This window comes from Pelodiscus sinensis, unplaced genomic scaffold (genome assembly GCF_049634645.1).
Source record: "Pelodiscus sinensis isolate JC-2024 unplaced genomic scaffold, ASM4963464v1 ctg69, whole genome shotgun sequence".
Taxonomy (NCBI): domain Eukaryota; kingdom Metazoa; phylum Chordata; order Testudines; family Trionychidae; genus Pelodiscus; species Pelodiscus sinensis.
Window position 1 is genome coordinate 582882 of NW_027465915.1, and position 113634 is coordinate 696515.

The 113634-nt window shown below is 53.3% G+C and overlaps 1 protein-coding gene across 4 annotated transcripts; it reads left to right on the forward strand.

The window, feature by feature from the left end:
* The first annotated feature begins 235 nt into the window (after nucleotides 1-235).
* Nucleotides 236-98418, forward strand: LOC102455368 (histone-lysine N-methyltransferase SETD5-like). 4 transcript variants are annotated; one of them, XM_075916663.1, is made up of 10 exons: nucleotides 236-1106; nucleotides 40175-40550; nucleotides 49802-49976; nucleotides 67449-67554; nucleotides 74639-74850; nucleotides 75075-75133; nucleotides 76055-76242; nucleotides 76743-76781; nucleotides 89679-89921; nucleotides 94776-97737. In XM_075916663.1, the coding sequence occupies exons 3-10, from the start codon at nucleotides 49906-49908 to the stop codon at nucleotides 95043-95045; spliced, it is 1188 nt and encodes a 395-aa protein (XP_075772778.1). In that variant the 5' UTR covers nucleotides 236-1106; nucleotides 40175-40550; nucleotides 49802-49905; the 3' UTR covers nucleotides 95046-97737. The 4 variants fall into 4 exon arrangements, with proteins under 4 accessions (XP_075772778.1, XP_075772777.1, XP_075772780.1 ...); XM_075916662.1 differs by lacking the exon at nucleotides 40175-40550 and having other exon boundaries at nucleotides 237-1106; nucleotides 94776-97736; XM_075916665.1 differs by lacking the exons at nucleotides 40175-40550; nucleotides 94776-97737 and adding an exon at nucleotides 93582-94760 and having other exon boundaries at nucleotides 245-1106.
* Nucleotides 98419-113634: the final 15216 nt, after the last annotated feature.

The following is a 113634-nucleotide window of genomic DNA, read 5'->3' on the forward strand; positions in this document are numbered from 1 at the left end:
GGCGGGCGCTCCCAGGGACGTTAAGAAGCGAGGGGGGAGGGGCGGGCGCTCCCAGGGACGTTAAGAAGCGAGGGGGGAGGGGCGGGCGCTCCCACGGGCGTTTAGAAGCGAGGGGGGAGGGGCGGGCGCTCCCACGGGCGTTAAGAAGCGAGGGGGGAGGGGCGGGCGCTCCCAGGGACGTGAAGAAGGGAGGGGGGAGGGGCGGGCGCTCCCAGGGCCGTTAAGTAGCGAGGGGGGAGGGGCGGGCGCTCCCAGGGCCGTTGGGGGAGGGGCGGGCGCTCCCCGGGACGTTAAGAAGCGCGGGGCGGAGGGTTACGCGTGTCCTGTGGTGCCCCCCCCCTTGCTGCGGCCTGCAGCTGGGCGCTGCGTGCGCATGCACACGTCTCGCTGCTCCGGCGCGCATGCCCCCTGAGTGCTGGGAGCCCAGTCTCACGCGGCCCCGCCCCTTCTGTCTGCCACGTGTCCCGAGGCAGGAGTCCCACCCCGGCTGCGGGAGGCCACGTGGTGCAAGCGGCGCCAAGCCAATCACACGTCAGCTCCACCCCTCTCTTCTCTCGTCTAAGTCCGTGCCTTACGCAGGAAGTGGTTCCTAACTGACGGGAGTCGCGGCCAACCAGAGTGCAGATTTCCCAGACGTCCTGATACTCTCCTCAGCAGCCGCGGGGCTTCTGTCCTAGGCCCTTCACAGGACAGCTGGGGGCGCCAATGGGAAGTCGCCTCTGTGGCCCGAGTACCGAGGCTGGCCAATGGGAAGTGGGCTGGGGCGTGGCCTGCGGAGCCCTAGCCCAATCGCACGGGGGTGCAGGAGGCGCGAAGGAGGGGCGCTGCCGGCGCTCGGGTGGCATGGGCGGAGCTAGGCGCTGCCGTCGCCAATCGCCAGCGGCAGTGGGTGTGGACGGGCGGCCCCTGGCGCCAGCGCTGGGCAGCCCCGTGCGCTCAGTGCCGTTTCCGCCCGGCCCGTAGAAGCGCCGCAGCTAGTGGTGCGGAGGGGGAGGGGCCGAGGCTGCCGCCGTCGCCGCAGAGGGTCTCGGTCCCGCCTGCTGCCCAGGAAACGCCGCGGCGCGAGTCGGGCCTAGTGCGCGCGCGGCCCGCAGCGGGCCGGACAGGTAGGGGCGGGGCCGGGGGGGCCTGGCCGAGCCTTGCGGGGGGGGAAGGGCTGAGTGGGGGGGGCTGGCCGAGCCCTGCGGGGGGGAAGGCTCAGTGCGGGGGGGCTGGCCGAGCCCTGCGGGGGGGAAGGCTCAGTGCGGGGGGGCTGGCCGAGCCCTGCGGGGGGGAAGGCTCAGTGCGGGGGGGGCCTGGCCGAGCCCTGCGGGGGGGAAGGGCTGAGTGGGGGGGGGGCCTGGCCGAGCCCTGCGGGGGGGAAGGGCCGAGTGGGGGGGGGGGGGGGCCTGGCCGAGCCCTGCGGGGGGGAAGGGCCGGGGGGGGGGGGCCTGGCCGAGCCCTGCGGGGGGGAAGGGCCGGGGGGGGGGGCCTGGCCGAGCCCTGCGGGGGGGAAGGCTCAGTGCGGGGGGGGCCTGGCCGAGCCCTGCGGGGGGGAAGGGCTGAGTGGGGGGGGCCTGGCCGAGCCCTGCGGGGGGAAGGGCTGAGTGTGGGGGGGCCTGGCCGAGCCCTGCTGGGGGGAAGGGCTGAGTGTGGGGGGGCCTGGCCGAGCCCTGCGGGGGGGAAGGCTCAGTGTGGGGGGGGCCTGGCCGAGCCCTGGGGGGGGGGAAGGGCTCATTCGGGAGGGGGAGGGCAGGGCTGAGTGTGGGGGGGCCTGGCCGAGCCCTGCGGGGGGGAAGGGCTCATTCGGGGGGGGAGGGCAGGGCTGAGTGTGGGGGGGTTGGCCGAGCCCTGGGGGGGGGAAGGGCTCATTCGGGGGGGGAGGGCTGAGTGGGGGCGGCTAGCCGAGCCCTGCGGGGGGAAGGGCTCATTCGGGGGGGGGGGAGGGCTGAGTGTGGGGCGGCTGGCCGAGCCCTGCGGGGGGGAAGGGCTCATTCGGGGGGGAGGACTGAGTGGGGGCGGCTGGCCGAGCCCTGCGGGGGGGAGGGCTCATTCCGGGGGGGAAGGCTGAGTGCGGGGGGGGCGCAGACTGGCCAAGCCCTGTGGGAGGGTGTGAGTGCGATGGGGGGACGGCATGAGTGTCCGTGGCCAGGCCCCGTCCTTGGGGGGGTGAAGGTTGATGGGGGGCGGCCTGGCCGAGCTCTGGGTGAGGGGGGTCTGAGGGGGGGAGTAGTGCGGGGGCGGGGTTCTGCACAAGCCCGGAGGAGGTGGGGAACAAGTGGGAGGGGTGTCTCGTGTGTGGGGGGGAAGCAAGGGCGTACGGGTGGGAGCCCCAGCCAGGGTGAGAGAGGCTCTACCCACGCTGGGGTTGGTGAGGATGGGGACCCTAGCTAACTGCCAGAGGGAATCATGGCGTTTCTCCTCAGTCTGTCTACTGTCTTGGGAGGGCAGAGTTGTTGCTTTCGTGGTAAAAGGTGATTTAAATTCAGATTAATTCAGTTTGTTTTAGCTCCTAGGCAGATCTGCGTGTGGGTGGTGGTCCATACAGTGGAAGGTTTTGTCTGTTGCTTTTGAGCTGCTAAAAGAGATAAGGAGAGAGGAAAGCCATTATTGTGGGAAAGCCCCTTTCTGTGCTAAGAGCTTCCCCTCCAAGATTATCCCTTCCCAGGAAAGAGAGGCTCACCCTCTGTCTAGAAACAGCCTGCTCTGGTCTGCTGTTCCTTTCCTGTCCCTGCTGTCCGTTCTGAGCTACCAATTCCTCCAGGGTATGGGGGAGGAGGTGTTTGACCTGCATTTTCTGCTTTCTCATGGTGCCTGTATAGTCTGTTCACTAATAAACCTCTCCTTTTCTTGCCTTGTGCTGGAGGCTGCAGCAGGGATTTTCCTGCATTTGGTTGTATGTCCTGTGTTTCCTGCTGTGTGGATTCCGAGCCTCCCAACCTGGCTGTTTAGGCTCAGGACCGAACTAAAACACAGTTCCTGTTTTTAATACCATACAGCTGTGACAAGGTCACCTGTGTCTCCAGCAGCATCGTCCTTGGATGCCAATGGCCTACTGTTCAAACAGAGGTCCTTTGTTGTATGTCATATGTCTTGTAAAATGTTGGGCTAAGCTGGAAAGTGACTGGGAAAAACTTCACATTCCTTATTCCTGATCCTGACAGAAGGAAGGAACTTAGATGTGGTTTGATTCTCTACTAAAATGGGATTTTCAACAGGCAGCAGATGGTCTGTTTTGCAAAGAGGAACTGGGATTTTATTGTATAGTGATTAAAATATGCCATTGGGATTCTTCCAGCTTTCGGCGGAGGCTAGTTCTGCTTTAAGGAAGTAATAGCTCTTTGCAGGCCTTTCAGTGGCCTCCTGCAATCTCTCTGGCCCATTATGTAATTGGACTGTTTAAGGTTCACTCAGGCAGAGGTTATGGGCAAGGGAGAGGGAATTAATATCTGTGGGGGAGGGGATTATGGCTGCAAGTCATTATTTTGGTAACATTTTTTAAAAAAAAATCCAAATGGACACACTGCAGGTGCTTCTGTTAAAAAGCAAAATATAAGGTTAGATAAAGAGTTCAGTATTTCCTTAAGAGGGAGTAGGAGTTTCCCTTTTTCACCTATGAAGGAGGCACTAGGAATTTTTCTGTAACTGGCCCAGGAAGTCATTTTGTTCCCAGCCTTCTGGTTTGAAGCACAGAGGTGAAGGAAGGCAGGAGGGTGTTGCTTTGGATCCTGTGGGTAAGTGTTCAAGGCAGTGACAGCAGCTGCATTTGGCTCCAGAGCTCTGGTTGCTACGTGAGAAGCTTTAGTAGTGTTGGCTGCTGTCTCCAGGGAAGGACAGTAGAGCAGCCTCCATTAGTGCTGTGTTTAGGAGATGGCTGGTTCCTGCTCAGAGAAAGGTTTTCACTTTTATATTTCCACAGCTTTGAGGCAGACGTGTGTAAATCTTACTCCAGTTCGATAAACCTGTATGCTGTATTTAATTGCACTAGGATGTGGCTGGAAACCCCGAGCTGGCCTTTTGTTTTCATTCTGCCCAAAACTAGTTTACACTGTTGCTGAAGCTGTACTGGTCTTAGGATATGAGAGACACTAGGTGTATGAAGCAATATCTTTTATTTCACCATTAGAAGTTGGTTTGATAAGAGCCAAGCTTTTGTGCTCCACAGAATTGAAAAGTTCTGTGAAGCTTGCAACTTGTCTAGTAAAAGGCATTACCTCACCCCTCTTGTCTTTTTGTGCAGAATTAGGACAGTAAGACTTGTTATGATTTTCCTAGAGCAAGAGAGGCAGTTGCAATCTCAGACCTGGGACTGCAGTCTACCTCTGAATGGAGTCTCCTTTCCAGTTAGTCATACAGCCAGATGCTTTCCTTATTGTTCCTATGTCTCCTTCCTTCCCTTCCATCGGCTGGGCCCCATTTGCCTTACTGACTGGAATTTCTGCTGTGTGCAGTGAGCTGCCTACACCAGCCTGCTAGTGCTAAGAGGGAATTTTTCATTCACAGAGCATAGAACAGTCAAAATAGTGGCCCAGCTCAACTTGCAACTTGCAACAAAACAGAGGCTAAAGAAGTTTCCCTGTTTTGCTGCACCTGCAGAGCAAAATGTACGGCATATAGCCTCTTCTGCAGTTGGATGCCTACCAAAGGATGTAGGAAATACCTTCTTTCTGTTGGTGAGCCATTTAGCCTGTTGTATGTGTACTGAAATGTATGGCAAATACTATCTCTGCAGACAGGTCCCTCTGCTTCCAACATTTAGTGTAGCAACTGTTTGCAAGATCTATGGTGAAAGGCCATTTTTGCCATGACTGTATTGTATGAAGAGCAGCTGGCAGGCATCACACTGCAGTGGACTTTAAATGGCTTTAATAGAGATTTCCTTTTTAGGAGAAATAATTGACTTTTTAAGAACTATCTAAATCTAACTTAAAAACCAATGAATGGTCTGGTAGCACTTTATAGACTAACAAAACATGTAGATGGGATCATGAGCTATCGCGGGCACAGCCCACTTCTTCAGAAACAGTGGGCTGTGCCCGCAATAGCTCATGATACCGTCTCCATGTTTCGTTAGTCTTTAAAGTGCTACCGGACCATTCGTTGTTTAAGTTTATCCTGTACAGCAGGGGTTTCCAACCTTTTTACACCCAAGATCACTTTTTAAATGACAGAACAACCCAAGATCTACTGCATTGCCCCTTCCTTGAAGCCCCGCCCTCTCTATTCTCCTCCTCTCCATCACTTGCTATCCCCAACTCTTATACCGCTGCTTTTTTTATCCAATTCTTCTGTAGAATGAGGTTTTCCCAACATCTGGCCTGCCTAGACTGGACCAAATGACAGGAAAAACCCCTTCTTTCAGAAGCCCCCTTATTCCTCGTGGAAATAGGAATATAGGGTGACTGAAAGAGCATGTTTGCTCTTCCACTTAAAAAAACGGAAGAACAAACGCATCCCTGGGTGCAGAAGAGTTTTTCTGGGATATCTCTGGAATCCTGAAAAACTCCTGCAGTCTAGCCGGACCCTTGCTGGGTTGAGACAGGATGTGTAGGCTCCGGGGTGGGAATGAGGGATTTGGCGGTGGGAAGGGGTGAGAGTTGCAAGCTCTGGGAGGCAGTCTGGATGCAGGAAGAGGTGGAGAAGGGGAGGGGGCTCCAGGCCGGGCAGTGTCGGGGTCAGATGGAGGGTTGGGGTAGTAAGCAATCCACAGGCTTGTGGATGTGAGGGTTCAGGAATTTGGGTTGGGGTATGTGAAGGGCTCAGGGCAGGGGGTTCCAGTGTATGATAGGCTCAGATCTAGGGTCTGGGGGAAGGGAGGGAGTGCAAGAGTGTTCTGATGTTGTCGCCAGATGGGGGCTTGGCCCCAATTGGGGGTTTGTTGGCCAGACTTCATTTTTAAATAAAATACTGTGTCAAACACACAAAGTTTCTGCATTGTCTTTATTTCTGAGAAGGGCAGGGGACCTGTTTGGAGTCAGGGGTCACTGACTCACTGGAAAGTCAGTTGGGGTCGCACAAGAGTTGCAAAAAAACCAAAACTCTTTCAACCCCCCCTCCCCCGCAAGCCTCTCTAATGTGGCCCCAACTGTGCTGGTGGGAGCAGGGGACATGATACTGGGGAAGAGTGCTAGTGGGTGCTGGGGCAGGGGACAGGGTGCGAGTGGGGGCAGGGTTCTGTGGCTGGGGAGATGGAACAGGGTGCTGGGAGGGCAGGGGACAAGTTTCTACAGCAGGGGGCCAGGGGGGCATAGAGTTCCCTGCACCAGTCTCCTTCCAGGATTCCACCCCCCCTCCCAAAGAGGAGGGAAGCCCTGTTGCATGCCTCCTCCAGGCCCGACTCCTCCCTCCCGCAGAGCAGGGAAGCCCGCGCACGTGCCCCCTTGGAGCCGACCTACCCCCCGTTCCTGCGGAGAAAGGAAGCCCTGTTGCACGCCTCCCCCTGGGGACTCCTTCCCCATTCCCCGAAGAGGAGAGAAGCTCCGGCATGTGCCTCCTCTGGGGACTCCTAACTTCCCCCCTGCCCCCTGAGGTGGGAAGTCCCAGCACGTGACTTCCCCCGGGACTCCTACCTCCTCCCCCTGCGCAGCAACTCCCCGGCATGCCACAGACCTGGAGGAGGGGAGCAGGCAGCGCACTTCCGGAAACCCTGGAAGTGGCATGCAGCTGCCTGACTTCTGTCCACCCTGAGGGAAGCCGGCACTACCTCCATTTGTCACTGGAGGTAGGTAGTGGGGCTGCTGGGGGGGGAGGGGGAGGCACAGAATGATTTGTGATCGACTGGTCGATCCCTCCCAATTGACCAGTCGATCGCGATTGATGGGTTGGTGACCATGGCTGTACAGACTAACTCGGCTATCCCTCTGAAGCTATCTAAATCTGCATTTTTGAGATGCGTCTTATGTTGGACATTGGCCGTACCATGTTGACTTGAGATAAAAACATACCTCCAATTAAAAATCTATTTCAAAAAGTAGTATATATGTAAACTTGAAATTTGTATAATTTATGGTTTAAAAAAAAAGATAAAGCAATAATGTAAAGCTTGAGTACCCCAGTGTTTGAAAACTGTCATGGTCTTTGCAAACACCTGTCTGGTTTGTGCTAGGAAAATCTAACTACCAGGCTTTTTTCCTAAAATATCAAAGTGTGTAGTTTTCTGATTAACTATACACTTCATCTGAAATGTTCGTTATAAATTTGCTTGACTATCAAAGACCATTTCTTGTTCTAAAACATTTAATTGCTTAACATTTTATATTTGAGATGTAGCTTCTGCAGTATTTTAGAAAGTAATGTAAGAGTAATCTGTGCACACACATTGAAATGCAGCCACCTTGGGGGTGGAACATGGCCGTTATTCAATAGTACACTGTAACTGGGCAGCAATAATTGCCCAATTGAGAATTTGGCCAAGGTACCAGGGCATTCTCATTTGTATAACAAATATGACAGAATTTTCAGTAGTTGCAAGTCAGTCTTTATTTTGCAGTGCCCCCTCTCCTCCCCCCCCCACCACAGCCCCCCCCCCCCCGTAAGTGGGGCATTAATTCATTGATGACTTGGTGGAACTGGCAACACTTTCTATAGGACCTTGGGATTTGGTTGGAGTTATTCTGTCCAAGTTGTAACCAGAATTAGTTAATATCTGAAATTACAGTCCAGGATGGCATGACCACATTTTATATAAACTTGAATTCCCTTTTCCAGATAGCTCTCAGTTGCAGCTAACTCTCATTTTGAGGCACTGTTTACTTTTCAGCTAAGTTAGAAAAATAGCTCCTTAATGCCATATTAAAGATACTGTAGTATCATGCTTCATCCCAGGCTTATGTTCCTTAAAAATAAGCCTTCAGAAAACTTAAGTTCCAAGTTCAGTAGAAATGTTCCATGAAATATACAAGCATTTCGGAAACCGGCTTTTTAAAATACAGGTTACTGAAATACTGGGTTTTTTTAGCTCATCATAATTTTTGACAGATTGACTTACCTGTCTTTATTGTCCCAGCTGAGGGAGATACAAGTGAGCTTTTAAAAAATATTTTCAGCATGATGAGACATATGGATTTTAAATATCTCTAACAGTGTTCCTTTAAGGCAAGGTTGTAATACAAACATAGCAAATGCTCGAAGTTCAGGAAATTCAAAAATTGAGCATCACATAATTAATCTGCTGCTGGGCATGCATATTGGACTCATTCTTTGAGTTCTTAAATGCATAACAATATATGTACAATATACTAATGAAATACTAAGGTTATAAGTTTTTAGTACACAAATCAAGATATCAGTATGTGAAGTTTTTTATTGTAACATTAACATCGCTGATATTGTGAGTAAATATTGAATGTGAATGTGTATTTAAATGTGATATGGACAAATGATTCATACGAGAAGCTGAACAGTTCTGGTTCTTTACTTCCTTAACCTTAAATAGACACATTACATTAACAACTTTTGTATTTAATTTTTTTGTCTTTTACATATGGCTTTTGACTTAAAGGTTTATACTTAATTTAAATGAATAGGACAGGGGTGTCCAAACTTTTTTCAAAGAGGGCCAGATTTGATGAAGTGAACATGCGTGAGGGCTGACCATTTTGCCTGACATTCTTTGAACCATTAAAATTAAATGCAAATTAACTATTTTATGCAAAGTTTATTGCAAACGGCATACTTTTCATTTCTTCACATGTATGACAAATCTAAACAGGTGTTAAATCACTCTGCCTTTCATATCTGAAGGCCAGATGAAAGAAAAATCCAGGAAGCTGAAATATGTCAGGAACATTGTAAAGTACATTACATATTATTGGTAATAAAGGTTGTCTGTCAACTTTTAAGTTAAAAAAAATATGAACAGGAACATAACACCAAGTATACATGTTGTGTCCAAATATATTTAACTGATTTAGACCAACTGACATTAACTGAGATTTTACAATGTATTCATCTCAATACATATGGATTCGTTGGGGGCCATAAAAGATAGATATTGCCAAATTACCTGTGGGGCCGTATTAAACCGGAACACGGGCCGCAATTGGCCCACAGGCCGGACTTTGGACATGCCTGGACTAGGATGTAGCAGCAGTTATTTTGTAGCACTTTTGCAGACCTTTTTGTGGGTAATATGACAGACACTGATGTTTACATCAGTCTGTCTAGCTAATAGGACAAGAAGACTTTTGAAAATGAAATCTCGCATGTAACTGTAATGCAGCAAAAATGAGATGCCTAGAAATTGTGGAATCTTATCATTTTCATGTCTCAGTTCTTTTTCCTTTCCTTACTGAAAATGCTGGTTTGCAGGAATTTACTCTGTGGCGCTTTTCCAGCGTTCCTGCAGCAAATCACCCTAGCAGCAATTCCTGTTCCTACTGAGTAGGGAGAATGTGATTTGCCTGGCATCCTTACTGAGCTAATAAAGGGTGGGGCTTATTAAGCTGCTGAAGTCTTTGCTAATGCCAGCAGAGCATACCGAAGAAATAATTTTTCAATTACTTCTAATTTTTAATTTTTTCTGTGAATTTCTTGGAGAATGAGTTGTGACAAGTCTAGAGGGTGGATTTTCTTTGCTTTTTGTTTAGCCAATTTTCAGATACTGGTATAGGCAGGGCTCAACAATTAGTGTAATCTACTCACCCATGGCGAGTAGATTATGAGCCAGCACAGCCACGAAGCATGCCGAACTGCCCAGCTGGCAAGCCCTGGGTATAGGTATAATTTTCCTTTGTCCACTTTTTAAAGTAAAGGGACTTTTTTAAACTTCAACTAAGAGCTGAGACCCAGCAAGACTGAAAAGGAGAAATTTGCAGCAAGTGCAAAGTTACATTGGAAGTCCATAGATAACTTTACTGCAAACATTTGCAACTGTGCACCTTATAGGAGAGTATTCAGGGGAGCTCTCGTCCTGTTGGGAGAGAGGGGAAGATAAGCACAGGGCCCATCTTCTTCCCCCCCCCCCAAAAAAAAGGGGGAGAAAAATTAGTTCCCCAGATTCTCCAGACTGATCATCCCCATCTGTGTCCCTAAAAAAATCATGGAGCAGGTCCTCAAGGAATCCATTTTGAAACACTTAGAAAGAAAGGTGATCAGGAACAGTCAACATGGGTTCGCTAAGGGCGAGTAATGTCTGATCAACCTTCTATGTATGATGAGATAACTGGCTCAATGAATATGGGGAAAGTGGTATAGCTTGATTTCAGCAAAGCTTTTGATACTGTCTCCCACAGTATTCTTGCCAGCATGGGTTGTATGAATGGTCTCTAAAGTGGAGAGAAAGCTGGTTAGAACATCAGGCCCAGTGGGTAGTGCTTGATGTATAGCTGGCAGCCAGTATCAAGAAGAATGCCCCAGGGTTTGGTCCTGCCACTGGTTTTCTTCAACATCTTCATTAATTATAAGGATGGATTGCACACTCAGCAAGTTCGCAGATGACACTACACTGGGGGAGAGGTAGATACACTAATGGTAGGAATAGGATCTGCAGTGACCAGACAAATAGGAGAATTGGGCCAAAGGAAATCTTATGAGGCTCAACAAGAATTGTAGAGTCCTGCACTTGAGATGGAAGAATCCGTAGTACTACTACAGGCTGGGGATTAACCTGTGAAGTGTCACTTCTGCAGAAAAGTACCTGGGGGTTACAGTGGATAAGAAGCTGGAGCTGAGTTTACAGTGTGCCCTTGTTTCCAAGAAGGCTAACAGTATATTTGGGTTGCTTTAGTAGGAGCATTGCCAGTAGATTGAGGGAAATGATTGTTTCCTTCAATTCAACATCTGGAGTATCGCATCCAGTTTTGGGCGCCTCACTACAGAGAGGACGTGGAAAAATTGGGGAGAGTCCAACGAAGGGCAATGAAAATGATTAGGGGGGCAGAGCGTATGATTTATGAGGAAAGGCTGAGGAAACGGGTTATTTAGTCTGCAGAAGAGAAGAATAGGGGAGGATTTGATAGTAGCCTTCAATTACCTGAAGGGAGGATTCCAAAGATGAGCCAGGCTATTTTCAGTGATGGCAGACGACAGAACAAGGAGCAATTGTTTCAAGTTACAGTGGGGGAGGTCTAGATTGGATATTAAAAAGCTATTTCCCTTGGCGGGTGTTGAAGCACTGGAATGGGTTCCCTAGGGAGATTGGTGGAATCTCCATCCCTAGAGACTTTTAAGACCAGGCTTGACAAAGCCCTGGCTGGGATGGTTTAGTTGGGGTAGATCCTGCCTTGGGCAGGGGGTTGGACTAGATGGCTTCTTCAAACCCTGTTCTTCTTTGATTCTATATGTAGTGTTTTAGTTAATGTTCTGGAAATAATAAAGGTACAAATGGCCACAGTGATCCATGCTCTTGTTACATCCAGACTGGATTGCTGTAATGCGCTTTATGTGGGGTTGACTTTAAAGAGCCTTCAGAAATGTCAGCTGTTCCAGAATGTGGCTTCTCGAGTTTTAACTAATACTCGTTATACGGAGCACATTATCCCAGTGCTCCAGCAGCTGCACTGGCTTCCGGTGTGTTCCTGGGCACAATTTAAAGTTTTTGTTATGAGCCTTAAACGTGTTGGGTCTGGGGTATGTGAAGGACTGTCTTCTCCCATATGAACCTGCCTGGGGGTTGAGGTCAGCTGGGGAGGCTCTGCTCAGTGTTCCCCCACTTAGAGATAAGATTAACATCTACGTGGGGCAGGGCCTTCTCACCATTTTTACTCCTGCTTTTATCGCTGTTTGAGTGCATGCATGTGCGTGTGCCTCCTCTCAAGATGTTTTAGCAGGTTTTATGTCCCTCTGGGGTCTCGTATTTTTTTAAAGTTTATATATTTGTATTGTGTTAAAAAAAAAATTAAGCCACCTCGCATATTTTAAATAGGTGGAATAAAATATTTTTAATAATAATCATGAAATTGTAAGATTAACTACTTAGATTTATTGGTTCGTGACATGGAGCAGTAAGGTTGGTCCAGTGGTTAGGGTGACTTGGAGGCTTTCCATGCTTTGTGATGTTCCTTTGTGGCCTTAGACAAGTCACTACTACATAGAGAGGCTAAGTTGGCCGTCTGTAAAATGATGCTTCCCTACCTCATGGTGTTGTGAGAATAAGTATCTTAAGAACTGTGAAGTGCTTTTAGATCTATGGATGAAAACCATAGGCATTATCATTATTACTTGGAAGGGCTATGTTTGAATAAAGCTGGTATTCCGATCTCTTGCTTTCACACACCAGCCCTTTAAAAAGGAACCCATCTAACTCCAAAGTAGCTGAATTGATTTTTTTTTTCTCACTTAAAAGCAAAATCTTTTGGCTTGAGATAATGTGTGAGAAACATCACCCTTAAGGCATGTCTTCAGTATGGGCCTGATTCACCAAGTAGTGATTGATCTAGCCGATGTTGATTTATCACGTCTAGTATAGATGTGATAAATTAATGGCTGATCACTCCCATTGACTCTGCTATTCCATCAGAACAAGAAGAGGAAGAGCAGTCAATGTGAGTTTTTGTTATCAACCCAGCGTGGTGTGGACCCCACAGTAAGTAGATCTAACTTAACACAGATTTTGTAGCTTAGATTGACCTGTTCCCTAATGTAGACCTGCCCTGGGTGTGTTTATAGTCCGAGTGACTGGAAATGCACCACCTTGCCTGTTGGGAGCTGATGCACTTGTCATGGCTGCTAATTTACTGATTCAAACAAGCTTATTCCCATTGGCCCTGTAGAAATCATACAACTCAGAGTGGACTGTGTTCTTTTCTGTCTTGGAATCCTGGTGCTAAGAAAATCTTGTCTTTTAAAATGCAGCAATATGGTATGCAAGTCACTGATAAAAAACAAATATGAAGTCACATATATAAATAAAGCATATCTATTAATATATTAATAGGACAAGATCACATTTAGGGAGGAACTTGGAATTTTTTTCTTGATAATACCAAACAGTGTAGTGTCTCTTTTACCACAGACCTGCTCTATTGCAAAAATAATTAAATAATTTGTCATTTAAATTCCCTATTTATGGAGAACTTAGGGTTCTACTTAATTCTGACCCTGGCAGGTGACTGGCTGTCTGAAGCCATGGAGAAAGAGCGTTCCGAACATAAACCATAAATCATGAGGGACCGTCAGGGTTACTGAGCCCTCCCGACTGTTACAAATTTACTTTTTTTGTTGAATGAGCAAATAATTAGATTAACTTTTGAATACTTCTGGATATAAACATGGCATTGATATATTAAACAATAATCTGGTGCTACCTCCCCATTGTAGTGTTGTTTAAAATACTTTGGAGCGGGGTGGGCAGAATCAGGTCTATGGACTGGCTTGGACTCACCCAGCATTTCTCTGCAGCCCGTCCATGTGGTTCGCAGTGTGTGCTGTCCTGCAGCTGAACTGCTCCTGTTTCTCATGTGAGCTATGCAGAGAGGGGTGGAGTGGAGGGAAGTGCTGGAGTCACGGTAGCTCCTGCCCCGTACCCCATCTCTGCAGAGTTGGGGAAAGGGAGACATAGTGGAGCTGCTCGCATCTGAAGCATGGATGATGCGTGACTCAGAAGAGTTCCTGTCTTAGGAAGCAGTGTACTATTCCTAAGATTTCAGTGTTCGTCCCCCCTCCTCCTCACTCCCTCTCCCTCTTCCCATCGCTGTAGAGGTGGGAGGGGAGTGGTGATAAGGCAGGACAGCTTTCCCTGTCTTAGAGACAGAGCGTGGCTTCTCTCAAACTTACCCAGCAGCAGCCAACGCGTACACTGTCATTGTCACACGTAGACATAGTGTGTCACACACTGCCCCACACACTTTTTCTCTCTTTAGCCCCCACCCCTTCCACCTGAGGCCTAGGCCCTACCCCCTCTGGAGGGCCTGGAGCTGACCTTGACCACATACCAAAATTCATGAAGTGGTCCCCCCTGCAAAAATTATCGTCCACCCGGGTTTGAGTCGTCTAAAATAATGTAAGTGTGTGGCAGTTGAATGGTCAAAGTGTATGCCTTTATACCACCATGGCTTTTGACCAAAGACATTACTTATATGTTTCTACTTTGTTTTCAAGATTTTGAATTAAGGGTGATAAATTGTGGCTAATGAGCTAATTGAGTAGTCAATGGAATTTCCATTGACTACTCGATTAGTCAACAAGGATGAAACTGCAGAGCCACCACAGGGTTAGCTCCCAGAGCCATAGGGGGGTGCAATAGGGGAGGGAAAGTGTGGGAGCCTCGGGGGCTCAGGTGGGGGGAGGTGAGGCTTGTGGGGGTGGGGGGTACACAGAACGTGCGTCATTTCTGGGGAGAAGGGCATATGGGAATTGCTTGGTCTCCCCTGTGCAGCCAGAGAGAGGGCCGGGCCCCATGCCCCCCTTCCTTTGCCCCCCTCCCAGACAGAGGGAGAGAGCTGGGCCAGCCGTGGCCTTGATCTGGACCACCCTCCTCTCCCCCCACCTCACCAGGAGAGCCAGGGCAGGCCAGGTTGCTTGCCTGGACCTGGCCCTCCCCAGTGGCTGGAGAAGAGCCAGGGCTACTTACCCCAGGGAGGGAGGTTGGTGAGCATAGCAAGCAGGGGCACCACCCCCTAGTTAAAATAAAAGAAAAGGTTTGCTGTGGCCATGTCTTTAGGAAAGGGTTACATGATTCAATGAGCAAGTTAAGTGGGATGCAATTGTGATTCACTTGGCTTCCCATGTGCAATTAAAAAGATCTTCATAGCTTTGTGAGGTTAGGGTGCTTCAGTGGGAAGCCAGTGGTGCGGGTACTTGGGTATCCACGCTGGATCTCCCTTGGAACTTGGGGCTGCCATTTTGGGTAAGTTGTGTTGACAGAAATGATGTTGACACCCAGAAGTCAACAAAACAGACATTGCCAGAGGGTGTTCACACGTGATCTCTGCCCACAGATCATGTCCTCATGGAGGGCACCGTCAACAGTGTGAGCAGGGCACTGTGGGTATGTATCCCACAGGGCAGCATTGTGGGAAGGCAGAGCCAATCCCTGCACTTCTTGGCATTCTCCCACAGTTTCCTGAGCTGCTAGGAGCAGCATCTTGAGTAGATAGCTTTGAGCTCCCCATGCTGAGGAATGTCAACCAGCACAGCGGCCTGTCCCTCTGCCCCTGCAGCAGCGGCCTGCGTGCCGCTGTGTTCCTATGGCAGGGCAACACAGCAGCTCATGCTGCTTTCAGACACTTCCAGGAGCTCTGAAAGGGAGGAGCACACTGAGCAGAGCCATGAGGGCAGGTGCTGTGCGATACCGGCAGAAGCCAGTTCTGTCGACGCAACAAACATCAGAGTCTACACTGGCTCTTCGCCTGCAGTACAGGGAGGTGAAGAAAGCCTCTTGTGGGGTGGATGTTGTTTTCGCCAAAAGTAGGAATTTTCATGACAAGTGTGAATGCTTTCCCTTGGGAGCGTAGACAAGGCCTTAAGTCTCCATTTGGGTTCCTCGTGAAAGCTAGAAGTCATGGTTCCTTTCCTCTGCCTCCTCGTCCTATGTTTAGCTTTAAACTCTTCAGGGCAGGAACCTTTACTGTGTGTATTTTCAGTGTCTTGCACCATGGAGGCTCAGGCTCAGTTGGGGCCTCAAGGTGGGATTGTAATAAGTTTTGTTTAACTTATTTTTTAAAATGGAAAAGCCTTTATTTCTTGTAAATAGTTTTAGAAAATGTGATTGATCTGCAGACCCCATAATTTCACACTTAAGGCAGTCTCCCTGTTTCTCTCAAGTTTTAATAGCAGGGAACTGCAATCATGTCTCATTTCTCAGAGTTCATTACACAATAGTCTTTACACTATATTGTTAATAAAACAATCTGTCACCTTAATAAAGTAGAGTTAGTGATGGATGTGCTTTCTTACTCCGATTAGCTAATGCCTTATTTCACAGTGACTTTTGCGAGTCATAATCTCTATTTTGCTTGTGAAATACCAATACACTATAGAAAATAGTGAATTATTGAGGCTCTACTCTTGTATAGTAACATTTACATGAATTAGTAAGTCATGGTTATTAGGAATGTAAGATTTTGTTTAAAAAGGTAAATGTAACTGCAGAAAATCCAAACAGTTACTTGGTTATACACTGCGGGCTCTGGAATATGAAGCTTAAATAGGCTTTATACTAGGGATGTTAAATATCGGTTAATTGAATAGTAGATTAATCTCCTGCATTCTTATTGGTTAGTCGACTATTCTGTAGTCCCCCCCCCCCCCCCCCCAGGAGGGAGGCAGGAGAGGGTCTGAGCTCCCGGACCCAGCACCAGCCAGAACTGAGCTGGGCTGCCTGGCTTCTAATACACTTTAAATGCAGAGCCACAGGGAGGGCAGGTCCAGGACCCAGTGCAAGCCAGGACTGAGCCGGGCTGCTGGACAGCCTGCTAAAAGATTTCCTGGCATGAGGTGGGGTGGGGGAATGCATGTCGTCTACAGCATTATTAACCTATGAGCTCTCGCTTGTCGGTTAATCGACTCCACTATTACATCCCTATTTTATACTGCAGAGCCCACAGCAAAGCCTCCTCCCAGGAAGCAGAGCCGGCGAGGACTGCCAGCCCTACTCCAGGGGAGGCTTCGCTGCGGGCTCTGCAGCCTGCTCCCCGGTAGCCAGGAGGGAGCAGGGAGGGAGCAGCCTGTCAGAGACAGGGACTGCTCCAGCCCCTGTGGTGCATCCTGTGGAGCTGGAACAGCTGCTCCAGCTCCTACCAGTTAACCAGACTCATTAAACCTTATCCATTCAGGGTGATGCTAACTGGTTAACCATTCATATGCCTAATGATTATAACATCTAGATAGCTATGTGGAAAGGACTTTTTTCATGGTGAAATAAGATTATGGCTGAACTCAAGGGTAATGCATTGGAAATTTAGTGGCCTTTTGCATACATTAGAATATTGAAGTGACTCGTGTTTAGTGTGGAGAGAGGGCGTATCCAGACTACAGGTCCTGGCATGCAGTGCTGCACTTGGGCATCTTGTTCTTATTGCATGCTGGGACACGTAGGCTCTCTAGAGCAGTGGTTCTCAATTTTATTTGGCCGTGGAACCCTTTTCAGCTTTTCAGAATTTCAAGGAACCCCTAGGTTTGTCAAGCCAAAAAAAAAGGGGGGGGGGGAGAGGAGAACCCACCAGTGAATGAAAATCACAATCACATTCCTTCCCCAAGACCCCTCCCCTTTGAGGCCCCATACTCTCTGTTCCCCTCCTCTCCATCACTTGCTATCCTCAAAAAGTTTTAGCATTGTCTTTCTTTGAGAGGGGCGGGGAACCTGTTTTGAGCCAAGGGTCACTGACCCACAGAAAAGTCAGTTGGGGCCATACAAGTGAGATGCAAAAAAACCATCCAAAATCCCAAGCCTCACTAATGTGGTACCAACTGTGCTGGTGGGGGCAGGGGACAGGGTGCTAGTGGGTGCTGGGGCCGGGGGAGAGGGTGCTGCTGGGTGGCAGGGTGCTGGCACAGGTGGCAGGGTGCTAGGGCAGGATGCTGGGTAAGGGACATGGTCCTGCTGGGCACTAGGGTGGGTGGCAGGGTGCTGGGACCAGGGACTGGGTGCTGCTGGGTGCTAGGGTGGATGGCAGGGTGCTGGGGCCAGGGCCAGGGTGGTGCTGGGTGCTAGGGTGGATGGCTGGGGCCAGGGCCAGGGTGGTGCTGGGGACAGTGCTGGTAGGGGCAGGAGTCAGGGTACTCGTGGGGGGTCTGGAGAGGGGCAGCTGGGACCGGTACCTGGTAATCCTGCAGCACCTCTGGGTTCCAGGAAGTGTGCGACTGCACTTCTCCTCCACAAACAGCTGCCGTGTGCGCTGCCTGAACAGCAGGGGCTGTTGCACGTCAGCAGCTTACTTCCATGATGCCGTCCTGCGGGGGTGGAGAAAGGAGGGTGCGGTGAGTCCCAGGGTAGAGAGCGCTGCCTGCACAGTCGGAGCTGCACAGACCCGGGTCTCCTGATCGACCACCCCCCCATGGCGCAGAAAGGCAGCGGGACTAAGTTAGTGGGTGCCACATCTCCAGCTGTTCAGGCAGTGCATGCTGGCTCCTTTGGGGAGAGGAAGGGTTTCCCTCCCTGCTGTGGGTCACGTGGGGTCATCCCTGTCTGGCACCCCCCTAGTATGCCGGCTGGGAGCAACTGTTCCCCTCGCTACGCCTCTGCATTGCCAGGGAGGAAGGGGAAACAAGCATGCTGCTTCTTTAAGAAACTGGCTAGCCGGCGCTCTCTCTTTCAGAGGAGGTGGGGGGTGCCCACTCCTCGTGGAACCCCTACTTTCGCTTTGCGGAACCCCAGGGTTCCGCAGAGCACCAATTGGGAAACACTGCTCTAGAGGAATACTGCCCTTTGGGCGTGTGGTGGTACTCAGACATTACTGGAATTAGATTATTTACAGCTTTAATCATGGCTTTCAGGATCGATAAGTGCACTTGCTTTATGACCGTAGTGTGGAGCATAGGTATTGCTTATAATCACAGCCAACAGTCCTAATTCATTTTGGTACCAAATAAATCAAGTTACACTAACCTATCCAGGTCATCATAAAAATTTGTATTGCAATTTTGCTATCTGCTCATAAAAGCTGCAGGTTCCCAGTATGGTGCTGAGCCTGCTATGTGTGTATGTGTCGCGTCTAGTTTGTTAGATGACCTCTGGAGCTGTTGTCTCTGTTTACACCAGGGAGAAAAGAGAGAAAATGTTGCTCACATATTAAAAATGTATATATTTGGTCTGAGCTTCAGCTGGACACAGGAGACAAACTTGTTGAAAATCTTTAGGTGAAGTTAAAAGGGATAAAAAATAAGGTAGATGTCATAGTAGGGATATACTATAGAACACCCAACCAGGAAGAAGAGATGGATGGGGCTTTCTTTAGATGATTTTGTTAACTCTTTAAAGCGCAGAATTTTGTAGTTATGGGGGACTTCAACAATCCAGACACATATTGGAAAAATTACACAGCAGGGCACAGATTATCCCACAAGTTCTTGGAATGTAATGGAGACTATTTGTTTTTATTCTGGAAGGTGGATAATGCCATAAAGGGGAGCGTCTCTTCCAGATTTGACAAATAGGGAGGAGTTTGTTGAGCATCTGAAAGTGGAATATAGCATAGGTGAAAATCATGAGATGACCATGCTCGTGTTTCTAAGGAATGGTAGATGGGAAAACAGCAAAATAAAGATGGTGAATTTCAAGCATGCAGACTTCCTCAAACTGAGGGCGTTGGTAGGTAAGATCTCATGGGGAAGTAAGTCTCAGAGGAAGAGCAACTGAAGACATTTGGAAGTTTTTGGAAGACATTAAGGACACAAGCAATCTATTCCACTGCATAGGAAAGAAAGATGAGAAGCATGGCAAGAGAGCACTTTGGTTTAATGAGGAGATCTGGAATTAGTCCTATACAAAGTGCAAACTAGGTCAAATTATGAAGGATGAATACAAACAAATACCACAAGCAGTAGGAGCAAACTGAGAGGTACACAACAAGCTCAAACTTGCTAGATACACAAAGGGTAATAAGAAAATATTCTATATACTAGCCAACAGCCCATCATAAGACAGGATTTCTGGGTCTCTACTCCACATCCTATTCCCTTTCTGTCTCGCTCTTCTCTCCTGAGCCTCCGGTCTCTCTGTGTCTTTCTCTCTCTCCTGCTACCTCCCCCCTTCTCTCTCTCAGCTCTCCTGCTACCTCCCCCCTTCTCTCTCTGTCTTTTCTCCCTCTCCTGCCTCTCTCTCTCTCTCTCTCCACTCTCCTCTGCCTCCTCTCGGTCTCCTCTCCTCTGTCTCTGGGGGGGGGATGCGCGCTCGTCCAGGCACCACCCCCTGGCCGTGTACGTCACCGCCTCCCCGTCCAGGCGTGGTGCTCAGCTGACTTCTGCACCGCTCAGCCAGGCCACCGTGGGGAGCAAGCGGCGTGCGTGGCCGTTTGGGCCCCATGCAGCATGGGCTTCCCAGAGGGAACAGCCAGCATTTCTGGCAACAGCGGGCCCCCCCCTCCCCCAGAGGGAACAGCCAGCATTTCTGGCAACAGCGGCCCTTCCCCCCCCCCCCCCCCCCAGAGGGAACAGCCAGCATTTCTGGCAACAGCGCCCCCCCCCCCCCCCCAGAGGGAACAGCCAGCATTTCTGGCAACGGCGGCTCCCCCCCCCCCCCCCCGAGGGAACAGCCAGCATTTCTGGCAACAGCGCCCCCCCCCCCCCCCCCAGAGGGAACAGCCAGCATTTCTGGCAACAGCGCCCCCCCCCAGAGGGAACAGCCAGCATTTCTGGCAACAGCGCCCCCCCCTCCCCCCAGAGGGAACAGCCAGCATTTCTGGCAACAGCGCCCCCCCCCCCCCCCAGAGGGAACAGCCAGCATTTCTGGCAACAGGGCCCCCCCCCCCCCCCCCCGAGGGAACAGCCAGCATTTCTGGCAACAGCGCCCCCCCAGAGGGAACAGCCAGCATTTCTGGCAACAGCGCCCCCCCCCCCGAGGGAACAGCCAGCATTTCTGGCAACAGGGCCCCCCCCCCCCCCGAGGGAACAGCCAGCATTTCTGGCAACAGCGCCCCCCCAGAGGGAACAGCCAGCATTTCGGCGTTACAGACTGAGACACTGGGCTACTAAAATATATATATATATGACTAGACAATTAGCCCGTCATAAAACGGGATTTTCAGGTCTCTCCTCCACGTCAGTCTTCTCTCCTGAGCCTTTTGTCTCTCTCTGTCTCTCCTTCTCCTATTGCCTCCCCCTCTCTCTCTCAGCTCTCCTCCACCTCCTGCCTCTCTCTCTGTCTCTCTTTCTCTTCTCCTCCCCCTCCTGCCTCACTGGGGGGAGAGCAGAGCCCAAACGGTCACTTGTACCACTTGGTCCCACGCAGCAGCCTGGCTGAACGGCACAGAAGTCAGCCGAGTGCCATGGCGGGAGGCGAAGGGGGGCAGGGCAGTGACATTCACAGCGAGGGGGCGGGGCCTGGAGCCGCTGTCACGCCGCACGTCATTGCCCCCCCCCCCCCCCCCCCCCTTCGCCTCCTGCTGTGGTGCTTAGCTGACTTCTGCACTGCTCAGCCGGGCCGCCGCAGGGAAGCAAGCGGCCGTTTGGGCTCCCCCATGGTGACCCGGCTGAGCGGCGCAGAAGTCAGCCAAGCGCCATGGCGGGAGGCGAAGGGGGTGGGGTGGTGACATACACGGCCAGGCCCCGCCCCCGGCCATGTATGTCACCGCCCAACATCCCTTTCCCCCCACCATGGCGCTTGGTTGACTTCTGCAGCGCTCAGTCGGGCCGCTGCGGAGGAGCAAGCGGCAGAAGCAGCCAGCACTCCCCATGCAGCACGGGCTGCCCAGAGGGAACAGCCAGCATTTTGGCGTTACAGACTCAGTCACTGGTCTACTATATATATGATTAGAAGCAAGAGGAAGACCAAGGTCAGGGTAATCCTATTACTCAATGAAGAGGGAAAAAGAGAACGTGTAGAAATGGCAGAGGTGCTTAATGACTTTTGTTTCAGTTTTCAGCAAAAAGGGTGGTAGTAGGATTGGACATGTAACTTAGTGAATGACAGTGAAATTGGGGTAGGTTCTGAAGCTCAAATATGGAAAGAACAAGTTGAAAATTACAAGGCAGGTGTGTCAAGTCACCAGAGAACGATGAAATGCATCTTAGAATACTCAGTGAGCTGAGAGAAGATATTTGACCTATAATCTGTCATCTTTGAAAAGTCATAGGCAGGAGAAATTCCAGAAGACTGGACAAGAACCCATCTACAAAAAGGGGAATAAGTGCAACCCAGGGAATTAGATCAGTCATCTTAACTCATCTGTACCAGGAAAGATGATGGCACACATAATTAAGGAACTAATTTGCAAACATCTGGAAGATAATAGGGTAGCAAGTAACAGCAACAACCAACCTGATAGCTGTTTTTGACAGGATAGCAGGCGAAGCAATAGATATGGCATAGCTAGACTTGAGTAAAGCCTCACATGATCTTCTCATTACCAAACTAGGGAAATACGGTCTAGATGGCGTTACTATTGGGTACATTAGTGGTTGGTTAGCCATTCCTAGAGAGTAGTTACCAATGGTTCACAGGCATGCTGGAAGGTTCTGCAGGGATCAGTTCTGGGACTGGTTCAGTTCAGTATCTCCATCAGTGGTTTAGATTTTAAGTGTACTCGCTATGCCTTTAAGTTTGCAGATGATATCAAGCTGGGAGGGGATTGCAAGTACTTTGGCATATAGGCTGAAAATTTAAAATGATCTGGACAAACTGGAGAAACTGTCTGAGGTAAATAGGCTGAAATTCAATAAGGACAAGGGCAAAGTGCTGCACTTGGGAAGAAACTGTTGAATTCACACACGCAGAACAGGAAGGAGGGAGTACTGCAGAAAGGGATCTAGGGGTGATAGTGGACTGCAAGCTAAATATGAGTCAACAGTGTGACACTTGCAAACAAAAGCAAACATCATGTTGGGATGTATGTATTGGAGTGTTGTGAGCAAGACACGAGAATCAATTTCCCCCCTGTACTCCACACTGATTAGGCCTTAGCTGGAGTATGGTGTTCAGTTCTGAGCGCCACATTTCAGGAAAGATGTGGAGAAATTGGGAAAGGTCTGGAAAAGAGCAATAAAAATGATCCAAGGTCTAGAAACCTGACCTATAAGGGAAGATTGAAAGAATTGGGTTTGTTTAATTTAGAAAAGAGAAGACTGAGAGGGGGCATCATAACAACTTTTAAGTACCTAAAAGGTTGTTAGGAGGAGGAGGAGGGTGAAAAATTATTCTCCTTAACCTCTGATAGGATAAGAAGCAATGGGCTTAAATTGCAGCAGGGGAGGTTTAGAATGAACTTTAGGAAAAATTTCTTATCTGTCCAGGTGGTTAAGCACTGGAATAAATTGCCTAGGGAGGTTGTGGAATCTTCATCATTGGAGATATTTAAGAGCAAATTTGACAGACACCTGTCAGGGATGATCTAGATTGGGGGTTGGCAACCTTTTCAAGCTAAAGAGGCAACCTACATCAAAAGTCTGAATAAGTGATCAACAAACAGCCATATAAGAATGCCCATTTGCATGACTGAAAATGTGCAATGTAATATTGATAATTGACATGACATGCTAAACAACCAGTGGGACCCTTGGACCATCAAACTGCTAAAGGAGCACTCGAAGAAAGTCATTGTGGAGAAACTAAACGAATTCTTTGCTTCAGCATTCACGGCTGAGGATGTGGGGGAGATTCCCAAACCTGAGCCATTCTTTTTAGGTGACAGATCTGAGGAATTGTCCCAGACTGAGGTGTCATTAGAGGTTTTGGAACCAACTAAAACACTGAACAGTAACCGGGACCAGATGGCATTCACCCAAGAGTTCTGAAAGAACTCAAATGGGAAATTGCAGAACTATTAACTGTGGTTTGTAACCTATCCTTTAAATCAGCTTCCGTACCTAATGACTGGAAGATAGCTAGTGTGACACCAATATTTAAAAAAGTATCTAGAGGTGATCCTGGCAAATACAGACCGGACAGTGTAACAACAGTACCAGGCAAATTAGTTGAAACTACAGTAAAGAATAAAATTCAGACACATGGATGAACATAACTTGTTGGGGGCAAATCAACATGGTTTCTGTGAAGAGAAATCATGCTTTGCTAATTTTGTAGAGTTCTTTGAGGGGGGTCAGCAAACATGTGGACAAGGGGGATCCAGTGCATAACATGTACTTAGATTTCCAGAAAGCCTTTGACAAGGTCCCTCACCAAAGGCTCTTAAGTTGTCATGGGATAATAGGGAAGGTCCTTTCATGGACTGATAACTGATTAAAAGACAAGAAATAAAGGGTAGGAATAAATGGTCAGTTTTCAGAGTGGAGAGAGGTAACTAGTGGGGTTCCCCATGGGTTGTCCTGGGACCCATCCTATTCAACCTATTAATAAATGATCTGGAGAAAGGGGTAAACAGTGAGGTAGCAACATTTGCAGTTGATACTAAGCGGCTCAAGATAGTTAAGATCAAAGCAGACTGGGAAGGGTTTAAAATGATCTCACCAAACCGAGTGATTGGGTGACAAAATGGCAAATTTCATGTTGATAAATGTCAAGTAATGCATATAGGAAAAAATAATCTTAACTATACATACAATATGATGGGGGCTAACTTAGCTACAAACTACAGTAGACTTCCGATAAAGCCTATGGGACTTAGGTGGTGCCAGATTATCAGATATGACGGACTATCAGGAGGTACTATAAGCAGGTTATATATATACTGTACACATTATATACTGTATATAAAGTGTTCTTAACCCTTTTTATTGTACATACTATATACAGTATACTGTAATGTTTTAGTTTTTTAAGCCTTTTTTACCCTTTTTCCTCAGTTCAGCTGCTGCCGCTGTTACCTTGTGACTCATTTTTTGCTGAAGCTTACTTACTAGGCTCTTGCCATTTTGATGCTGGATTATCAGGAGTGCCGGTCTATTGGATGCCGGACTATTGGAGTTTTACTGTACTAAAGAGAGAGATCTTGGAGTCATTGTGGATAATACTCTGAAAACATCCACTCAGTTTCCAGCGGCAGTCAAAAAAGCAAACAATGTTAGGAATCATTAAAAAAGGGATAGAGAAGAAGACAGAATATCTTTTTACCTTAATATATAAAACATGGTATACTCACATCTTCAATACTATGTACAGATGTGGCCTCTTTTCAAAAAAGATATACGTAGAAAAGAGCAACAGAAATTATTAGGGATTTGGAACGGGTCCCATTTGAAGAGAGATTAAAAAGACCGGGACTTTTCATCTTAGAAAAGAGGAGACTAAAGGGGGATATGATAGAGGTCTATAAAATTGTGACTGGTGTGAAGAAAGTGAATAAGGAAAGGTTATTTACTTGTTTCCATAATATAAGAACTAGGGATCACCAAATGAAATAAGTAGATTGGTTTAGAACAAACAAAAGGAAGTTTTTCTTCACTCAGAGCACAATCGACCTGTGGAACTCCTTGCCAGAGGATGTGGTGAAGACTAGAACTTTAACTGGGTTCAAAAAAGAGCTAGATAAGTTCATGGAGGTTAGGTCCACCAATGGCTATTAGCCAGAATGAGTAGGAATGGTGTCCTTAGCTCTGTTTGTCTGGAAATGGATGACAGGAGAGGGATCACATGAGGATTACCTGTTGTGTTCACTACCTGTGAGGCATCTGGTATTGGCCACTGTTGACTGACAGGATATTGGGCTAGATTGACCTTTGGTCTGACCCAGTATGACTGTTCTTGTGCTCTTATTTTCTTATGAGGTCAAAGTAGATGATCATAGTGGTCCTTTCTGGCCTGAGGATTATGTCCTAATTAGGAATTGCTAGAGGTAGTGTGCATCTGCTTACTCATGCATTAACAAAAATGGCAAATTTAGCATGATGGGAAAATGTTGCATCACATACGTTTTATAGTTGATTTCACATGTATGATCTTTGGTCCATATTTTAAAACTCCAGCAAAAGCTTGTGGCAGTATGGTATCTTCAGCCACACTTCAAATGTGAAGAGGACTTCTGAAAGACCATAGGAGGTGAAGGATGCTGCTGTGACTATTGAAACAAAATTCTGAATTTTCCAAATTCTGAATACCCACAGCAGAGGTTAGCAGACTTCTCAGACCTCAGAAGGAGACATATATTAAAAAATAACATCTCATAAAATTAGTATTACCAGTGGTGCCTGAGGGTTGGAAGTTGGCTATTTGACCATCAGAAGTTTGAATTTCTTTCAGTTTTCCAGTGCTTAACTGCAATAAATACAATTCTCATAGTATCATAGAACACTAGAACTGGAAGGGACCTTGAGAGGTCATTGAGTCCAGTCCCCTGCCCTCATAGCAGGACCAAGCACTGTCTAGACCATCCCTGAGAGACGTCTGTCTAACCTGCTCTTAAATATCTCCAGAGATGGAGATTCCACAACCTCCCTGGGCAACTTTTCCAGTATTTAACCACCCTGACAGTTAGGAAGTTTTTCCTAATGTCCAACCGAAACCTCCCTTGCTGCTTGTGTAAGAGCAGTTATCCTTAAGTTTCTGTAATTCTTATTCTCAAACTATAGTTTAATGTTTTTTCTTGTCTGGGAACTTTTTTACATTTGAAAAAATGTTTCAGAATTTTCCAGAAACAGAATTTCTGATAGTCTGAGGCCTTGCTTTCACATGTCTTCCTTTTCAAATGGCAGCTCCCTTTAGAGCTTTGCAAGTGTATTCTCGTCCCCTTACCTTATTTCCCTCTGTAACATAGTGGCATCATGGCAATTTCTCCAGGCCATGTCTGTTCCTTCCATGCTTACTCACCCATGCAGTGGTGTTTAGATCAGAGCCTGGCAGTTTCTGTGCTCCACAGGCTTCCTTGGCTTAAAATGCTGCTGCAGATTTGTGGAGTACTTATGTTCCCTCCACAAGCTCTTATGAGCAGTTTCTTGCATCCAGCCTTCCTCTCCACACCTGCTTTGTTTTTGGTGCATTGGTCATTTGTAGCTCTACTTTCCTATGTTTCAGAAGTAGCTGTGTTAGTCTGTTCAGCAAAAACAAGGAGTCTTGTGGCATCTTGAAGACTAACAATTGTATTATAGTGTAAGCTTTTGTGAGCTGCAACTCCCTTCATCAGATGTATAAGAATGGGTCTGAATAGGGATTGGTATTGGATCACTCATTACCATAAACTTTAGGTATTCTCACCTTTGTATCCATAAATGCCATAATTCCCTGTGATGTAACGCTCCCATCTCTGTATCCCTACTGTCTGTTTCCTTTCTTTCACTTCTTACGCTTGATGGCTGTAGACTCCTCAACAAGGAAGAAGCAGTTGATTGGTGGACCTGAAAAGTTCATCAAACTGGGAGATGTGCTACAGCTTCAGCCTTCTTTGAAATATTGTTCTTACCAAGGAGCAGCAAGCACTGAAGGATTTGGATATTAGTGCTCTCTTATTAAATCTTTGCCAGCTCATCAGCTATGAAGCAAAGAGGAAGCACTTTAGTAATTGTCCTCTGGCAAGGATAGGATGCATCAAAAGTCATCTGCAATTTGCACCCAGAATCTGCTGATATGTCATGGAAACTCTGAGCTCCTCTGCAGGAAATCTATTGTTTAGCAATTGTGAATTTCCTTTCTTAATGCCAAAAGGATTGCTGAAGGGAAGCACTGTGCTTTTATGGCAGAGGCTTTCAGCTTCAAGGTCTAATGTAGTCTCCATTGCTTAAAAACTCTAAATCAGCTTTGTTCCAATCTGTAGGAACTACTAATAGGAAGTGGAACCCAAAAGGCAGACAGGGCTTGTTTTAGAAAAGAAACCTCCTCCCTTGCAGCAGGCTGGGGCAGAATAGTGGAAAGAAAACCCCACCTCTAAGAGGGTTAGCCAGGAGACACTCAAGAAGACAAAACTTTGCCAGTCCATCAACTATCAAAAAAGGCAAGGGAGAGTAAAATTTGACTCCAGTAGGCCTGGAGTAGTGTTCTGGGTCACCTTCAGAATCTTAGCAGTTGGGGTGACAGGATCTGCGTTTCTCACAGTGACATTGTCCCTGGATCTTGCTAGTGTGTAGATACACTGCATCTTGTGTTATGTTTGGCAGATGCATTTAGCCTTATAGCAAGTATGTGATGAGTGTTTAAATTAACCAGAAGCACTTTGGTGTATCTGTTAGCTGGGACAGTACAGCTGTCAGTGGAGTTCTGTAGCAGGCTAAGTAGCCTGGTCTGCACCTAAGATTTAAGCCATCTGAACTACATCGCTCCGGTTATGAGAAATTTGCACCTGTAAGAAGTCATCACCACTGCTCCAGAATAGACACTGCTAGGTTGATCAAAAAGTTTCTCCTTTGACTTATCTACCACTTCGGTAGGGAGTGGATTTATTATGGCAACATACAAATCCCTTCTATTGTTTTGTAGCTGAACTGTGGTGCTATAGGACTTGTGTAGACATTGAATGTGGTGATTTTAGGCCACTGTAGCAGTCTGCATTCAAGATTGTATGAGCCCATTATTACTTGTGGATTTTGATATCTTTGACATTGCATAACTTTTGAAGATGCTTTTGAATGCCTGTAGTCTTACTGTGCATTTTTTAATATAAAGATCTTTCAGCTCAGCCTCATTTGCAGTATCTGTTCTTAGTGTTAGAGTAACTCAAAGTAAGATTAAGATCTGTTTTCCTTTTTGCCATATCTTTTAAACAGTTTGTTTGAATAACTTCAATTCTGGTTGAAAACATTTTAAAAATGTCTACTGTCCAGAGACCATGCATGCTTGAGTTGAAGCTTGAAATGACATTTAGGAAATAGTGCTTGGGTATTCCGAAATAGAGCTTCCACACTGATAGGACGCTGAATCGCATAGAAGGCCACCTGAACCACTTCAGGTAGGGCATCAGGTCAGCAGTGACTTCCTGGAGCTGCTGCCTGAGGCTCCTGCTTAAAGACACATCCCCACTGCAGCCATGTCTCAGGTTCTTCACCTTTGCCTACCTCTCTGAGGGACAGCAAAGCATATTCCCTGTGAGTTTGGTTGCCCTGTTGGACACCATAGAACTCTCAGCTATGGAGCCATAGCTGCTTCTGGGCACGCAACAGCCCCTGACTGTCTTGCAGCAGTTTGTGCAGGCTGCCCTCCTAGCCCTGCAGGAATGCAACCCCAGCTCATTGAGGAGACCTCACCATCTGTTTGGGAGCACAGCTCTTCCAGCTGCACCCCATTGTGCTCTGCCACTTCCGGCGGCTGGACACCGGTTCCAGGTGGTGGGACCGGCTCATCATGGAACAGCGGGACAACCAGCAGGGGCTCCAGAATTTTCAAATGAGGAAGGAGACCTTTCTGGAGCTCTGTGCCTGGCTTGCCCCCCCTCCCTTACGAAACAGGACACCCACATGCGGACCCGCCAGCCCCCTGGAGAAGCAGGTCACCATTGCTGTGTGGAAGCTTGCCACACTGGTCAGCTACCAATCAGTCGGGAACCAGTTTGGCATGGGGAAGTCTGTTGGGGCCCTCATCATACAGGTATGGTGCTCTCATGCTTAAGTCCTAGGTGTGTGTGAAGTGCTGGAATGGGGAACCCTTGGAAAAGGGGGGGAGAGTTTAGAGTGGGGGAAGACCCCTTCCCCGGGCGGTTCTCCCATCACGCGCGCCCTCACACAGCCCTGTGGGGGGGGCTACATAGAGGGTGGCTCCTGGTGTGGGGGAAGGGGAGGCTCGGTAACCTCCCAAGGGGTGTGGCACCCCTGTGATTCTGTTTGTCTCCTGCAGGTTGGCGAGGGCCAACACACTCCTGCTGCGAAGGGTCATCCACCTCGGCGACGTGGACCCCATCGTCGCTGGCTTGGCTGCCATGGGCTTCCCCAGCCGGACGGGGTTATTGACAGCACCCACATCCTCATCTGGGCCCCCAACCACTGGGCATCTCTCTGCATAAATGAGCAAGATCTACTTCTCCATGTCCTGCAAGCCCTGATCAACCACCATGGGCAGCTCACCCACGATTTGTTGGGTGGTCAAGGAAGGCGCACGATGCCCACGTGTTCCGCAATTGCAGCCCATTTCACAAGATGGGGGTTGGGACTTTCTTCCCTGAGTGTGCCCTCAGGGTCGGGGACGTGGACATGCCACTGTGCGTTGTGGGGTGACGTGGCCTGCGCCGGACGCCTTGACCCCAGCAAGGAACGCTGTAATGCCAGACTCAGCAGGGCCTGCGTGCAAGTGGAGGGGGCCTTCAGGTGTCTCAAGGCCCATTTCTGATGCTTCCTCACCTGGCTGGATGTAGGGGAGCAGAACACCCCCCAAGCGGTGGCTGCGTGTTACGTGCTCCACAGCCTGTGAGCAGAAGGGTGGGGAGCAGAGGCTGGCCGGGAGGGCAGGGCCTCTGAACAGCTGTGCATGGCTGCTGTCTGGCAGGCCCATCAGGGGCCGTGCGTATCTGGGAGGCCCTGAGGGAGAGTTTCTCACAAGGCCCCAGTAACACTCTTTCCATGGCCTCCCCACTAGGGGCCTGTGCCTTGCCCCTCTCTGCCTTTCCTCCCTTCCCTCCTCTACCCTCTCTCCAGCAGAGACAATAAAATAATTTTTTTCAGAAACAAAAAGAAGTTGTTGGTCGCTTATTTGGGGTAGAAGTAACTGGGGAGGGACCGGGGAAAGAACCTGCAAGAGGGGAGGGGGAGGAGGGAACTGGAAGAGGCCCGGGGCTGGGAGTGGCGCCTGGCTTGGATGGTTCTTCTACCTTATGTGTGGGGACCTCAGCAACCACGGGAGGAGAACAGGGGGGCTAGGGGCCGAAGCCGGAGCAGGGGCTGGCACGGGAGATGGGACTGGGGCAGGAGTGGGAGCTGGTTCCATGCCAGCAAGGAGAGACTAGACGGCTGTGCACGTGATGTGTCCCTGCTGCAGCAGCTGCCTCCAGGTCTCTCTCCGCAACTGCATGTCTTCCTGGAGCCTCTGGTCCAGCGCCTCATGCAGGGCCTGGAGCTCAGAGACGTGTTCCCGTGTCCATTCTTCCCGCGTTCTCCAGCACCTGCGGGTTCCTCCATGTCGGGCAGCTGTGCTGGACCGTGTTGCCCGCCCGCCCCCCCCCCCCCGTCTGCAGCTAGTCTTAGCTGGGGAGGATAAAGAGAAATGGGCAGCCCTTGAAGCCTTGCCCTCATCTGAGACACAAGACCGACAGGTCTCGGCTCAAATTAAGGTGAGCAAGGCCATGCGTGTCCTAGGCAGCAGGCCCTTTCTTAGAGGCCCAGATATCCCCAGAGGACCAGGCTTCCCCCACATGCACACATCCTAGGGACAAGCAGGCATGGGAAGTTGCTGCCCTCACTGAGAGAGCGTGGCTGGGAGGGGGGGGGGGCCCAGTGCCCCACACGTGCCGGGTCAGGCAGTGGTGACATCCCAAGGGGAGAGGACTTGTATCCTTGGCTGCTTGGAGAGAGTGGGTGTGAGCAGCAGATGCACCCGCAGGTGGCAGCACTGTCCCTGGCAGTGGGTGCTGCCTCCAGTATGCAGGCATGCCCGTGTGCTGTGTGGCACTCCTGTGTGTGCCGGGGTGGGAAAGGCATGTCCCCAGCCTCTGTCCAGTGGTGGGAGGGTGTCTGAAGTGTGGCCAGATCCCCAGACCCTGTGAGCAGGAGCCCAGGGGTGCTCTGGGGTAGCCTCTTGGGGGTGTGTGGCCCACGCTGGTGCTGCATGTGCATGGACTGCAGCGCGATCCCCAGGCTGAGAAAGCCGAGTGAGGAGTGGGTCCCAGCCCCGCGCCGCTTGTCATAGTGTGGGTAGTATTACATCTACTCTCTGCTGTGTTGTGCGCTGTGTGTGTGCGTGCGTGTACCTGTCTTCCCTGGCCACTGCAGCGCTCTCTGCATGAGAGCACGACTCACTCCAGATGTGTATTGGGCCCAGACACAGGAAATCCCAACTCCTGCCCAAGAGGGGAGACAAAGGATAGGCAGGGCTGACTCCAGGCTGGGGGGTAGGGCCTGTGGGAAGAGCCAGTCTCATCTGGGTTAGGATGAGGGAAGGATCTGGGAGCAGGAGAAGGGCCCAGGTCCCTGGGAGGAACAAGGCTGTCTGCTCTTGGGACCTTTGTTAACATCCGTCCTATGCTACGCTGTGTCCCTGTGAACCAATACACCTTCTGCTCTACCTGCTGGCCTAGCGTCACATCTGACTGAATGGGGGTGCAGGGTCGGAGATGCCCAACACTCCATGACGCCACCCGCTACCTCGTCAGTGTAAGGTAACTCCGATCACTCACTGATGTTCCCTCCCCGGCCTCAAAGGATGACTGGGACACGTCCAGGCTATGGGGTACCGGCTCCAACATCACCAAGGTGACAGTGCTGGCTGCATCAGGGTCGTCGTCCTCCTCTGCATCACTGTGTCTGCCCCATGGGTGGGCAACAACAGGTGTCGCCAGCTCCAAGTCAACCGCCATAGGTGGGAAAGGGGCTGCTGCCCCTCAGGATGCGGAGCAGGTCTTGGTAATAGGGGCAGGAGTGCGGTTCTGCCCCGGAGCGGAAGCTGCACTCCCTCACCCTGGAGTAGGCCTGGCGGAGCTCCTTCACTTTGATCTGGACCTGCTCCTGGTTCTGGATGTGGCCAGACTGTTGGCCATGCAGCTGTGGATATCAGCCTTGCACCGTCTGGAGCGGAGATCCTGGAGATTTTCGTCCTTGCTCAGTGAGGGCCGGGATCTTTGCCCTAGACCAGGACGGCACATGCCTCTTTTGCCACCTGGCAGGTACCTGGGAGCCATGAGACTGCTCCCTGGCAGCAGGGGGGAGCTCTTGGGGGGCTCAATGATGTTCTGTGGCAGCAGCAGAGTGGCTGGAGGCTGAGAGGGCCAGCATCCTGCTACAAGCTCTTTCCCCTGTGGCTGCAGCTTTAAGGGCTGCAGGGGAAGAGGAATTATGGGGTCCTGAGGGGTGTGGTTGGGTTGGCCAGCAGAGCAACTGTGGGATTTCCTGGGGGCCCCTTATTTCGAAATAACTCTCTGCGATTTCCAAATAGGGGTGTTTCCTCATGGAATGAAGTTTATGGATTTCGGATTAAGCTGTCCGTTATTTAAAAATAACGCAATTGCTGTGTAGACACTCGCTTTGTTGTTTCGAAATAACGGTGCGGTGCAGTGCAGACGCACCCCATGTGGCGGTTTTAGTCGTGGAGGTTCACAATGAAACCTTCAGTAGAAAGTGAGATGGAATCTTAACTTTAGAGTGGCTACCACTGCTCCATAATGATCACAGTGTTGTGTTGCTGTGGTTCCTGTGCTGTGCCTGTGTATGGTTTCCTGATTTCTAGAGTGGGGCTGAAGCTACCAGTCGGGGTGGAGCTCCTGTACAAGTGCAAGAAAATAGATTACAGAGAGATCAAGAGTTTGGATTTTTGAGACTTTGAACACAGCTCAGTTTCTTGCACTTTCAAGTGAATTGCAAAGTGAACTCCAGTATTACAGAAGGAATTAATTTTTAATTGGTCTTTTGTCATCCTCTCCCTTCCTGCCACGGGATCCCTTTCTCTTTCTCTGAAATGGATTCTTGCTGCATTGCATCCAGTGGGGAAGGGGTTGGGAGGGGGGAAGCCAGGCTGCGGGTTGCCATGTTTGGATTGGCTCAGGAGTGGTCTGATCAGAGATCCTTGGCTGTCTTGCCATCTGCACGGGCTGTGAATACTTTTTGCTGGCGTAGACCTTGTTCCTCAGGATTACGTCATCTCTGGGAAAATGGCCAGGTCCGGAGCCCTAGTACAGATTTTCTGAAACATATGAGGTTTGTTCTGTCTCTGAAGTATCTGTTCTTCCTGTCTCTCCTTTCCATGGGATTCCTGAAACAAACTGGTTCTGAGAGCCTCTCAGTAAATCAGTTTCCCTTTCTCAGCTGCTTCCTGTATACCTGGCTGATGCAATGTCTGCTCTGAAATCCCTGTTGGACCCATGCTAGAGCTGTTGTGTTAGCCCTTCCTGGGAGTGGCCAGGCAGCCAGCGGATTGTCACACAGCTGTGTAAAGGACATGGAGCCAGACTTTACATGGGGAGTTCTCCCCACAATCAATGGGAGGACTGGTGATTATAGGCCTTTCCTGGCAAGTTATGCTCATGGGGGGCCTTCCCCCGTCACAGCTTGGGGAGAGTGCTGTGTGGCAGTGAATTCTGGGGATTCTAGTTCTGTGTTCAGTGATTCCCCATGACTTCCTGTCAGGGTGGATTCGATTCAAATCAGATGGATAGAAATCCCTAGGCAGGAGCATTTTTTCACAACTCAGAGACCAGAGGGAGGTTTTGTGGTTAGAAGGTACACGGTACAGTGGTTTACTTTTCAGATAAGTTTTGCAGCTAGATCAGAGGATGAATGCTTGCTTGGTATTTCATTTACCAAAGGTAATTAGAGCAGATATTTATGAAATCACTGGGAGGTGAGCTATCTCCAGTTCATCAGGTTAATTAATCCGTAGGGAGGATTTTCTTTCCATGCTGTGTTAGGAGAACATCGCCAGACAGATATTTTAACTAAAACAGCAAAGTTCTGTAGTCTGAATTTTATCTTCAACCGCAAACATATTTTAACAAAATAAGTATATGAATTTTTGAATGTAGTTAAACATCCAAGTTTTTAAACATCAGGTTTGTTTTTATTAAAATTGTTTAACTAAAATAGTTAAATGAAATTTAAAACAAATTAAAATGTCATCTAGGTCAACATTATAAACTTACAGTATTGGCTTCTGCAGCCAACTCTCTCCTCACCTTCATTTTCCTGTTTGGTCATAATTTGGAAAAGAAAAGCAAGTTTTACTGCTTCCTTGGGCCCAGACAGTTTATCAATTTGAAATTAATTCGTTCACAGGAAGAAAATATTATTTCGATACTGACAGAAGAAGCTACTGCTGTTAGGTGAGATTATCACTTCAACAATCTCTGAATCCAAGTGCTTAAGTGGCTTCCACCAGTTCCTTCTGTGACTTTCTTTAAAACATCATCAGCAAAGATATTTTGAGAATGGTTCACCCTTCGCTCTGACGTTTATTTTAGTTGGCATTAGGGAGGGATGATTGCTGGATGCCTGTGTTGTAGCCAACTCCTCTTCTTCAGCAGTTAAGGTTTGACCCTGGCACTGAATATTGAGACTATTTGCAGGAAAATAAGCTAAAGATAGCACTTGTCTCATTCGGTTTTTAGCGTTTGTAATTTAACTCCGTCGTTGCGTATTTCTCTCTCAAGATCTCACTTAGTTCCTTCCAAATTTCAACAGCACCACCAGTAAAACAGTGATTTTCCTGCATTTTGTTCAAGGCTACAGAAATAGGGGGTCAGGACAGTCAGCTTCTCTGGCATTCATTGATTCATGCCCGAATTTTCTAAGATCAGATTGAATCCCAGCCTGGCCACTGCCCTTTTATTGCACCATTTTGCTTCCATCTCGCAGGCTTCACAGGATTTTCATTGAAAGCCCTTCACTTTGGTGGCCCCACAACACTGTCATTTTCAAGAGGCCCTAATTCTTTTGTCTGGATGCTGCTTTCATTTTGGGTTTGTCAGAGCCACAAATCTTCGCCAACCGTGCCAGTGTAAACCTCTGGCGTTGTCTGCACTTCGGCAGTTCAAGTGCCAGTGCGACCACGACAAGAGTGCTGGGAGAGACTCCCTGCACCGGGAGTAACCCACCTCCCCATGGGGCAGCGCTGACAGTACTGGCCGCTTTGGGGCTCTAGAGAGCTGTAACTTGCTGCAGTCAGAGTGCCAGGCAGGGTGTTTTTTCACAGCCCGAGCCAGAAAGTTACAGCACCGTGAAGTGCCAGTGTGGACTTAGCCTCTATGTGAACATTCTTATTTGAGTGCAAGAGGGGCAGTTACAGATATTTGTGTCGCTTAAATCCCTCCCCGCATGTCAAAGCTAACCTGAAACAGGCACTCTCTTCTATGGGAATAAGTGTGTCATGTCTTCACTTTATGCCTATAACTTTCCTGTGGAGACAAACCTCTTCAGATTTAACCTTTAATTTAGTCTGAGTCTTACTAACATCTGATGGGGGGGGGGGGGGGGGGCTGTGCTTAGGGGACATCCACATCAAGAAGGAGGATTCCCTTTGCAAATCATTCACAAAATGGACTCCGGTGGTGAAGGCTCTTGATCTAAAGCAGCACTGCTCAAAAAGGCCATGCAGCCTGCCTGGCCACTGAGCCCATATTGGATCAGGGAGCACCCTCCAGTTCTGAGAGAGCTGCCAGTTCATGTTCTGAAGCTTGGGCTGCTGCAAAGAGGTGGAGACATCGGTCCCTGTCAGGTGTGCCAAGGAAGAGGTCATAAGACTGATCAAGGTCGCTCCGTCTTGTGCGGGGACTCGTCTGCTTCCTCCAGGAGGTGTGCAGGCTGGCACAGTGTGAATGCCTGTGTGCAGGATGGAGCAGTGGTGGTGCATAAGGAAGTTAGAGACCCTATTCCACCGACTCTGGGTTCTGGTCCCAGCGCATTTGTTGAGTCCCGTGCCAGGGAGGGTGGTGATTGAGCTAGTGGTATATAAGGCGACATTGGACCTCCTCTGCCTTTCTGTTCTGCCCTCTCCCTTGGTTCAGGACTTCGCAAAGGCCGTGTTGGTGGGGCAGGCTGCTGAATCTGGTCTGTCGGCTCTGATCCCTGGTATTTCTATTTGCAGACTGTGAAAGTGAGTACAATGCTGAGGTTGGCACAACTCCTCTGGCACCCGTGCTGTTGGCATTGCCGGTGTTCCGGTGGCAGCACTCTTCTCTGCTGTCAGTCACCCTGCCACCATTCCAGCTCTCCTCGTCAGACTGGTGCAGTCTGTGCTGCACATCATGGATGCTTTGGCCAGACCATGGCGGTGACCATGAGAGGGGTGTCCAGACTGCAGAATTTGGAAAGTCTGAGAGAGTAAATAAGGAAGTGTGTGTTATCCCTTTGCATACTAGAAATGAGAGAGACAGGCGGCAGGTGTAAAATAAACAAAGGAAGGACTTCACACTAGGCACCGTCATCAGTCTATGAAACGTGCTGCTAGGGGATACTTTGAAGGCCAAAAGTATAACAGGGTTTGGAAAAGGACAAGATAAGTTCATGGAGGGTAGGTCCAGCAGTGGCTATTAGTTGGGTGGGCGGGGATGCAACTGCATGCTCTGCATGTTGCTAGACTCTGTATGCCAGAAGCTGCAAGTAGATGATGGGATGATCACATGATTAACCACCACACTGGGTCAGACCAGTGTCCTGTCTGCTGACAGTGGCCAATGCCAGGTGCCCAGAGTGAATGAACAGAAAAGAGAATCAAGTGATCCCTCTCCTGTTGCCCAATCCCATCCTAGTCATTGGTAGACTTGTCCTCCATGAATTAATCTAGCTCTTTTGTGAACCCTGTTATAATCTTGGCCTTCACAACGCGCTCTGGCAAGGAGTTCCACAGCTTGAATGTGTGCTGAGTGAAGAAAAATTTCCTTTTTGTTTTAAACCTGTTAGCTACTAATTTTATTTGGTAACATCTACTTCTTATGTTTTGGAAACAAGTAAATAACTTTTCCTTACTCACTTTCTCCACACCAGTCGTGTTTATATAGACCTCTATCACATCCCCCTTAGTGTCTCCTCTTTTTATTAATATTTTTTCGTATGGCAGCCTTTCCAGACCTTAATAATTTTTGTTGCCCCTTTCTGAACTTTTTCCAATGCGAAGACATAGTTTTTGAGAAGAGGCGACCACATGTATACGCAGTATTGCAGATGTGGGTGTACCATGGTTTTATACAAAGGCAGCAAGGTGTTCTCTTTCTTATTCTCTTTCCCATTTTTAATGATTCGTAACATTCTTTTTGCTATTTTGACTGTAGCTACACACTGAGTGGATGTTTTCAGAGAACTATCTCCAGAGACTCCCAAGATCTCTCTCTTGAGTGGCAATAGCAAATTTAAACCCCATTTTGTATGTCTAATAGGGATATTAAGAGGCGGGTAATTCACTAATCATGTAGTCTGTATGCTCCTTGAGTCAGGGAGGTCCTCTTTTTGTTGTGCAAAGTACCTAATACAGTGAGACCCTGGGGTCTTACATTCCCTGTTAGCCATGTGGCCATGCAGCAACCTATTTAGTGCCATTCAGGTGCTTAGGGAATCAGCAGCTGGCGGGTGGGTTGCCTCTCCACCAGCCCCAGCACAACCCTGGTGCGGACCTGCCATGGTCTGGGGCGGAGTGGTTATCCCAGCTCTGCAGCTGTTGCAGCAGAGAGAGGCACCTCTCTCTGCCATAGCCCTGGGGCAGTCTGTGCCCCAGAATCCCTCATCCCCAGCCCCACCATAGAGACCGAACCCCTGGCTAAAGTCCCCACAACTCCAACCCTCTACTGCAGTCCTGAGCCTCTCATCCCCAGCCTCACCCAGAGCTCGAACCCCTCATCCACCCCAACCCCGAGCTCCCTCCTGCATTCCAAACCCTCAGTCCTGCCCTGCCACAAGAATTTTGTTGGGTGCACCAATATGGAGGTGACGTGTCACCTACCTCCTCCATATTGATGCCCATAACGAAATTCATTCTAGATGTGTGTGGGGAAAAATTAGCGGGAACACTGATTGGCGTCCCCAATTACCACAATACAAATACAGGAAGTAAAAGCACAGTGGTAAAACGTTGCCTTGTCGGATTTAGGGCTTCCAGTGGTGGATCTATAGGGTTGGGAAACTGAGGTACAGGGGGAGCCAATGTAGGATGAGCCTAGTAGACAGGTTACTTGTGACTCTCTAAGCAAGCTGTCACGTACCGACATGTCTAGTCACCCGCAAGGGCTCCCCCCAGTGGGGGTCGCCTTCTCCTTCCTGTCGCAATAGCTGAACTGGCCCTTATTGGCGCCGTCTGGGACGGAGGGGGACTTGGGCCCTCCCTCTCTCCAGGTCCCAACCCAGGACCCTAAGGGTAGGCGTTGTGGATGCGCTGACCGACCGGGGGGGCTACGGCCGCAAATCACCGGTCCCCGGGGTCTCCCTGGCCCCGTCCTGGGCTGTTTCCTCCGTCTCGGTTGTCACTGTCTATACTCCATCGTCCGGCGGGGGTGCTCAACTCCTCCTGCCATATCGGTCCTGTGTCGCCGCCTCCAGTGCCCCGTCGGGTCTAGCCCGGTCCCGGCGGACCTCCGCTGGCTCGCCCCGGCTCTCCTGCGTTGTCCTCCTCCCCCTCGCTCCCGGTCGGGAGCCATCTTTTCAAGCCGGCGCCCCTTGACAGGGACACTGGTGCCTGCGCGTTGGGCCGTCAGTCCCTCCCCTGGGCGGCCCGCCGGGCAAACGACAGTGCCTGCGCCGGCGGCCGCTGCCGAACAGGCTCGGCAGAGCCACTGGAGCTAGCTTCCGCGGTCCCTGCCGCCCCGTCACACAAGAAGTGTTCTAAGCCTTGCCTTGACTTGAATTTAAATTGTTAGTGCTACGTAACACATCCTGTGCTTCAACTAGCTGAGCGCATTTTAAAGTCTAAAGTTATAGATGTTAGAAATCCTTATGGCCTCTGTTTGAAGCAGAGCTTTCTCTTAACTTGTGGTTTGTGTGCTCAGTGAAGAGCATTGCAAAGCTACTTGTGAGAGGAGTGAATCTTAAAAAGGACAGTTGTCGGTGTGGGTCTTCACTGAGCAAGGCTTGTCTGGTGGTGGGAAGCTGGGGTCTTCATATCAGTATGGCTGGTTAAAGAGACTAGTCAGTGGGCTCCAACCTTTTTACACCAAAGATCACTTTTTAAATGTCAGGGCAAGCCAAGATCTACCCCACCCCTTCCTTGAGGCCCTGCCTTCTCCATTTCCCTTTTCTCCATCACTGGCTGTCCCCAGCCCTTACTCACTCTCACTGGGTTGAGACAGGAGGTGCAGACTCTGGGGGAGGGGAATGAGGGATTTGGGTGTGGAAAAGGGAGAGAGGCGCAGGAGGGAGGAGGTGGAGAAGGGGATGCTGGCTCGGGACACTATCTTCGTGGACACTTTGAAGCAAACAAGTAACCATATCAGAGAATAAGTGTTCATTTTTGAGTGCTTGTTAACATTGATTCCAATTCAGGTGTACATGCACTGCGTGCACGAATGTTGGAAACTTTTCTGTAGCAGCTCCCATGTAGAGTGGCGCCGCTATATCATCGCATATCTACCATTGCCAACCCTACCCTCCCTCAGTTCCTTCTTACCAGCTGTGGCAATGTTAGCTTAGCTGTAGCTAGCTCTTGCTTATCGAGTGCCTAGTCCTTAGTAAAACCTTAAGACCTTAAAGACTAACAAAACATGTAGATAGTATCATGGACTTTCTGGGCACAATCCACTTCTTCAGATGACTAGAGCATTAAAAGTCCAGATCCAACAATAAATAAGGGAAGGGAAGGGGGACAGAGTTAGGGGTGGGGGGGGGGGATAGTGAATTACATTGTTCACATGAAAATAACCATTTGCACCTCTAAGTACCCATTGTTTGGTTGGTTAAGTCATTAGGATGTGGAAGGTCGTGTGCCAGCCAGCTAATGTCTTTATTCATTCCTCTCTGATAGGAATCAACCTTGTAAATGAAGTTGCATTCCAATCCTTCCCTAATAGTAGCTCTCGTTTTCCTAATCTTCAACTTTGTTACTCATACTCATAGACTTTAAGGTCAGAAGGGACCATTATGATCATCTAGTCTGACCCCCTGCACAGTGCAGGCCACAGAATCTCACCCAGAATCTCTTTTTCTTTTTCTGTTTCTCGTGATAATGATCTTCAAGCAAATAAAAGAACAGCAGGCGACCTCCCAAATGTTTAGCCCACACCAGGGGCGCCGGGCATGCCTTACAACCCAAGCTTTAAAGGGTGTGCAGCTTGCAAACACCGGATGCCCAACAGCCCTACACAACGTGTGCCTTTGCTGTTAGGGTGAAGAACATCATACTGAGAAGTTTCAAGCCCTGCACCAGAAAGGACAGGGAGCATAGGCTCCAACAGCTCCCGATGGAGGTGGGGTTAAAACTCACTCAGACCGAAAAATTGGTCCGCGGAGCCAGCTCGGTGCACAGTGTCCCAGCCTCTGAGAGAGACACGGCACAGAAGCGGCATGTGGCTAAAGACTTGCAGCACTGGGGATCCCCGGCAGTGAAAATGACGGTACTGAGGCATAAATCTACCTTGCCTGCACTGTGGGCTAGGAGAGAGGACAGAGGCTAGTTCCCCCCCCCAGGCCCTGATCCTTCCTTGTCACAGGTGTTACCTCAGGTTTACAGTAGCGGGAGAGCACTACCCGTTTGCTGTTCTGCCGCTTGGCATTTCCTCAGCCCTGCAGGTGTTTACCAAATATATAGCCATGGTAGCAGCCTTCCTTTTAAAGAGGGGAGTACAGGTGGGCTGATAAAGGCCCGCTCCAGGCCTCAACTCAGAGACCCCGCCCTAGAGGTCTTCGAAGCACTGGGTATCCTCCTCAACAGGGAAGAGTTGGTGTTGACCCCAGAGGATAGAGTTTATGGGGCAACCTTGGACTCAATGCAAGGGAAAGCTCTGCTACCAGAATCCAGCGCCTAGAGCATTTTTGTTGTGCCGGTACTGCCCGGTACGCAGTACCGGCACCTCCAGGCGCAGTACCGGCACCTCCAGGCGCAGTACCGGCACCTCCAGGCGCAGTACCGGCACCTCCAGGCGCAGTACCGGCAGTCTGGAACCTCAAGTCAGAGCTTTCCTGGAAAGAACGGAGTGAACCTGAACCTCTGTACACAAATGTCCGACAGTTGGCTGGGTCGTGTGTCTTAAAGGGGCCGTGTCTCTTAAAAGGGCAATGCTGGCCCCACACCTTTTTTTTCCCCTCAACTTTACTGACATCTTTTTTCTTTTTCTTTTTCTTTTTTTTAAACAAAAAAAGCACTAGTTGTATCCATTCCCCAGAAGGTGTTGGAGTCCCTCAGGTGGTGGCTAAATCCACAACCTGACAGAGGGCGTTAACTCAAATTTAAATTTAAGTGTAAGAAAAATTGAGATGCATAGGCCATTCAAAACTCTAAAGTAACATACTTTGGAAGAATAAAATGACAGAGAATGTATGTGCATTTCAGGAAGTGTCAAGTAGTAACAGTATTATCAGTATGTGCTGGGAGGTGAGTGTGAATGGGTCAGATAGTGTCTGAGTTTGTGTGTGTGCTGGCTGCTGCTGGATAAGTTTGAGATTCACCATGCGCTGTTTCTTTAAGACACTCACCGAACGCTCGCCTGCTCTGTTGTCTGCCCTCCCCCTGCTTTGTGGAGGGGGAGCATGTGTCAGGAAAGAGGGAGATTGTGAACTGGCTGCTGGGAAAATCCCAAACAATGCACTGCCTTTTTAAGAGAGGTTCTCGGTCAATTGCCATTCATAGCTCCGATAGACCTACCTCAGACTGCGGCAGCTGTCTGCTCTGTGGAGGAGGGTATTCTTGCCAGTACTGCTTGGATAAATGGACTGTAAGGTGGATAGAAAGCAGGCTCAACAGCTTCTCATGAGCAACTCCTTACACAGAAATGTGCTCACTCCTATTGCTGGGGGCAGCAGAAGAGGTTCCTCAGGAACAAAAGGGCTGAAGTTCTGCATGGTTGCTTTGGCCTCCATTGACCCCTCCTGGGATCTGGGGGCCTGGCATGCTGCCCTTGACTTGAAGGACACGTACTTTCACATAGCGATAACTCCATCCCACAGAAAATACCTCAGGTTTGTGGTGAACAGCGCTCATTGCTAGTTCAGTCCTCCTGTTTGGCACTTGGAGTGTTCACAAAGTGCATGTCAGTCATGGCTGCGTTCCTGCACAGGCAGCAGGTACCGGGGTTCCCATAACGCGACAACTGGCCAATCAAGGGCCAATCCAGGACTCAAGTGAAAATGCAAATCACTTTCATGAAAGTGTCTTTCAATTAACTGAACCTTTTGCAGAAATGAGAAGAAATCAACACTGTCCCTAGTTCAGAGGCTAGAGATTGTAGGTTCAATGCTGGACTTGACACAGGCCAGGGCATTTCTCCCAGAAGTGAGATTTCAAGCCTTGGGAGACCTCATTCAGGGACTTAGGTAGTTCCCCACCACCACAGCAAGGAACTGCTAGGACACATGGCTGCTTGTACCTACATAGTTCAGCCATAGTTCAGACAGACTTCAGCCTATTGGCCAGTGTCCGCCGGTACTCCATTCCCTCCAATGGCAGTTTGACCGACAGGTAGTGTGTGGCAGGGTTCCCTTCACCAGCCCTCAGCCATCTCTCTTGCTAGTGTTGGGTGCTTGAGCCTCGAGCTGGGGGCCACCTGTGGGTGATCTTGGACCATAAGGTCTCTTTGCCACACAATAGGAATTGCTCCTTCCTGAATCTCAGCCTGGGCTCCATAGTGGACTTGTTCCTCCTCCCATGGGGAGGCTATCTCCTGTGTGTATTTCCATCCTTCCTGCTTGTTCACAGGATGCTTCTCAAGATATGGAAGGAAGGAGCTTCAGAGATCTGGCTCCTCCGGCCCTGAAACTCATCACTGTGGGAAATATCTGTGGAAGCTCCAGTCACTCTGTCACTGTTCCCGGCCTTAATGACACAGGATCTTGGCTGTCTCCAGTGCCTGAACCTCTAGTTGCTGCACTTCGCAGTGTGGAAGCTCCATGGCTGAACTAGGGATGTAAGCGACAAGTCCATCTTCCTGATAAGTGTAGGGTTATTGGGTAGTCGAGTCACTGCTTGACGAGTTGCTTCCTCCCTCCCCTCCCACTGCCTCTGGCAGGAGCACGTGCTGGGGGAGCCAGCTTAAAAGCCAGTTCCCCCACAGCACCATCTCAGGGGGTTAGGGGAGGTGGAGTACAGCCGGTGGAAATGGTGCGAGCAGGGACTGAAGCAGTCCCTGCTTATACCAGGTCCCGTCTGCTGAGCCCCTCTGCCTTTAGGTTGAGCAGTTGCGACCTGGCGTGAACAGCAACTGTTTGAGTTCCTGGCCAGCTCTTACTACATTTACTACAGCGATGAATTCCTCAGACTCAGTGAGTGCCTGCAGTTCTGCTCCTTCCTGAATCAAAGCTGGGCTGGATTGCAGACATGTTCCTTTCTCTCTGGCAGGACGACACCTTTCTCTGTTTCCACCACTTATCCACAAAATGCTACTTAAAGTTCAGAGGGATGACTTCTTGGTGGTATTGATAGCTCCAGCCTGGCGCTGTCAGCCCTGGAACATGTCTCTCCAGGAGATGTCAGTGGAATTGCTTTGCCTCACGGCTTGGAAGCTCAACAATACCTCTTGGATTGCACTGTCTGCTGCACCTAAAACAGCAAGGGCTTTCTGTGTCAAAAGTCCACTTGGCTGCCATTTCCTCTTTTCACCCAGATGTGGGAGGCGTAACCCAATCGTTAGATGCTTTCTTACGGGACTTGACAGGTTATTCTCTCAGGTAAGACAGCTGATTTCCCTCCTCCCTCCCCCCCTCCCCCCAACGTTAACCTGGTACTTTCCAAACTATTGGGACCACCATTTGAACAACTTGCAACATGCTGTCTGCTCTACCCAGTGCTTTTTTGTGATGGTGCTGCCCGGTACTCAGTACCAGCACCTCCAGACGCAGTACCGGCACCTCCTGTCGGAGCTCAACAACTTTTCCTCTGGAGTACCAGCACCCCCCCCTTTTTTTTTTTTTAATAAACAAACAAACACAAGCACTGGCTCTACCTATCTTGGAAAGTGGCATTCCTGGTAGCAGCAACCTCAGGTAGGAGGGGATCTCAACTGAGGGCCCGCCCTAAAGTCAACGCCTCCTTACGTATTGCTCTATAAGGATCGGGTTCAGCCACATCCAGCTTTTCTCTCGAAAGATATATCCCACTTTCATGTTGATTTGGATATTTTTCTCACAGTTTTCTACTCCAAGCCATGCACACATAGCCAGTAACAAAAATATCATTCTTTGAATGTTGGCCGGGTGTTAGTTTTCTATGTCGAACAGATGAAGCTGTTTCAAAAGTCTACTCAGCTGTTCATCTCAGTAGCAGACAGGCTGAAGGCGTTCCTAGTCTTGCCTCAAAGAATCCCATTGTGGATTATATGATGTATTCAGGCATGCTGCTATTTGGAGAGAGTACCTGCCCCAGTGCGCACACTCCACAAGGGTGCAGGCATCTTCAGCGGCATTCCTGGCCCAGGAAATTTGCAGGTCTGCAACATGGGTCTCAATCCACGTTACTCAGCAGGCAAGGAATGATGCAGCTTTTGACGAGGGGCACCCCAGTCATCAAACCATTGAGTTCCAGTCCTACCTCCAAGTTCTGTCTTGGGAGTCACCTAATTGGAATCAACAGGAACAAGCACTCAAAGAAAAAAATGGTTACCTAACTTTTGTAACTATTCTTTGTGTCACTCATGTTCCTGCCAAGACCTATCCCTTTTTTGGTGCAAAGCCAACAAGAAGGAATTGACGGGGCAACAGGACTTTGTATATGGTGCCGTGAAGGCGCAACTCCTGGGGGCACATGAGCCGACCTGAGAGGTACTGCAAGTGGAAAACCTTCTGGGTACAGCGCGTGTGGTGCAGGCGCACCTGTTGGAATGGACATGAGCAACACATTTTGAATAACCAAAACCAAAGGCATGCAACCATTTTTTTTTTCAGATAATTGAATGTTTGGCGCTAGTGACCAAAAAGAAAAGGGAAAGTGTCTTCACACATCAACTAAAGTATGCTGAACGCTGCTGGGCACATATCCACTGACCTGACCTCTGCCACTGAGAAGGCACATTGCTTGTATCAGGCCCCACAGCAGGGATTTGCATATTTCTAGCTCTGGTTTTCTGGCTGTCTCTACAGCCTAGGTCTTGAGGGTTAATTGCTAAGGAAAGAAAAGCAACACACTTTCTCCCATCGGGCAGCTGACCCACCAGCAAACGTCTGTGGCTACTGTGGGCACATGTATGGTTCCAGAATTGGTCTTCTCAGGCCCATTGGTAAATCTGTGGCAGAGAACAACCTCAGTTCAAGGGGTCTCCAATGACGACGATGATCACTCTATACAACAGAAACCAAAAAGCTCAACACAGTGAGCAGAAAGAGGCACTCAGGTACACTAGGAATCATGGTGCCAGTGCTCAGATCTTCCTGGCTGATAGGATCAGCTCATCTTTTGGGAGCGCATGCTTCTCTTGCTCGATTCCTTCCTGGAGGCTCAAAGAAAAGTAGCAAGAGCCACCATCCTCAGGGTCACAGTCTGTAGGTACGCACTGTTGCAGGGTACTGCGTGCCCCTCCCTCCTTCCCTCCTCTAAAGCTGCCAGTGGTGCATCAGGTGGAACAGCAAGAACTCTGATGGCCAGTAATAGCCATTGAAGTTGATCAGCCTACTTGTCTCAGACCTGGATGGAAGATCTCCCCTTGGAGAAATGACTTTGCTTATGAGCAAAACTGATGAGAATTTGAAGAGAGACGGTCTTCAGTCATTGGGGTTGAACCCTCCTAGCCAGAGGAGGAGACACCCAGTTTTATTGTCTTTTCAGTTTCACATGTGTTATCCTTCATTTGGTCAACCAAATGATGTCAGCCTGTGGAACTTCTTGCCACAGGATGTTGTGAAGACCAGGACTTCAATAGGGTTCAAAAAAGAACTAGATTCATTCATGGAGGTTAGATCCATCAATGGCTATTAGCCAGGATAGGCAGGAATGGAGTCCCTAGACTCTGTTTGTTAGAGGCTGGGAATGGATGACAGGAAAGGGATCACTTGATGATTCCCTGTTCTGTTCACTCCTTCTGGGGCATCTGGTATTGGCCACTGTCAGAAGACAAGATACTGGGCTAGATGGACCTTTGGTCTGACCCAGCCTGGCCATTCCAGTGGTTCCCTTTTCTCCAGAAGTTTCAACCATGTAAGTAGCAGAAGAGGCTGTGTAAAAGTCAATTTGATGTGTTCGCTTTTTTTGATTGTCTCCCTTTGGTATATATGATCATACCAATTTTCTTCCACCATTTGATCTGAGGAAGTGGGTCTGGCCCACGAAAGCTCATCACATAATAACCATCTTGTTAGTCTTTAAAGTGCTGCATAGTCCTGTCTTTTGTTTCAGCAAGACCAGACTAACATGGCTACATCTCTATTACTGTGTAAAAGGAGACGCTGTAAATAAAGATCCTGGTCTTCTGTTACCTGTTCTTCCTGAACAACCAGCTAGATTTGCATTTGATGGGTTGCCTTTGTGTGCTTGGTTTTTTCCTCCGTTTCCCTTCCATTTGGGTAGTTCTTTGAAGCATGGTAAGAAATGGGGGAGGGAGAGCTCAGTGGTTTGAGCATTGGTCTGCTAAACCACGGTTGTGAGTTCAATCCTTGAGGGGCCATTTAGGGATCTGGGGCAAATCTGTCAGGGATGGTACTTGGTCCTGCTGTGAGGGCAGGGGACTGGACTCCATGACCTCTGAAGGTCCCTTCTAGTTCTATGAGATGGTATAGCTCCATATATTACTATTATTAAATAACCAGAGCTGGCTGTGTGGTGGCAGTAAGTCTGTTCTCTTCCATGTGGTGCTCTTACCTCTAGCACATTTGCAGGCACACCTCTCACAAGATACTGGTCAGGGCAAAGATGGGTTCTTTATGAAGGGTGAGAGCAATAGGAGGACTAGTGCAGAGCAGAGTGTACTGCAAAGCCTGCTTTCGTATCAGACCAGCTCATGGAAAGTACACGGGACAATCACTACTGATGTAGAGCTTGGTGGGTAGCCTAAGAGCCTTCACTGAGCACATACCTGAAACAACTCAGGAGTCAGTGTGCCTCTAAGACAATGTCAGTTTTGAGCTGATATTTGCCAAGCCATAAGGCAGGGGTTCCCAAACTTTTTGACACTGGGACTAGTAACTCCATTCACGAGCTTTTGGAGGACTGGTAGCATTCATTTACATATGTGCATATTCATTAAGCAAATGTTGAATATGCAAATAAGTTGTTTCTGGTCCCTCCCAAAGCCCCCAGTGTCAGCTTTAGCAAGGCTTTTGATACGGTCACCCACAATATTCTTGCCAGCAAGTTAAGGGAATGTGGATTGGATAAATGGACCCAAGACCAGGGTTTCCCAAACTTGTTACTTTAGCTGGATCCCGGTTTTTTTCAGTACTGTCTTTTGCAGCCCCAAAATATAAACGCATAGAAAAAAAATGAAAAATGAATAAATTTTCACTGTTTTATCCGGCTGCATCCTCTGCCCAGCCTGGGCCAGGGCTTGGGGGACTTGGTGCCGCATGGACACTCTGGGAGGCGGGAGCAGGAGCAGATTGGGGGTAGGGTGTCTGGCTAGGAGGGAGGGTGCAAGGAGGGGACTTGGGTAGGAGTTGGACCTTCCTGGTCTGGCACCCTCTGGACCTGACTGGTCCCAGAAGAGGGATTTCTTTGGACCAGGGGAGGTCATTTCAGGGCTCCTGGTTCCCCTCTTCCCACTAGACTTCTTTGCACCTCCCTCCCCTGCAGCCCAACTGAGCTGCCCACCGCCGCTGGTTCCCTGCACCTCCCTCAGAATCATCCCCCGCAATCCAAGGGAGTGCCGCACCAGTTCCCTGCAGCCCCTCCCAGCCCAGCTGAGCTGCCTGTCTGTTCCGTATGCCCTCCCCCATCCACCTCAGCCCAGCTGAGCCCCACACTGGTTCCCTGCATGCCTCCCCCACAGCTCTGCTGAGCCCCGTTTCCCTGCACTTCCCCCAAGTCCCACAGAACTGCTGAGCGCAGCTCTGATTTCCTGCCTCTCCCTTGAGTCTAGCCCTGCGTTCCCAGCACCTCCCTCCTTCTGTAGCTCTGAGCCCCGCGTCTCCTCCTCCTCCTCCCCCCGCAGCCCAGCCCAGTCCCCTGCACCTCTTCACTCTCGCAGCCCAGCTGAGCTCCGTTTCCCTGCACCTTCCCCCAAACCGTGCAGATGTGCTGAGCCAGTGCTGATTCCCTGCCCCTCCCTCCCCTTGAGTCCAGCACTGGGTTCCCAGCACCTTCCTCCTCCTTCAGCCCAGATGAGCCCAGCGCCCCGCATTACCCCCCCCCCCAGCCTAGCATGGTGCCTGGGGGCAACTCCTGCTCCCCCCTCGCTACGCCTCTCCTGCGAGCCCGGAACATCTGGCTGCATCCTCTGCCCAGCCCGGCCCAGGGCTTGGTGGACCTGGCGCTGCACCGGCACTCCGGGAGCCTGCAACGCCCTGGCAGCCATGCGGAGGCCCAGTATTTTTTCCCTGCAGCGGCCCACACTTTGGGAAACGCTGCCATAAGGGAGTCCCTTGGATTCCAGACCCAAGATATTTGGCTAAACTGTGAAAAATGTCTTCAGAGGGCCTGAGTTATTGAACAAGTCAAGGCTTTCCTGCCCTGTCAACGGCGTGTGTTCTCCCATTGGGCGCCTGTTCTGTCTGTGTGCATCTGTGACATGCAGCAGTGGGGCACCAAACTTCCTAGGATTTGCATAAAATAAAAGTTAAATAAGAGGGTTCTTTGTGATACTTTAGAGTTATTTCCTTTAGAGCCTTCTGCCAGCTTCATGGATGGTTATATTCTCTCCTAAGATACCACCAATACCTTTCTCCTGCACTAACTTTTATATTCCCAAGTTGGTTTAAGCAGGGATTTACCGGGGTCTCTACCTAGTTCAGTATTCTCCCCTCAGCAGTCTGTAGCATTTCCATCAATTCCATGTGCTGGCTTTGCAGAGTTTTTGAGCAGCAGTGAATGTAGCGCTTAAGTGTGACTTTGAGTTCTCTTCACTCGCACTGCAGAGTGGTGAGCCACAATTGCTGTCCATTTGAAGTGATCCTGATTCCACCCTCTTGGTCTGAAATGAGCTAGTGAGGCTATAGTGTTCCTCCGTGGATTGACACGTTAGGAAGGAATGTAACCTCTGACCTGGCTTGGCTGTTAGAAGGTGCGGGATGAGATCCGGGAAGCTTAGGGCCTTCTGTGTCAATGAGCTCAACTCTAAGTAATCATTACAAATCAGGGGGTGGTGTCTCGTGAAGAGCAGCCTTGATTGTGGTCTAGAAATCATCTGCCCACATGCTGGACACAAGCAGTGTATGTGATTGGAGTATGAATGCTTATCCAGTTGCCGTGCAGAATGGGCTTTTGGCGTTTTGGGAGAGCATGGGGTCAGGTTCATGAAAGGCAGTGGCACTAGGTAGCCGCTGTTAGTAATCAGATGCAAAGGAATGACATGCTTGTCTGGTAACCTGCACTGAATGTCCTTTGGCTCCTTGCAGGTGGAGACAAGATTGTAAAGCTGGGCTTTGGGGCTCTGGGTGGTGGTTGAGCAACAAGCACAGGTGGCTGGAAGGCTGCTTACTCTCGCCTGCTGCTGAAATCCCTAAGGAAGGAGTAGCTGTGAGGAACCTCTGTGCATGTAACAGAAGTTAACAGCATCTTGTTTTGTTCTGCTAGGTTTCCCCATGTCCGTGACGTGTTGGTCGAGGTTCTGCGGCTCCTCCCCGCCCTTGGAGCAACCAGTCGCTACCTTTTGGACTCCGTGATCCCTGCCGGACGTCATGAGCATTGCAATCCCTCTGGGAGTCACCACACCAGATACATCCTACTCAGATATGGCTGCAGGATCTGAGTAAGTCGTGTTTCCTCTGAACGCATGTGAGCAAGTGCAGGGGTGAGCTCCTTTTCAGACTCCGCATGTTTGGCAAACGCAGACTGGAGGGAACAGATGAACTTGAGACAGCAGTTTAGAGGAAGGGGGCGCTCCAAAGGTACTAGATAGCTCTGTCCTGCGGCGAGTACAGAAGATACGTACTCCCAAAGGGAAAATATCTCTTTGGAAAATCCTCAAGTGCCTTTTCATGGTCCGTGGTTGTGGGTGTTGAAGTTCTCCCCATACTTCTGCTTTGGGGCCCTGTGGCAGAACTGTTTTCAGACCCTGGCAAGCAGCTCTGCAGTGTTTTTCTGCTTCTCTTAAAATCTTTCCTGTATGGATGTGCTAGTGCTGATGGCTGTAATGTTCTACCCCACAAGCCTCCTCATTTAGGGAGGTTAAGCATCTGGTTGTGTCATGACCCAGAGTATCAGCTGAACGGCTAAATATCTGTCCCCTTAATTCTCCAGTCTAGGGTTCCTTTTACACTGCCATGCCATCAGAGTATCCACCTCTGGCCTGCGTACACAACTTTCAGCATGCCAATTCACTCTCTGCAAATACGTGAGCACTTTGACCGGTCACTCACAAATTCCACACAGGGTGACACCTACAACTTCTTAGTCCTAGCCTTGTTCCTCCAGAAATGTCTAGTATGCTACTGACCAAGGCAAGCCCATAGAAAGTATATGCCAGCCTGACTTACCTCATATGGCACCACACACTTGAATCTAAACATGCTAGTCAGGATAAAATACAGGCTGTCCCTGACCTGCGACGCGATTGGTTCCAGGGATAGCGTTGCAAGTCAGGGGCGTCATAACTCGAGTCCGCATTTACGACAGGTGTTGTATGCCAAAATATAGAGTAAAATGCAAACTAATACTAACTGGAACACACTACCTCTAAATAGAACCTTGGACCTCCATATTCACCAATGTTTCTTGTTAAGGTATCATTTCAGAAATCTTGATTTGTTGAACATTACGGTCCTGTTGAACCGTGCGTGTTACCGTTGTACTGATTGAAGTATTATGTATGTTACTGAAATGCGTTGTAAGTTTGGGAGGTGCCCACAGCCTGCCTTTCATTGGCAATCAAGACCTAATGAGATGTTTGTCAGGACTAGCCAGATACATATTGATATCTAGGAAGGTGAATCCATAAGAACGGCCATACTGGGTCAGACCAAAGGTCCATCTAGCCCAGTATCCTGTCTGCCGACAGTGGCCAATACCAGATGCCCCAGAGGGAGGAAACACAACAGGTAATCCTCATGTGATCCCTCTCCTGTCACCCACCTCCAGAGAAACAGAGGCTAGGGACACTATTCCTACCCATCCTGGCTAATAGCCATTGATGGACCTAACCTTCGTGAATCTATCTAGCTCTTTTTTGAACCCTATTAAAGTTCTAGCATTCACCACCTCCTCTGGCAAGGAGTTCCACCCGTTGACTGTGCACTGAGTGAAGTAAAACTTCCTTTTGTTTGTTTTAAATCGTGCTGCCTGTTAATTTCATTTGGTGACCCCTAGTTCTTTTATTGTGGGAACAAGTAAATAACTTTTCCTTATTCACTTTCTCCACACCACTCATGATTTTATAGACCTCTATCATATCCCCCCTTAGTCTCCTCTTTTCTAAGCTGAGAAGTCCCAGTCTTTTTAATCTCTCTTCAGATGGGACCCATTCCAAACCCCCCATCATTTTTATTGCCCGCTCAAAGGCCAGCCCAGAGACTCCTTAGACAGCAGGTACACTATAGAGGCAGCCTGACGCATGTGACACAGCAAGGATCTTTTTAGCATCTGGAGGAAAGTATAAAAGAGGGGCAGTAACATCACCACTCCACCTCTTCTCTTCCCCCATCTCAACACCTGGAAAATAAAAACTAGTCGATTTCTCTCTTCTGTAGTCTTTGCGAAAAAGTGCCTCGTTGTCCCCCCCCCAAAAAAGTGTCTAAATGGCGGTTTCAGTTTCAAAATGGCACTTGTTCGAAACAGTGCCATGACACGATTATGCAAATGAAGCGTGGGATATTTAATTCCCTGCTTCATTTGCACTTTCAAAGTGCTTCATTTACATCCCTCTGCCAACAGAGGGGTGTAGTTTAGCCTCAGATAGAGACAGCAAAGGGGGAATGATGGAGTATTTCAAAGCAGCACCGCACAGCTGACCTCGGGGCTCCATCCAGAGCTGCCCCTTTGCATGGAGTGTGGCGTCAGCTGGGGAGTTCCCAGCTGATCCCGGGTTCTGGGGAAATGCCATGAGGAGCATGGGCTCTGAGTGGCATTTCAAAGCAGCAGCACAGCATGAAGCCTGGGGTCAGTGGAGACTCTGTCCCCCACTGACCCCAGGCTCTATGAGAGCGCTTCCACTTTGAAATGCACAAGAGCCTCCACTGGGGACTCTTGTACATTTCAAAGCTGGCATCCATCCGCGTGCAGCCCAGAGTCAGGGGGACCTCCTGCTGGCCCCCAGCTGCATGTGGAGTTCTGCATTCCCCAGGGGGGGCTCTTGTGTATTTCAAAGGAGGAATGCGGAAGTGCCTTAGTCGATATTTAACGTCCTTACTGTAAACATCCAGAAGACAAAACCTTTGAACTGGGGTGCTCGGTCCTGGGCTCAGAGGGAGTACAGCCTGTGTATTAAGGGCAGTGAGCTGCCTGTAGCATCTGTTACAGAGAAAAGCTGTTAGATTCAAATTTTGCTTAGTCTGTTGAAGTTAGAGTTTAGACTGTTTCTATTTTTATTTATATAACCAACTTTGATCACCATGCCTCCTACTTACAATCACTTCAAATCTGTTCCTGAAGACAGTTTTGGTTTTGGTCGAAGTGCTCAGGTTAAGGACTGTTCTCTGTCCATTGCTGATGAATGAGTCATCTCAGTGCCTGTGGGGGTGGGTTTGTCACTGGCATAGCATTATGAGAGACAGTCCTGGCTGAGGAATTATGGTGGCATAGCTGTCCCACAATTCCAGGTTGTACCCAGAGGATCCTGTCACATCTGAACAATCTCAGGCCGGTCCACACTGAGAGTTTGTTGGACTTGGTTGCATTAGGTTGATTTTTTTCTAACCAATGAGTCCACACCACCAAGCCCGTTCCGCCGACTTGAAGGGCCATGGAAGTCTATTTTGGCATGCCTGCTTTTCACGAGGAGTAATGCTAAATTCAGTTTTGCATGGCCGCCTTTAAGGTAGTGCAGATGCATTGCTGTGAAAGTCAACGTTCTTGGCATCTGGGAGGTGTCCTGCTGTGACTGCTCCTGCCAGGACTTTCGACTCTTCTGCTCTCCAGGTGCACTGGGAAAGCCCCACAAAAATTTGAATTTAATTTCTTGTATGGCCAGTGTGGTGGGCAGACCTCAGAACAGCAGCACAGCTGACCATGAATTCCCAGGGTTGCAAACAAGCACCAGCATGGTCCTCCATGGGTCCTCATTGCTGGGTAGGGAGAGGCATCAATTCAGGCAGAACTGTGCAGCAAGGGCTTGTAAACATGTCTGGAGATGGAGTGGGAACTCCTCCTCGCTCATCTCCATAAAGCTCTCCTAAAGGAACTCTTCTCATAAGGTCTCTGGGTAGCCTGCCTAAATCGTCCTCCACAGCAGGACACCGTTCCACTCCAAAGCAGCAGTGAGTGCTCTGGCATCATGGCGCACAAAGCACTGCAGCGTGGGGTCCCGGCTCAGTCAGCATCCGCGCTCTCTCGCTCTGCGTGAGTTGGAGAAGGGTGGTATGGCGCAGGGAAAGCTATTCTCATAGACTCATAGACTTTAAGGTCAGAAGGGACCATTCTGATCATCTAGTCTGACCCCCTGCACAGTGCAGGCCACAGAATCTCACCCACCCCTCCTAGAATAATCCTCTCACCTACATCTCAGATATTGAAGCCTTCAAATAGTTTGAAGACCCCAGGATGCAGAGAATCCTCCAGCTGTGATCTGTGCCCCATGCTACAGAGGAAGGCGAAAAACCTCCAGGGCCTCTGCCAATCTACCCTGGAGGAAAATTCCTTCCCGATCCCAAATATGGCGATCAGCTAAACCCTGAGCATGTGGGCAAGACTCATCAGCCAGACACCCAGAAAGTTCTCTATAGTAACTCCTATCATCCCTCCATTGACCTATTCCCACTGTTAATGAATGGTCAATTCATTATCACTGAGGTCTGGGAAGTAAACCTCTTTGTTCATCCTCAGTGAAGTATGGCTTGAGCCCCTGCCTTGCCACTATGCTCAGACCTCCATGTTCCCCACCCGCATACTCCTGTGGGAAGGGAACGTTGCCTTCTCCCAGCAAACAGGGGCTGCTGAACACACGGCCACCACATAAGCCCCTGCCCTGCTGCTATACCCAGACCCTCTCCTGCCCCCCCGCAGACTCGAGCCCTGCCCTGTCCCTTACCATGCCTACCACCAAACTGAGTCCAGCTGCTCCCCTGAGATCTCTGTGGTGTACTTGCTGCATAGTGGAGGCTTAAATGCATAACCGTAGCCTAGTATATAACACATCCCTGCTGTCTTTAGACAGACCTTCCTTTTATGCCATCAGATGGGACTTTATGCTCAACAGTGTATCTCCAGTAAAGTCTGCCCTTCACTTTTCATTACAGCAGGTGTAGCAACAAGCATGCTGCATGTTCCTCTGGCTCCACCAGCTGTCTGCACAAATCCAAAGGCAAAAACTTGCTAGGGATAACCTGTTGAAGGAGCAAATGCAGTCCGCCCGCTTGAGCAGGGCGTGACTGAGTGGAAGAATACACTGCTGCAGAAGATGCTGGCGGAGCATGTGGACAGGAGAGTGTGCAGGAACTAGGATAGAGTATTGGTGGGTGTGATGAGCTGTACCTGTGCTGGAAGGCCACCATACATGCATAGGCATCCCTTGCAGACCAAGCGTGCCCCCTTCCATAGCCTCCTCTCCCAGGGGCCTAGAGTGTGAGGGATGGGGGGCAGAAGGTCAAGGGCAGTCACACGCTCAGTCCCCAGGGATGCACCCCAGAGCACAAGGCTGTCCTCACACCCATGATTCCCTTCCACCCCAAACTCCTTTTCTGTCCCTGCTGTGTTCCCTAAATAAAAGTGCATGATTTCTGAACATCAGTCTCTTGATTACTTGTGTTGAAGGGCGGGGGCAGGAGGGAGGTTTCCAGGCAGACACACTTAATGCAGGGGCACTTCATTAAGAGCAACATCCATGACGCTCATATCGCTGTCTGGCCATCTTTTTTCAAAGCCTCTCCGATCTACAGTGCCCCTCGCTGTGCTCCCCTTACTGCCCTGATATCTGGCTGCTCATAATTCCAAGCTAGGTCCAGCACCTGGAGCCCTCCCCACCATGTTCCCTGCAAGCTGGGCACACGTGCGGCCACCTTGGATTGATTTCAATGTCACCAGCTGATGAGCAGAGCGCCTACAGCTAGCTCAGTGTTTCTCTGGGTAGTACACATTCGCTCATGCCTTGGTGCACATAAATATATTTATTCTGCATGTGGATGGAAAAGATCAGGGGACTGTTGTCCCTCACCTGTCATAAAACTTCCCCCTCACTCTCTCAGATATTATGGAGCATGCAGCAGGCTGACACCACAATGGGAATGTTGCTTTCCCTGAGTCAGTTGAGTGTGAAACCTTCCCTTGAAATGTCCAGAAGCACATTCTATCCCCATCTGCACTTGCTCAGCCTGTAGTTGCACTGCTCTTGACTGTGGTCCAGGCTGCCTGTGTATGGCTTCATGAGCTGCAGGAGTAAGGGGTAGGCTGGGTCTCCAAGGATCACTGTTGGCATTTCAACACCTCCAATGGTAATTTTCCAATATGGAAATAAAGTTCCAGGTTGCAGCTTTCTGAAGGGACAGGAGTTCCCATAGACGCACACACCATGAACCTTTCCTGACCATCCCACATTGATGTTGGTGAAACAGCCCTTGTGGTCCAACACGGCCTGAAGCGCCATCAAGAAGTGCCCCTTGTGGTCGATGTATTCTTTGGCAAGGTGATCAGGTGCCACAATAGAGATATCTGTTCCCTCTTTTGCCCCACCACAGATAGGGAACCCTATTGCGGCAAAGTCCTCCGCTATGTCCCATACGTTTCCCAGAAAACCAACGAATAGTCCTGCCGCACTTTATCGACTAACAAACCGTAGCTGGTGGTATGAGCTTTTTCAGGTGACTGGAGTATTCAAAGTCCAGGTCCAAAAATAAATACCGGGGTGGGGGGGGGAGGAGAGGGTAAGGAAGAGAAAAAACTAGCGAATTCGATTGTTAAAGAACAGTTTGCACTTCTGTAAGCACCCATGTCCTTCCCAGCACACAGGTATTGCTTGCCTTAGTTGGGTCACAGCAGCCCCCACTCCAAATTGATTCCCAGCTGACCAGTAGCTGTCTGGCACTGCGAGCTTCCACAGGGCTAGTGCTACTCGCATCTCCACTGTCAGAGCGCGTCTCTTTCTGGGATTGCTGCACTCCAGGACGGGGGAAAACAACTCACCAAGTTCCATGGATGCAAGAGTTCTGCAGCTACTGTGGATCGGCCCATAGCTGCATCACTAACTACGTGGTCCCACCAGTCTGTGCTCTCTCATGGCACCAGAACTGGCATTCCACTGTGCCAGGAAGAGCGAATGCTGGTGGCATTTGCCAATTGCTCAGCCCAAGTGCTTGGTAGAAGAATATCTCCCTCATTCCAGCGGCCCCTGGATGTACTCCAACATAAGGTGCCCCATGGTTAATATGACTGCCATGATACTTTGCTGCTGAGCTCGTTCCATGCTTACCCAGCTGTGGCATCTGCAGGGATAACCAGGGAAGGAAGGGCGTGTGAAAAGACTGTTTGCCTATGCTTTCAAGCTGAGGGAGAGGGAGACAACTGCATTATGGGACGCTGACAGCATGTACCCAGAACCACCCACTGCACAGTTTTGGTCTCAGCATGCACTGGAAGCATAATCCAGAAGGCAAAGGGGTGGCAGGAACTATGGGATCCATCTCAAAGCCAATGGGAGCCACCCTATTGGGGACGCACTGCTTCAAACGACATTGAATTCTTGTTCATGATGGGGACATTCACCTTTGATTTTTCAATATCCGATCTAAAAATCGACCTTATCTTAGAGTGTAGACAGGGCCTAAGTGTCCATAAAAGCCAGTGTTTTGTCTCCTCATATGCTGATTTAAGTTTCCCATTTCCCTTAGTTGTTGATCTCACGAGCAAAGAGATGGGAGGAGAGGTGAACTGGAAGCCATGGCGTCTGTCTCTCTCTCTCATACCACTTGCTCCTAACTGTGGTGCAGACAGTAAGTAGGTGATTGTGGACGTGAGGGTTGAGGCATCTCTGTGATGACATGCACGTTCCTTGATTACACCTTCCAGTAGCTGAAGAATGGCTGTTTAAGCTGGTGACTTGCTCTTTAACATATTTTTGGGTGTATGACGTGTTTGTCTCTGGACCTGCCCTTCTAACTCTGGAACACGTGGCAACAATGTTACACAGTAGAAACCTATAGTACCATGTTGATTCACCTATTTTACTAGGACAATAATATTCAACAGGTTGAGTTTTCAAATGATACCTTGCAAGGCATACGTTGTGCAAATGTTATCAGTCCTGTAAAAGTGGTGACTGTGATAGGTTGACTTCCAGATTCTGTTTGTCTGCATCTCTGTGAAGTCCTCTGTGCATCTTCTCTCTGAGGTGGACCCCTTGTTTTGTGGGGTTTTTTGCATTTGGTATTTTCTCAGGGTATTGTCAGCATTCAGATTTCATACCTGGGTTTTGTGCGTCCCACTTTCCAAAAGAGTGAGCACCCCAAGCTCTGTTCATCCTGACCCAGGAGAATGTTGGCCTGGGGTGCTCACTGTCCTCTTCCTTGCCTGGACAACCAAAAAGCTCCTGCGCGCTCAGGCCTGGTCTGCACTGTGAAGTTAGGGCCAAGTGAGTTCCCTTGTGTGGGCCTGTTTGTGCATCTCTGCCCAAGCTGGTCTCTGAACAGCTTAAGTGTCCCAACGGCGACATTGTAAAGTCACTTCCTTGAGCAGCATAAAACAATGGTCAACCTCATTTTGTCAGTGCAGCAAGAATGTGGGTACCGCATGATCCATGTCAGCACTAACAGTCCTCCATCCCATGTTCCACAGTGCCCCAGACCACTCTACTCAGTCTTAAACTCCATTACCTGGGGGTGAGAAACTGGAAGCACCCCCCATTAGATACTTGGGTGTCAGAAATGCCCATCTTGGCAAGTACACTTAGCAGCTCTTCTTTTGTCGTGTCCACTACACAGCGAGGTACTAGACCCACACCTGCCTGGAACAGCAAGAAGTGTGGGCCTGTGGAGAGAGGAGGTGCTGCAAGCGGAGAGTGGTGTGTCCCCTGCGTATTACACCATTGCTTTGTGGTGGGGGCAGCGGGGTGTCTTTTGCCAAGACCCTTGGAAGGGCACGTGAGGCTGCATGTAGACAGTGGTCAAACCCCTCGTAACCTGAGGGCCAGATCTCCGATCTTTCTCCAGGTCCCCAATAAAGGCTGAGGGGAACAGGCAGCTGGAAGGGGTTCAGACTCGGGGTGGGGAAGACAATCTCTTGCTGTGTAGTGTCGGCGGAGTCGCAGCTGACTGTAAGGTTGGGGGGCAGGGCCCGTTGGGTGGGAGGCTTCCCCGGGTGTTTCTCCTGGGTGGACTTGCTACATAGAAGGCATGTGAGCAGGGCTGCTGAACAACCGCTTTGGGGTTGGCCCCAGGACGGGGCCTGGGTAGCACGCTTGTGGGAGTCACGCTGAGTGAGACAGACTCTGGCATACTCACTCTGGACCCTCGAGTAGGGATGGGGCCCGTGGGGAGAGACTGGAGTGTGGGGGGCTTAGAGAGGTGCAGTACCAGGAGGCTTAACTCCCAAGAGAGCATGGACCCCCGAGGAGCTATGTCATGCTGAAGGGGTTCCTCCCAGAGACGGCGAGACTTAGCCAAAGAGTGTGGGGCCTGTGCGGCCGTGACCACAGAAATGGTGGTTTGCACTGGGCTGTCACGTCAGCAGTGCCCTATGAAAGCCAAGGAGGTTTGCCAGGGATATCACAACACAGAGGAGGGCAACTCCTGCTACAGGGCTCCTTCTCTTTGTGGTCTTCCCTTCCCAGGCCAGTGTTTCTCAGTGTGCTTCTTGCATTAACAACCCCATAGATGAGTGAACAGTGCCACGCTGTTGCAACAAATGATTTTGGATTGTATTAGGAGGAGTATTGTAAGCAAGACACACACAATAATTCTTCCACCTTGGAGTATTGTCTAGTTCTGAGCATCATGTTTCAGGATGTATGTGGAGAAATTGGAGAAAGTCCAGAGGAGAGCAGCAAAACTGATTCAAGTTTAGAAGACATGATTTATATCAGATTGAGAGAAGACTGAGAAGTTGGATTGGTTTAGTCTGAAGAAGAGGAACAGGGAAATCTTGAAGTATTGTTCTTAACCACTGGGGACAGGACAAGAAATAATAGGCTCAAAGTGCAGCAAGGGGGTTTAGGTCGGACATTAGAAAAATGTCCCATCAGGGTGATTTAGAACTGGAGCGAGTTCCCGAGGGAAGCTGTGGAGTCTCCATCACTGGAGATTTTTAACAGGCTAGACAAACATCAGCCAAGGGTCTCAAGCTGGGTGGGTGTGGAATGCATGCTTGAGGGGTGAGAAGGGCACAGCTACTGGCTGAATTGCTAGCTCTGAAAGCAGAACTGCTCCCGCCAGCAGTGCAGAAGGAAGGTGGTGGTGTGTGGCGTTGCCACCCTTCTATATGCGCCCCTCTGCCAGTGGCGATGCCTTCAGACATGAGTGGCGGAAGAGCGATATGCTTCAATGCCTTATTACAGGGGTAAGGGCCCTAAGGCCCGGGGGCTGGACGCAGCCCCCACCTTGCCTGGACCTGACCACAAGGCTTGGGGTTCCCACCAGCATTGGGGTGCCTGTGCTGGTGCTCCAGCCCTTCCATTGTCTCCCCATGGGTCTAGCACAGTCTACTAGGCTGGGCCCACTGGGCTCTGGTGTGCGAGGGGAATGTGGGGAGTGTTCTCCTTCTCAGGGGCCACGGCAGTGAGGGTTGGTTTGTGTGCGGCCTCCGACTGATTGACGGGCTCTGTTCACATCTTGAAATGCGCCTGTTGTGTCCAAATAGATTTTGAAATAACGGGCACGCTGTTGTGCCATCCCTGTAACCCTCACTCCACAAGGCTGGAGGGCTTGTTGGAATAGCGCTTCTGTTCCAAATTAGATTGAAATAAGAGATGCAATTTGCATAGCTCAGATTGCACCTATGGGTGCAGTGTAGCTGCGCCCTCTGAGGGGCAGGCGCCCCGTCCCAGAAAAGGTTCCCTACCCGCCTTGTTGCTGTTAGTGTTTAGTAAGAGCTGCGTATTGGTTTATCAGCATAGTGACCATTGATCACCAGAAGCCGCGGAAGTTCTTTGGGGCTGAGTCCAGGACTGCTCCCTTGTTTCTAGCTTTTCAGTCACCAGCACCTCTTGCCTCCATGGCTACCTTCACTTGGAAGTCTTGTCCCTCAGCAGCTTTAAACTGCAGCCGGGGAATATTGGTACCAGGCTGCACGGCTCCCAGCCTGGAGGGAGGCCATGCTGCCTCACTGCCCTGTAAGTAGATCGCTTGATTGTCCTGCCCAGCCCTGCTTCAGGGCAGGCCTGCAGCAAGTCGGACGTTTGTCCTCTACTCGGGCCGCATAGCAGGCCATCTGCCCTGGCCCTGGCCCTGGCCCTGGCGTGGGGGAGCAGCACCCAGGCCCTTGCCCGTACTCAGTTCAAGGCGCGCGGCCTGGCCTCAGGCTGAGCAGGGGTCAGGTCTCCTTGCTCTGGCAGGAAGGGGTTTTGCCCAAAACTAGGGGAACGTGCCACCCGAGGTGTGCAGCTGGGGGGGCTCAGGCCCAGCTCCACTGTGTCAGAGCCCAGGGCCCTAACAGCAGCGGTGCTGGCTGCCACTTGCTCAGTGAGGATCCTGACCAGGTTCACTTCCCCATCCAGCTACCCTACGCTGCTTCCCAGTCTCCCTGTGGGCCTGCCTGGCTTGGGCCCCGCTCCTCCAGGTCTGCCGAGGGCGTTTCCATTGGCTCGGGGTCTGGGTTGCTCAGCCAGTCTTCCTCCTCGGGGGCGTGTCCGAGCGTGCCCCCTTGGGAGCTTGGGCAAGGTACCTGGCTTCCTCTGCTGGCGGAGCCCCTGCCGACTGGCTTCCCCCACGGAGTCAGATGGACGCAAGGCAGATTGATCTGTGTGTGCAGTCAGGGAGGCACTGTCTGTCCCTACGGCGCCGCAGAGACCAGACTCCCCAAGGGTCCGAAATGTCCCTGCTTCAGGCGTGGAAGTGCCTGCGACTCCAGCTGCACTAGAAATGTACTCAGTGTAGTGACTGGCTTTCAGAAGCCGTCCCACAATGCACCACACTCACACACCATGGATACAAGCGATTGAGTTAGCTGACATAACTTCGGTGGTCCTGAGTTTATGGTGTAGACGTGCTCCCGACATTGGTTGCTCTGCCAGATTCACAATGGCAACACGTGAGCCTGGAGTGATAGTTGTGCTTTCCTTCTGCTTTGCGCCTTCTCCCATGCTATTATCTCTGAAGGATACCAGGGCCGAGTACCACGGCTGCGTGACTGTTCAGGAGCGAGAAAAAGCCACACCCCTGAATAATGCAGTCTCTCTCGCGCACTCACACACCCACCTCCTCCTGGGGAGATGGAGTACTATGGGAGAAGGCTGCTTGTTGCCATAGCACCATACCTGCACCGTGTGGCTGTTCCGCTGCAAAGTCTTCAGTGTAGGCCTGCCCTGGCACTACAGGTGTGATTGCTATTTCCTGTCATGCCAGTGTTGTCCATGATTGGACTTGTGCAGTGCAATGACCTCCTCCACCGCCTGTCATCTGTGGAGAAGCTGTTTCCTCTCTGCGGCTCTGCCCCTTCTCTTGTGCTGAACTGCAGCTGGCTTAAATATCATAGCAGTCCTTTGCTGCTGCCTGCCCCCAGGTGACTTTCACCCTGACTGCAGTCATGATATCAACAAACTATCGTATAGTAGAACCTCAGAGCGCCACATCTGGGAAATGCAGGTTGTGCGTAACGGAAACGTTTGTAACTGTGAACAAAATCTTATGGCGGGTCCTTCCAGCGTTTACACCCGAACACTGACTTCATACAGCTTTGAAACTGTACTCCCCAGCAGAAAACCTTCATTTTAAATGAAACAAGCTCAGAAGCCGTTTCCTTACCGTGACAAATCTTTTATTTTGTAATGTATTTTGTTCCCTTTATTTTGAATACTTTGTTTAACACAGCACTCGACTGAATTGGCTTTTTGCAAGGGATGGGTCCCCGCTGCCGCTTGCTTGCATGCTTCTGCTTGCACACGAGGGGTGAGGTTGACTGGTCCGTTCGTAACCCTAGTGTTCATAACTCCGCAGCTCTGCTGTCTGAGGAATTAAGCTAATGGGACAGCGATGTAGCAGGCAGGTGTGTGTGCCCTGCAGCCCTGTTTTGGCCTGTTATTTTTCGCCATCATGTGGCAGAAATGTGCATTGTCACTTCAAGTTAGCCACAGATTCCTATTCGGCACCTCAGCATGGAGGAAGCACAAAGCCAGCCTGCTTAGCCTTTCTGCTCAAGCCATGGGTCTTATTGACCCTTCTTGGCTGCATGGACGTATCAGGCCAGATGTTTGCAGCACAACTGTACCTTTCATACAAGCTGTACCCAAACCACTGTGAGGGGAAGTGACCCTAAGGCCTAGTCTACAGCTCCATGAACACTGAGAGCACTCGGTGCTCAGCTTATTGCGTCTATACAAGAGGCGCTAAATCACCCCCGCTGGATTGATCGCTGCCGGTCTCCAGTGGATAGTGAAGACCTGCCCTAAGGCTTTGTCTGGGCTAGCACCTTTGTCAGTTGTAGTGTGGAAAAGCCCACACCCCAGCTGACATAAGTGTCTCTGACAAAAGTGCTGGTGTGGACAGTACTGTATCGGTAGGTGACATAGCTGCTACTGCTTGGGGGGGTTAATTCTGCCAGTGGGGAGGGCTCCAGCACAGCTGCCCAGGAGACCTTAGAGCAGTACAGCTGCAGGGGTGCACTGTGCCGCTTTGAGCTGTGTAGTGTAGACACAGCCGTGGGAGCGGAGGAGCAGAGCAAGGCAGGGGAGCTGTGCTCAGTTGCAGTTGGAAGGGATGTGCTTGCGATGTGGCAGGAAGAGAAGGTGGTGGTGTGAGTGCGGCGAGAGTGTGACTATCTCGTCACTGGCCCAGCTGAGGACGTGGAGGGAGGGGACAAGAAAGGTGTGGTGGAAGGATCATAGGTCCAGACAGAGCAGGTCACTAGAGGGTTTTAAAATTAAGACAGGAAATATTGACCTGTGCCCAGAAATGAGGGGGAGGCTAGTGGGGTGATCTGTGTGTGCATACAGTGGGGCTGGCTGTGCCAGCATGCGCTTTGCTCCTCTCCTGTTGAAGCACAAGGAGATGAGTGTTACTTCTTGTCCAGCATGACCCTGCCTAGAGGCCAGTTCTTCCCGTCATTCCCACCAGGGGTGTTAGCACCCACCCCAACCGGTAAACCGAGATGCTGATGCTGCTACACTCAGCTGGCTCCCAGGCAGGCGGCTTTGCTGCAGCAGGGCAATGAAGCAACGACCCTGGGAGCTGGGTCTGCAAGAGCTGGCGGCCCTGCTCCAGGAGAGGCTTTGGGCTCTGCAGTATTAAGCTAAGCTTTGTACTTCAGGGCTCGGACTTCCAGTGCTGACGCTGCTGCCTCGCACACCGGTTTCAGCGCTCCTGTGCCGTGTACTGCAGGGCCCGCAGTGCAGGGAGCTGTACCGGCGGGGACTTGCAGCGCTGCCTCGCACACCGGTTTCAGCGCTCCTGTGCCGTGTACTGCAGGGCCCGCAGTGCAGGGAGCTGTACCGGCGGGGACTTGCAGCGCTGCCTCGCACACCGGTTTCAGCGCTCCTGTGCCGTGTACTGCAGGGTCCGCAGCGCAGGGAGCTGTACCGCCTGGGACTTGCAGCGCTGCCTCGCACACCGGTTTCAGCGCTCCTGTGTCGCGTACTGCAGGGCCCGCAGCGCAGGGAGCTGTACCGCCTGGGACTTGCAGCGCTGCCTCGCACACCGGTTTCAGCGCTCCTGTCGTGTACTGCAGGGCCCGCAGCGCAGGGAGCTGTACCGCCTGGGACTTGCAGCGCTGCCTCGCACACCGGTTTCAGCGCTCCTGTGCCGTGTACTGCAGGGTCCGCAGCGCAGGGAGCTGTACCGCCTGGGACTTGCAGCGCTGCCTCGCACACCGGTTTCAGCGCTCCTGTCGTGTACTGCAGGGTCCGCAGCGCAGGGAGCTGTACCGCCTGGGACTTGCAGCGCTGCCTCGCACACCGGTTTCAGCGCTCCTGTGTCGTGTACTGCAGGGCCCGCAGCACAGGGAGCTGTACCGCCTGGGACTTGCAGCGCTGCCTCGCACACCGGTTTCAGCGCTCCTGTCGTGTACTGCAGGGCCCGCAGCACAGGGAGCTGTACCGCCTGGGACTTGCAGCGCTGCCTCGCACACCGGTTTCAGCGTTCCTGTCGTGTACTGCAGGGCCCGCAGCGCAGGGAGCTGTACCGCCTGGGACTTGCAGCGCTGCCTCGCACACCGGTTTCAGCGCTCCTGTGTCGTGTACTGCAGGGCCCGCAGCGCAGGGAGCTGTACCGGCGGGGACTTGCAGCGCTGCCTCGCACACCGGTTTCAGCGCTCCTGTCGTGTACTGCAGGGCCCGCAGCGCAGGGAGCTGTACCGCCTGGGACTTGCAGTGCTGCCTCGCACACCGGTTTCAGCGCTCCTGTGCCGTGTACTGCAGGGTCCGCAGCGCAGGGAGCTGTACCGGCGGGGACTTGCAGTGCTGCCTCGCACACCGGTTTCAGCGCTCCTGTGCCGTGTACTGCAGGGCCCGCAGCGCAGGGAGCTGTACCGGCGGGGACTTGCAGTGCTGCCTCGCACACCGGTTTCAGCGCTCCTGTGCCGTGTACTGCAGGGTCCGCAGCGCAGGGAGCTGTACCGCCTGGGACTTGCAGCGCTGCCTCGCACACCGGTTTCAGCGCTCCTGTCGTGTACTGCAGGGTCCGCAGCGCAGGGAGCTGTACCGCCTGGGACTTGCAGTGCTGCCTCGCACACCGGTTTCAGCGCTCCTGTGCCGTGTACTGCAGGGTCCGCAGCGCAGGGAGCTGTACCGCCTGGGACTTGCAGTGCTGCCTCGCACACCGGTTTCAGCGCTCCTGTGCCGTGTACTGCAGGGTCCGCAGCGCAGGGAGCTGTACCGGCGGGGACTTGCAGTGCTGCCTCGCACACCGGTTTCAGCGCTCCTGTGCCGTGTACTGCAGGGCCCGCAGCGCAGGGAGCTGTACTGCCTGGGACTTGCAGCGCTGCCTCGCACACCGGTTTCAGCGTTCCTGTCGTGTACTGCAGGGTCCGCAGCGCAGGGAGCTGTACCGGCGGGGACTTGCAGCGCTGCCTCGCACACCGGTTTCAGCGTTCCTGTCGTGTACTGCAGGGCCCGCAGCGCAGGGAGCTGTACCGGCGGGGACTTGCAGTGCTGCCTCGCACACCGGTTTCAGCGCTCCTGTGTCGTGTACTGCAGGGCCCGCAGCGCAGGGAGCTGTACCGGCGGGGACTTGCAGCGCTGCCTCGCACACCGGTTTCAGCGCTCCTGTGCCGTGTACTGCAGGGCCCGCAGCGCAGGGAGCTGTACCGCCTGGGACTTGCAGCGCTGCCTCGCACACCGGTTTCAGCGCTCCTGTGCCGTGTACTGCAGGGCCCGCAGCACAGGGAGCTGTACCGGCGGGGACTTGCAGCGCTGCCTCGCACACCGGTTTCAGCGCTCCTGTGTCGTGTACTGCAGGGCCCGCAGCGCAGGGAGCTGTACCGCCTGGGACTTGCAGTGCTGCCTCGCACACCGGTTTCAGTGTTCCTGTCGTGTACTGCAGGGTCCGCAGCGCAGGGAGCTGTACCGCCTGGGACTTGCAGTGCTGCCTCGCACACCGGTTTCAACGCTCCTGTGCCGTGTACTGCAGGGCCCGCAGCGCAGGGAGCTGTACCGCCTGGGACTTGCAGCGCTGCCTCGCACACCGGTTTCAGCGCTCCTGTCGTGTACTGCAGGGCCCGCAGCACAGGGAGCTGTACCGCCTGGGACTTGCAGTGCTGCCTCGCACACCGGTTTCAGCGCTCCTGTGCCGTGTACTGCAGGGCCCGCAGCGCAGGGAGCTGTACCGGCGGGGACTTGCAGCGCTGCCTCGCACACCGGTTTCAGCGCTCCTGTGTCGTGTACTGCAGGGCCCGCAGCGCAGGGAGCTGTACCGCCTGGGACTTGCAGCACTGCCTCGCACACCGGTTTCAGCGCTCCTGTGCCGTGTACTGCAGGGCCCGCAGCGCAGGGAGCTGTACCGCCTGGGACTTGCAGCACTGCCTCGCACACCGGTTTCAGCGCTCCTGTGCCGTGTACTGCAGGGCCCGCAGCGCAGGGAGCTGTACCGCCTGGGACTTGCAGTGCTGCCTCGCACACCGGTTTCAGCGCTCCTGTGTCGTGTACTGCAGGGCCCGCAGCGCAGGGAGCTGTACCGGCGGGGACTTGCAGCGCTGCCTCGCACACCGGTTTCAGCGCTCCTGTGTCGTGTACTGCAGGGCCCGCAGCGCAGGGAGCTGTACCGCCTGGGACTTGCAGCGCTGCCTCGCACACCGGTTTCAGCGCTCCTGTGCCGTGTACTGCAGGGCCCGCAGCGCAGGGAGCTGTACCGGCGGGGACTTGCAGCGCTGCCTCGCACACCGGTTTCAGCGCTCCTGTCGTGTACTGCAGGGCCCGCAGCGCAGGGAGCTGTACCGCCTGGGACTTGCAGCGCTGCCTCGCACACCGGTTTCAGCGCTCCTGTGCCGTGTACTGCAGGGCCCGCAGCGCAGGGAGCTGTACCGGCGGGGACTTGCAGCGCTGCCTCGCACACCGGTTTCAGCGCTCCTGTGTCGTGTACTGCAGGGCCCGCAGCGCAGGGAGCTGTACCGCCTGGGACTTGCAGCGCTGCCTCGCACACCGGTTTCAGCGCTCCTGTGTCGTGTACTGCAGGGCCCGCAGCGCAGGGAGCTGTACCGCCTGGGACTTGCAGCGCTGCCTCGCACACCGGTTTCAGCGCTCCTGTGCCGTGTACTGCAGGGCCCGCAGCACAGGGAGCTGTACCGGCGGGGACTTGCAGCGCTGCCTCGCACACCGGTTTCAGCGCTCCAGTGTCATCCGTGTGCAGGCCACACTGGCCAGTGGATAATGTTCCTCACTTGCCCTGGGTCTCTTAGTGTGTTTACTGTTGCGCCACTTTGGAAAGAGGAGATACTGGCATGTGCCTGACTAGGGGCAGTTAGGTGCTACGTTGATGGTCTGTCTTCTGGCTATTTTCTGCAGCCCAGAGTCCGTGGAAGCTAGTCCGGCTGTCGATGAGAAGAATGTGTACGCCAGTCATGGCTACGAGGCCACGCAGAGGCCCAGCTATCGAGGGCTGCCGTATGCAGTGAGTACGCACTCCTTAATCTGCGGTAACCAGCCCCTTACTTGACACTCTGCTGCCTCGTGCCTTCTACATTTCCGCCCCCCCCCTCCTGTGACATTGAACTGTTGGTAGTGCAGCTCACACATTGTAGTCTGTGTTCCCGTCTCCGAGACGGTGGCAGCGTGTGGGTTGGGGCATGCAGTGTCCTATCTCCTGCCCCCAGCTTTGTGCCTTCCACTTAGCAACAGCTTCTAGAGATTTTCAAACTGTGGGGCCTGGGTCATCTCTGTGGGCGACCCAGCCTGCTTTGGCTAGGCATGTTGCAAGCAAACTTTGGCTCTCAAAAGAAAGGCTCAGCTCAGAAAGTTTTAATTGGCCTGCTAAGTTGGCCCAGAGTCCCACTGCACAGGGCTGGACTTGCAGCTTGACCCTCGTAATGTCCCTCCACACCCTTCTAACCCCTCAGTCTGAAAACCTCTGTTCTAAATAAAATGTGTTGTCTTCTGTTACAGGGTTTTTCTCGCATGCCTCCTGATGAGCTTTGGCATACCCCTGGGGGGGGGGGGTGTCTACACTCAAGGCCCTGTCTTCTCTTCAGCAAGCTTGGTGTAGATTCAGTGGCAAGACCCCCTGGTTCCGAATGGTCGCGCGTTCCAATTAGGCGCGCGCCCGCTGCATGCACGGTTGCTGGAAAGTTTTTCCCTAGCTGCTACCCATTGGGTTGGCTGTGGAGCCCTAGAGTGGCTCTATGTATGACCCTGCCAACACAACCACCCATCAGTTCCTCCTTCCCTCCAGTGGTGGCTGCAGGAGCTGTGGCTGCCTTGCACTGCAAGCGCCATGTGTCCTCAGTCATTGTAGCAGCCGGAGTGAAGGGGTTTCCCCTTCTCGCCATGTTCTCTCTGGGACCTCAGGCATGCCGACATCCCAGGGATTCAAATGCTGCAGCTCTTGCCAGACATCTGTGGCACCCGTGACCTCCAGGACTCCTGGCTCTGGTACCTGGGGGAAGCCCACCAAGCAGAAAGTGCCAGATCTTCAAGCCTTGGACGAGAAAGCGGCTGCAGAGGCATGACACGGCACCCAGTGCTTCAGCGCATACGGCTCCCGCTTCGCTTCCAGGCACTCCCAGCGCGGCATTCACCAAAGCCCTCCGCCCCGCACTGGTCTCTCTCTGGCACGGCCTAAAGCAGCCACGTGCTCCTTAGTGGCGCCAGCAGTGCCTCCAGCCTCTATGCCCTCAGCATCCACAGGTCCCAGTGGTCTTCTGCACCAAGGAATGGAGGAAGCCAGCCACGCGGGGCCTTCTTGCCCCAGTCCCAGTCAGCGTGCCCGCTTGGAGGCTCAGCACACCCAATCGAGCACCATTCTTACAGCCGGAGCTCTCGGAGCCGCTCCTGCCTGAGCCTCCTGGGCGAGCAGATCCCGGCTGGGTTCGAAGCTGTCACATCACTTCAGCTAGGTGGCTGGAGCACATGACCTGTGAGGAGAGCCGGAGGGACTTGGGTCTGTTTAGTCTGCAGAAGAGAAGAGGGAGGGGGGATCTGAGAGCAGCCTTCAGCTCCCTGAAGAGGTGCCAAAGAGGCTGGAGAGAGGCTGTTCTCAGTGGTGGCAGGTGGCAGAACGAGGAGCAATGGGATCAGGTTGCAGTGGGGGAGGTCTAGGTTGGAGATTAGGAAAAACTCTCCCCCTAGGCGGGTGGGAAGCGCTGGGCTGGGTTCCCTGGGGAGGGGGGGAGTCTCCATCCCTACGGGTGTTTAAGTCTGGCTGGGCTGATGGAGTTGGGTTGGTCCTGCCTTGGGCAGGGGCTGGACTCGATGACCCCTGAGGGCTCGGCCAGCCCTGGGGTTCTAGGGTTCTGTCTGCGCGCTGACTGACACCGTGGGATCCATGCCACCACTGGGCTTCTGGCTCCTCCGTCCAGCAGTGTGACCGAAGTCCCTCTCGGCCCTCGCCGAGGCGCCTCTCCTCAGGCCTTGGACATTCCCGAGGCGTGGAACCTTGCCCTGGCAGCGTTCCGTAGTGCCTGCTGCTTTGCCACCGCGCCAGGGCGCTCTGGGCACTGCTCTCCACAGCAGTCTGAGTCCTGGCGCCAGTTCCGTCTCCGCATTGTTCCAGGCACCACACGTGCTTCTGCAAAAGATCTAGGCCTCGTCTGTCACCTCGTGGAAGAAGACGTCCGGCACTGAGTGACCCGTCGCTGGCGCGGTGCCACCTTGGTTTCCTCACTTGGCTTCCGTCTCGTCCCTCCTCAGGACTGGTCGATGCCAGCAGGCTCTTGCCTCAACAGGGACCAAGAAGTCCCCCACTGGCCACTGCATCCCACCAGGCCCAGGGCATGTTGCCCACTGGTCTGTCAGCCACTTCTAAGCCCCAGGTTCAGAGGCAACTGTCAGCTGCCTACTACTGGGGTCAGCGCCACCCAAAACCTGGCATAGCCCCTCAGCACGAGCCCAGGGCAAGGAGTCCAAGTACCCACTTTGATGTGCACCTCCATTATGGGCCCTCCTCCCATGGAGTTCTGCTCCACCGTGTGGCCCTGTAGCCTTCACCTCGAGGTGGCAGAGACGGTGGACATCCTGGCCCTGCTCCCAGTTATCAAGTCCATCCTGATCGCAGCCGAGTCTGAGACAAATCCCTTCCTCTAGCCCCTTGCAGTGGGTAGAAAAAAGACTTGATCCTTCTCAAGGGGGTTGAATATTTGTTCACTCTCCCCACCCCCATTCCTTGGTGGTGGACGCAGTAAATGAAAACGAGCCTCAGGGCCATCAGGCTCTGGCACCTAAGTCAAAGGGGCCAAGTGATAAGTTAACTCGGGGAACTGCTCCTCTGGATAGCGAACCAGCAGGCTGTGCTGAGTCGCTCGAATGCCTGGACTTGTTCCCTCAGGACTCCAGATGAGTGTGCTGCTTTGGTCCAGGATAGAAGGTGGTTTCCTGAACCTGCCTCTGAACATCTCTGGACGCTGGAGACTCGGCAGCTGGGTTCTCTTCTCCAGCATTGCCATGCACTGGCTTGCCTGGCTCCAATGACATTGGGGCTTATCCCCAAGATGCGGCAAACCTATTCGGACTTTGTTTGATGGAAGTGGGCCTTTTTGTGCAACAAACCAACTCACGGCTGCATAGCCTCAAGAACGCATAACGCCATGAGGTCCTTGGGCATGCAGGTCAGGCTCCGGGCAGTCTGCCTCGCTCGCTTCACTTTCCTACCTCCTCTTTGGGGGAGGTGTGCGGCAGTCCTGACAGACGGTATGACCACCATGTACTGCATCAACAGACAGGGCGGAGGCTGGCCTGCCCCTCTCTGCTTGGAAGTCCTTCATCTGTGGGACTTGCATCCCTCCCAGGGGTCCAAAACCTGCTGGCAGATTGCCTCAGCCGCTGCTTCCTTGCTCACAAGTGCTGGGTCCGATTGGATGGCCTCCACCCCATTTTTCCAGAAGAGGGGGTTTCCCCGGCTCCATCGCTTTGCCACTTGAGCCAATCAGAAGTGCCTTGCACTAGGGATGTTACATTTTGATTAATTGGCTAATCGAATAGTCGATGCAATTTGCTTGGACTACTTGATTAGTTGATAAGGGTGCCTCTGCCTTTAAAGTGTAGCCACAGCTCCCGGGGCTGCTGATGCACTTGACAGGAGAAAGCGCTGCATGGACCCGGGGGCAGCTGGGGAGTTGCCTGCTGGCCCCACAATCCCTGTGGCGCAGCCTTCTTCTCTTCCTCCCATTGCTGCCCCTTTCTGATAGAGGCAGCAAGGGGGGAAGTGACTAGTTAGTTGACTCGTGTGTCGACTGTCCGATAAGCTTTTGCTTATGGGGTCGTCGACTAACCCTTCGCACCTCTAGCCTGTACCGGAGTCTTCCCCTGGGATCCCTAGTGGACACGTTCTTGATCCCATGGCAGACCGGCCTCCAGTATGCCTCCCCCATTTCTGCTGGCTCACAAGGGGCCCTCAAGCTCCACAGGGAGTGTGAACGCTGTCCTGCTAGCACCAGCCAGGGCCTGTCAGCATCGGTACCCCACTCTTGGGAGCTGTTGGTACAACCGCTCATTCCCCTTCCTCTGACCCCGGACCTCATCCCGCAAGAGCACCCGGCCTTTCGGCCCTTGGCCTCACAGCACGGTGGCTTCGCGGCAGCTGGCCTGCTTGGAACTGGTTCAACAAGTTCTCCTTCGCAGCAGGAAGCCCTCTGTCAACACACAGACTGGGCCAAATGGAAGCGTTTCGCATGCTGCTGCCTGCAGCTTAATCTGGACCCTGTGGACTCCCTCCATTCTTCAGGTGTGGGAGTACTGGTGTCCCTAAAGCAGCAGACTTCATTGCATAAGGTGTACCTGGTGGCTCTCTCTGCTGTAACAAGATGGCTTTTCTGTAGCCATATCGGAAGGCCTAAACTAAAGTTGCGTTCTGCAGCCAGACTGAAGAGCAGCTCTTAGCTGTAAAGCCTGGAGTCACATCCTCGCATTCCGTTGAAATGGCATGAAAATAGTCACACTAGGCTGTGAGAAGGGTCCTGTCCTAATGGGCCCACTGTCACCAGATAACGAAACCGATCTCAGGGTGGGTAAAGAAAACTGAATTCACAGCATTTCGTCTGGCGAGAAACTGCTTAGCAGTCATTGTGGCTGTGGAATCCACATGCTATGATCATTGTCCTCACTGTCCTGCTGTTTCAGTGCGATCTCAGTCTGGTTTGTCGCTGTTTCTGTCTGCTGCATAATTAATTTTGCTAGGTGTAAATCAACTAAGGTGGTGGGGTAGGATTGGTTAGGTAATTCTGTTGTGCTTGGTTAGTAAAATTACACTAAAATAATTGGCTATGGTCTAGCTAAGCAGGATTCAGGTTTCACTATATAAACTGGGGTCCAAAAAGTAATAGAAGCAGAAGGAAAGAAGCAAAAACCTAGAAGAGCAAAAAAGAAACAAGAATAGGAAGGAAGACCAAGAAGAAGGGGGAAGACCTGGAAGAAGAACTCTAAGACCAGCCTAACATAAGAGCTTCCAGGACTCCTCTGCATAACGGTGATGTGCAGCAGCTGGATCCAGAGACTGCCCTTGCCTGGCCAGCAGGGGACGTCTGCCTGCCTGTACCCGGATTGGTGAGCACGACACTGTGTGCGTAGCAAGTGTATTCTGCTTGCTTGGGAATTGTCAATAAATAGAGGATAAGACTATTACCGGGTGAGGCTCTTTTAGTGGCTAAAGATCCTGCCGACCCGCAGGAAGTTCCGCCCTGAGCCCTAGGAACTGGGTAAGGGTGGGCGACCCCAAAGTGTGGAAGGGATCGAGAAATTTGTGCGGGTAACACTGCTTTCCACCCCTGGTCTGGCACTCCTTCCAGGATATGGAACAGACTCCATCCCCCACCTCAGTGCTCTGCCCCTACTTGAGATCTCAACCTGGTCCTCTCAGTGCCACATGTTCCCTGCTTTACCTGCTATGGAAGGTGGCTTTTCTGGTTACCATCACCTCTGCTTGGATGGTTTGGAGCTTTGCTCCCTGACGTCAGACCCCTGGTACACTGAATTCCACAGGAGACAAGATCCATCTCCCCGCCCTCAGCTGGCTTTTCTTCCAAAGGTGGTTTCAGCTTCCTAACCAGGCAGGGCATTTTCCTTCCCCTGCTCTGTCCTAAGCCTCATCCATGCTCACGGGAGCCAGGACGTGCTCGCTTTCTTCATCGACCAGACCAAGCCCTTTTTCAAGTCCTCGCAGCTTTTTGTGCCGGTGGCACGTTGTGCAGAGGGACGGCCGATCTCGTCGCAGCGCACCTCTTCCTGCATGGCGTGCTACGCTCGGCCACGGCTCCTCGCCGCCTCTCACGGCGCATTGGACGCATAGGGCACGGCGTGGCCCTCGCGCAAACCTTCCCGTCACACTCTGCCATCGTGCCACGGCCCAGACAGGACACGGTTCTCCAGGCAGCCCTGCGCTCCGACTCCTCCGGGTAAGGCTTGTGAATCCGCTCACTGGAGTAGGTGGGAGCACGCGCTGGAAGAAGAAAACACGGCGACGCCCCTTTGGAACGGTTGTTCATTGAGCTGTGTTGCTCCTGTCTGTCCCTTGCCCACCCTGCTCCCCCGCTGTCGCAGACCGGACCCACTCCACGGGCCTCCCCAGCCGACCTGACGGGTAGCGGCTAGGGAAAAGCTTTGCGGCCGCCGTGCACGCATCCTGGGCACCTCCCTTGGAGTAGCGTGAGCGGCATCTTGAACACTGGTTCCAGAGGCGAGTGAGCGTTTTTCCTTCAATGCTCTATGAGGCAAATAGGGAAAAATCTGTAATCACTTTTTAAAATTCTAAACGGAGGACTCTGTTGAACCAAGTATGTGAATGTGAGCACCCTGCCCATCACCCTTGATGGTGGTGTTTGATACCAACTGCAGCCAGTTTCTTTCGCACTGCCTTCCCGCTCTTGCAGCATGCTGCAGATTTTCACATTGAAAACACACGATTGTCGGAACTTGGGAAACTGGCAGTGGGAAAGCAGGGAAGTGGTTTGAGATGGTTGGGTTCCTGGACGGTGGTGGCTTTAGAGTGGCATTTTAGGGCATGTCTTTGCTACAGGCTGGAGTGAGGGGCAGCAGTCGATCCAGTGGGGGTCAATTTGCCGTGGCTAGTGTAGACGTGATAGATGGCCTGTGGAGTGCTTTTCCACCACGCTGGCACTGGACCAATGCGAGAGATGTGAGTGGAGTTGATGGGAGTGTCAGCTGTCACTACCGCAGTAAGCAGACTTAGGCGCGTCCACGTCAGCTGTGCTATTCGCTTGGCTGAGGTGGTGTGACTCGGGGTGACGGCCATGGTAGTGCAGGCGAGACTTGAGGCTGTGCCTACACAGTAAGTTACCTGGCTGTCATTTTTGTTCCCCGGGGTGGAATAATCCGTACTGCTGAGTGACATGAGTTACAGCGACCTGGGCATCCGTGTGGAGAGCACTGACCTCGTGCGGAGGCGGGACTACGCCAGTGGGCTCACGCTCTGCTCTTGCCATGCCATGCCCTCACCCGAAGCGCCGCAGCGGTACAGCTGAGTGTGGGGACACCCTGAGCGTCTGAGCTGCTTCTGTTCAAAACGGCGCTGACGCAGATGTTTGTTTCAGGATCACAATTATGGAGCACCTCCTCCTCCGACCCCTCCCGCCTCTCCCCCGGTGCAGACCATCATCCCTCGTGCAGAGCTGAACGGCCTGCACTCCCCTGACGAGGAGAACTCTGGGGATAGTGAGAGCTCCTCCGAGGGAGAGCCCGTTCCCAGCTGGTGTCACTGCACGCTTTCTCAAGATGGCTTCCTCCTCAAGTGTGACAAATGCAGGTAAGTGGGTGCGTCCGGGACGGCTCCTCTCGCTTTCCTTCGGCAGGTCTCGGAGGGGTGGGCGTCCTAGCGGAAGCGCTTTGCTAGTATTGGCCCTTGCAGGCACTGGGGGCTCGCGGTGTGGAGATGAGCGGTAAGGTGACACTCTTAGCCACCTGTGCCCACTGCGGGCACACACCTGGTGACCCCGTAGAGACACTTCAGCTGTTGATTCTCCTTTGCAGGGGAGTGAGCAGAGGGAAAGTGATCAGGCTTCGCCGCCGGAAGCAGGACAATGTGTCAGGTAAGGCTGCCTCTTGTGCTGTGAGCAGTGATGGCGCTGTTGTCTCTGCCCGCAGGGCCAGCAGGTTTTTGTTGCTGTAAGTAGCAAATCCTCAGGACGGAGCACCAGCGGGTGTGCAGACAGACAGCAAGTTGCTAGCATGAGTAGGGCTGTAATAGTGGAGTCGATTCGCTGATTAACCAGTAAGCAAAAGCTTATTGGTTAATGCTATCGGCAAAATGCATTTCCTTTCCCTCCCCCACTCGCACATTTTATAGCAGGCTGGCCAGAAGCCTAGCTCAGTCCTGGCTTGCTTTGTGTCCAGGGCCTCCCCTTGCTGTGGCTCTGCATTTTTTTTATGGAGCTATCCCTATCTCACAGACCTGGAAGGGGCCTTGAGAAGTCATCGGGTCCAGTCCCCTGCCCTCACAGCAGGACCAAGCACCATCCCTGACAGATTTGCCCCAGATCCCTGAATGGCCCCTCAAGGCTTGAGCTCCCAACCCTGGGTTAGCAGGCCAATGCTCAAACCACTGAGCTCTCCCTCCCCAATTTAAAGTGTATTAGGAGCCAGGCGGGCAGACAGCCCGGCTCAGTTCTGGCTCGCGTGGGGTCCAGGAGCTGAGACACCCCCCGCCCCCAACGGGCTGCTACCACCCCATGCTGTTGCCTCTTTCACAGACAGCAGTGCAGGGCGGCAGGCAGCCGGTCCACAAGGGAGCTGGTTTTTAAACCGGCTCCACTTGCAGATCAGCTCCTGCCTGGCTGCCCAAGCTGCTGCCTCTGATGCCAAGTGACAGAGGGCTCCTCGGAGCGGGGCCCGAGCGTGTTGGCTGCCGGCCCTGCCTCTGGGGACCGTGGGCTAGTCGACTAACCAATAAGAATTCCCGAGGTTAGTGAATTGCTACGGTATACCCCTAAACGTGCTGCTCCTCCCTGCAGGTGGAGACAGTAGTGCCACGGAGAGCTGGGATGAGGAGCTCTCCCCCTCCACAGTGTTGTACACTGCCACACAGCACACCCCCACAAGCATCACGCTCACTGTTAATCGAGTGCACAGAAACAAGCCGAAGAAGAGGAAGAGGAGCATGGAGAAAGCTCGTGCTGCACCGAAGGCCAAGAAGGTCAAGGTATGTGAGCGTGGGGGAAGAAGCCCGGGCCAAATTCTAGACACAGCATCCGTGTGGTCAGCATCCCTCAGTGGGTCACCCTTGGCTTACTCAGAGTGAGCAGTGCCAGCGTGGGCAGGCAGACTGTGGCCCCCCTTTCGGAAGTGCTCGCAGTCCCCAGCCTGGAGCTTTCAGACTGATCTGCACTTGCCATTGGGGCTCAGGTTTGACGGTGAGTTTTGCAAGGCACCTCGGTTCCCCTGCTGGCTTGTCTGAGTTGGGAAACTTCTTGGCAGAGGGCTGCATCGAGTGTGGCAGCGTCTTCCTTGGCAGGACTGAAATGAGTCTGTCTCTGGCGTGCACTGTGCGTCGGGGCAGCCATGGGCAGGGCTGCTTCGCAGGGGGCGCGAGCGGAGTCTTGGGATGTGACCGTGGGACTCCAGCAAGTGGGGGGTGCTATGTACAAATCTAAAGTCAGGGCATAACTATTGATGGGCTCTGCTCTCTTGTTTTGAGCACAGGCCTTTCGAGAGGGCTCCCGGAAATCCCTGCGGATGAAGGTGAGTAGAACTGAGCTGTCGGCATGAGACTGTCATTCTCTCAGCGTTTTTCCCTGATTTCTGTCTGAGGCTCCCTGATTCTAGCACTCGCTGCTGGAGAAGCCCGGACCTCTCCCCGACCACAAAGGAGCCTTTTCGGAGTGGGTGTAAGAGAAACTTCCTAGAGGCTGGTGATTTCTGCTCGCACCAGAGAGGATTCATCAGTTTATCTCTGCTGGGTAACCCAGCCTACCACCCAGGGGGAGCTGATCAGTGAGGCCATGAAGAGAGTTTTGATGTGAGGACGCAGAATTGTGTGTTGGCCCAGTATCTAGCCATGTAAGCTGTCATTTGAGCCATCTAATCTCATGTACTTGTAAGGTGCCCATCACTTTGGTTTCTAAGACCATAGAAGTGTAAACAGGATTGGGATCTGTAACAGAAATGATGCTATTCCTCTCCTTGCCCCATGAGCTGGGGTGGAGGAATGTAAGCATCCTTGTGGGGTTGATAACGGTTGTCTGACAGGTACCATTTTGGGGGAAAGAGTTACATTCAGACCAAAGTGTGGTCATAAAAACCCAGGAGCATTTATCCTACCAGATAAGATCAAAGTTCATCTGTGATGTACCAGGGTACAGTCTAGACTAATGAGTCACTGTGTCAACCCCTGCCCTGCAGCTGCGGGTGCCTTCCAGTCCCTTGCTGAAGGAGTTGCACTTGGGCTGTTTGAGCATACGAGCCGCATGAGTATCTGTGTGCAACTGCAGCTTGGCTGTCATGCTGGGGTTACTCTCTGGCTCTCGCCAGCCTTGGTTATATTGAGGTGATCCCAACACACACCCAGCCTTAGATCCCTCCATTCCCTGACCACCAAAACATATGTCCTGTACAGCCCAGCCCGCTCCTCAACAATACCTTCCGTTATCTCTTGGGGTGTGTCTAGACTACAGGGTTTTGTCGACAAAACTAGACCTGCATCCACACTGCCTTTGAGTTATGTCGACGTATGTAAACCTCATTCTCCGAGGATTAACGCCTTTTGTTGACAGAGTTCTGTCGATAGCAGGCATTATTGCATCTACACTGTCCTTTGCGTCCACACTGTTATGTCGACAAAGTGGCTTGCTTTGTCGACAGAACTGGATGTAGTCTAGACGCTCTTTGTCGACAGAAGCTTTGTCAACTGTATCTGTCGACAAAACCCTGTAGTCTAGACGTACCCTTATAGACATATGGGCACTGCTTGCCATCCCAAACAGAGTGTCCCAAACACTTCGGTCCAAACACTGAGCTAGATGAAACAATAACATCCATTTTATTAACTACAAAGAGAGAGGGATCAAGTGATGCACAAAAATCAGACAAGGTTATAAAAGTTAAAATGCTACCAGTGTCTAACTTCATAAACTGTAGCAAAGTCCAGGGCAGTTTCTCAGCATATGCTTTAGCAATGTTACCACATTTCTTGGAAAAACTTAAAAAAACCAATTAATAGTCTTGCAGCACCTCTTAGGGTATGTCTACACTACAAAGTTAATTAGAACTAACAGACATTAGTTCGAATTAACTTTCATAGGCGCTACACTAGCGCTCCGCTAGTTCAAACTTAATTGAGACTAAGCCTAGTTCAAACTTACTAGTTCGAATTAAGGGGTGTGTAGCCCCTTAATTCGAACTAGTGGGAGGCTAGCCCTTCCCAGCTTTCCCTGGTGGCCACTCTGGCCAACACCAGGGAAACTCTATTGCCCCCCTCCCGGCCCCGGACCCCTTAAAGGGGCACGGGCTGGCTACGGTGCCCGTGCCAGGTGCAAGCCTGCCAGCACCCAGCCAGCAGACCCTGCACCTGGCGCAGCTCGAGCCAGCCATCCGATGCCCCCCAGCCCTCCCCCTCTTCCCGGGACCAGGCTGGCGGCTCCCGGGAGCTTGCCCTGGACCGCAAGAGGCGGGCACCCGCCTGGTCTAGTGCGGAGATCGTGGACCTCGTCCACGACCTCCACACTAGGCACAGGAAAGTGGCCGTCTAGGGCAGGAGAGCTGCCAGCCTGGCCACCCAGGAGCAGGTGTGCATGAAAATCAAGGGGGTCCACTGAGACCCCCGACCCTGAGCTTACAATGGCCGTACTGGGTCAGACCAAAAGTCCATCTAGCCCAGTAGCCTGTCTGCCGACAGCGGCCAACCCTAGGGACCCTGGAGGGGATGGACCGAAGACAGTGACCAAGCCACTTGTCTCGTTCCATCCCTCTCCAGCCTTCCACAAACTTTGGGCAGGGACACCACTCCTACCCCCTGGCTAATACCACTCCATGGACCCAACCTCCATGACTTGATCTCACTTCTCTTTAAACTCTGTTCTAGTTCTAGCCTTCACAGCCTCCTGCAGCAAGGAGTTCCACAGGTTGACTCTTTGCTTTGTGAAGAAGAACTTTCTGTTACTAGTTTGAAGCCTGCTACCCATTCCTTTCCTTTGGTGTCCTCTAGTCCTTCTATTATGGGAACTAATGAAGAACTTTTCTTGATGCACCCTCTCCACCCCACTCATGCTTTTATAGACCTCTATCCTATCCCCCCTCAGTCTCCTCTTTTCTAAACTGAAAAGTCCCAGTCTCTTTAGCCTCTCTTCATATGGGACCTGTTCCAAACCCCTGATCATTGTAGTTGCCCTCCCCCTCCCACCCTCTCTCTTCCCCTCTCCCACCTCCTTTTCCCAGTCTCCCCGAGTTTTGTTCAATAAAGAGAGATTCTATTTTTGACCACACGTTTTCTTTATTTTGTACATCAGGAAGGGGGGCTAGGGAAGGGTAAGTGGAAGGAGGTGAGGGAGGAATGGGGTACGAGCCCCCTATAGGGAGGACTGGGCTGGCTCTGCGGGCTTCTGGGGATGGAAGCTCTCCTGCAGCCCCCCAATTGCCTCCTCTCCCCAGATGGCAGCCTGCGGCAAGTGCAGCCAGTCTGATGGCCGAGTGGTGTGATGTGCCCAGTGTGGGTACTCCAGGCACTCCAAGCCAGGACTGTTTTGCAAGCGGGGCACCCCTGAGAACTGTCTGTCAGGGGTGGGGGTCGGGTCCCTTTAAGCACAGCCCTCGGCTAGCCTGAGACAGCATCTCCATGCTCTAAGTCCTCCTCTGATGCCCTGCCGGCACTGCTTCCGGCCATCCTTAACCCCAGTTCAGGGTCCACTCAATGTGGACATGCTAGTTCGAATTAGCAAAACGCTAATTCGAACTAGTTTTTAGTTCTAGCTGCGTTAGTTCGAATTAGCTTAGTTCGAATTAACTAATTTGAACTAAGTTAGTTCGAATTAGCGCTGTAGTGTAGACGTACCCTTAGAGACTAACAAAGATGGGGTCATGAGTTTTCATGAGCCCAACCTACTTCTTCAGATAAGTGGAGTTACTAAAGGTCCAGTTTAAAAATAAATAGGAGATGGGGGGGGAATAGTGTCCATGCTACCTGAAGCTGATTGAGAATGTAATAATTGTCCTTAAATACCCATTGTTTGTTTTTTTTATCTTCAGAGCGTAACGGAGTTACTCTGTAACTGGAAAAACTTAAAAACCAACTCATAGCCTTGCAGCGCCTTAGAGACTAACAGAACATGTAGATGAGGTCATGAGCTTTCGTGGGCACAGCCCACTTCCTCAGATGAATGGAGTTACATGTTTTGTTAGTCTTCAGGGTGCTGTAAGACTATTTGTTGTTGGGTTTTTTTGTCATTAGGATATGGCATGTAGCCGGCCATCCAGCCAATGTCTTCATTCATACCTCTGTGATAGGAATCAGACTTGAAGTTAAGTTCTAAGGCTTTCCTGTGGAGCTGGCTTGTGGAATTGGCCTGAAACAATATGGTGACTTTGAGATCCATTAATGAGTGCCCAGGCAAGTTAAAATGTTCCCCAGCAGATTTCTGTGTTGCCTTTTCGGAGATCTCATTTGTGTCCATTAATTCTTTCCTGTAGAGACTGTCCAGTTTGGCCAGTACTCATGGAGGAGGGGCATTGCTGGCACTTGATGGCATAGATCACATCAGTGGATGTGCAGTTAAATGAGCCTCTGATGTGGTGGTTTATGTGGGTAGGCCCTGTCATATCATCAGCTAATAGAGAAGGTACTAAGTGTTCTTCACTACACTCTAAGGGTATGTCTACACTACCCTCCTAGTTCGTTCCACGAGGTGTACCGGTAGTTCGGAATAGGAAGCCTAGTCCGAACTACCTAGTTCATGCCCCGTGTAGCCGCGCTGCACGGGGTTCGAACCAGCGGGGTTTTAAAAATGGCGGCTCCCCGCTTATGCAAATGAAGCCCGGGAAATTCAAATCCCGGGCTTCATTTGCAAGTGCGGTATGCCTACATTACCCCCCTAGTTCGAACTAGCGGGGTAGTGTAGACAGACCCTAATTGACTATTTCTTTCCCCTTTTATCTTTTTTTCTTTATTTTTCCTTCTTTCCTCCCTCCATCCCATATTTATTTAGAAACTAGACCATTAGTAACTCCATTCATCTGAGAAGTGGGTTTTGCCCACGAAAGCACATGACACCATCATCTACATGTTTTGTCAGTCTCTAAGGAGCTGCAAAGACTATTCATTGTTTTCCAGTTTCTTAGGTCAGGCCCCCTTCTCCCGTTGTCATTTCAGGTACCATTAATGTAATGGTCACTGAGGGGGAAAAGGGGAGTGCGTTGTGTGGAAGAGATCTCTGATGGCTCATGGCTGGGTAGATTGCTACCTGTATCAGTTGAGTTTGTTTGAAGGGTAGCCATTTTAGTCTGTGTCTACAAAAAAACCTGAGAAGTCCTGTGGCACCTTAAAGACTAACAGATTTCTTTGGGCATCAGCTTTTGTGGGCAAAAGTCCCCTTTGTCAGAGGCGTGGAGTGGAAATGCCTGCCTCTGACCAAGTGAGTTTGTGCCCATGAAAACTTCTGCCCAAATGAATCTGTTAGTCTGTAAGGTGCAGCAGTCTGAGAATCCCAGAAGCTGTAAAAGTGTCTATAATACATCTCTCTAATTAAGCCCTCAGCTGTTCTTCGAGTGCTTGTGCACGTCCATTCCAACAGGTGTGTGTGCACGCCCCACAGGCGTGGTTGCGGGGAGGTTTTCCCTGAACAGTACCCCTCGAGTGGTGCCTTCGTGGTGTTGTGTACAAGGTCCTGCCCATTTAGTTTCTTCTTACCACTTGTGATGGTGGCTTGATCTTTTGCTTTGCAAGGCGTCCATGGCTGTTGCTGTGTGTAGTTCCAACTGCACTGTAGTTCCAGTGAGCTAGTGTGCACATTTAGTAGTTGATAGTAAGTTTCCTTTGGGGACAAGTACCAGAGGGGGGGCCGTGTTAGCCTGAATCTGCATAAACAACGAGGAGTCCTGTGGCACCTTCTGGACTAACAGATTAACTGCATAAGCTTGCGTGGGCAAAGACCCACTTTGTCAGATCTTCCTTTGGGGGTTCCTTGGGGTAGCACCATTGAGTCTGTTCTTCAGACTCTTGGTGCATGTGGTGCTGGAGAAGGACTTGGACCTTCCCTCGGCACCTCACGCTTTCGAGGTTGCCATGGCAGCACAGTCTCCAGTCTCCCAAGCTTCGAGCCAGACTGTTAGGTCCTTCCCAGCACTGGCCTTGGTGCCGCCCATGGCACCATGTACGGGACCTTTCTATCATCAATAGCCGAAAGGGTTGAAAGGTGCTATTTTGTCTCTCAGAAGGGGGGTATGAACTCTTGTTTACACACACACACACACACACACACCCTCCCCCCCGACTTGGGTCCCTTGTAGTTGATGGTGGCCAACCATAAGGCGGGGCAAAAAAGCTGGGCCTCTTTAGCCGGAAGGTTTATTTGACTCTAGGGCTCCAGCGCCGAATATCCAGCCAAGAGGCAGTGCAGAGCCTCTGTGTGTACACCTCAAGTTCCAGGAGTTCCTCCCTGCTGAGTCCTGACAGGAGTTTGGCCTCGCCTTGAAAGAGGGCCAAACCACGGCTTGGACCTGTCTCCGGGTGGCCCTGGATTTGGCTGACTCGACAGCAAGAACCATGGCCACGACCTCACAAAGTGTTACAGCTCATGGCTGCAAGTGTCTGGCTCCAGAGTGCGACTCAGGACCGTCCATGTACTGCGCAGGACTGTTTGCCAAAAAAACAAAAGTCCAAACTCTGTCATCTAAAGACTCCTAGGCTACCTGGAGGCCTCTGGGCATTAATATGCTGGTGCCCCAGAAGAAGCCCTTTAAGTTCCAGCCTCCTCTGCATTTTTATGCTGGCCCCCCTGGGCTGGATTACAGTCACAGGCGGGGAAGAAATAATCCCCCACAGTCCTTGTCCAGCCGAATTCAGGGACCCTCTTGCCCCAAGCTGAGCTGTTGAATGTACACACAGGGATGGAGAACCAGCCCAAATCCCAGATCTCTTCCCTCCTCCCCCTTTTGGGAGCCATCTGTTTCACTCTCCTGTGCCTGGACCCCAACCTCCTTCCCTGTCCTCCTTCACGGGCGTTTCTCATAAGCCACTCAGTCTGCAGGAGATACAGTCACTTCTCACGTTAGGAGCAATCCAACTCGACGCAGCCAAGTGCTCACCTGCCTGCATCATGGTTTCGCACCATCACAGCCCTCCTCGGCAGCCTCCTGTGGTTCCCAGCACCACAGCCGGGAACTGCACGAGGCTTCTGGGGCAGATGGCCTGTACGTTTGCTGCCCCCTCCAGGCCTGGTTAGCAAGGGGCGTACAAGACCAATAAGGTCTTTGGACAGTCTCATCACCCTTCCCACTTCAGTCCTTGGATCCCTCAGCTGGTGACTTCCACCTCTCCGGGGGCGGTCAGGAGTGCCTTTTGCCAAACCAGACCCTCTCTCTGGTCACAGCTCCATCAGACAGGCTGGCACCACACCAGGGCAGCCCCAGAGCTCAGGGCTTGTGGCTGCGCGAGTGGCAGAGAGCTCAGCGAGATTCTCCGTCGAGTGCTTGCTTGTGTCCATTCCAGTTAGCTGGAGCGCTGCCTACGCTGTTAGTCCTTACCCTTGGCACCCTGGGAGTGAGTCAGTAATTAGTTCAGGCAGTGGGACTCGTTGAGATAAGACAAGGGAGGAGTCGTCCCTTTCAGCCTCTCCCCGGCTGGGGCGCAGGGCTTGAAGCCTATGCCCTGTAGCAATCCACGTGGCTCTTGCTTTAAACATCTGGGAGAGGACCGTCGCAGACAGCTGCCGCATTTGCAAGACTGTCAAGCTGAGGCCAATGCGTGAGAGGGACTCTAGGCTCAAGCTTATCCTCATGGAGTTGGCTTTGCAACCACCGGCACCGACCAGACAGGCGGCCACCTCCTCGAAGTGCCCGGCACGAGGAGAGACAGACCTCGGGCAGGTCTCCAGAGAGGCCTGGCCACAAAGTGTGCCCTAAGGAGGGGCGCTTGGCCTCCAAGGTGCATGCTGAGGCCACAGTACCGACAAGGCGCTGGCCAAATCCTTGGCAGAGGGAGAGTCTGGTACCAGAGGTGATAACTGGAGAACTCCAGCCACCGTCAACCCCAGAAATGTTTGACGCGGCACAGGAGCTCATCAAGCTAACCGAGACCTCAGCACCGCGAGTGTGGCTGGCACCAGCACTGGGGCATTCAAGGGGGCCGACACCTACACCCACTGTAGCGTCACCGGGAACTCCGGCACCGGCAGCATATGGGACTTCCCAACCTAGGGCCCTGGTTCTGCCTTGCAGTGCCCCAGCAGCACCTTATCAGTTGGTGCCTCCAGACCCGCTGCCTCCTGCCTCGATGTAGATGCCATGGGCGGGGAAGGGGGTCTGCAACGCTGCAGGTCCATCTACAGCACGTGGGCGGCCAGGGATAAATGGAAGCGTCGGAGTACGCGACCTAGCACAGCTCAGCGCTGTTAGGTTGGCGTGCCAGGCTTTGCTTCCCCAGCTGGAGAACAGAGTGGCTTCTGCGTTGACAGACAACACGACAGCCATGTATTGGATCCAAAAACAGGGTGGCGCTTGCTCCTGTTGCCTTCGCAAGGAAGCCCTATGGCCGTGGGAGTTGCGTATCGTCCAGAATATCCATCTCGAGGCGACCTACCTTCCGGGGACCAGCCGTGTTCTGGTGGACAAGCTCCGCAGGCCCACGAGTGGCCCATCAGATCAGGTATCCTGGCAGAGCTCTTCCGGAAGTGGGCTATCCCCGTCTGGACCTGTTTGCCACACGGGGCGCGCCCAGTGCCCGTCATTCCCCCCCATTCCCGCGGTCAGCAGGCGAGGGGAGACCCAGTCTTTGGGGGGGCCATGCTGCAGTCTGTGGTGAAGCAGGTGCTGATAGGCTCTGACCCCGCCTCCTAAGATACTGCTCAGGAGTCACCTGACTGGAGTGGACATGAACAAGCCCTCGAAGAAAAAGAGACGGTTATTTACCTCGTAACTGTTCTTCGAGATGTGTTGCTCGTGTCCCTTCCACGTCCCACTTGCCTCCCCTCGTCGGAGCAATGCCGCCTCCTCATTCTGGTCGCCCTCCGCTGGCCCCTCCGATGCATGCACGTCCTTTCTGTAGTGGGGGGCCCAGAACTGGACGCAGTACTCCAGACATGGCCTCCCCAGAGCCGAATACAGGGGAATAATCGCTGCTCTGGCTCTGCTGGCAGTGCTCCTCCTAATGCTCCCCCATATGCCATTAGCCTTCTTGGCTACAAGGGCGCCCTGGTGACTCATCTCCAGCTCATGTCCTGCCTCAGGGCCTGCTGTGACCAGTCTTCCCTACAAGCTGTGTGGTCTCAGAAGGAATTCACATGCTGCCCAGCTAATTAACCGAGCTCACCTCCAGCTCCGTTTTGAGTTGCCATCAGAGCAAAGGTCCATCTAGCCCAGGTCCTGTCTGCCCACAGCGGCCAGGGCCAGATGCCCCAAGCATGATCCCTCCCGTCGCCCATTCCCAGCTTCTGACAGAGGCCGGGGACCCCATCCCTGCCCAGCCTGGCTAAGTAGTATTCATGGATCCCACCTCCATGAGCTTCTATTGGTGGAACAGACTCACACATGAATGGAAAATTCCACACACGGTTGCCATGAAGCCATCACTCAGGGGTCTCCACAGCCGGCCCAATGGGTATCCCTAAGGAAAAGCCTGGTAATTGCGTGTGCTGTGTGTCCACACGCCCCTTTGGGTGTCGTCGTGCGTGCTGTGCGTGCACACGCCCCTTTGGGTGTCGTTGTGTGTGCTGTGCGTGCACACGCTCCTTTGGGTGTCGTGGTGCGTGCTGTGCGTGCACACGCTCCTTTGGGTGTCGTCGTGCGTGCTGTGCGTGCACACGCCCCTTTGGGTGTCGTCATGCGTGCTGTGCGTGCACACGCCCCTTTGGGTGTCGTCGTGCGTGCTGTGCGTGCACACGCCCCTTTGGGTGTCGTCGTGCGTGCTGTGCGTGCACACGCCCCTTTGGGTGTCGTGGTGCGTGCTGTGCGTGCACACGCTCCTTTGGGTGTCGTGGTGCGTGCTGTGCGTGCACACGCTCCTTTGGGTGTCGTCGTGTGTGCTGTGCGTGCACACGCTCCTTTGGGTGTCGTGGTGTGTGCTGTGTGTCCACACGCCCCTTTGGGTGTCGTCGTGCGTGCTGTGCGTGCACACGCTCCTTTGGGTGTCGTGGTGTGTGCTGTGTGTCCACACGCCCCTTTGGGTGTCGTCGTGCGTGCTGTGCGTGCACACGCCCCTTTGGGTGTCGTCGTGCGTGCTGTGCGTGCACACGCTCCTTTGGGTGTCGTGGTGCGTGCTGTGCGTGCACACGCTCCTTTGGGTGTCGTGTGTGCTGTGCGTGCACACGCCCCTTTTGGAATGCACATGGCAACACATCTGGAAGAAGCACAGTTACAAAAGGGCGGTAATTCCCCAAGAACAAACCCTCTGTGACTATGTTGCCCTTACACAGCATCCTTATTGGCAAACCAAGCAGATCTAGCTACCAGTCCTCGATGGGGTTGTCTTTCCTTCTCTTCCCTTCTCAGGTCCTTGGTCTGTTAAATGTCCCCAAAGCAGGGTCTTGGCTATCCCAAGGCCCTTTGTCTGACACTATCACAGACTTCTTCAGAGATTGAGGAACTAAATAATTTACTCTGCTTAGCATTTGTACCTCTTGTTCTCAAAGGAATCACATGTTGAAGAAATATGCCCAGTGGGTATTCCATTACTGGCTTGCTAATGAATATTTTAGAAGGGTGCTGCAAAGATCAGTTAACGTTTACCCTCCCATCAGTCATCCACTTATGTTCTGACTGCAGCGTTAGCCCGAAGGGTCGTTTTGACCCAGGTCAGTTTGCTATGATTGTAAGTTTCTTGCCTTGGTGAGCTGGTCATAGTGTTAAGTTGAAACACATATCGATAGTCTTGATTCACCTTGCAAGTGAAGTGTTAGCACTTTCATTAAATTTCCATATCAACTGCCTGCTCCTAGACAGTCCTGCTCCTGGTAAACTCAGATGTACTGAGTCGTATCACACTTGTGTTCACCATATTCATTTGTATCCGACAGAACAATTCTTCATAATGCGGCACCATCTTAAAACCTCAGGTGTTTGTCCTTTCTTTTTATAGCTTCAGTCCTTTTCTTGAGAGAGATTTCCAGGTGGCTACCAGGAGCCAAAAAGTTGATGGGAAAGGGTTCATTAACGTAACCTGTAACATTGAGTCCTTTATCAGTGATGAAGGCAGATTTTTTTTCTGTGCGGCCTTATTGCCAGGAATCTTCTGTTGGATTGAAGGAGCTGAGAAGCTTTGCTCAGCATGCCCAGTGTTTCCGGGGACACGCACCTGGCACTGGGACAGCACCGTAGCGTGCAGTCCTTGAGAGAGAGTCCGAGAGCCGCCAGAATCTTGAGGGGCTGCTAGAGCCAACACGCTCTGTAGCTTTGTACCGGCACTGGGCCGGGCCTTGCAGGCCCTGCTGAAAGGTGGTTTGAGTTAGCATCATCCCTGGCTTGTTAGAAAACACTGGCTGGAAACAGGCCAAGCACACACACCTTATTTAAAACCGGCTGTCCCGGAGCTGCGGGTGTAAAGTTTGTTTAAAATAACAAGCTGTGCGTAGCCCCTGCTCGCTGCGCCCCATCGACATACCCAGGCTGGAGGCGGCAGCGGCGAGGCTGCGTGGAAGCCTGGTGTATCCCAACACCCTCGCTTGTATCTTTGCCCTGATAGTGGCCAGTGCCTGATGATTCAGAGACAGTTGCACAAATTGTGGTAAACAGTGACTCCTGCTGGGGAATATTGTTGTCCTTTATTATTTGATCTGCTCTAACAGACTTGTGAATGTTGTGGTGCTCTCAGCTTCTTCTGTGGGGCCTGTCACCGCAGAATGACACAAACATCTTAGTCCTGTAGGAGCACGGTTACGTTCTTGGCTTTCGAATCCTGGGGCTGAGTTCCACGGGTTAGCTCTGTCCTAGGAAAAGCATTTCCCTTTTAAATGTGTTGCCTTCCGATTTGACTCCCTTGCTGCAGTCTAATAGCGAGGGTAAACAGGAGTGCCTCATGAAAGCCTCTCTCCTTCACTTTTAATGTCTCTTCCACGGCCTCCTTGATTTCTTGTCAACATTGAAATCTCAGTCCGCTCACCACCATCTCTTGCAGAGGTCTTTCCCGGTTCCTACGCACTTTGCCCAGTTCTCAGGGGCGCCCACTGTGTTGGGTGCTGCACAGACATGGAAAGCCATCTAGCTCAAAAGAAAATGCAGCATCTGAGTGTGAAAACGGTGGAAGCGTAGGCAGGACAAGATAACGGTGCTAATATTGTGCACTGACATGTGTATTTTACAATGAACTACTCATTCCATCATCGACAGTCGCTGTCCCACGAGTGTACAGTCGAAGTCTGAAACGAGAGAGATGTGTAGGGAAGCCTGGAGAGTGATAGGCGGTGGCCTCAGCACACCAGCTGTCTGACTGGTATAGGCATCACAGCAAAGGAGCACTTGAAAGAGGACCATGGGGTAGCTTGTCAGGAGTTTATGGTGAGGGCCTCCCAAATGCAGGGGAGGGGTAGCCTGAGAGAGAGCAGGAAGCTCGTTTATGAAGATGGAGGCTGGAGTTGATTGTCCTGAGGGGCCTTGCAGTGAGCAGACGCAAGGTAGATGTGGTTCAGTAGGGAACAGGGAGCGGGTGGCGTGCTAAAGAGAGACGAGGTCAGCCTGCCAGGCTACCCAAAGCATTCTCCGGGGATGTGTTCGGAGCAAGCTGGCATTTCTGGGCGAGGGGGCCGGATGTGCCGTTATCAAGACAGGGATGTGGAGTGCTTGGACTGGGAGGACAGTCGTTACATCCCAAACCAGAGCAGAGTGGGAGTTTACGTTTTCACAGCTGTAGTGTGTCTATTTCCACTGTTGAATCCTCCACCTCTTCTGTTGGCCTTTGTAGCTCTCTAGTTATTTCTGAGGTTCCATTTGTGCAGGCTCTACCTAGTGTGCATTTTTACTAGCCTATTTCTACTTCTTTTTGTCTTTCGCTCTTTTTGTTGGGATTGGAAACTATGGAATGAATGCTGGGGGGCAGAGCAAAATGGGAAGGGGAAGATAGAGGGTTGGAAGGAGAAGAGCAAAAGAGCAGGCAAGAGAAGCAGCGAAGGGGAGGAGGTCAGGAGGCAAGTCAGAAAAATGGGTCTTGTTTCTCTGTTCTCCATGCCTCTGAGTGTCTTCTCGCCCTGTAGCAGTGCTCAAGCAGCATGGCCCTTATGGATTTCAGCTCATGCAGAATTGTCCATGGTTCACTAGGAAGCAGCAGCTTTCTGCTCTGTGTGAGGGAGGGGGCATGGAATGGGGCCAGGCTTTGGGAGAGCATCACTTCTTTACCTCTGGCAATAGAAGGCGAAGGCTGATGAGCTCTGCCATTTCCACCAGAGTTTCTTGGGCTGAGTTTTCTCCCTTCACTTGCTGTTCATTAACCCTGTGTTCTCTGTGCAGAATTCTCCTTCGGAAGCACATGCCCTGGATGAGAACACAGCTGAGGGGTGGGAGAACCGGATCCGGCTCTGGACAGATCAGTATGAAGAAGCCTTTACTAACCAGTACAGTGCTGATGTACAGAACCTCCTGGAGCGGCATTTAAGCTCCAGTAAGGAATTTGTGGGCAAAACTGCTATGCTGGATACAATCAACAAGACAGAACTGGCCTGCAATAATACTGTGATTGGGTCCCAGATGCAGGTAAGAGCCAGTGTGGATAGAGGAGCATGTGTTCCTACGTGGGAGGGCAGGGCTGGGGGAGGAAGACGACAGTTTTGGCCCCAGATGCAGACAAAGGCATGGCTGTGTAAGAATTTGCAGTAGAGCTTGTCAGGGCATTGGAAAACCTCATCTGGAAGCCTGGGTCCAGTTCTGGTCAGCTACCTTCAAGCAAGATGAATTTGACTCGGGGCGCTCAGGCTGAGCTCTTTCAAGAGGAGATGAGCGCTTGGCTTGCGTAGCCTGCAAGGGGATGTGTCTGGCGTCTGAGCGTGTGTCTGAGCGAAAAGAGCATTCTTGGCACAGGAACAAGCAGGTATCAGCTGGCTGGGGAGAAATTCAGGCTGACAATTAGAAGATTTCTAACCATGAGCGAATGTCTCTGGAGTAGCCTCCCAATAGGACTAGAGCAGGCAAATAATCGAACCAGACAGGATTATGTGCCAGGGAACTGTGGGGTGTACCTGCCATGCTGCTCCTGCACACCTGCTGCTCCTCCCAGGCCTCATGGCACAAGCTGCCTCCGAGAGAGCCAGCACCCAAGTCCGAGCATGGTGCCAAATCCAATACCGGGGCAACACAGTGGGCCCCAATGTCCAAGGAGCTGTCCCTGGATGAGCAAAGGGGAAGCCACCCTTCCCTTGCCGTGCACTTGTGTTGGTTTCTGGGCGAAGTGAGCAGCACCCCGAGGAGCCGCCTGTGAGTTACCTGTACGGCTGCTCTCAGTGGGATCCCTGGTCGTGTCTGCATCAATGCAAGGGCCCGGCGTGTGGCAAACAAGCATGACAGGAAAGTTGTAACAATCAGCCTGTAGTGTCAGATGTCCGACCATCAGGCCCTGCCAGGCAGGTACAACTTCAGCCTGAGCTCAGGAGTTTGCTGCCTTGCAAGAGATGCCCTCCAGATGGCCTGGAACATGACAGACTGGCCATAAGGCACAGTGCTCTGGGCTGTCCCCATAGATGCAGGATACTCCTCAGGCCCCTTTCTGGATCGGACTGAAGCACAGCTCCATGTTCTTAACGCTCCGTTCCCTGGCCAGCATGCCCATCAGCCATCCCAGCCTATGCCACTCCCTCGAGCTCCTGGGATGTCCTCTGGCCAGCTCTCAGGAAGGAGGGCTCAGACGGGATTGCAAAGGCATCATCCCTTGTCTCCCATTTCTCTACCCAACCTGCTTTCAGAGGGCAAGGAAGCCAGAAGCTGGTGAGGCTGGTGCCCTACCGACTTCCTAGGATCATAGACTCCAAGAATCCCAGGGCCGGCAGAGACCTCAGGAGCCACCGAGTCCAGCCCCCTGCCCAAAGCAGGAGCAACCCCAACTCCATCAGCCCAGCCAGGGCTTTGTCAAATCGGGACTTAAACACCCGTAGGGATGGAGATTCCGCCCCTCCCCAGGGAACCCAGCCCAGCGCTTCCCACCCGCCTAGTGAAATAGTTTTTCCTACTATCCAACCTAGACCTCCCCCACTGCAACCTGATCCCATTGCTCCTCGTTCTGCCACCTGCCCCCACTGAGAACAGCCTCTCTCCAGCCTCTTTGGAGCCTCCCTTCAGGCAGCTACAGGCTGCTCTCAGATCCCCCCTCCCTCTTCTCTTCTGCAGACTGAATAAACCCAAGTCCCTCAGCCTCTCCTCGTAGGCCATGTGCTCCAGCCCCCTCGGCATTTTGGTCGCCCTGTGCTGGGCCCTCTCCAATGTGTCCACGTCCTTTCTGTAGTGGGGGGCCCAGAACTGGACACGATTCTCCAGATGTGGCCTCACCAGTCCTGAGTAAAGGGGAACAATCACTTCTCCATCTCCTGGTCTTTCCTCAGCGGCCTTTGCTTCTTCCATTCGAGCCTGTTGTGGTACACCCTGCAGTATGCGACCGACCGTCCTCCAGCCCCCATTCTCCTTCCCTCTTCAGGGACCGTTCCCACGGGAAACCAGCACCTCCTACTCCTGGGGCTGATAGAGAAGACCCTACCAGACGTGAAGGGGAAAGGGTTCTACTCTGCAAGAGGGAGCCCTAGACCCATTCTAGACCAGGGCTACCTCATCAGGTCTCGCAAGGGGGGCATTTGGCATGGTCTCTCTGGCCTCCATTATTTCTCAGGGCACAGGCATTTCCTCCATTTTGTGTTGGGCCAATGCCGTTTCCAGTTCCCGGCCCTGCGCTTGGGTCTCGTGTGTGTACTCGGTGCTGTTCCATTACACCGCAAGGAGTTTCTCGGAGCGGTCCTCGGCTCTATTCCGGCCGGAGCCCGGATCTCATGAGTGCAGGGCTGCCGTCTCACCACCACCCTCGCGTGCCTGGGATTTGGGCCACATGGTGTCCTGCACTTGCGTGGTTCCGCCGGCCCCTGAGGCTGTGGCTGTCTGGTCTTCATCCCCAACACACACAGTGAGGACCAGGTGGTCAGTGCTACAGGCCGCATCCTGGCCTCGCTGGCCCAGCGGCAGAGTGCTGCATTGGTGCTGGGGAGGTTCCTTTGTGGCGCCGTCCCTGTCGGTGCCCTCGTTTCTGATGCCTCAGACAGGGATCTTAGATCGTGGGTAATTGAATTGTCACGTAACTGCCCAAGTTCTTATTGGTTACTCAACTATTCTGCCAGCTAGTGCAATCCAGCCTGGCTCCCAGGGAGCCCCCCTGCCTCACGGTGCTGCCTCTCTATCCGGAGCAGCCGCTCAAGTGCCTTGCAAAGCGGCTGCCTATCGCCCCACACTGCTGCCTCTGATACTGAGGGGGCAGCATGGAGTGGCAGCAGCTCGTCTTTGGGGGGGTCCAAGCTCTGTCCAAGCTGCCTCCCCTGCCCCATCCCCATGCTGTTGCCCCTGATAGAGGAGGCAGCACCAAGGAGCCAGTGCCCACCTGGGTGACCTCAGCGTGCAGAGTTGTTGGGTGAGTGACGATCGCTCCCTGTGCATCGACATCAGAGAGCTCAGAGCAGTTTGCCTGGCTTGCCAGACCGTCCTGATTCCCAGAAAGAGCAGAGAGCTCCAGGGCCTGCTGGAGAACAGTGCAGCAAGGCGGAGCCAGTTATCTGTGCTTTGCCAGAAGAGCCTCGGGTTCTGGGATTTGTGTACGACGCTCCTGGGTGCACATCTCTCCAGGGCCCAGCATGCACTGGCAAAAACACGAGCGGCCCCTGCGTGTGGAATGGTCAGCTTCATCTCCTGGGGCTGGGGGGCACCCAGGCAGAATAGGGGCCATTTGGGGGTGGAGAGACACTCCTGCTCAGGGCTCTGTTCTATGCCTTCCTCCAGTGCCACTGGGAGAGTCCTCATGGAAGTCAGGCAGGCGGGGAAGAAAAGGATCTTCTCAGCGCAGGCTTGGCCATGCCAGCACTGCCTCCTACGCTGCCAGACTGGATGGCTGCTCTGTTTCAGCTGTAGCTCAGGCTGGACCTGCTGTCACAAAGCCACCTCTGTCTCTTGTACTCACACCTGGTGGTGCTAAAGCCAAGGTGGAGGAGTGCTCAGTTGCTGCTCAGATGGGGGGGTTCGCTTGTTGGACCTCCTGTAGAGGTATTCAGCCTGAGCGAACCTTGCGCTGCCTTTGGCATCTCAGGCTCCAAGGCCTGTTCTTTCATCCATCGTGGTCCGCTTGGCTCTTTCTGCCATCCGTCCGCTGCTCACAGTAAGGTCTGTTTCACCCAGGACATGGCTGCCTGCTTACTGCTCATGAGGGGCTCCACTCCGCTGTGAACTTGAATCTTATGCTGCAGCTGCTCATCGGCTCCCTCTCCTCCCCCCCAAGCCTCTGGTTCCTGCTGTCTGCTCCTCCTGCCCTGGAAGACCACTTCTGCGCTGAGCGCCTGAGGGCTCACCTTGGAGCCACCCTCTATGGTTTCTACAAAGCAACCAGCGTGGCTTTGCTGCCCAAGGTAGCTCTCAGTGTCCCGGGCCCGGGAGAGTCTCCCTTGTCTCTTCTCTAGGTGGCATGCGTGGAAGGAGCAGTGCAGGTCGCCCTCCTGAGGCCTGGGGTGCACTGAAAGGGCCGAGCCATTCCACAGGTTCACATGATTGTCCCTCATGGGTAGTCAGTGTCCATTGGAAGGACGTTTTTCTGGATCGCCACTTCCCTTCTCTGCTGCTGCCTCAGAGTTGCCGGCCGCAAGGTGCGGGGAAGTTGGAGGCGTGCCCGCTCGGCGCAGAGAGGTCCCCGGGGAGTTCCGGGGCAGTGGGCTCTACTGACGTCTCCTGGCCCTCAAGCCCGTTCTGGACCTAGGGAAACTGAACCTCTTCATCACGAGGCTCACGCGTCGCGTGGTCTCCCTAGCTGCCGTCACTCCCCCTGGATCCAGCTGCCATAGAGAGCTGGGAGCACGTCTCCTTCAGCCGATCACCCCGGCTCCCACGTGACTTTTCAGATTTATGGTCTGAGATGCCACCCGCAGCTCACAGGACTGGTTTGGCCTTTCCGCCCTCTCCAGGCATGCACGGTGGTCGCTGCCCTGCCGCAGGACGTCTGTCCATCCCTCGACGAGTGGCTGATCAGGGAACAGGCTCTGGCACATGTGGCCCTGGCCATGACCACAGTCTGGACTCGACTCTCCTGCCCCTGTCGGAGAGCTGCCAGCGTTGGGCCGGGCCTGCAGCGCATCTCGGGACTAGCCGACAGCACCAGCCCGGGTTTTAGCACATGGGACCCTCGTTCCTCTCCCGTGCCGCAGGGCGCTCTGCACTGTCCATAGCAATCACCTGTGCACTTCCTGCCTGCCTGGGGTGCCGAACGCCCTTGTGCGCTGCCTCCGCTTTGCCCTGCGCACCCACTCACGGCTGATTCGGGCGGGCATTGCCGGGTCCTGTTCATGAGGAGCAACCACAAGTGCCCTGTTTTGCTCCTTTCAGGTTGACTGCTGTACACCTTCCACCACCCCTCATTGCAGGGCCCTGCTCTCCGGCTGGCAGCACTGGTCACCACGCTCCCGATCCTGTCGGTGCACAGTCCCACTTCCCGGACCTGATCACCCAGGACTGTGGCCACCTCCGGCATCCCAACCTGGAGTCCCTCCACCTCGTGGTGTGCAGACTCCGTGGTTGGCCAAGTGTGAGCAGCAGGGCTTGAAACCTACACGTGAGGCGCGTCTGGAAGGTTGTATCCTCAGGTCAAGGCCCTGATTGCACCCTGGGACCTGGCCCCGGTCCTTTCTAAGCTCACACGACCCTGGCAGCTTGCCCCGCATCCCTCTCCTGGAAGGTGCCTTGGCCAGACGGGTCCATGAGCTCTCACTTCAGAACCACCTTACACCATCTTTCAACCGCACCCACCCGGCACTTCTGCCTGAGGCGGTTTCGCAGTCTCCTAGAAACCAGCCTGTGTTCTTTCCTGACCCCTGTGCTGTTGATGGGAAAGGGGCCCTCCGGTTGCGAGGCCTCAGCCCTGTGCTGGCTGTACAAACAACGCCGCTCTTCACTGCAGTAGCGGAGAGGATGAAAGGCGCTCCCCCCCTACCCCCCAATGCCTCCAGCCTCTGTCACATCCTGCTTCCGGGTGTGCTGTGTCCCAGCACCGGCACTGATGCACGTTCCATAGGGGCAGGCCTCCTGTAGCATTTCTCACCCAAGTCCTGCCCAGGACATCCGTCGCCCGTCGCGCCTCTCAGCCGGCCTTGGCAGGGTGGCCCTGCCGTCACGGAGCAGACTCATAGCACACTAGGACGGGAAGGCCCTTGAGCACCGTCGAGTCCAGCCCTTGCCCCACATCGTCTAGGCCTGCCAGTGGGTCTCATCCGGCCCGTGCGGCAGTTCCAGGCCCCACCCCTACTGGGCGTGCCCAGCCTGTGGCACGTGTGTTGTGGGGGAAGGAGCTCGGCCCCGCGCAGCCGCTGGAGGGGAGGCTCCCCGATGGCGGCGCGGTCCAGGGCCGGCCTGGCGGCAGCACCTCTAGGGCTGACCCACGACCGCGTGGCTGCGGCAGTGGTGCCTCCAGCCCAAGGGGGCGGCTGGGCCAGCGGGCTGCAGCTGTTGCTGCAAGGAGGCACGAAGCCAGGGAAGGTTTCCCCTCACTTCCCTGGGAGCGTGGGGGGGTTGGAGGAGTTTTTTGGCTTCTCACCTGTGTGGGCCTGATGCACGACCCAGAAAGGGTTCCCCACCCCCGCCGTAAATAAAGAAAACATTGAAGCCTTTTGTGCCGGGCAGGTTCTTTCCTTAGCTTATCAAACTCCCTTTGAAATAAGCATGAGACAGTGAAAACGCTTGATCTGTTGGATCATTTCAATTGACCCATTCTCCCGAGTTGCTGCTGGTTCCGAAAACAAGGTCACCACACCCAGCAGAGTAGTTCTCAACCCTGCTCCTTCCACCCAAGGCTCCGCCTCTTCCAGGTCCACCCGTGGCCACTTCCAAAATTTGTGACATGGCCCCCCCCTTCCAAACTTATTGCCCATGCCTGCTCTAGCCCATCCCTGACAGGTGTCTGTCCAGCCTGCTCTTGCATATCTCCCGGGACGGAGAATCCACAGCCCCCTAGGTAATGTATTCCAGTGCTTACCCACCTGGACAGGAACTTTTTCCTGATGTCCAACCTAAACCTCCCTTGCTGCGGTTTAAGCCCATTGCTTCTTGTCCTGTTCTCAGAGGCCAAGGAGAACAATTTTTCTCCCTCCTTCTTGTGACACCCTGTTAGATATCTGAAAACGGCTATCATGTCCCCCCTCAGTCTTCTCTTTTCTAACTAAACCAGCCCAATTCTTTCAGCCTTCCCTCACAGGTCATGTTCTCTAGACCTTTAATCATTCTTGTTGCTCTTCTCTGGACCCTCTCCCATTTCTCCACATTTTTCTTGAAATGTGGTGCCCAGAGCTGGACCCCGTATTCCAACTGAGACCTAATCAGCACAGAGTAGAGAGGAAGAATTCTGGTTCTTCACACAGCGCGTAGTCAACCTGTGGAACTCCTTGCCAGAGGAGGCTGTAAAGGCTAGGACTATAGCAGAGTTTAGATAATTATCTAGAAGCTAGATAATTTCATGGAGGTTAGGTCCATAAAAGGCTATTAGCCAGGGGATAGAAATGGTGTCCCTGGCCTCTGTTTATCAGAGGCTGGAGAGGGATGGCAGGAGACAAATCACTTGATCATTGTCTTCGGTCCACCCTCTCTGGGGCACCTGGTGCTGGCCACTCTGGGCAGACAGGCTACTGGGCTAGATGGACGTTTGGTCTGACCCTCTGTGGCCATTCGTATGTTCTCATGTTATGTTCTTAAGAATGACTTTGTGTCTTGCTCACAATACTCCTGTTAATGCAACCCAGGTGATCTCCAGCCCCTCCCCGGGGAACCTGCTGGTGAGTCACCTGTTAGAATGCACATGCACAATCGCTGGAAGAAGGAAAACGGTTACCTGCCTCTCGTAACTGTTGCTCCTCGAGCTGTGTTGCTCATGTCCATTCCACATCCCACCCTCTCCCCTCTGTCGGGATAATAGTTCAAGAAGGGAAAGGCCAGTGGTGTCTTCTCTACTGCACCTCGGAAGCGCCATGCGAGGAGGCTCCGCAGCCGACCCGATGGGGCCACGGAGGGACACAGACACCTGTTAGACTGGACATGCGCAACACCTCTCCGAGCCCACAGGTACGAAAGCTACGGAACCGTTTTTCTGCCCCCAAGCGGCAGCAGGGCTGAAGTACCAGGTGGCCTCATTACTCAAAGAAAGGACACTTGGGGTAAGCAGAGACACATTTTCCTACCCCCACGAATAGACCTTTTTCCAAGCCATTGTCTGGGGGTGAGCAGTGTAACGAGCTGGTCAGAATTCCCGGGGCCTCTGTTCTAGGGCTGCTGCCTGAGGGCTCGTTGTGAGCTCTCTTGTTTCCATTGCAGTTGCAGCTGGGAAGAGTGACTCGGGTTCAGAAACACCGGAAGATCCTGAGGGCAGCCCGAGACTTGGCCTTAGACACCCTTATCATTGAGTACCGAGGCAAGGTGATGCTGCGGCAGCAGTTTGAGGTCAACGGGCATTTCTTCAAAAAGTAAGAGTGCTGCTCCGCGACCCGTGAGAGAACACGAGGGGCGTGGGGGGCCCTGCTGCCAGGGGCTGGCAGTTGTGTGCTGGGCATAGAAAGTTAAAGGAAGCTACAAAGTGGCCCGGATCCCTTTGGATGAGATTCCCGCAACTGAGCCATTCTTCGCAGCTGGCTTCCCTGAAAAGCTGTCCCAGGCTGAGGTGTCACTAGAGGCGGTTTCGAAACAAGCGGCTCAAGAGTAACAAATCCCCGGCGCTGGTGGCACTCGCCCAAGAGTTCTGAAGGAACTCCACCGTGAAGTGACACAGTGCTGACCTATCGCTGCCAGCACCCTCTGCTCCAGATCCCTGGGCATGGCTCATTGACGCTGCAGAAAAGGCTCTGGAGCCCATCTTGACAGTCGCTGCCCAGTAGGCCTCGCGTCAGTGCCAGGCAGACTGCTTGGAAATATAGTCAAGAACATTATCAAGGCCCCGGTGTGCGGGGGAAGGGCCAAGGGAAACGATGCCCCCCCCCGGCATTCTGTGAGGGTGTGAAAGAGAGCGTGGAGCTAGTGCACTTGAGTGTCAGAGCCTTTGGCAGAGCCCCCCCCCCCCCCAGCATTCTGTGAGGTGTGAACGAGAGCGTGGAGCTAGTGCACTTGAGTGTCAGAGCCTTTGGCAGAGCCCCCCCCCCAGCATTCTGTGAGGGTGTGAACGAGAGCGTGGAGCTAGTGCACTTGAGTGTCAGAGCCTTTGGCAGAGCCCCCCCAGCATTCTGTGAGGTGTGAACGAGAGCGTGGAGCTAGTGCACTTGAGTGTCAGAGCCTTTGGCAGAGCCCCCCCCCCAGCATTCTGTGAGGTGTGAACGAGAGCGTGGAGCTAGTGCACTTGAGTGTCAGAGCCTTTGGCAGAGCCCCCCCCCCCCAGCATTCTGTGAGGTGTGAGCGAGAGCGTGGAGCTAGTGCACTTGAGTGTCAGAGCCTTTGGCAGAGCCCCCCCCCCCCAGCATTCTGTGAGGTGTGAACGAGAGCGTGGAGCTAGTGCACTTGAGTGTCAGAGCCTTTGGCAGAGCCCCCCCCCCAGCATTCTGTGAGGTGTGAACGAGAGCGTGGAGCTAGTGCACTTGAGTGTCAGAGCCTTTGGCAGAGCCCCCCCCCCCCCAGCATTCTGTGAGGTGTGAACGAGAGCGTGGAGCTAGTGCACTTGAGTGTCAGAGCCTTTGGCAGAGCCCCCCCCCCAGCATTCTGTGAGGTGTGAACGAGAGCGTGGAGCTAGTGCACTTGAGTGTCAGAGCCTTTGGCAGAGCCCCCCCCCCCCCAGCATTCTGTGAGGTGTGAACGAGAGCGTGGAGCTAGTGCACTTGAGTGTCAGAGCCTTTGGCAGAGCCCCCCCCCCAGCATTCTGTGAGGTGTGAACGAGAGCGTGGAGCTAGTGCACTTGAGTGTCAGAGCCTTTGGCAGAGCCCCCCCCCCCAGCATTCTGTGAGGTGTGAACGAGAGCGTGGAGCTAGTGCACTTGAGTGTCAGAGCCTTTGGCAGAGCCGCCCCCCCCAGCATTCTGTGAGGTGTGAACGAGAGCGTGGAGCTAGTGCACTTGAGTGTCAGAGCCTTTGGCAGAGCCCCCCCCCCCAGCATTCTGTGAGGTGTGAACGAGAGCGTGGAGCTAGTGCACTTGAGTGTCAGAGCCTTTGGCAGAGCCCCCCCCCAGCATTCTGTGAGGTGTGAACGAGAGCGTGGAGCTAGTGCACTTGAGTGTCAGAGCCTTTGGCAGAGCCCCCCCCCCCCCAGCATTCTGTGAGGTGTGAACGAGAGCGTGGAGCTAGTGCACTTGAGTGTCAGAGCCTTTGGCAGAGCCCCCCCCCCCAGCATTCTGTGAGGTGTGAACGAGAGCGTGGAGCTAGTGCACTTGAGTGTCAGAGCCTTTGGCAGAGCCCCCCCCCCAGCATTCTGTGAGGTGTGAACGAGAGCGTGGAGCTAGTGCACTTGAGTGTCAGAGCCTTTGGCAGAGCCCCCCCCCCAGCATTCTGTGAGGTGTGAACGAGAGCGTGGAGCTAGTGCACTTGAGTGTCAGAGCCTTTGGCAGAGCCCCCCCCCCCAGCATTCTGTGAGGTGTGAACGAGAGCGTGGAGCTAGTGCACTTGAGTGTCAGAGCCTTTGGCAGAGCCCCCCCCCCCCAGCATTCTGTGAGGTGTGAACGAGAGCGTGGAGCTAGTGCACTTGAGTGTCAGAGCCTTTGGCAGAGCCCCCCCCCCCCAGCATTCTGTGAGGTGTGAACGAGAGCGTGGAGCTAGTGCACTTGAGTGTCAGAGCCTTTGGCAGAGCCCCCCCCCCCCCAGCATTCTGTGAGGTGTGAACGAGAGCGTGGAGCTAGTGCACTTGAGTGTCAGAGCCTTTGGCAGAGCCCCCCCCCCCAGCATTCTGTGAGGTGTGAACGAGAGCGTGGAGCTAGTGCACTTGAGTGTCAGAGCCTTTGGCAGAGCCCCCCCCCCCCAGCATTCTGTGAGGTGTGAACGAGAGCGTGGAGCTAGTGCACTTGAGTGTCAGAGCCTTTGGCAGAGCCCCCCCCCAGCATTCTGTGAGGTGTGAACGAGAGCGTGGAGCTAGTGCACTTGAGTGTCAGAGCCTTTGGCAGAGCCCCCCCCCCCCAGCATTCTGTGAGGTGTGAACGAGAGCGTGGAGCTAGTGCACTTGAGTGTCAGAGCCTTTGGCAGAGCCCCCCCCCCCCAGCATTCTGTGAGGTGTGAACGAGAGCGTGGAGCTAGTGCACTTGAGTGTCAGAGCCTTTGGCAGAGCCCCCCCCCCAGCATTCTGTGAGGTGTGAACGAGAGCGTGGAGCTAGTGCACTTGAGTGTCAGAGCCTTTGGCAGAGCCCCCCCCCCCCAGCATTCTGTGAGGTGTGAACGAGAGCGTGGAGCTAGTGCACTTGAGTGTCAGAGCCTTTGGCAGAGCCCCCCCCCCCCCCCAGCATTCTGTGAGGTGTGAACGAGAGCGTGGAGCTAGTGCACTTGAGTGTCAGAGCCTTTGGCAGAGCCCCCCCCCCAGCATTCTGTGAGGTGTGAACGAGAGCGTGGAGCTAGTGCACTTGAGTGTCAGAGCCTTTGGCAGAGCCCCCCCCCAGCATTCTGTGAGGTGTGAACGAGAGCGTGGAGCTAGTGCACTTGAGTGTCAGAGCCTTTGGCAGAGCCCCCCCCCCCCAGCATTCTGTGAGGTGTGAACGAGAGCGTGGAGCTAGTGCACTTGAGTGTCAGAGCCTTTGGCAGAGCCCCCCCCCCAGCATTCTGTGAGGTGTGAACGAGAGCGTGGAGCTAGTGCACTTGAGTGTCAGAGCCTTTGGCAGAGCCCCCCCCCCAGCATTCTGTGAGGTGTGAACGAGAGCGTGGAGCTAGTGCACTTGAGTGTCAGAGCCTTTGGCAGAGCCCCCCCCCCCAGCATTCTGTGAGGTGTGAACGAGAGCGTGGAGCTAGTGCACTTGAGTGTCAGAGCCTTTGGCAGAGCCCCCCCCCCAGCATTCTGTGAGGTGTGAACGAGAGCGTGGAGCTAGTGCACTTGAGTGTCAGAGCCTTTGGCAGAGCCCCCCCCCCCAGCATTCTGTGAGGTGTGAACGAGAGCGTGGAGCTAGTGCACTTGAGTGTCAGAGCCTTTGGCAGAGCCCCCCCCCCCCAGCATTCTGTGAGGTGTGAACGAGAGCGTGGAGCTAGTGCACTTGAGTGTCAGAGCCTTTGGCAGAGCCCCCCCCCCAGCATTCTGTGAGGTGTGAACGAGAGCGTGGAGCTAGTGCACTTGAGTGTCAGAGCCTTTGGCAGAGCCGCCCCCCCCAGCATTCTGTGAGGTGTGAACGAGAGCGTGGAGCTAGTGCACTTGAGTGTCAGAGCCTTTGGCAGAGCCCCCCCCCCCCAGCATTCTGTGAGGTGTGAACGAGAGCGTGGAGCTAGTGCACTTGAGTGTCAGAGCCTTTGGCAGAGCCCCCCCCCCAGCATTCTGTGAGGTGTGAACGAGAGCGTGGAGCTAGTGCACTTGAGTGTCAGAGCCTTTGGCAGAGCCCCCCCCCCAGCATTCTGTGAGGTGTGAACGAGAGCGTGGAGCTAGTGCACTTGAGTGTCAGAGCCTTTGGCAGAGCCCCCCCCCCAGCATTCTGTGAGGTGTGAACGAGAGCGTGGAGCTAGTGCACTTGAGTGTCAGAGCCTTTGGCAGAGCCCCCCCCCCAGCATTCTGTGAGGTGTGAACGAGAGCGTGGAGCTAGTGCACTTGAGTGTCAGAGCCTTTGGCAGAGCCCCCCCCCCCCAGCATTCTGTGAGGTGTGAACGAGAGCGTGGAGCTAGTGCACTTGAGTGTCAGAGCCTTTGGCAGAGCCCCCCCCCCCCAGCATTCTGTGAGGTGTGAACGAGAGCGTGGAGCTAGTGCACTTGAGTGTCAGAGCCTTTGGCAGAGCCCCCCCCCCCAGCATTCTGTGAGGTGTGAACGAGAGCGTGGAGCTAGTGCACTTGAGTGTCAGAGCCTTTGGCAGAGCCCCCCCCCCCCAGCATTCTGTGAGGTGTGAACGAGAGCGTGGAGCTAGTGCACTTGAGTGTCAGAGCCTTTGGCAGAGCCCCCCCCCCCAGCATTCTGTGAGGTGTGAACGAGAGCGTGGAGCTAGTGCACTTGAGTGTCAGAGCCTTTGGCAGAGCCCCCCCCCCCCAGCATTCTGTGAGGTGTGAACGAGAGCGTGGAGCTAGTGCACTTGAGTGTCAGAGCCTTTGGCAGAGCCCCCCCCCCCCAGCATTCTGTGAGGTGTGAACGAGAGCGTGGAGCTAGTGCACTTGAGTGTCAGAGCCTTTGGCAGAGCCCCCCCCCAGCATTCTGTGAGGTGTGAACGAGAGCGTGGAGCTAGTGCACTTGAGTGTCAGAGCCTTTGGCAGAGCCCCCCCCCCCCCCAGCATTCTGTGAGGTGTGAACGAGAGCGTGGAGCTAGTGCACTTGAGTGTCAGAGCCTTTGGCAGAGCCCCCCCCCAGCATTCTGTGAGGTGTGAACGAGAGCGTGGAGCTAGTGCACTTGAGTGTCAGAGCCTTTGGCAGAGCCCCCCCCCCCAGCATTCTGTGAGGTGTGAACGAGAGCGTGGAGCTAGTGCACTTGAGTGTCAGAGCCTTTGGCAGAGCCCCCCCCCCCAGCATTCTGTGAGGTGTGAACGAGAGCGTGGAGCTAGTGCACTTGAGTGTCAGAGCCTTTGGCAGAGCCCCCCCCCCAGCATTCTGTGAGGTGTGAACGAGAGCGTGGAGCTAGTGCACTTGAGTGTCAGAGCCTTTGGCAGAGCCCCCCCCCCCCAGCATTCTGTGAGGTGTGAACGAGAGCGTGGAGCTAGTGCACTTGAGTGTCAGAGCCTTTGGCAGAGCCCCCCCCCCCCCAGCATTCTGTGAGGTGTGAACGAGAGCGTGGAGCTAGTGCACTTGAGTGTCAGAGCCTTTGGCAGAGCCCCCCCCCCCCAGCATTCTGTGAGGTGTGAACGAGAGCGTGGAGCTAGTGCACTTGAGTGTCAGAGCCTTTGGCAGAGCCCCCCCCCCCCAGCATTCTGTGAGGTGTGAACGAGAGCGTGGAGCTAGTGCACTTGAGTGTCAGAGCCTTTGGCAGAGCCCCCCCCCCCCCAGCATTCTGTGAGGTGTGAACGAGAGCGTGGAGCTAGTGCACTTGAGTGTCAGAGCCTTTGGCAGAGCCCCCCCCCCCCAGCATTCTGTGAGGTGTGAACGAGAGCGTGGAGCTAGTGCACTTGAGTGTCAGAGCCTTTGGCAGAGCCCCCCCCCCCCAGCATTCTGTGAGGTGTGAACGAGAGCGTGGAGCTAGTGCACTTGAGTGTCAGAGCCTTTGGCAGAGCCCCCCCCCCAGCATTCTGTGAGGTGTGAACGAGAGCGTGGAGCTAGTGCACTTGAGTGTCAGAGCCTTTGGCAGAGCCCCCCCCCCCCAGCATTCTGTGAGGTGTGAACGAGAGCGTGGAGCTAGTGCACTTGAGTGTCAGAGCCTTTGGCAGAGCCCCCCCCCCCAGCATTCTGTGAGGTGTGAACGAGAGCGTGGAGCTAGTGCACTTGAGTGTCAGAGCCTTTGGCAGAGCCCCCCCCCCCAGCATTCTGTGAGGTGTGAACGAGAGCGTGGAGCTAGTGCACTTGAGTGTCAGAGCCTTTGGCAGAGCCCCCCCCCCCAGCATTCTGTGAGGTGTGAACGAGAGCGTGGAGCTAGTGCACTTGAGTGTCAGAGCCTTTGGCAGAGCCCCCCCCCCAGCATTCTGTGAGGTGTGAACGAGAGCGTGGAGCTAGTGCACTTGAGTGTCAGAGCCTTTGGCAGAGCCCCCCCCCCCCCAGCATTCTGTGAGGTGTGAACGAGAGCGTGGAGCTAGTGCACTTGAGTGTCAGAGCCTTTGGTAGAGCCCCCCCCCCCCCAGCATTCTGTGAGGTGTGAACGAGAGCGTGGAGCTAGTGCACTTGAGTGTCAGAGCCTTTGGCAGAGCCCCCCCCCCAGCATTCTGTGAGGTGTGAACGAGAGCGTGGAGCTAGTGCACTTGAGTGTCAGAGCCTTTGGCAGAGCCCCCCCCCCCCAGCATTCTGTGAGGTGTGAACGAGAGCGTGGAGCTAGTGCACTTGAGTGTCAGAGCCTTTGGCAGAGCCCCCCCCCCCAGCATTCTGTGAGGTGTGAACGAGAGCGTGGAGCTAGTGCACTTGAGTGTCAGAGCCTTTGGCAGAGCCCCCCCCCCCAGCATTCTGTGAGGTGTGAACGAGAGCGTGGAGCTAGTGCACTTGAGTGTCAGAGCCTTTGGCAGAGCCCCCCCCCCCCAGCATTCTGTGAGGTGTGAACGAGAGCGTGGAGCTAGTGCACTTGAGTGTCAGAGCCTTTGGCAGAGCCCCCCCCCCCAGCATTCTGTGAGGTGTGAACGAGAGCGTGGAGCTAGTGCACTTGAGTGTCAGAGCCTTTGGCAGAGCCCCCCCCCCAGCATTCTGTGAGGTGTGAACGAGAGCGTGGAGCTAGTGCACTTGAGTGTCAGAGCCTTTGGCAGAGCCCCCCCCCCCCAGCATTCTGTGAGGTGTGAACGAGAGCGTGGAGCTAGTGCACTTGAGTGTCAGAGCCTTTGGCAGAGCCCCCCCCCCCAGCATTCTGTGAGGTGTGAACGAGAGCGTGGAGCTAGTGCACTTGAGTGTCAGAGCCTTTGGCAGAGCCCCCCCCCCCAGCATTCTGTGAGGTGTGAACGAGAGCGTGGAGCTAGTGCACTTGAGTGTCAGAGCCTTTGGCAGAGCCCCCCCCCCCCAGCATTCTGTGAGGTGTGAACGAGAGCGTGGAGCTAGTGCACTTGAGTGTCAGAGCCTTTGGCAGAGCCCCCCCCCCCAGCATTCTGTGAGGTGTGAACGAGAGCGTGGAGCTAGTGCACTTGAGTGTCAGAGCCTTTGGCAGAGCCCCCCCCCCCCAGCATTCTGTGAGGTGTGAACGAGAGCGTGGAGCTAGTGCACTTGAGTGTCAGAGCCTTTGGCAGAGCCCCCCCCCCCCAGCATTCTGTGAGGTGTGAACGAGAGCGTGGAGCTAGTGCACTTGAGTGTCAGAGCCTTTGGCAGAGCCCCCCCCCCCAGCATTCTGTGAGGTGTGAACGAGAGCGTGGAGCTAGTGCACTTGAGTGTCAGAGCCTTTGGCAGAGCCCCCCCCCCCCAGCATTCTGTGAGGTGTGAACGAGAGCGTGGAGCTAGTGCACTTGAGTGTCAGAGCCTTTGGCAGAGCCCCCCCCCCAGCATTCTGTGAGGTGTGAACGAGAGCGTGGAGCTAGTGCACTTGAGTGTCAGAGCCTTTGGCAGAGCCCCCCCCCCCAGCATTCTGTGAGGTGTGAACGAGAGCGTGGAGCTAGTGCACTTGAGTGTCAGAGCCTTTGGCAGAGCCCCCCCCCCCCAGCATTCTGTGAGGTGTGAACGAGAGCGTGGAGCTAGTGCACTTGAGTGTCAGAGCCTTTGGCAGAGCCCCCCCCCCCAGCATTCTGTGAGGTGTGAACGAGAGCGTGGAGCTAGTGCACTTGAGTGTCAGAGCCTTTGGCAGAGCCCCCCCCCCCAGCATTCTGTGAGGTGTGAACGAGAGCGTGGAGCTAGTGCACTTGAGTGTCAGAGCCTTTGGCAGAGCCCCCCCCCCCCAGCATTCTGTGAGGTGTGAACGAGAGCGTGGAGCTAGTGCACTTGAGTGTCAGAGCCTTTGGCAGAGCCCCCCCCCCCCAGCATTCTGTGAGGTGTGAACGAGAGCGTGGAGCTAGTGCACTTGAGTGTCAGAGCCTTTGGCAGAGCCCCCCCCCCCAGCATTCTGTGAGGTGTGAACGAGAGCGTGGAGCTAGTGCACTTGAGTGTCAGAGCCTTTGGCAGAGCCCCCCCCCCCCAGCATTCTGTGAGGTGTGAACGAGAGCGTGGAGCTAGTGCACTTGAGTGTCAGAGCCTTTGGCAGAGCCCCCCCCCCCCAGCATTCTGTGAGGTGTGAACGAGAGCGTGGAGCTAGTGCACTTGAGTGTCAGAGCCTTTGGCAGAGCCCCCCCCCCCAGCATTCTGTGAGGTGTGAACGAGAGCGTGGAGCTAGTGCACTTGAGTGTCAGAGCCTTTGGCAGAGCCCCCCCCCCCCCAGCATTCTGTGAGGTGTGAACGAGAGCGTGGAGCTAGTGCACTTGAGTGTCAGAGCCTTTGGCAGAGCCCCCCCCCCCCAGCATTCTGTGAGGTGTGAACGAGAGCGTGGAGCTAGTGCACTTGAGTGTCAGAGCCTTTGGCAGAGCCCCCCCCCCCCAGCATTCTGTGAGGTGTGAACGAGAGCGTGGAGCTAGTGCACTTGAGTGTCAGAGCCTTTGGCAGAGCCCCCCCCCCCAGCATTCTGTGAGGTGTGAACGAGAGCGTGGAGCTAGTGCACTTGAGTGTCAGAGCCTTTGGCAGAGCCCCCCCCCCCAGCATTCTGTGAGGTGTGAACGAGAGCGTGGAGCTAGTGCACTTGAGTGTCAGAGCCTTTGGCAGAGCCCCCCCCCCCCAGCATTCTGTGAGGTGTGAACGAGAGCGTGGAGCTAGTGCACTTGAGTGTCAGAGCCTTTGGCAGAGCCCCCCCCCCCAGCATTCTGTGAGGTGTGAACGAGAGCGTGGAGCTAGTGCACTTGAGTGTCAGAGCCTTTGGCAGAGCCCCCCCCCCAGCATTCTGTGAGGTGTGAACGAGAGCGTGGAGCTAGTGCACTTGAGTGTCAGAGCCTTTGGCAGAGCCCCCCCCCCCAGCATTCTGTGAGGTGTGAACGAGAGCGTGGAGCTAGTGCACTTGAGTGTCAGAGCCTTTGGCAGAGCCCCCCCCCCAGCATTCTGTGAGGTGTGAACGAGAGCGTGGAGCTAGTGCACTTGAGTGTCAGAGCCTTTGGCAGAGCCCCCCCCCCCCAGCATTCTGTGAGGTGTGAACGAGAGCGTGGAGCTAGTGCACTTGAGTGTCAGAGCCTTTGGCAGAGCCCCCCCCCCAGCATTCTGTGAGGTGTGAACGAGAGCGTGGAGCTAGTGCACTTGAGTGTCAGAGCCTTTGGCAGAGCCCCCCCCCCCCAGCATTCTGTGAGGTGTGAACGAGAGCGTGGAGCTAGTGCACTTGAGTGTCAGAGCCTTTGGCAGAGCCCCCCCCCCCCAGCATTCTGTGAGGTGTGAACGAGAGCGTGGAGCTAGTGCACTTGAGTGTCAGAGCCTTTGGCAGAGCCCCCCCCCCCCAGCATTCTGTGAGGTGTGAACGAGAGCGTGGAGCTAGTGCACTTGAGTGTCAGAGCCTTTGGCAGAGCCCCCCCCCCCCAGCATTCTGTGAGGTGTGAACGAGAGCGTGGAGCTAGTGCACTTGAGTGTCAGAGCCTTTGGCAGAGCCCCCCCCCCAGCATTCTGTGAGGTGTGAACGAGAGCGTGGAGCTAGTGCACTTGAGTGTCAGAGCCTTTGGCAGAGCCCCCCCCCCCCAGCATTCTGTGAGGTGTGAACGAGAGCGTGGAGCTAGTGCACTTGAGTGTCAGAGCCTTTGGCAGAGCCCCCCCCCCCAGCATTCTGTGAGGTGTGAACGAGAGCGTGGAGCTAGTGCACTTGAGTGTCAGAGCCTTTGGCAGAGCCCCCCCCCCAGCATTCTGTGAGGTGTGAACGAGAGCGTGGAGCTAGTGCACTTGAGTGTCAGAGCCTTTGGCAGAGCCCCCCCCCCCAGCATTCTGTGAGGTGTGAACGAGAGCGTGGAGCTAGTGCACTTGAGTGTCAGAGCCTTTGGCAGAGCCCCCCCCCCCCAGCATTCTGTGAGGTGTGAACGAGAGCGTGGAGCTAGTGCACTTGAGTGTCAGAGCCTTTGGCAGAGCCCCCCCCCAGCATTCTGTGAGGTGTGAACGAGAGCGTGGAGCTAGTGCACTTGAGTGTCAGAGCCTTTGGCAGAGCCCCCCCCCCCCAGCATTCTGTGAGGTGTGAACGAGAGCGTGGAGCTAGTGCACTTGAGTGTCAGAGCCTTTGGCAGAGCCCCCCCCCCCAGCATTCTGTGAGGTGTGAACGAGAGCGTGGAGCTAGTGCACTTGAGTGTCAGAGCCTTTGGCAGAGCCCCCCCCCCCCAGCATTCTGTGAGGTGTGAACGAGAGCGTGGAGCTAGTGCACTTGAGTGTCAGAGCCTTTGGCAGAGCCCCCCCCCCCAGCATTCTGTGAGGTGTGAACGAGAGCGTGGAGCTAGTGCACTTGAGTGTCAGAGCCTTTGGCAGAGCCCCCCCCCCCAGCATTCTGTGAGGTGTGAACGAGAGCGTGGAGCTAGTGCACTTGAGTGTCAGAGCCTTTGGCAGAGCCCCCCCCCCCCCAGCATTCTGTGAGGTGTGAACGAGAGCGTGGAGCTAGTGCACTTGAGTGTCAGAGCCTTTGGCAGAGCCCCCCCCCCAGCATTCTGTGAGGTGTGAACGAGAGCGTGGAGCTAGTGCACTTGAGTGTCAGAGCCTTTGGCAGAGCCCCCCCCCCCAGCATTCTGTGAGGTGTGAACGAGAGCGTGGAGCTAGTGCACTTGAGTGTCAGAGCCTTTGGCAGAGCCCCCCCCCCCCCAGCATTCTGTGAGGTGTGAACGAGAGCGTGGAGCTAGTGCACTTGAGTGTCAGAGCCTTTGGCAGAGCCCCCCCCCCCAGCATTCTGTGAGGTGTGAACGAGAGCGTGGAGCTAGTGCACTTGAGTGTCAGAGCCTTTGGCAGAGCCCCCCCCCCAGCATTCTGTGAGGTGTGAACGAGAGCGTGGAGCTAGTGCACTTGAGTGTCAGAGCCTTTGGCAGAGCCCCCCCCCCCCAGCATTCTGTGAGGTGTGAACGAGAGCGTGGAGCTAGTGCACTTGAGTGTCAGAGCCTTTGGCAGAGCCCCCCCCCCCAGCATTCTGTGAGGTGTGAACGAGAGCGTGGAGCTAGTGCACTTGAGTGTCAGAGCCTTTGGCAGAGCCCCCCCCCCAGCATTCTGTGAGGTGTGAACGAGAGCGTGGAGCTAGTGCACTTGAGTGTCAGAGCCTTTGGCAGAGCCCCCCCCCCCAGCATTCTGTGAGGTGTGAACGAGAGCGTGGAGCTAGTGCACTTGAGTGTCAGAGCCTTTGGCAGAGCCCCCCCCCCAGCATTCTGTGAGGTGTGAACGAGAGCGTGGAGCTAGTGCACTTGAGTGTCAGAGCCTTTGGCAGAGCCCCCCCCCCCAGCATTCTGTGAGGTGTGAACGAGAGCGTGGAGCTAGTGCACTTGAGTGTCAGAGCCTTTGGCAGAGCCCCCCCCCCCAGCATTCTGTGAGGTGTGAACGAGAGCGTGGAGCTAGTGCACTTGAGTGTCAGAGCCTTTGGCAGAGCCCCCCCCCCCCAGCATTCTGTGAGGTGTGAACGAGAGCGTGGAGCTAGTGCACTTGAGTGTCAGAGCCTTTGGCAGAGCCCCCCCCCCAGCATTCTGTGAGGTGTGAACGAGAGCGTGGAGCTAGTGCACTTGAGTGTCAGAGCCTTTGGCAGAGCCCCCCCCCCAGCATTCTGTGAGGTGTGAACGAGAGCGTGGAGCTAGTGCACTTGAGTGTCAGAGCCTTTGGCAGAGCCCCCCCCCCCCAGCATCTGTGAGGTGTGAACGAGAGCGTGGAGCTAGTGCACTTGAGTGTCAGAGCCTTTGGCAGAGCCCCCCCCCCCCAGCATTCTGTGAGGTGTGAACGAGAGCGTGGAGCTAGTGCACTTGAGTGTCAGAGCCTTTGGCAGAGCCCCCCCCCCCAGCATTCTGTGAGGTGTGAACGAGAGCGTGGAGCTAGTGCACTTGAGTGTCAGAGCCTTTGGCAGAGCCCCCCCCCCAGCATTCTGTGAGGTGTGAACGAGAGCGTGGAGCTAGTGCACTTGAGTGTCAGAGCCTTTGGCAGAGCCCCCCCCCCCCAGCATTCTGTGAGGTGTGAACGAGAGCGTGAGCTAGTGCACTTGAGTGTCAGAGCCTTTGGCAGAGCCCCCCCCCCCCAGCATTCTGTGAGGTGTGAACGAGAGCGTGGAGCTAGTGCACTTGAGTGTCAGAGCCTTTGGCAGAGCCCCCCCCCCCCAGCATTCTGTGAGGTGTGAACGAGAGCGTGGAGCTAGTGCACTTGAGTGTCAGAGCCTTTGGCAGAGCCCCCCCCCAGCATTCTGTGAGGTGTGAACGAGAGCGTGGAGCTAGTGCACTTGAGTGTCAGAGCCTTTGGCAGAGCCCCCCCCCCAGCATTCTGTGAGGTGTGAACGAGAGCGTGGAGCTAGTGCACTTGAGTGTCAGAGCCTTTGGCAGAGCCCCCCCCCCAGCATTCTGTGAGGTGTGAACGAGAGCGTGGAGCTAGTGCACTTGAGTGTCAGAGCCTTTGGCAGAGCCCCCCCCCCCAGCATTCTGTGAGGTGTGAACGAGAGCGTGGAGCTAGTGCACTTGAGTGTCAGAGCCTTTGGCAGAGCCCCCCCCCCCCAGCATTCTGTGAGGTGTGAACGAGAGCGTGGAGCTAGTGCACTTGAGTGTCAGAGCCTTTGGCAGAGCCCCCCCCCCCCAGCATTCTGTGAGGTGTGAACGAGAGCGTGGAGCTAGTGCACTTGAGTGTCAGAGCCTTTGGCAGAGCCCCCCCCCCCAGCATTCTGTGAGGTGTGAACGAGAGCGTGGAGCTAGTGCACTTGAGTGTCAGAGCCTTTGGCAGAGCCCCCCCCCCCAGCATTCTGTGAGGTGTGAACGAGAGCGTGGAGCTAGTGCACTTGAGTGTCAGAGCCTTTGGCAGAGCCCCCCCCCCCAGCATTCTGTGAGGTGTGAACGAGAGCGTGGAGCTAGTGCACTTGAGTGTCAGAGCCTTTGGCAGAGCCCCCCCCCCCCAGCATTCTGTGAGGTGTGAACGAGAGCGTGGAGCTAGTGCACTTGAGTGTCAGAGCCTTTGGCAGAGCCCCCCCCCCCAGCATTCTGTGAGGTGTGAACGAGAGCGTGGAGCTAGTGCACTTGAGTGTCAGAGCCTTTGGCAGAGCCCCCCCCCCCAGCATTCTGTGAGGTGTGAACGAGAGCGTGGAGCTAGTGCACTTGAGTGTCAGAGCCTTTGGCAGAGCCCCCCCCCCCAGCATTCTGTGAGGTGTGAACGAGAGCGTGGAGCTAGTGCACTTGAGTGTCAGAGCCTTTGGCAGAGCCCCCCCCCCAGCATTCTGTGAGGTGTGAACGAGAGCGTGGAGCTAGTGCACTTGAGTGTCAGAGCCTTTGGCAGAGCCCCCCCCCAGCATTCTGTGAGGTGTGAACGAGAGCGTGGAGCTAGTGCACTTGAGTGTCAGAGCCTTTGGCAGAGCCCCCCCCCCCCAGCATTCTGTGAGGTGTGAACGAGAGCGTGGAGCTAGTGCACTTGAGTGTCAGAGCCTTTGGCAGAGCCCCCCCCCCCCAGCATTCTGTGAGGTGTGAACGAGAGCGTGGAGCTAGTGCACTTGAGTGTCAGAGCCTTTGGCAGAGCCCCCCCCCCCAGCATTCTGTGAGGTGTGAACGAGAGCGTGGAGCTAGTGCACTTGAGTGTCAGAGCCTTTGGCAGAGCCCCCCCCCCCAGCATTCTGTGAGGTGTGAACGAGAGCGTGGAGCTAGTGCACTTGAGTGTCAGAGCCTTTGGCAGAGCCCCCCCCCCCCCAGCATTCTGTGAGGTGTGAACGAGAGCGTGGAGCTAGTGCACTTGAGTGTCAGAGCCTTTGGCAGAGCCCCCCCCCCCCAGCATTCTGTGAGGTGTGAACGAGAGCGTGGAGCTAGTGCACTTGAGTGTCAGAGCCTTTGGCAGAGCCCCCCCCCCCCCAGCATTCTGTGAGGTGTGAACGAGAGCGTGGAGCTAGTGCACTTGAGTGTCAGAGCCTTTGGCAGAGCCCCCCCCCCCCAGCATTCTGTGAGGTGTGAACGAGAGCGTGGAGCTAGTGCACTTGAGTGTCAGAGCCTTTGGCAGAGCCCCCCCCCCCCAGCATTCTGTGAGGTGTGAACGAGAGCGTGGAGCTAGTGCACTTGAGTGTCAGAGCCTTTGGCAGAGCCCCCCCCCCCAGCATTCTGTGAGGTGTGAACGAGAGCGTGGAGCTAGTGCACTTGAGTGTCAGAGCCTTTGGCAGAGCCCCCCCCCCCAGCATTCTGTGAGGTGTGAACGAGAGCGTGGAGCTAGTGCACTTGAGTGTCAGAGCCTTTGCAGAGCCCCCCCCCCCAGCATTCTGTGAGGTGTGAACGAGAGCGTGGAGCTAGTGCACTTGAGTGTCAGAGCCTTTGGCAGAGCCCCCCCCCCCAGCATCTGTGAGGTGTGAACGAGAGCGTGGAGCTAGTGCACTTGAGTGTCAGAGCCTTTGGCAGAGCCCCCCCCCCCAGCATTCTGTGAGGTGTGAACGAGAGCGTGGAGCTAGTGCACTTGAGTGTCAGAGCCTTTGGCAGAGCCCCCCCCCCAGCATTCTGTGAGGTGTGAACGAGAGCGTGGAGCTAGTGCACTTGAGTGTCAGAGCCTTTGGCAGAGCCCCCCCCCCAGCATTCTGTGAGGTGTGAACGAGAGCGTGGAGCTAGTGCACTTGAGTGTCAGAGCCTTTGGCAGAGCCCCCCCCCCCAGCATTCTGTGAGGTGTGAACGAGAGCGTGGAGCTAGTGCACTTGAGTGTCAGAGCCTTTGGCAGAGCCCCCCCCCCCCCAGCATTCTGTGAGGTGTGAACGAGAGCGTGGAGCTAGTGCACTTGAGTGTCAGAGCCTTTGGCAGAGCCCCCCCCCCCCCAGCATTCTGTGAGGTGTGAACGAGAGCGTGGAGCTAGTGCACTTGAGTGTCAGAGCCTTTGGCAGAGCCCCCCCCCCCCCCAGCATTCTGTGAGGTGTGAACGAGAGCGTGGAGCTAGTGCACTTGAGTGTCAGAGCCTTTGGCAGAGCCCCCCCACCCCAGCATTCTGTGAGGTGTGAACGAGAGCGTGGAGCTAGTGCACTTGAGTGTCAGAGCCTTTGGCAGAGCCCCCCCCCCCCCAGCATTCTGTGAGGTGTGAACGAGAGCGTGGAGCTAGTGCACTTGAGTGTCAGAGCCTTTGCAGAGCCCCCCCCCCCCCCCAGCATTCTGTGAGGTGTGAACGAGAGCGTGGAGCTAGTGCACTTGAGTGTCAGAGCCTTTGGCAGAGCCCCCCCCCCCCCCAGCATTCTGTGAGGTGTGAACGAGAGCGTGGAGCTAGTGCACTGAGTGTCAGAGCCTTTGGCAGAGCCCCCCCCCCCCAGCATTCTGTGAGGTGTGAACGAGAGCGTGGAGCTAGTGCACTTGAGTGTCAGAGCCTTTGGCAGAGCCCCCCCCCCCCAGCATTCTGGTGAGGTGTGAACGAGAGCGTGGAGCTAGTGCACTTG

What these genes read in the sequence shown, in the direction of transcription:
- LOC102455368 (XM_075916663.1), top strand. Translation starts at nt 49,906, where the DNA reads ATGAGCATTGCAATCCCTCTGGGAGTCACCACACCAGATACATCCTAC. An exon ending in ATCGAGGGCTGCCGTATGCA is followed by an intron (nt 67,555 to 74,638) that starts GTGAGTACGCAC and finishes TGTTTGTTTCAG; the next exon opens with GATCACAATTATGGAGCACC. An exon ending in CTCAAGTGTGACAAATGCAG is followed by an intron (nt 74,851 to 75,074) that starts GTAAGTGGGTGC and finishes TCTCCTTTGCAG; the next exon opens with GGGAGTGAGCAGAGGGAAAG.